The following is a 101,119-nucleotide window of genomic DNA, read 5'->3' as shown; positions in this document are numbered from 1 at the left end:
GCATGGCATTCGAGGAGTGCCTCTTTCGTGGTTCAGTTCATTCATAAGCCACAGAACCCAAGTGGTCTTATCAAATCAACTTTCAACACCAATAGAAATGAAGTATGGAGTTCCTCAGGGCTCCATCCTCAGTCCAATTATTTTACTGGTCTATGTCAATGGTACAGGGAGACTCGTGCAGTATGCTGATGACACGACTCTCTGTTTCAATGGACAAGCAAAGGAAGTGTGGGAACAACAGGCTTTTGTTGACTTTAATAATTGCGTCCAACACTTCTAAAGTCTCAATCTCACAACAAACGCCTCAAAATCAAATTTTTTGAACTTCTCTTTGCGAAGTGGAGATTCTGGATGTGGGCCTGCCATCATGTTGGAAGACTCCGTTCTAGAAGAAACAAATTCCACTAAATTCCTTGCAATACGCCTTGATCAAGGGTTGACATGGAGTGCTCACATCGACTCAGTTTGTACCAAATTCGCCTCAGGCATTTATGTTATGAGGTCTTTAGCCAAATACTGCCCGAGTCAGGTACTGATGACGGCATCGTATGGCCTAATTTACCCATATCTTACCTACAGATTGGTGTTGTAGGGTTCTAGTGCAAACAATCAATGTTTGAGAGCCTTTAAACTCCAAAAGAAAGCGATTCGAATAATTGCAAACATGAGTTTTAGAAAGTCATGCCGATCAGCCTTCAGACTTACAACTGTTGTCTCTGCCCTGTATAGACATCCTGGAAACAATTTCATTCTGTATGTACAAATGTACCCTGATGAGGAGCCGTGACGTGCATGGATATGAGACAAGAGGCAGAGACAACTACCGTTCTGGAAAACAGAACGGTGGTTTATGAACACTTGCTTTCGCAAGCAGGTTTCCATTTTATCAACAGATTACCAGCTACATTAAAAATGCATCAACGCCTAAGGCGTTAAAAACCCGTCTTAAACGCTTTTCAACGTCAATGGCATTTTATAATGTCGGCGAGTGTTTGGCATGTAACTGGGAGACCATCCATTTTGAAAACAGACCCTGGTTTTGAAAATGGTGAAAATCGGTGAGTGACTGGAGTGAATGAGTGCAAAATGTGTATGTGTGAATGTGACACTGTGGTGTGATAGCAAAAACTTTATACTAAATTACTGAATTTTACCATATAATATATTGTTTACGGTAATAAAAGATTTGAATTTGAAATTAAATTATTCATATGTATGCCATCTGAAAATATATCAAGAAGCATTCCAAGATTAGAAAATTAACTAGTGCATGATCTAAATGTTATCACGGATATTTAATGGCTAGCATGTTTTTATATTTTATAATTTAAAAGTCTTCATATCTTGAAACCGTACAAAATAATTTAGTTATAAGCGCACAACTGGTCATTTTGAAAGCATTAATTATTTTAAAATACTAAATAGTACGTAAGAAATATTTTTTAAATAATTTAAAAATATTCCTTCTACACAATCGTAAGACATATGGAGTCCATGTGTCACACTTCAAATTGGAGCCGCATTAATAGTTGAAAGGTTAATTTGTACAAAAATGACTTAATAGATTTTTAATGGCTATCTGTTTACTTTTAAGGGTTCATCAGTATTCACACAGATGTACTAAACTTAATTTATTTGAATTTCCATGAGTATATGGATACATTTTCATCCACTCTTCACTTGTAATAAACACGTATTTTAGAAAATATTTTAAATTTAAATAAAACATTATATTTTAACGATCGCCTCCACCATCCCGATAGTTGTCGAAAGCTCTCCTCGTTTATTTAAATTCCTACTAAACATATTTTATTTATAGAAAATAGTACAAGAACGAACAGAAATACTTACAATTTAATATGTACTACTTTTTCAAATTGAAAAAATTACAATTAACTTTTGCTCTTAATTTTATCCTCATCTTTGACGGGTTGCATGTTTATTAGCTTTCTCTTTGTTTCCGCATTAAATTGTTGAGGTTTTTATAAGTTTTGAGTTATTAATTTCTTTTAGTTCTCTAATTATTATTAATATCTCATCTTTGCGCCTCTAATGCAAGCCAATGTTTTCGATACACACCGACTTTTAGGACACCACAAAAATCTTATAGCATTTAGCATTATAAGTTGGGCAATAAGACTTTGTTTAGGTTTAGGTATTTAGTTAACAACTTTAACTTTAAAACATTTTCTAAATTCAAATAAACTTACAAGGAAATACAGTTTTACATGATAAAAGGAGGAGGAGATAACCTCTGGTAAAATGTTGATGGTCAGACGAAGGATTGCTGTATAAACCTGCAAGAGGCCATATGCACCCTGTTAGACGAATGGAGGCCATGCGGACTGAAAACCAACGACAGAATGGTGTAACGCTACCTTTCACCAAGTCTCAAATAGGAGAAATTAACGCCTAATTTATGACTTATTGAATACGATCTCTGTGAGCGGCTGGAAGACACACTACGCGTTGGCATATTGTTTTGAAAGTGATGGTGAGGGACGTTAATCCATAATTGGTGTGACGAAGACGTTTTTATAGCACATTACTTGGGTGGTCTTCAGATTCATTCAGTGTGAGGACCAGAACGAACGACCTTGGCATCTTATGTATATTGGGAACTTTGAACACTGACGGCTCCTCTCACGAAGCTATATAGAAAAACGCGATGGAAGTGGGGCGAATGCCAGGAGGAGATTTTTACGAAACTTCATCTAACGAAGAGTCCCATTTTGGCTTGCCCTGGCTTTATTAATAAATCACTCTTCAGGTGGATTCATCAGGTGGAGGATTGGGAGCGGCCCTGGCACATGTGCAGAACGCCAAAGAAGTAGTAATCGCATATGCTAGTCGGCTTTTGCCAGACTGTGAAAGGAAAATTCACGATCGCGGAGCAGGAATATCTAACCCTGGTATGGGCTGTCTGATAGTTCAGGTCTTTTATTGGATAATATAGGTTCGTTGCTATTACGGATCAACAAGCTTTTCAATGACTAATGAAAATCCATCAACCGTCCCAAAGGATTGCGCGGTGGATACTAGATCTACAACAACACGATTTCACAGTGAAATATCGATGAAGGATCCTAAATCGAGTCTCGGATGCCTTGTTTAGTCACCCAGCCAAATAAAGTCTATCTGAAAAGACCGAGTTTTAAATAGAGCAGACGTCGCTCACTTACAGCAAACACTTCAGAAGAAGTTCAATCGGCGAGCTTGCACAAGGGAGGAAAGCTAAAAGGTGGTACTCGAGAGTCCAGAAAGAGGTAACTAAGAAACCAGAGAAGTTTCATAAATTTAAATGCAAATGGTCAACAGTTTAAACAGGAACGGTGGTACCCTACAGGAACGCACGAATATCTGATACTGCCTTGGAATGGAAATTGTGCGTTCTCCATGTACCAGAAAAATGGTTCCGAAGGAAACCCACCATAAGGTTACTTTATCTCTACCTTATTTCAAAAAGGTTCTCGGTTTATCGTCGTATTTCAGGACTTTTAAAATAAATGAGTAGAGTTAGCCCAGATGAGAGAAGCTAAGGCTCAAAAAGCAAGACATAATTTCAAGTACCTGATATTATTGTGATACAGCTCACCAGATAATTGATAGTTGGCAATTGAAATCAGTTAATATAAAACATTTTCAAGAACTTAGCCTAGAATTAAAATATGAAAATAAAATACACGACGCCATACAGCCAAATTCGGTAGAGTGGTATAATCGCGTTTTTTGGACGATGGTTATGCAATACGTAAAAGAAGACCATCGGGATTGGGACAAGCATCTTCCGAAATCCAGGATTACTATGAACACTGCTATCCATGATTCGACTCAGTTCAGGAAAAATTCAGTATGGAGTTTAAAAAACTTACGGAAGGATATTTCTCGTCTAGACGTTTGGATAATTTTTTCCCGGCATTGCAAGTGATCAGGCTATTGAGTAAACCTTGACAAAAGGAATGTGTCGAAGTAGGTCCTTTTAAACACGGTGCCACTGAAAGTGAAGTATATCAATAAATCAGAATAGTTATTTACAGCCAGATATTATTGAAGCCATAGAAAATTATATATTACATATATATTATATATTACATTTCAATAAGAGCCATAAACACTGATTCGTCAGATGCTAGAATAGAAAGGGATAATATCGATGTAGAAATATTGATGGTCTTCTTCAAACAACACAACCCTTTTACTAATACAGATTCTATTGTGTCTATTGCTACCGGAATTCCTGAAGATAAGGAGATACATTGTTAGGATGCTTTTGAAGAAGATTTGAAAGCAATAATGAAAACAGAGCGACAAAATCTACGCAAATTGAAATTATATATTCTCTAATGGTAAAAACATTTTAAAATAAAAAATTCATGACGATGTTATTACTGTTGACCCATTGCTGCTGATTCAACGTATTTGTGTTAAAAAACAAAACAATACAGAAATGAAAAATTAGATAAATTATGAACTGGCACCAATTCTATATTTTATTGCTCTATTTGAAGATGGCGACCTTAACCAACACAAACAAATCCATTTTTACCAATTAGTTCCGGAAATTTATAACGATTTTAAAATTTTCTTAATGGTCTAAATGACAAATGAAAGAAACGTTTACGAATAATTATAATAGTAACACGTACGTGGTATTTAATGGGTATAAAAAGGTAGTGATAAATCTGCCGAAAGGAACCGTCGTTAGACAAAAATATGCCTTTTAAAATCGCTCAAGAAAAGATTGTCTCGAATAATAAAAATAAAAGTCTCTTTATAGAAATGTTAAATGAGCTACTAACAACATTTTTACACGCTAAGCAGAAAACTATGCCGACAAATTAATTGTTGATACAGCTATTAATTTGGAATCTAGAAATTGTCTTATAGTTTCAACAGGTATCGATGTCTTGGTGTTATTAAACACACTAGTGGATGTAGATTGTGAAATATATTTTCTAAAACCATATCAAGGCAAAATTCAATAACAAATATTGTTATCGAAAAGTTTAGAAACATCGTTATCATAATGTAAAAATACATATTATATTTACATGTTTTCAAAGGTTTTGATACTAATTCAGAGTTTTTAAATAAAGAATGAATTAAGGTTGCCTGATATTTTTAGAAACGAAATGTTTTACATGACTCAAAATATTTCGAACGAATTTATCATGTATTGGGTTTATGTGCAGCTTCAACAAAAACTAAACATTTGAATAGGTTTAGGTTTAATTCTTTCACAAAAGCAACTACCAAATTTACAAGTGTTCTTTTGTTATCAATATCTCCTACATCTGATGCAGCATTTGATCACTTGAGAGTAGACCTGGAAATCCAGACGTGGTTAGGAATGCCATTTTTATTGAAAATTGGCGATAGAAGTATTCCGATAACATGCACCTCCCAATAACAACACATCATTTACTTGCTCCGAATAATCTACTACAAATATAATTTAGTAATTGTAGAAAGGGATGTGGCGGTGTTTGTGAATACCAGTAAAGTGGCTTTTACTGTAGTGTAGCATGCTTAATGATAATATGTGCTCCAATACTTCATCTATAATAAAAATAAATTATGTCGAAGGAAGTTTTTGATGTATACAAAAATGTAAAATGTTTCTTACAAACAAATACTTTTTAAATAATGTTCTTTTAATTTCACTCTCATTAATTTGCTTATTTTGATTGTGTATGTATATATTATATGTATATGTACTCGTATATATATATATATACATATATATATATATATATATATATATATATGTATGCAGCTAGTTCCCTACTTCCCTTGTTTGATACACGCAGGTATCTTTAATTTACTCAGTTATAATTACATTTCCTTAGTTGTAGTATAATTAACGTTAGTTCCTTTTTATATATTTAGGTGTAATCCCACATTTCATTAAAAAAATACTAATTTAAACAAAACTATATGGTCAAAAGTTACATTTTTATAATAATTTGATTAAACAACAAATAAATTCATTCACTGTAATTGTTCTCCGAGGGTTTAACGTTTGGAACGCTCCAGGGACTCCACTGAGAAGTTTTAACTGATGTAATGGACGGTTTCATTCACGGTGTAATGTCGTAAACATGTAAACAATGAAAGCTTTGCCGTGCATTACATCGGTTAAAAGCTTACATCTGCATTATTCCTTGCCCGATTGTTATATTTTCGGTGTCCAAGTTATTGTAATTAAATATATCTACTTGTATTATTCTTCTCATATTTTTAAATGACAGGGGTTATCCAGTTCTGAGAAGGTGTTGTTTAAAATGATACTGGTAATGTAAAGCCTAAAATAATGAAGCTTTGCACAATTGACAAAGTCAAATATTTGCTCATTCAACAGCGAATACCATAAGGTTTGTAGATTAGAGTAACAATATTGACATCTCAATAAGTAATAAGTTTGTTGGTAACGGTACCTATGTAATTATTAACATTTAAGGCTAAATCTTGAAGCCTTGGTTTTGAATCTGTTTTGAGTTGAGAATATTACACTGCAGCGTGCGTTGCAGCTGGTTCGGTTAGAACGGTTGTTACTATTATAGAAAAACATTTTTAGAGTTTGGTTTAGTATATATACTGTTTCTACTGTTTTGTACCATACAAACTTTTTAACAGTGATTTAAAATATTTTAAAAGTTTCGTTAGATATTTCTTTAAATATATAAAAATATGTTAAAATTCTTAGTCGGTTAACATTTTGAACAAAATCCCAAAAAATTCTACCATATATAAAATATATATCGACATCTTCTTTTTTCTTCAATTTTATTTCTTTTTCGTTTTTTATAATATCTTTGCGTTTTAAATTTATGTAGGAAAAAATGTGTGAGCTTTAAAAATGTATAATTTTTATTAAAAATGTTAAATAACAACATGTACCTAAAACGTAAGACGTAAAAAGTAAACTTCAAGTTCCAGGTTTTTCTGTTATTTTTTTCTATGAATATTAAGAAATAACGGATGATTTTACACTCATAGATAATAGCATGCACTGAGTTATATGTTAATGATTTTCACTGAAATGTTGGAAGTCTTGATAGCACCTTGGAAGATATATACTAAGTATATACTATATCTTCCAAGGTGCTATCAAGACTTCCAACATTTCAGTGAAAATCATTAACATATAACTCAGTGCATGCTATTATCTATGAGTGTAAAATCATCCGTTATTTCTTAATATTCATAGAATATATATATATATATATATTCCTTAGCAATTTTAAAATCTCTTTGTATTCCGTAATATTGTAACATTTGTTCTTAATAAATGGAGATCTTAAAAGAGTTACACGATGCTGCAGAATGAACATTTAAAGAATATAAGAAGTTTAATAAATGAATTGGAACGAAATAAGAAATATAGAATTTAGAATTAGAAAAAATAAAGATAAATGTGGTTTGACAATTCTTGTGGAGTTGAAAGATTTGAAAGTTCAGTTACCGAATAGATTTGTGAATGTTTGTAGATGATAGAAAGATCATTTACACTTAATGATTATTTGTAAGACGACTAAAGAAAGAAAATATACTGCGGTAAAATTTGTAGAATAAATATGTTTCATTCGATTTTTAAAGATTTTAATTGATTAATGTTTGTAAATGTTTATGAGGTAGTTTTAACAACAGGCAGAATAGGATTTTAATATTGCTTTTTCAATAATTTCTACAAAATTTTTGGATCATTTCAGTTGAAAACATATTATAAGCATACAGTAATAGGCTTATATTTTGTTTTATATATATATATATATATATATATATATATATATATATATATATATATATATATATATATATATATATATATATAAATGTAACTCGGGATAAACGTTTGGATTCACCCAAATAATGTTTTAGTGTGTTGGAATATAAAACTCATTACGTATTTAGAAGGCATAAAAGTGTGTTTTTTGTGTGTGGCTGAATGTGTTCACACACACACAATTTTCACATTTAGGGCAGCTCAAAATTTGTAAATGCAAACCACCTTTCTTATTGGGCGTCTTAGTAAATGGAACTAAATAATGCAAAACCAGGGTAAACTTGCTGTTTCTTCAACTCATGTCAGTTGCTCAGTATTTTCCTTACTAATTAGAGTCTCCTGTCAGTATTGACCAGAATTACATTGTTTTCTACTGTAATTAAGGAGTTACGCGAGGGAGAACACATAGCAGTCCTAATGATGCGCAGTTATTGTGATCGAATCCACTCTTGTAAACCAAGTGAGGAATTTATGAAACCCCCCCCCCTCACTTGTAATCCTATATCGAGATTGGTAGTTGAAAAATTTAGGCGTTTTAAAAACCGGATCTGTAAGTAATCGTGCTAGATAAGACAGACTTAAATCAGAAACAACCAAGGAACAGTGTACGGCAGATTTACAGACCGTTGTTGAAAATTCACATGAAATAACCACTTTAATGTTTAGGCAACTTGAGTTTTCTCAAGCATCTGTATGTAAGATTTTGAGAGAACGTAAAAAAGCATATATCGAATTTATCTTATGTACAAGCTGAACGAGGGCGACGTGGATCGAAGGTTTTGTGATAAAATGATGAACAACATTGATAATATGACAATCACTTAAAATAATTATTATAGTGACGAACCAACGTTTATGCTCTAAGGGGGAGTCAATAGACATAAACTCGCGACTGTGGGGGTGATGTTAATCCTCACTAGATGTGAGAGCAACACACACAAAAACCGGAAGAAAATCAACGTATGGTTTGGTTGTATGGGAGTACAAGATGTTGGATCATTGGACATTTCTTTGTTGAGGTGTATTTTTCATTTGCGTTTTTTATTAGACTTTACTGCTGAGGTGTATTTATGGATGCTTCAACAATACATTATTCTAGCCATTCAGAAGGCCTAAAATATTTTAGATGTACAGTTCGAACAAGATTATGCGAGACGCCATCATGCAAAACTCCATATTATGGTTTGCAAGTCGGGCACTGTGCTAATACTGTTTTTCCAGAGCGATGGAAAGGTACTGTTGAGTGGCCTGCCAGATCATCAGGTTTGTCGCCGCTGGACTACTATGTTTGGGATTATGTTAAACAGAGTTAACACATCTGAACCACAAAATATTATTGATCTCAGTAATCAAATAGTCCAGGAAATCCTGTAATCCAGCTTGCAGTTCAAACTTTTATACAAGACTAGCCATAGTCAGGTCTTTGCAATTCGAGCATCTCCTGTGAAACGACATGATGATATGAATAAAAATTACTTACTTCATAACTAATTTTTAGAATGGTATAGTTCGTTCTTTTTATAATGGGTAATAATTCAAACATTTTTCAAGTTAAATATCAATTATGTACATACGAGTATACCCAGTGATCACTGTTAAAAGAGAAGAAGTCTGTTTTTACTTCCATATTTCGGGGGATTTAATACCCACTTACTTCTTCATGAAGTTTTAAATACAAATTAATACATTTCAATAAAATAAATAATAAACAAGAAACAAAAAAATATAAATATAAACACAGTACATAACACGCGACAAAGTCTAGCTGACGTTAATGTTTACAAACTATACCTTTGTGGACGAGTTGATTTTAAGTAAGTAAAGGATTGAATGATAGTAATGATTTTTTTTTGACAAATTTTGAAAATTATTGACAAAATTTAGTCCAAATGGATCATTTGTCTTCAACATAATTTGATGAGCTTATATCAAGTGCTATAATATTAACTTGTAATTGCATCAGGACATAGTGATATTTTGTGAATTCCTTTTAAACCAGTGTTACATTTTTTATTGATTGTGTTCAAGACAAGATGTCTTGCCAGTGGTTTGTCTTTGTCTTTGTGAAATGTTAAACCTATGGCCGGTCATACAAATTCTTCAATGATTAGACTTTTTTGTTAATATGTTTTTTGGAGCAAAACTTACAGTTAATTTGGTATATTGCATTAGTCGAATTGAAATCGAAGTTGCTAATTATAGGATAAGTATTCTAGTATTACTGCTTGTGAACTTTCTTGAAAAATTCATAATTTTATATGTTCCATACCGTAGTTTGCTGCAAGGATCACATCCATATTTTCTATTGTTAATATACTTATTACTGCACTTTATTTATAACAGAATATTTTTTGTGTAGACCAGGAAAGAATGGAGTAATGAATTTAGGTTCATATTATATATTCATATTAGATATATAATATGACTAATCAAAAGAAATGACTACACGCCCTTATGCGGGCCCGGCTTTTGTGTTAGCAGATGTGATTAATGAGTATGTCACTGCAGGCTATATTTTTAAACCAAAATTGCTTTTTTTTATAAACACTCGTCGTAAATATTAAATTATTACTATTCATGACCAATAAAATTCAATGAAACCGGGATAATAATCATACGGATTGATTTTGTTTATGGAAATTGCCTTGTTGGTGAGATGAATACTTTTCTATCTACAAAGCAGTTAAGAAACAACTAATGAATCATTGGATTTCTCATTATATCTAATTATTTAGTTTAAAACTTTACAAAAACATCTGAATAAATACTATTTCGAAAAAATATTTAGTTTATTTTATATGAAAAATACTAGGAAAACAATTGAGGTTCAATACAGACTTCCAAGAACTCTATGATTGGTATGGATGCGATGAAATACAGAGTTAATATATTTATATTAATATAAATAATCAATAGACTGTAACCTAAGCTACAATAACCATGACGTGCCCGAATCGTGAAAATAGCAGTATCAGTATGAGCTGTTTAATGAGGAACCAGATTGTTAAGTAATTATGTCATTTACTCGTTAACATAACTTTGTCAAAACATGGTTCGGAAAACAAGGCTTTCAATTGACTCATTGTACTTACTTGTTTTATTGCCACCTTCAATTCACATCCTAATTGGGAAAAGTATAATGAAAAGATCGTATCATTATTGTTCTGGTTGAAAGCGATAAGCCACGTCCGTCAGGCAACTACCAGTAGACCAGCCCCAGTTTACTTTATGATTTGGTGTCTAACATTCCTTTATTTGTATAGCGAGCTCTCCGCGATTTCCTGATATGAATATCTACGAAGAGATACCGTTTGTAAGTTGATATGTACTCTGGTCGTAAAATCATGTTTTATTGAACTTAAATAGCATTTACTAATGTATGTTTTGGTCCTGGTAAATCCACAAGAACGCAATAGGTTTCACAAATATTGTTCTTGAGTTCAGATTTAGGTTAAGTCTGTCCAAGATTATGCTTCGTGTTTTTTATTTTCAAATCTCTAATAAAAATTAACAGAAAAGTACTGAAATGTGAAAGCGATGTCACAGTACATAAAATATCGAAATATAGTTTGCCTACTTCAAATTACAGTTAAATTTGAAACTAGAAACTATAGGATCAATAGTTGTCTAGTTCCCAAAATATCCATTAGTGGCTAAGGTGTTAAATATTTAATTTGAACAATTTATGATTGCAGTTTAAATCGCTTGTTGACTCAAAAATAATTCTTTATTCATAAATAATTGGCTATAGGTACTTTTTATTGAAATATAGTAAAATGTTTTAGAAAATTCATAAATACATAACTGGCGAGGTAAAATGTTTTAGAAAATTCATAAATAAACAACTATCGATTTAGTAACTAACATACCTTTGAAATACATTAAATACTTAGTTTATGGTAATAGTTTTTTGTATACCTTGAATACACACAATATTATAAAACAACCAATATTATTAAATAACCTGGGCACGTAAGTTTCCAGGTTATGTTTAGTTTCATTTTATGTATTGATTGTTCAAATACAATAAATAAAAAGCTATCTAAATTGATTTGAAGAGAAGACGTTATCAAATATAATTTATTAAGGCAAATATTTTGTTAATTGTTTAAGATTTAGGGGCAATTACCATAGTAAATGTTTAGTATACTAGTTCAAGGCACAACCATATATAATTCGTGGTAGAAAGGGAAAACTAACTAGTTCAAGGTTTTGTACTACTAACGCCTTCCTCTCGAGCTTCATTACAATTTGAAAACTGTCGTGAAGACCCTTAAGGCTTTACAACCTTATCAGTATCGTAAACCTTCATTTAATGGTTTTGCACCATTTACGAATATCGGTTATTTGTTACGCCCCCATTGTAAAATCTTAGTGATTGTGTAAAGAAATTCGTTGTTGACACCAGAAAATATGTGGTGCTAAGAGGCCCAAACTGTTTCGATCTATTTGGATCTCATCAGGTCATTTGGATCATAGAACACGGATTTCAGGTTTAAGGAAGCTCAAGAGGAAGGCGTTAGGAATACAAAACCGTTTAACTAGTCATGTATAATTACTAGAGAATTGCTGTAACTATGCTAGAAATTAGGAAGTCATATCATTACTATAACTACTAATTTTAAATAACTACTATACCTTTACTCACAAATATATTTATTCTTCATGCTAATTCGCACTAAAATGTAACAGAATTGGTAGAGATTAGTATACCATCTTTTAGAATTAATCATACAGAAAGACGATAGGCTAAACGGCACATTTGCTGGTTCGCACGTAATAACAAACTACAAGTATTAATTAACGATTAATACATAATTCTTCATGACAAATGATTACTGAATCGCTATATCTTCAACAAGAAAAAGAATTGGGAAACAGTTTTGCATTTCAAGAAATAATTATGGCCATGATAAAATAAGTATCCAAAGATGGAACCAAAAACTAGTATTTTGAATTATTATTATATGGTATAGTAACGATGCCATGTAATTTATGGACATAATAAAAAGAATGCCCAAAGCTTGGGCTGATTAAATAGTCTATTATACTCATATAATAAGTTTCATTTTGCACTTAATATACAAACCAATATCTATTGTATTAATGAATGAACTTCTTGACCCTCTGCCATAGTTGAGTTGGTTGTTTACTTTAATGCAAAATATTTGTTATTACATTTTATCGAGCAATGAAAATAAACTCAATTAATTAAGGGACCGTTAATTTAATACAACCAATCGAAATTTGTTTTAAGTATTTGTTTTATTTTTCTTCTTTTTCCAAAATAGGAGTATCGATGAAAACTTTGGAGGTAGTGATCCCCATGTTATGACCCAATAACAATCAGTTTCAAGTTTCAATTTCAGTTAAAATTCAAGTTTTTTGTTTTCTCCTTAACATAATACAGTTAGTTCATTAATGCTTTGAAACAAAGTTTATTTTTAAAGTAATCATTTCCAAAAATATTCAATTAAAGGTTTAAAACTTGTAGTTAAAAAAGCGAATGCCATTCTTAATGTGCAAACCAAAATATACATTGTAAAAATTAAACAATTAATGCTTAGTTTAGGAAAAGGATAACAAGATATTTTTGTAAATGTTTGGTAATAATAATACTCTGGGGTCATCAAGTGAACATTTAAGTTATTCCATTTTAATGGGGAAAATATAAAAGTATTTACTAAAGGGTTCGATTTATTGTTTTGCGTTTTTTTATCTCACGATTAGCAAATAGTATGAAATAATCCTGTAAAAATATGAGCGGTCGCCAATAACGTATACCACTTATACAAGTAGTAATATTGTGTTGCAAGGTAGTGGTGTACCAATAATAAATATTGGCCTGAGAATTTTCCGAATTTAATTTCAGAATAAGTGGCCTATTTGTCCGTCCTTCGGCCTATTCGGCATCTGAATGTTTTGAACTCAATAAATATATTCATGGAATCATAAAATAATTTTAGCAATGTTTATTTTTACACTGAATCTTACGTATGAGTTAAGGCAACGTGACTTATTGTTATAGTTAGTTTGATGTAAAGCCTCATTATTTTAAATATTGCTTACCTGGCCTTAGGAATGTTATTAGACTTAGTATCTGTTGGTCCTATGGATCCAAAAGTGTTTTAAAATAACACCTGGAAGAAATATTTAGTTCATGTCATCCGTATTTATAATTTATTCGCTGTTTATTTAATTTAGTTTATATTATGGTCATTTTCTGTTTTATAAAATTTATGCACATGAAAAAGGTTATTTATACAGTTATTTATGAAACAACACACACACACACACACACACACACACACACACACACACACACACACACACACACACACACACACACACACACACACACACACACATACTGTTTGGTTTTAAAATTTAAAAATGTAAAACATATAATCACCTACCATTTCTTATAAAAGGAATAAAACTTCGGAAGTGTACCTTAGCTAAAGAAAAATAACCTTTTATGAATGAATAACAGTGTTCTGTTTTTATTTGTTTGTATTTTCTATGTGTTTTGTTTGTATTCATGAATCACAGAAGAAGCATTTTTGTTTCCAAACCGTGATATATTTCAAGCGTGTAATGTTAGAAATTATGATAAATCAGATCAAACTTTAAAGTGTAACAAATATCTCGAATAAATTTTGTTTTGTACCAACAGTGAATATAAAGGTGGATGTCAGTAACATGTACAAATGAAGATTTAGGTTTTAAATGAAGTTGAAATTGGATTCTGCTATTTTCCTATTTCTGATTATGAGCAGAAAATTAAATTACAATTAAAATACTGCACAACAGTCACCCAATCCACACTCAGTTGAAAGAAAAATAAAAAATACTTTATTTACAAATGTTTTTATTAATAGAATACATAGAATACATAAGTTTTATTGCTCTAATTAAAACTTTACTTTTATTTGTTCGAATTTAAATTCAAAACGTTTTAGGTAAACCTGAGTCTATTTGCCGCGTTAACATGTTATATAATTTAATTTCAAAAAATTTGATATTACGATTATAATAGTACTATCTATGAGCTGTAAAAAAATAATCGAAAAGATCGTTTGGCCGAAACCACACATGCTCTTAATATGGTTACAGGTGGTATCAAACCCAGATTCAGTAACACCGAATTCTAGTTTAGCGTTATTGTTATGTTTTCGTGCTATGTTAAGGATATGGCAGCATACACCTGTATTGTAGCAATTCTAAAAGAAATTTAACTAAACACGGAAATATGTTAACGTGTACATGTTTTGTTAACAGAATTCCCCATTTAAAACCGATCCTTGGGACCGGTTCATCCGCAGAAGTTCGGCGGTGAGGGTTCGACATCAGACCTTGAAGGAAACTACACTCCCAGATAATGTGGATTGCATTATCAACCAGGTTATAAACCTTTTAGGCTAAGCTTGTGATCCTACATTGGTTTAGGGTCTTTTATTGCTAAGTGAGATAGCCACGGCTTTCAGCCTCATAAGGCTCCGGGCCATTGAGCTGCTACAATTTGTGCTTTGTACGCAAGCCCTTCTGTGAACGTTATGTGATCTGTGAACCACTGCTTATGCCAGTGTAGGCGATCGGACTGCTTGCAAGGACAGGATTGTCTGGCCGGCTATCATCCATTCAAGGAGGGTATATGCTTGATTTTATAAGATTCTTATCCTAACTTACAGAGCGTTCATCGCCGTACCCCCAAACACAGTCATTAGCGATCAAAATTAGATGAAATGTTATTAAACCAGTCAAACTTGATTTAAGCCGATCAAAATTAATCAAATACATTAATCTATATCTATATCTATTAATCTATATCTTAAAACATTATGATGTTTTAAGGTAATTAATAAAGTTAATCTGGGCATGTTTATAACGCCATGCATTTTAATGAAAGGTGTAAGTTTTAATTAATACATTATTCAAATTTTATTTGGAGGGGATGTAGTTCATAATTTCAAAAAAATCTAAAAATATTATAAAACAGATCAAGTTGGAACTACACCCAAACTTTTGCAAGACAGCATGTAGTTTGATTTTATCATTAACCAAGGTCTAATGTACAAGGTACAAGATCTTGAAGGCATATTCATAAAAAAAGTATTCTTCCTCTTTTCTGGTCTGGACGTTGTTTTCCAAATACTTCGAGCTATGTATTTATATGACTTTATTTAAACTTCAATTATCTGTTTCTCGCTCCTTATTATCTAGACCTCCACGTATTGTGCAACTTTGTTTCAACAGTCATGCTCACAAAGCATATCCATGGCTGAATCACTTTTCTGTAAATGCATTGTCAGCTCTACAAGAGCATATGCTGCCGGTAACCAAATGAACGATCATTTGGCCACCGAGGTTTACACCGCGTTATCCCTTGACGGATCGTCGAAAACGCTGATGGGAAACCCAAGTTTTCCCATCATTGCAGGTATGCTAAAAAATAATCACGACCGATCATGAAAAAATTAAAAACCTTATCTAGCCTTCAAAAATTGGTTTCGTTCCCCTCATAGTTCACATTAAATACTATTCTTACTACCATCTCAAGAATGTATCGCCTCTAGCATTTGTCCAAGTCAAGTCCTATTTCAAAAACTTTGCACTGAAATCACAGACGACCATGAAATTATCAGCAATCATTCTCTAGATGCCCTCCAGACTATCAATATTTGTCCAGAAGTGTAGGATACAGTCATTGGGAAGTGAAGTCGCAACTCACTAAGTCACATCCGATATATGGATACATGGAATATATGTAAAAGAGTCTTTGCATCTGTCCACTCACTGAAACGCTTACTAAGATTTCTACCTGAACGGATCAAACTACTGTTGACAAAATCACTAGTACTTCCACACTTCAATTACTGCAACTCTGTGATGAATGACATGACGGTAGCACTTAGTGAGAAGCTGCAAAGGACTGAAAACTACTGTTTACGTTACGTTTATGATGTAAGACGAAACCAACACATTACTATATTCAGGGAAATATTTTGAAATTAAAAGAACAACGATCAATCAAAATACTAAATTTAGTTCATTCAATTTTACAATCTGGATTTCCAAAATATTTTTCAAACTATTTCCAATTAATATTTCATGATAGTGTAAGAAGCACTAGCTCTAGTTCTCGTACCTTAAGAATGCCCCAACACAGGACTGTAGTATTTGATAAATCTTTTCAAGTGATGGGGTGTCGTCTGTGGAACTCCCTCCCCCCAGAAATCACTTCCATTGAGGGAAATCGGCGGTTTGTGGCGGCACTGAGACGTTTGTACCATGAACGGTTGGTCGGGGCGGGTCCGTCCTAGGGGTCTGTGGGTGTGGTGCTGGCATTGTGTGTGAGGAGTGTGAGTGAGATAAAACACCATATATTATTATTTATTTCTAAAATATTCTTATTAAATATTTATAAATTATTGTTATTAGGTATTAATTATAGTTTTTGGTTCTTATTAAAAATGGAAGTTGTAATATTATTTTTATTATGTTATAATTGTATAATTATATTTTTATTTATTTTTATTATTTTTTATTAGTGTTTTAGATTAATGTTTAATTTAATATATTTAGTAAGGTAGATTGGTGTTAATATTAATTTGGTTAATATTTGTTAATAATTATTGTTCAGACAGGTTAAGTGTAAGAAAGGGCCACGAGGCCCTAACTTTGCCTGTTTAAATAAACGAATTTTCATTTCATCCGCACACATCACCCACACGAATCTCAGTGCCTCAATTTTCAACAATGATCACAAAATATATATTTAAGAATGTATTTAAATTTGTAATTGGTGAATTTGCAGACCAAACACATATAAGTATTATCAAAACCTGTCTGATACAGTTTCTACTTAAGCCAAAAAATACACAATAATGCAACCTAAAAATGATTGATGCAACATAAACATTTCTTTATGAGTAATAAAGAAATGTTACCGTATTACTATTTAAATGTCCACATCACAATATGCGTATGTCTGCAGTGAAGTAAAAGTAGGAAGATAAACAGATTCACTTTGTTAAATTTGATTTATGCAAAATGTCAAAGATTTAATTATTAATTAAAAGTTAATTTGTTTGAATATTCACAACAATTAAAAGTATTAAACCCAAGTAGTATATCAAAATGAAGTGTGCATTAATCTTTCGGCCATTCATGAATTAATTGTACTCTCTTTTGAATCAAGAAAGGGAGACTAAATATGCCACTGTTATTTGATTAATCAATTCGAACATTGTCATTAACGATAGTACCGGTTATTGTCATTATTTAAATGAGTCCTTTTCCATTATAAATGTATAATTTTCTGCATATAAGTTTCGATAAGGCATACTAAACATTTTAATGAAGACATAACTTTTTTAACTTGCAGAAGTTGTATTCAAGGTCAACGGAGACATACAAGAGTATGGTGGCTGAGGCGTTGACGGTGACGTCGAAGACCCAGCCCTGGACGTCTCAGTGGCCGGTTCGGTGTCGTCCTAACCCTTTCATCGGCTCACCGGATGTTGTACTGGACTTACCCAACCTCCGTAATGACTTTTGTAAGTATCTTTAGAGATAAAAAAGAAATTTGTTCTAGCACTAAAAATATTTGCGTAATTTGTAATAATATCGCAAATCTGTTCTACACAAATTTGTTAATAATCAATAACTTTTTCAATTATCATATTTTTGAACTTTTTGCATTGGTAAGGCAATAAAGTATCAACACGTAAAACATCTAAGCACACGTAAAGATAAAGCACTTGAATAAAGTAGTAATATGCCTTTTTGAAAACTATGACATTTATTCAATTCGGATTAAAACAGTTAAAAGTTAGTTCAAATTAGCCTCTGCTTCCATTAAAAAAAGTTTGTTCTAATCTGAAGTGCTTCCACCTTTCCTCGAAAACTAAACGCCACACCACAATGCTACCAAGGATACTCCTGGGGATTATAACGTTCTGAAAACGCAACACATTTCTCTATAAGGGTATGTGCAACCTTGATTACCTGTTTACTAACTATTTCTTCTCGTGTAAAAAAATATTCTTACGTGATTTAATTAGTAGTATAGTATTGTATTATTGGTTATAACATTTTATTACTCTTTTTGTTCATTTTAATTCGTTTGTAGTTTTTATGTACATGCAATCGCATGTTTAGCTAATTCAATCGAAAAATAAGCAGCATTTATAAAATAAAAATAACGATACAATTGTGATATAAAGATCCACCCGGTGAAATGTTTAGCTAACTACACAGAAATTAACAGAGTATATCGCACGCACATTTCCATTGTTAGCTTTTACATGAATTCTACCTGACATGTGGATATGTGTATGACTAGGCAGCAACTTGATGGATTGGAGTGTCTCTGACTACTTGACTGTGGCGTTCCCCAGGTCAGTGTATCTGTGGCACACGCCTTCCAGCCGCACACTGCGACTGCCGGCAGTGCATCCTTCCTGCATCAAATGGAATCAGGAAGGGACAGTTCTCTTCTCGGCTTCCAGAACCGGCAGCTACAAGGTAAGCGGCACGCGGCAGCTACCCAGTAAAATACGGTTCTATCGGTGAGAGCAATAAGATAAAATACAAATACAAAATGTTAGTGTAACCAATTTTAAGCTGTGTGCTTGTTCCCACTCACAGATAATATAGTCTTTGTGGGGACTTTTCACTGTAAATATATATTTTGTCGACTGATTGTCACTTATAGATATGTGAATAGATTTAATTCATTAAATTCAATTCATTACAGTGATGTGCTAATCTCTTATCATGTACAAACATAATACTATAATTTGACGTCTTTGACGTGTACAATGAGGACCATAAAATAATACGAGTAGTGTTATTAATCACAGAGCTACACTACAATTAAAGTTAGAAAAACGTTTCAAGTGCAGTTTAATATGAACAGATAAAAATCATTTAATTTGTTAAGAGAATTAATCCCCACAAATACCTGTTTGCAGTTTCCAACAACATGGTTTGTCCGGTTTAATGTTGAGTTTTAGTTAACCCTGAACTAATTACACTATCACTTTAGGATATTAGAGATATCTACTACTATTTTATCAGCTTGTTCCATATTACTTATATCGAAAAGAACGTTTAATCTTATTACAATAAGTGTCTCATTCCATGTTGTTCTGCCTCCTTTCACCAATTGTAATAATGTCTTTGTTTGTGTTCTGAATAGTTTCGTTTATGTTTGAAATTATAATTTGTATATACACTTACACTTAAGTTGCATTTTTAACTGATGTGGTATGTGCATTTCGAGGTGTATCTGTATCGTACAATAGCACTCCGTTTCTTCTATTCTTAGTGTTAGGTTTTAGTTATGTAATATTTGTACATCGTTTTCGTTGTTATGCATGACTTTAGCGTGTTGATGGTTATATTTTGTATTTGTTAATTTTCTTGCATACCTAACCTTATGTATTGGACTTTATGACTTGAATAAGATAGCAGATAACAGTTCTTGAAACGTTGTATTTGTGTTTCAGCTTTGTAAAAAAAACGATAGAAAATATTTCTAATATTGCTATCCCTTCAAATTATTAATTGCCAATACTGCACCTTCAATAAAAAAACAGCGTATTGTTATACATAAGAATGCAGCAATACATTCATACTCGTCCTATCCAATCGTTGGTATTCTCGCTCGGCAAATGAGAGATGTCATGTCCTTGCAGAGCGAGTACTTTTTGTTCATCAGTCTTTATTGATGTATCGAAGCCTTAAAGAAATTAAATAAATAATACACACGGACGTGTGTGCGTATGTGCGTGCGTGTGTGTCATATGTATACAACTCCATATCATCATGATTTATTTTTAATACGTCATGAACATTTATCAAGATTATGGATATCTCTTTCACTTATGAACAGAATCTGATAACTTTTCAAAAAACTCACTCGTGAAGATGAAATGAAACCATTTTGAGCTAACTTTTTAAAAGACTGGACTCCCTTTTATAAATACTCCTAGTGGCCAAAGATTTTTTAAATTTCACTTCTCACTTCCCATTTATTACGTTTGACAATAAAGAAAATATAAATAAGTTGTAAGCGAATGTAAAGGATTCTTGGCAGGGAGTCCATTGTAATGTTTTTAAATTCGGTTGCAATAAACAAAATCGTGGCTAAAATATCACAAAGCGTGTTTTTAATTAATTAAAACTACCAGAGTGTGTGATATCATCGAGTGTGTGGGAACTAGTACCTTTACCAGTCCGTTGGTATCTTAATTATCCATAAATATCTAACTGCACAGTACTATTACACAAATAACAACTTAAATCTATTACAACTTGATTTGGACATTTGATTAACGGTAGTCGATGTGAATGGATTAAAGCATTGTTTCACTTTTTAATTGTTTAAAGTAGTCAGCTTTTTTATAATTGTCATAGTTTTGGTTGGTTTAATCCATAGTACTAAATCAAATTATAAACTAACTATTTAACGATTTTGATTTTAATAGACTTTAATTGTTTAAAGTTTACTTAAATGGTTGACTTTAACTTTAAAAGTTATAGCAATAGTACACAATTAAATAATATTTATCTGATTCCCGAAGACTATAATTTAAATATTTCTAATTCTAAACATTAGTCATCCAAAGTACGCATGATTTTGTATTCATCTATAAGTAATGAGGAAAACTCAAGAAACACTCACATGGGATCATCTATGCTGTATACTCGTATTCCTCACCTCACAACTTCTGAGTATTCCAGATTCTTCATAGTAGTCCCTTGTTGCTTCTAGAGCTGCCTTCCATCAACTATAAATATGAGATCAAAAACTAGTACGGTTCTTGTTGGCATAAAAACGTTGGGTTGGTGACCAGGGAGCAACCTTCTCCTCTAAAAAAGACATTCATCAGTGTTAAGCCTGAGATTCTTCTAATAACATTCCTTTACAATTAAGGTTATGGTGTTTCCTTGCTCATTAATATAGCCTTATCCAAATATAACCAAAACGAAACCTCAATCTAATAAAGCAGTAAACCAGATAACATGACTCTCTTTATTTGGAATTCACTCAGTTATGGGTGAAACCTTAAAGCTATCTCTTATGTGTTCATTACTTACTCTATCTTTAAGTGTTACTCCTCCTGCCCTTTTAATCAAACGCATTTCAGTCGTTTGTAACTTGTGTTCGTGGGACATTTTTGAATACACATGCTTCACTGGTGTATAGTAGTGTTTGTCTTATTACCGGTTTGTATACCTTACCTTTAGTTCTTTTTTGCATTTTAGTGTCACATCTCAACTCTGTGAGAGGACGTGACTTCATCCACCCACATGTTATCTTTTATACCATATATGATTCTATAGAGCCATTCACAGATAACTAAACCTAAGTACTTCAAGGATTTAACTCTAGGAGGTCTGTGTTAATAAGCTTGATGGCCTGGATTAAGTGGGGCATTGCTAATGAAGTTACAGAACACATATTTCGTCTTTGTCCTACTAATACACAAACCATTTTGTTCTAACGACTCTCACCCTTTGTCTGAGTCTTCCTCTAGTTCTTGTACATTGCTGGATATAAGAACTACGTTGCACGTCGTCAGCATACAGGAGATTCCATGAGTTAGTTTTTGGATTTTTGCCGTAATGTAATTAATGACTACAATAAACAGTGTAGGACTCAGTGCACCACCTTGATGAGAGCTAACTTTTATATCAAAGCAGTCAGAATTACCGACTGGGCTTTTGACGTGGGTTTTGGAGGTTGTTTTTCATGTGTAGTTCTTCGCCTTCAGCATGTCTTGGTAAATCCTTGTTTAGCAGCGTATGGTAGAATTCATGCCACGTTTAGTAGATCTCTTTATCTGAAGTCACTAACGTGCCTTTGCTGTCCTTAATGTAATTTGTATTTTTAATTTGTTTGTGTTATGCCTGTATTTTGCTATTTTATACGTCTCCATATCTGAAGATAGCTCAAGCTGCTGATATAGGTCAAACTCTCAACTTTCCATTTCAATTGCAAATGATTTTCTTGCAATCTGTTTCTCTTCTTCGTACAATTGTTTATCTTCTTCTAAGTTACATTTCTGCCATTTTTGAACATGCGCTTTTGCTTGGACGATACAGGTATCTTGAAATCTTGGCCAGTCTATTGTAGAAGAGTCATTTGGTGAGGTTTCGTCATCCAAATAAAAGATTATTTTATTCTTAAATTTGCTTCCCTATTTTGAGGTAATTTGTTGTCATTTTATTTTCTCCACTATTGAAATATTATATTCAATTTGTCCATTGAATTTTAATGCTGATATTAGACGTCTGATATACGACTGGCACCAGAAATATTGTAGTTCACATGGAATAACTTTGCAGTCTTTAATTTGTTTAAGGGTCTTTCTATTTGTCATTATATAATCAATTTGTATTTTGAACGTTCCACTTTTGTAAGTAATGAGGTATTCATATTTATTTTGAAAAATGTGTTTACTACAACTAAATTTAGAGACCTGCAAATTCCAATATTGTACTTCATTCTTTGATTTGCGCTCTACAACCCAAACCACCGTGATGGTTATCAAACGTGCCTAGTCACTGTCCATAAGTCCGTTTGGATCTCCACAGATAAGCAATTGTTCGATAGTGGGTTGCGTATTCATGTGTGTACACATTTATTTCGAAAAGGTGTGTTTATCTGTTTCAGAGCATCTAATTTGCGGAGCGTTGACACATATAAGACGTTGAGACAGAGCTACATAATAATCCAGGATTATCACATTATTCCATTAAAGTTTGATCTAACTTTATGTTTTTATTTATATTTCATTATTGTCTACATGATGTGCATTTTAATAAAATTTGATCCTGTACGCTTTCATTAGCGTAGTCAACAGTTACATGATTTGCCTTTGATTGTAAAAGGACGTAACATTTATTTAGTGTACACTTTGATGCAATATACAGAGGTATATTTTCAGATGTACGATATGATAGCTGAGCGAAATATGTGTATGAACTGGCGACCACGATGCCACCTGGGCTGTCATGTCACTTGTGCCGCTTTTCACCCAACTCTACCCTTTCTGTTCGTGTAAGTAATACCAGTTTGCTCATCATCCTTTTTATTAATGTTGTAGAAATACATTCTTAGATGTACAAAAGTCAGATAAACAAATCAACTGAATGTATTGTTGGCCCTTTAAATAAGTAAAATAGAATATATATATATATATATATGATTTATTTTAATATAAAATATATATAATTTTTTTTCTGTCAGGACAAATAGCTTAGAAATTTGCACCTAGTACTATAAGGACCTTTGCGTTGCTTCCGGAGTGAAAGGTATTCCGGATTGGTAAGGTCGGGGGTAGGGGTCGCCTCCTGTCGAGTTCATGAGGAAAAACTTAGGGCACTAATCTGCAGTCATGTCTCCTCGGAAGAAGGTAAAGGCCTCCGAACCAACCTCTCCAGTCAAAACAGGCAGGGTTTCACACCCTTATGTCTAGGCTGGCAAGAATCTTTGACTCTTAGGGAACGAACCCTACCAACTCCAACAGTGTTCTCTCTCAACAGTAGACTAGACCTATTGAACGACCCTTGGACTCTAGAATCTCGATATTTGTGGTTAGTGTTATATCGTTCCTGGACATACATAAGGTTGCCCATATTTAAGTGACACATGGCTTTTGCTGTACACAGTGTGAGTTCAACTGGAAGGTATAAACCAGCCAGAAGTGAAGTCTCTTGGGATTTATATATGTCGTCGTCAACTTTTTGGATCTCTTCAGGCGGATGTTTACTCCAAATTCCAGGAGTCAAGTCAGTGACAGTGTCAGATTTTAGACACTACACTAAGTTGAATTTGACCTGGAGCTAAACTCAACATTCGCATTAAATAAACCCTTCCCAACATTGCTACTTTATGTGTAAATAAAATATGTTTTTCAATACTAAGAGGACTGAAAAGTCCAAAATGTCACAGGGGACTTAACCTAATGCCTATAGATTTATATCTATTTTGGTCTCTTTCATAATAATTTAAAGTTATAGAATAATTCAACTGAATCCTCAAGCTGAGATTGTTTTACACGGGCGGCGAATAAGACCATTGTTATTAACTTGTTATATAAATTGTATAGGCTAATGTTGTTGCAGAAATTTTTACCCCTTTTCTTATCTCTACTCATCACGATTTTAACTCTGATAATACGGCCTGATACTGCTATTTTGACATATTAACGTAAAACCTTAGATCTACGCACCAACCATAAGATAGTGTGATATCAGGGCGTATAATATAACTATCATAAATGAATAACAATAAACGTATAAGGTAAATCGGTAAAATCCCTATGTATCGGAGGAAATACCATACCACCTCCATATGTCTTAGTAAACAAAGATAGACTGATTACTAACGCTGTTATTACGGGGTATAATATGTCTTGTAAAATGTTGCAATCAAAGACGTAACAAGAGTAAGTTGGCATAATCAGAGAACGTTTTTACAGAGGCTGCAGCAAAGGTGCTTTCTTAGGATACCACGTGAACAAAGGACTACACCAGATAGTTGATGTCCGTGACTACAACTCCGCCATCACCTCACTGGCGTTCTCGTGTGACGGTAGCTACTTCGCGGTGACCAGTATGAGTAGCAGGGTCTCGGTCTACAACACAAATGACTGTCAACTGGTATTCGCATCCAAACTGGGAGGGCCTGCCAGAGTAAGTCATTCGACGTCAGGCATTAAGCATTATGTTAGACAGCTTCGATATTACAACATGATACATTTTTGGAATCAAGAGGATCATAGAGATAATATGTATCCCTTTATCCTTGAAGAGGGATGGGAATAGAAGTGGTGGAAACACCTTAAATGAATGAGATGAGAGCTACAGCGGCTAACCGCTCATGAGGTCATTTCGCCAAAGATGTAGTGTAATACCACAGTAAATGGTTATATTTTTCCATATATTGATTTTGTAATGTACTCATATATGGTTATATTGACATGCTTGTATTCACAATTGATCTATTTAAGATTGCGCGTGGAGTATGTAAATGAGAATATATAGGTGATCCGATACTTGTCATTGACTTATGGCCTACATAAACATAACTCAAACATATTAAAATTAACTGTAAAACCGTTCCATTTCAGGAATGAAGAACAATAGTTTCTTTAAAGTGACAGATGGTTGATTTATATTCTTCTTGATCAATTACCTTTGTTTGGGACACATCATGTCAATATCAGTTAGACTACACCTCTCTGTAAACGGCGCATTCTGATCTAATACATCATCTTATTTTTTTTCGTGAGGTTCCAAGTAAGTATTGATTTTTATTGTACACCTCACAATATGGTAGACTTCAATGTAATAAATACTAATCACACACATTGATATCTGAGGATTGAATATTAATGTTACTGCCTGTAGCCTTCGTCATTTTCAAACTAGTTAAGAGAAGAGCAGTTTTGTTTAAATTTTTGCGTTTAAAAATTTTTAAAACAATCTTTAATTCTTTGTCAAATTTCCTGTCCGCCAAAGAATCTTCTCATTATATTTTAATATTTTTAGTTATACTCTTTTCAATCAATAGATGCCTTATCGTAGTGAACTTTCTTTTTTATTGCTTTGTAATTTTCCAGGTCCTTTCTTAGTTTACCGTTTCAAGTGTTTACTCTTAATACTTTACCAGGCTCTTAATATTTATACAAAAGTGAATTCCTAATATCTGCAGGAAACCCTGCTATAATGAATTTATGAAATTTATTCCAAAAATAAACAAATTTTACAAACAAGATTATTATGCAATATATCTAACCACATTCACAAGTCGATCTAAACAATAGACAAGGAAAGGTCTGTCAACAGTCAGGTCTTCTCTGATAAGGACTTGATATGCAGATCAATGCGGTAATATTTAATTTTTCTTACTACATTTAACTAAAATTACATTTTAAAGGAAAATCATTTACGATGATAAGAGCACAACTTAATCAACTTAACTGTTGTTAGTATTAACTTTACTTACTAGTTAATGTTTAAATAAACATAAAAGATATGAAACTCTAATACATTGAAAACTTGAATAATCTATTTTACAAGTACAATTTATATCATGACAATATATCTTGACATTTTAAACCAATGAAATAGTATTATGATTCTATAATTTCTATCAAATTCCATAAGTGATGGATCCATCCCATACCCAATTACTTTAAGTGCTATCTTATTTCCAACATGAGATGGAAGGCTGTCTCACACCGATTTCCCGATATTTTCTTATATTTTGAATGATTCACTTCTTTGGAATCACGAGGATAGAGTCCATAGGCTTTGAAACCATGCATAATGTGTCCGGGTAAATATGCCAGCAAAAAGATGAGAAAAACTAACTCTTGATTTGGTAGTGTCGTCTTTATTTTCTTATGGCTTTTATCCACGCATATTTTAGAGGCTTCAAGATAGCTACGTCATATTGCTGCAATATATTTGTATCTTTGGATAAAAAGCTCTAAATTCATGTGCGATGCATCGCTCTTCAAACGCGCTGAAATAAGCATCGATAAAAAGAGAATCAAATATTCCTAGAATAGCACTGATCTGTGTCACTTTTCCATATTATAACACGAAATGTCCGTTTGAAAGGGTGCACAACTGTACCTTGACTGGACTGCTTCGCGTGCTTATGAAAAAACGCATATATTGATATGTATAATTTTTCTGGGCTGAAGATATTGTATAAAGGTTTTTGCACATCTAGGTACACAAGTGTTCTATGATTTCAGACAAATATACATATCTGTTTCATCATTATTAAAGATACTGATTCAATCACTACGTATCTCTTCTGTATTAGCTACCTTTAAAAAGTTTTTTTGTTTACTAGGCAAACCAGTTTTGTACCTTTTTATTACTCGTATGCGCTTGCATTTGATATTGTTTGTCTTTGACAAAATCCAAGATGTCTTTTCAAAAAAACAGATCCCTCCAACTTTATCTGGCCTATATCCATAAACAGAGTTGCTCTTCTGGTATCTTTTATAATTTATGTGCAGTGTCTTTCATCTCATTAGTAGCGAGACTCTCAGGCTTCCAATTTACCTTTTTCTGTACAACAAAACTGTACGAGACCCTGTTCTTGGATTGGCACATTTGAATGAATTCTTGCAATTAAAGTTTCCTTTGGAATATCTTAAACTTTGCATGTTTCTTCCATAGATTTTATTTACCTTCTAGCAGGTATCAAAATTTTATAACTCTTGGACCTTACAAGCCCTTTTGCTTATTTACCCTTGTTTTATTCATCTGAGCATCCATTAATCTGAAAAGAAATCTCAATTCAAAAATTATATCTAATCAAATTGACAACGGATTTAAAATTTATCTGCTGCTAGTAAATTGCATAAAATTGCGTAAAAACCGCATCTGGCCAATAAATAACCACCAACTTTAACTCTCGGTCATTTACCGGAGAAAATATTGTTAAACCTATTCTAGTCGACATTAATGGTGAGATGATGCTTCAAAAACTTTAATTTGACATTTCATCCCAGTAAAACTTATTGCTCGTACCCAGAGATTGGTCAAAACAGTCACTGAGTCATTGATATTTCCTAGAGATGAGTTTCCGTTTCTAACTACCAGATCTCAATACATTGTTTTTGATGTTATTATTCTAAAACCTCATTAAAACTAAATTAAATAGTTTGCAATATACTTTAAAAATTCAGCAAATAATATAAATATCTTATATGTTTGAAATATTTTAAGACCTACCTGTCATGCAGACTGCTTAATGCAGAAGGCATTTTAGTGCAAGTCATAAACACGGCTGGCAATAATCATATTATGTCACCACTGCTTACCCTCCAAATTGGTTAATGTAACTGATATGTGACTATTTAATGAGCCGAGGCTGAGTGAACCGAAACTTAATGTACTTTAATGAAATATTTTTTTAAACGAATTCGTCTTTCCTATGATTCTATTTTGTCGCATCTTGTAAATTATCATTACACGATGTGTTTTGTTCGAGCAGGCTCTAGCGTGGCACCCATGGAAACGGTCTTGCCTGGTGGCTGCTGACGTAATGGGCTCAATGGCTCTTTACAACGTCCTCGCTCCCAGTGGCCAGCCTGAGCGTTTGTACACGTCCATCTACAACTCTGCGATACTCTGCGTCTCTTTTAATCCTCTCAGTGCGGAGCTCGTCGTCAGCCACAGGATCTTTAGCGAATTTAACAGTAAGTTTCCGTTCCTCTCTCCCAGTGGCCAGCCTGATCACGCCCATTCACAGTTCTGCAACATTCTCTGCGTAACTTCCTAGTTCATTTCATAACTATACAATACTTATTATCATAAAGAATGCATTATATTATTATTACTATCGCAAAGCCATAATGAACATAATTCCTCTAAAATCACAAAAAAATAATTAATTACGAGAGTCTAATCTGCAGTTCAAGCTGCATTAACTGACCTGTGTTGGGCTCTGGTGGTGAAGGTTTGCTCATAAAGGCGGCAAATGAGGCAAAAGCAAAGAGGACTACTGACCAAAAATAATTTACAGACTTCTAACTATGGTTTTATGTTGTAAAAATAAATAAATACGTTATGTTCTAATTATTAGGAATAAGAGAAGTATTATGGCCGGTTTCCCATTAATTAAAGCTAGAGATACAACACAATTGATATTAGATAATCTAAACATTACAGTCAACATAAGCCTATTACGTAAATTACTTTTAGATGTAGTGTAATTTTCTATTAAGGAACTGAAAATTTTAACTGCACCAATTTATCAGAGAAGAACCAAGTTTACGTTATGGATAAACTAAATTCAATTGCCACTTCAAAGGATAGTGAAGTAGTTAAATAAAGGGGTTTGTATGTTGTATTTGTGCTTTACTTGACTTAACTTTGAAATGACCTCGTGGTGGTCACTCGTCTCAGTGTAGCGTATTGTCACTTTGGGATTCTGTTTGGAATTCATTTAAATAAGCATGTCAATGATTTGTCTCTACTAGGAGGTAATAATTGTGAAAATCTATTTGCGTAATTTATTTTAAGAAAAAAAGATAAATTGTACAGTTACAAAACGTAATATCCAAAGACCAATAACCAATAAATGGGTAACCAATATTATATTATATTTTTCATGGCAAAGAGAAGTTAATTTAACCCGGCAGCAATATCAGGTTCGAGACAAAAATGTACTAACATTCTTTTACTGCTATGACACAATAATAAACGGAATTTATAGACTTAAATATTTATCTTCTAAAAAAATGTAGTACTAGTTCCATTAATTAATCTCTATATTAGCAAAACAAGTGAATTGAAAAGTGTATCTCTAGCATTTCACAGCAAAACTCTCAGTTACAGTACATAGTACCAGTACATTGTGACTCAACTCGGGACTATCACTTGGCCACTGACAAGGCCGTTTTGTTGTAGATTAATTCATAAACGATAATTTAGTGTATCATAATTATATTTCACTTCTAATTTACAGTTTACACAGACTTGTTTGTTGTTATGATGGATTAAATTACATTAATTAGTTGTTAAAATTAGTTATCAGTTATTGTTCATTCACTCTTAATTAAAATTATAACTAAGTAGAGAGAGAGAGGAGTTATTTCCTATATTACAGATTTAAGTGAAGAAATTTCTTCCATGAATTGAACATTATCGATTTGTTGTGGAGGTACCGATAGTGTTGCTCAGACATCCACGTTTGCCGAGACACAGCTAAACGTGCTAGCGTCGTTCGACCGGGTTGTCGACCGGATGCATGGCCACACAGGCCGGGTGCCCTTTCTCAACTGGAGCCCGGATGGGACCAAGCTAGGTGAGTTTTCAGTGACTTGATTTTTTGATAACAAAAAAACTTTTTGTTTTGTTAAATGTAACAAATACATTAAAAATCTCACTTCCTTTAACAAATCTATTAAGCAATTTTAACAGTTGTCTAAATAGAACTAAACACTATTAACTTTAAAATAAACATACTAAAAATAAGAATTACTTTAATCTGAAACAATAGAGATTAATTTTTAACATGAAAATGTTAAGTTTTGCTCTTTCTCGGATAAGTATTCGATTTTTAAAACTGTACTTGCATAACCATCTTTACTTAAGAAGCTTTTAAAAACGCACTTTAATAACTTAAAATTTAGTAACTTTTAAATGTTATGTACCTGTTACTAAATACTATTGTTAAATATTTAATACATTTTGTCCAGTTTATTAGGATTTAAGCTTCAATTATGAATTGTGTTTTTTTTGTTACTACAAAAATGAATATATATTTATTCATAAATAAATTGAAATTGACATGTCAAGGATATTACAATCTAAATTTGTAACGGTCAACCTACAGAATTCTTGTAAGAGAAACTCTTTTAGAGTTGAATTTCATTTTTTGATTTCTTAATTCGGTTGGTAAAGATTGAGGATTGTAATGTGGTTTTAATTGGTCCCATTTGCTTTGAATCTAAATACAACATAATACTCAGAAGCCAATTTTAGAATGAATCAGTCCTGAGCCTTTTAATGCAATCTTCAGTATTGATAGAGTTTATTAAGGTATTTTACTTATTTACTTTATTTATAGAAGCATCATTTTTATATTTACTCCGCAATTTCCACTTCAAAGGGTTGATTAAAGTGCAACTCTGTGCATGTGTGGTTGGGAAATATACTAAATTAATATAGTCACCGGTATATAATCTTACATGATGCGATGCACAAACGACATGATGTAACAAACAGTTTTAGCTTTCCTGTATGAGTTACCAGGAAGTCAGAGCTGATCTGTGCGTAACAGTCGAGATTATTATGTTATACCCATACAATGTATTTCGCCAATAACGTGTATAATGAGCGCTTACATTCTATAGTTTATAGAATGGGTATAGTATAAGTTTTGTAGACTTCCCATCAGATGCCTAAACTAGAATTAATTATGAAAATTTCTTTGGTGAAATTAAACTTTAAATTAAAAACATTATTTGAAAACTTATTCTGGACAGAATCAGATTTTTATACAAGATTTCATTTATGGGATTTCGCTATGAGCTCTCCAACCGCTCTCCTTGCATACCACCTACGCTTAAATAAACGTACATTTGATCAGGTTAAGTTTTAATGAAGGCAATTACTAAACTGATTATTTTCAGCGTCATCGGGAAGCGACGAAACTGCTAGAATATGGAACTTTCTGCCCCATGAGAAAAATCAGAAGTCGAGGAAGAAGTCCTGTAAGTTGAACTATCCGTCTGCTGCCATAGAACTAGGCAACCGCATGGGTTTAACGATAAGATAAACCAGCCTATCATGTCCCAGGACTTTAAATACGACCCCCCTATTATATGCTCCCCCCTATTGGAGTTTAAACAAATTAATTATAATCTATGATGTGTTTATACTACATGCTGTTACCTGAACAAATACGCATTATAAAATTATATTGATTTGAATGAAGGTCAAAATCAATATCGATGTACAGTTATATAGGCTACATGTATTGCCAGTCTCATTGTTATTTGTTGTCAGACGTGAAACTCATGAAGTGGTTTAGAATTAAGCTGTTACATTCTATATATGTTTTTACTTTCATATTTAATAAAAGTATTTGTTTTTATTTTATATTGTAATTATTTATATTTAAATCAAATTTATATTTAATAATATGCAATATTGAAATCATCATATTTTATTTGATAGGAGAAAACTACGAAATAGCCGTTGGAAAAATGTTAAAATTCCATATATTATGAGATTGATGGGTATGATGATTCAACACTTATGTTTATTGTGATAATAAAGGTGTCGTTTTTAAGTAAAAGTTAAATTCATTTTGTAAAATGAATTTGGAGTTTTATTTTGTGTAAGTTATATCATTAAATTATTACTATTTAATTGAGTTTGAAAGCATACGCAGAATAAAGATGGCAAGTATGTAGAGTATTTAAAGCTTACCAATTTAATAGCTGAGGAACTGTTTAAAATACTTAAACAAGGGGCGTTATTTTAGAGGTGTATATTTTAAAAACTATTAGTTATACGATGCCAAAATTTTCTTTATTGGGTAGGCTACATAGTAATTATAAAGGCATACAATATGTGTTTAAATACAGCTCGTTCAAGGAACTTACCCTAAAGTTACCAACTAATTATTATTAGTAATTGTAATTTTTAAAACAATCTAATTTGGTCTAAAATATGTTTTTAAACTTAATTATAAGCAAGTTATTTCTTGTTTCCATATCTAAATATCTGGTTTTAAGAAATAATAGATGGTAATTTCCAATTTTTATACGCCTAAATGACATTTGAATTGCTTATATAATAGTTATTATTATTATTATTATTTCTAGTATATACCATTGTTCAACAACTTTTCTTTAAAAATAAACTTTTCACCAAATTTAGATTTTGCTTGATTATTACCTTAGCCAACCCACTGAAAAAGTCAATATCAACCTTATCAATAATAGGTTTTATCTATTGCAGCGGTTGATTACTGTTTCAATTGATAAAATTTTGAATGCCGTCATTATCTTATCCAAATGTTTACATTTCCTTATCTTTAAACAGGCAAAGGCCGCTTCACCTATTCGCCTGTTCATTTATTCAGTGTAGACTGTTGTTCTTTGTGGATTCTTCTGTCAACAGGAGGATTATTACTTGAACTATGATATGTAAGTATAATTTCATGAAGAAGTCTTACAGCATGAAAACTAACATAAGCTGTGCATAACCATGTCAAGTGAATAAATACTATATCAGTAAGTTCAAAAAACACCTGTAAGAAAAAAAACTTTAAAATTAACGACCGATTTATTTGGCTTTTTTGTAACGTAGTTTTGGCCACATTAATAGACCAGTTATCATTGTGCATGCAGGTTATTTTACATTGGTCTAGAATACATAAGTTTTCATAGTGTCAAATTCATTACATTTGTTTCCGGCTCATCTAATTTTAAAACAATTCAATACTTGTTTTCCGTAATTTTGAAGAATATGAATTCTTTAACAAAGTGAAATAATTATGTACTACTTGTCAATTCTACAGTTCTCAGAATTTTAAAAGTTTAATGTAACACTATCGCCCCGCTATGACATAAACATTCAATTAGTATTACTAGAATATACTAAATACTGATCCTGCTTAAATTCAACTATGGTTTTAATGAATTAGTTTAGTGTTTAAAAGATTAATATCCCAAAAATAAGTTCCTTTCTGTTACACGTGTCTTATCATAAATTGTTCCACGTTAGAGGCGTTGTAGACAATACATTTGCACAATTATCCCAAATTTAAATATATAATTGCCATTGGGAATATATTACTGTCGTCGGGAAAGAACTTCCAAATTTGAATGACTTAACTAGTGTACGAGGCCTGAAGTAAGACAGGAAACCTTAGGCCTATCTTACGGAGCACCTACAAAGTAACACGAATGCCATGCACTTAATTGAATAGGTCTAAAATTTCAGTATTTTGTTAATAAACATTAGAACTGTTTAGGCCGATACCTTGAAATTGATGATCGTAAATATCTGTACCACGTTCCACAGTGTTCGTTTTAAACTCATGAGAGAATCCATTATGTCGTAATTTTAAAGACGAGCGGTTCATTAGTAAGGCCTCAAGTGCATAACCGTTTGTAAATTGGAATATTGCCGTTTCTAAGGTAATATTTGCAAATCTTCATGGCTTAATAATTTCTGAGATGTTAGTTAGTAGTTTTTGAGTAGTTATAGGCTATTAAGAAGGAGGAATAAATCGAAGAGAGAAACATCAGAGCGAACAAATGTAGGTAAAATGAATGCCAAAGCAAAGTATTGAATCATTTGTTTGAGCAGTACTGTAGTTGGTAAGTTATTGCGATATAAACTACTGGTAAAAATATTCATGCAAATTAGAGCAATTGAATATTAAACTTTTAGGCTAGGTGTTACATTATATAGCTTTTTATGGTGCCAAACGGATTATAATTTCATTTCATGGAACTCAAATAAAACTACTAACACAATTTCTAACCACGTTTTACAATTTTTTTTATTAACAATTTCATTATTCTACAACATAATGTGCTTGCAAATAAAAAATATTATTAAGTACTGATTTGGGCTACCGTAATATTAGTTATAAAAGTGCTGCATTTTAATGTTCACGTATAAATTAATGACCTGTATCGTTTACTCGCTACCTCCTAAAATAAACTACATTATGCGAAGACCGACGAATTCAAAACGAAAAAAAAAACTGTTAAATTAAAATTTATAAGAGTAAGGGGATTAGCTGGTAAATAATTAGATATAATATGATGGTACTTTAGTAAGTGCATTATAAGAGGAGCCAGACAGGAAGAGTGTCATTCTCTGAAAGTTACTTTCCTCAAGGTCAAGGTTGCGCATCGCATTACAAAATACTCTAGGTGACTATTCAAGATCAAGTGTGTATCTTTGAAGTTCATGGCAATGTGGAAAATCACGTCTAGAAGAGTCCCAGTAGCTTAAGATTACATTTCAACTCAAATTTACGATTTTGACTCTTAATTTCAAATTTTTAAGGGCAAGTTCATATGGAGTTGGCTCACTCTTTGGAGCTACGGATTTTAAGGTCAAGGCTATGCAGTGGAAATCGGAAATAAACACCCGGGAGGAGCTTCTCTTGTTCGAATTTTTGAGGTCACGTAGAGTAATGGGGAAGAGCTACTGATAGGAGCCCTACTATATTAAGGTCCCTTTATATTCAAGTTTATGTTTGCACACTGCCAATGTCACTTTTTGAAGGTGAATACCCCAAGGGTAAATTCACTGTTTCACTGTTAGACGGTGAAAGTAATGGATTGCACTTTTAATCCCGAATTTTCAAGGCGAAGGTCGTGTTTCGAGTACAGATGAATTTTAAAAGCAGTGTACTCGTTAAGATTTTCATTGTGTTTAATAATTAACCTATATACAGATTTTTAGTTTCTGATATAATTTTTGTATTCCGTTATTATCCTTGTGCTTTGTATTCATGTAGCAACTAAAATTATTTAGGTGAACAAATACACTTATAACTACGTATAATAGATAATGACTGTACTTTTATAATGTGTTTATAAGTTACAGGAATAACAATGCTTGTGTTACTGTAAATAGCACTTCAGGTAAAGACATGGGCTATTATCCCTCGTGAAACCAACCAAGGTGTGAATAACAGAATAAGAACTGGCACAAACTATACATGCAATAATTAAATAAACTTCTTAGGGCAAATAAACATAACGGCTTAAAATTGGCTAATCGCATTGAACCTCTTTCATTACACAACATTTTGCTTGAAAACTCAGTCATGGACAACTTGCATAGTGTCTAAAATAAAATTGAATAGACCATCCCTAATTTTCTTGCATTTTAAAGTGAACTATTGTATATCTCTATGTGCAAATCCACTAAAGTCCGGTGATAAGTGCAGATGTACACCTAATACAAGGAGAATTACCTTATATATTGTGACCCTAGACTCTTACATACTTCAAAGATCAAAACACAGATCTTGCATTAATATAAAATACCGCAAGACAAACGTTTTGTTATTCGTGACCCGTATCCACCAATACACCATAAAATTCTGGTCGATGAACTATAGGATAAAGTCCATACAATTAAATTCGTTACAAATGTAATATCACGCACAGAGGAAGGTATCTTTGTTTTTCATATACCTTTAAATTGCTAAAAACAATTAAGATAACTTTGATTTAGAAACATAGATTTGATCAAAAAATAAAAATCGAATCCACAAGGCCAAAACGACGTCCTATAATGTACTCGCTGCCAACAGTACGGTAAGACCAAAATCCACTGCAATCACAATATAGATGTGTATGTTATCCAGGTAATCATGATTCTATTTAATGTGAAAAATAACCTATAGACATATCCCAGCAACGTTCGCATTATGTGGCCAATGTAATCCATCCAAAATAGGGGCAGTACTACCTATTTATAAAGAGGTAAAACATCGGTTTTTCTACTGCATCCGTATAAAAGCCTTGATCAATAAAAAAAAAAAAAAAAAAAAAAAAAAAAAAAAAAAAAAAAAAAAAAAAAAAAAAAAAGAAAACACAAATGAACCTTAACCCGACTCACAACATCCTATTCCCAAGCTACATTAAGTGGCAACAACATTAATCAGTTAAAAATTAATTACAGAAATTAAAACTCTTCTCACACCTCTCATAACTTTGGCAGTGAGCTAATCTAAACTTCAACACACCTTGGAAATAAATAACCCCCTCATAGCTTACTTTGAAATACATACATCTTGTGAATTGGGATAAACCCAACATAATACATCGGTAACCTTATTTCTTTAAAATAAAATTAATTGAACTTTCACACATTAAATTGGCAAACCAACCGTTCAGTCAACCATCCGTCAAAATTACGCTGCTTTGGTTGCCAATTCTGGAAAATTAACTAATAAGGAAACTTAAAGTATCAAACAGATAAGAGATTTGTAAAAGACCAATGCGTAGTCACAGTATGGTTTTATTTTAAGAAATTCATCTAGAATAAACCAATATAAAAAAGACCCACTTCCGTTTCCTTCCTTTTTGCCGCCATCTAAGTTCTGCCATGACGATCGCCGTTTACTATTCGATCGGTCTCTGGCCAATTCTATGTGGGTAGTCGGTGAGTACAGACTTATTGTGACTTGTATTCTGTAGTTCGGCTTTAATTGTTAGCGTTGAGTTTTGTTTTGCTAAGTGCACGTTTTAGAGTTAGTATGCACAGAGTTAAAACACAACAACAAGTTGTGGTTTCTGACTTCTGCGTGTCACAACGATCTGGTATGATTGGTTTATTATAACTTAGATTATAGTTATGTGTTAGATTAGTTATTCACCTGAGGAAAAGATCAGATTGCAGAGCTTGAACGTAGTGTTACTGATCTTTTTGTATCACTTAACGATGGTAAATGTAGAAAAATCCTGTTTCCTTCACAATCCTTCCATCGTCAAAAACAAACTTCAAAGAAAGAAAAAAGTATTACTTCGACATTTAGGTGAACTAAATAATGCATTACACTTAAACAATTTTACATCGTATTATTAAGGTAAACTCATCAAATACATAATTCCAAAGTTGTCATGAAAAGATATAAATTGAGTAGTGTCTTCTAAAAAGAGCCAAGAAGGATCTGCTGTTTTCGTCAAATCCACACTCCAATACATTTTGATACCATATAAAGCCTTGCAATTTATATTCAAGCGACAGGAGTTCAAACTTACTTATAAAATATCAATCTAACGCCATTTACAGTTTACTATCCTTTAATATACAGTCGTACTCAACACAAATTTAACACACCTTTCGAGATCTGCAATCTGATATCTTCTTCAGATAAATAACTAACCTAACACATAATTACAAACTAGGTTAAAATAAACAAATCATACCAAGCGTTGTGACACGCGTAAGTCACGTATCACAACCACCATGTTGTGTGCCAACTTCACTAACTCTAAAACATGCACTTAATAAAAAAAAAAAAACTAAATACAACACTAATTATTAAAACTGAACACCAGAATACACGTCACAATAAGTCTGCATTGGCCTACCAACCACCTAAACATTATTAAATGTGTTTAATAAAAAATAAATTGTTCAGTTAGACTATTTCCATATATGTTCTATAGCTGTGTAAAGTTACTGTGTGCATTGTTTACGCTTCCACAAGCAGAAAACTAAAATAATTTGGGTTTTTTTATTAAAAATTAATTACTCTAATACGACTTGAAAATCCATACTAATAGTTTTTAATTGCATAATTCATTTTCAATGATTAAATTATATGCATGATTAATCAGTCAGTCATATAAGAAAAACCATAGTTAGACTTTCATCAAATTGTGCAATGCTTTATTGGTTCAATAAATTTGTGTGTTAAAAATATTATTTTATTATAAATGATTATAAACATAATGAATTAGATGAACAATGTTAGATTACTTTTGAGTTTGTTCTTAATTATACCAAATTTTTAATGCTTTCATTACCATTCCATCATTCCATCAACTTAGTAGTTGATCAGCTAAACTGTTTCTTATTAAACTGCTTCGTGATGTAAACGGTTTTCAATTAAAAACTGTGGTTCAAACAACACCCCAGCATATATTTTTTCAAACTAAACCAATCAGGCTAATAATAACTGGCGCCCCAGGATTTGTTATCAATTTAGTACTACATCTTGATCTGAAAATACCTTTTATTGAAGAAGTAATAAAAATACTATATAAAACGTTAATGAGAAGACAGGTAATCATGTAACCCTAGAATAAAATTTGTGTAGACAATACGACCGGACAAGAAAACTCCGACGTGGGTATGTAGCAGAGACCTTTTGGAATAACTGCATAACAATATGTTTCATTGTTAGGCCTATTTCTCTTTACCTTAAGCCAAGCCGAGTTTGTGCTAATAGGTTACTTATTCATACCTCCAATTCGTGATTTTTGTTGTTGTTATATGGTTTGGATATAAAGCTTGATAGTGTCGTACCAGATGAAAAATTAAATGTTACAAAGGTCATGTTACAAACTGTTATGGCTTTAAACATCAAGACTCGTGCAGTTAAGCTCAACTTTGAAAGACACACATTAACCTAACATATTTTAAAGTAAAACTTTCATACTATTACGCTCGCCAACAAGGTTACTGTCCACTCTCTCTTGCGAACACAGTTTGGGAAGAGACAGAGGTTTTTTGTTTTCTGGTAGTAGATGCTCATGTTACAGAATGTAATTTGAATCGTGCGAATAACACTTTATTTCTTAGACAAGTACGAGTGTATCCACAAATCTTGTGCATGGTACCAGTGTCTGGCTTTACAAGTAGAGACTGCACTGATTTAAAATAAACTAGGAACCAGATTCTGTGTAATAAACAAGAATCCTGGGGTTTCCCATTATTTTGGAATGTTTGTGTATTTATAAAACTTCAGGATAAAAATAAGAAAAATAAATATGTTTAAAAACAAAATACATATTTCTGAATTTTTTTATTCTGTATCAAATCACGTAATTAAATACGGTCTGCTGCTCTATATGGTACAACATGGATAATAACAGTTTTAAACGACATTGCAAAATATATTACAATCCAACAATCTAAGATTATAATGATTTTCGACATTGTAACATTCTGCTTTGTGAGATCTCTCTGTTATACCAAAGCTTATTCTAGGTGAATGGCATATGTTCTAACTTGTAACTCTTTGAATAAATTATACCATCAGCTGAGAATTTTGAAAACCACAGATTTACGCACAGCCAGCTGTTTCTGACAACAAGAACTGTCATCTGTCACTACTCACTACTAGCTTAAGTACATTACTATTTAACCTAAACTCAAGACTGCTTTGTTATGGCAGATCCTCAAATAGATGGATACATAAGATTTCAAGATGATACAATCATCGACGCTTCAGACGCATTTAGTGCTCATTCTATAAGTAAGTTCCATTAATCTTGATTTTTATTTCTGTGACTAACATATTTAATTGAATGCACTCATTATTCAAGGATAGGCTACTTTTAACAATGATAATGTCAAGTTTTTCGTATGTTATCCATAGAGTTTGTATTTCAGAATGTGTACATGATTTTATTCTTTAATTAGATTTAACAAAATGAGATGCAGTGTCCTTGATTACATAAGAAATCATTTCTAGTCCATAACCTCTCTGATGACAAAGTGAAAGGTTGCATAAATGTCAACAGAGTTAGAATATTGTTGGTTCTGTTTCTGTTGGTGAACTTTAAGTACGTCTATTTACAATTATATCAACAAATACAGTATAGCCTTGCTCGGAATATGGAGGCTTATATGATTTAGTCAGGCTCATTATCTTTCAAGTTAGTCCAGTTCTATCTGGTTATGATTATACTAATTGTTTGCATTAGAGTTGCATCATTGAAAGTGATATTGCTTTCCTCATTCATATATAATAGAGTAGGTATAAAACTCAGATATAAATGTAAAAAGCTAGATTATAAATTTAAAGTTTAAAATAGTATAATTTTACACAGATATTAGACATACATACACATACTTTACTTCAGATTCGTTTCCTATAATTGATTGTATTATTTTAGACGTTGTTTTACTGTTTATTATTTACTTGAGACTTGATTAGTAGTTCCAACATTCATAATATCATAAATATTTTATACAATTCCTGAAAGAAGATATTAGGAAGTAAAAACAATTTTCCACTTCTTTAATTTTGTGTGTCTAGATCACGGTTGACGCATAACAGATGTAAGATCCCTGGTCTGTTTTACATGAATAATATGTAAGAAAGGCAACAGTAGATAGGAGAATGTTTTGAACCTGAAAGTTAAAACAGTGTTGTATCTATAAGGAATATTTTTAATGAAAGGTTTTCTAAATTACAAACTGAATTGACGGAAAATGTGGGAAAATGTGAAATAAACTACTGGAGTTGCAAACTATTATTTCAATGTTTTCATGTTCCACTCATCCTCCTAAACAGAACTATATGGTTTTAGGGGTTAGTAATCACAAATAATTGTGATTTTTAAATATTCAGTAAGTTCAAAATAAACTTCTAGACTTGCAAAACATGTAACTAGCTTATTCAGGTAATCAATGGATACGCCAAGGAGAGTAAGCATGTGTCGGCTGTGTCTGTATAAGTTATTGTGAGTAATATCAGTGAGCAGCTCTTGCTATTGTTACTTAGTAATGAACATATTACAACTACAAAATATAAATTAAGGTTTGAAATTCAACAAACTTATATTGAATAACTTGCAAACCCAAACATAACCTCATATTAAATAAAACTATTGTGCTGAATACATCTTGAAATGCTTACAGATTGTTTAAGAACTCTTAAAAAGTGAAGCAAAAATTTGATGAGAAATTAGTGTTTTTATAGTAAGTGTGTAAATATATTAGCTGATGTCTTTATAGATTGGAATGACCAATGTCAAGTATGGCACTGTGAGTCATGATTCGTCGAGCGTAAAAGAGCTTAAATCTGCACTTTCTGATTAAAGAGAGGCCACCCATTTAGAGTACGCTGTGACTGCTATAGTCAGGCAAATTTACTGCAAATATTGTAGAATATGTTTTCAGATAGTTATCAAGATTGCGGTACACACCAAGTTGGTCAAAGTCATTCCATGCGCCTACACTACCTGTCCATGTAACTTGTTAATACTCATTCTTACCATACGTTTCATCTTGTGATATTATTAGCTCTTTCAAGCATACATGATTAGTCCTTCTAGAATATTTATAATATTATATAAAGCACTATACTGTTATAAAATGTAGACTACAAACTAAAGTTATTTACAATTTTATTTACATTAATTATTTTGTACGCACCTTGAGATAGGGCATGTCCAAATATATTGCAAATAAAAGTTATATTTTTACTTACTTAGTAATACAGTTTAGGATGGTAGTATGATCCAACCTTTTCCCAACTGCAGCAGTACTTGACAGCATTTACACATCTACTTCATCTCGCTTTGTTTTTTCTCTTTAATTCCAGACTTTGCATCGTTTGCAATAGGTTTTTTGTTTTCTATAGGAAGGAACTGAACTTGAAAGTGTATCCAGGACTTGGATTGCAAGCATAAAGGATTCAGGCCTACTGCTAGATGACCGGGTAAAGTTTTAGATAGAAGATTCATATGTGAAAAGCTAAATTCAGTCTAACATCTGTGAAGCGTTTTTTCCTTTTTGTTGAGCAATCAGAAGGCATTGTCACATGAATTAACAATACATCACAAAACACAAAAATACATAACAACTCATGACACAGTCATTGAATGAATGAAACAAATAACTTATTAAGATAATGACATGCCTATTGACACAAAAATGAGGGCAGTGCATTGTGGGTAAGACCTGACCCTATAATCATGTATAATAATATTCAAGCCAGTCAAAAACAATTTGCCATTCAGTACTGGTGCTGGTGTTGAAACATGTCATGAACAAACATATCTCAACTGAGCTAAACAGCGATAGAGGTAAATATTCAAGTCATATTTCCCACAGCTCAGATGTTATAATCATGGATAATATTAAATTACTCCTGCCATTATTATATCTGGGGATTGCTTGAGAGGGAAGATAAATATTTTGTCTACCACTATTTCATGTTTATTAGGTTTTGGAATCAGAGGTAGTGGCATGGAGGACAGCAACTCATGACTTCATTATCTATAATAAATACTGTACAAACAAGACTTGAATATTCCAATGCTCGGTCCTAATAAAAAAAACCTATTATTGGTAGGTTTTTTGCCAAATAATGTTATTGTACTGGAGCGATAGGATAGCCTCCTATTCCTCTATAAAAGCGAAACATTATAGTTTAATGTTATATTTCAGATCGCAATGTACCGAGTTCTCAGGATTATCCAAATGAGATTGGCAGTCAGAGCAGCCTGACCCGTGCTGATAATGGTGTGGAACTAACCAGTCCTTCAGACAGTTACTACGATGTTGATCAACACTGGGAGATGAACTATCATGAGGCTGCTATATTTCTTGAGGTTAGGTTTTTTGGAGTTAACCTAACTGTATAATTAAAGAAACTCTAAAAGGCTTAGGTTAATTTTATTTAATTACTAAGTTATATAAAAATAATGTATAAAATGCTCTTGATCAGAAATAAAATTAAAAATGCAACTTCATTATCACACTTAAATATAATACCAACATAGAACACGTTTTAAGTTTTTTAATTACAATTTTTTACAAAATTTAGAATAAGCTTATTATTACTAAATATTTTAAATAACATTAATAATTCATATCTATAACATTGCTTTAAGTTCTAGTCATGTTAGATTTGAACATTATTGTACTCAATTCCATTAATTTAAAAACTAACACTAAGGTTAATTAAACACTGGTGGCAAAAGCTGTCGTAAACTTTTTTACAAGTATTAAGTTATTGAATTTAAAAATTAAAATCAAATCACCCTTTCTTGAGAAATATTTTACTCAGCTGCAAAACAAAAAAATATACCCCCATTTCTCTTTTCAGGAAGGGAAAAATAATGAGAAGTTCGACTCTCACCCACGGGAGCCGGACGCTCTGCCCGCTTATCTGCTGGTACACAATCGCTGGTACTATGGCCTGGACTTGACTACTTCTATGGTTCTGTTAGCTCTGGCCTTAGTCGAGGACCCAGCAGTTCCTCTCTTTGAAGTAAATACTCTCACTACTTATTCTTTTTACATTTACATAAAGTGTAAGTCAAGATTTAATGACTTTCTTATGAAAACTAGTTTTAAAGATATAATCATGAGCATGATCTTATTTTGTATAAAGTACATATAGATATTTATGTGTACAAAAGCTATATTAGATAAATATGTTTCCTTCAAATAAAAGTGTAACTAATTCAACACAAGATCTAACTAAAATTAGTGAAGAGTGAATTATGTTTTATATTTTTGGTGTAATAGTTTTGAAAGGAAAAATCGGTGTAATAATAAAGGTATTTTCTTCTAGACTTATATTTCAGCTGCTCATTTCCATTAAGAAACAACAGAATAAGAAATTGTGATCTTAACCCTTTACGTGCTAATGTTCTATTATTAGAACTTAATCCTGAGAAAGACCAGTGTCCTACAAATGGAATGTTTACTAAGTATTTGTAATTTATTAATAAAATTGTTTTATTTTTTCGTAATTAACATACTATGTAGTTGAAATAATAGTAGAAGTAAGCCATATCATGTGTCTCAACAGGCTTCACTGGGGTTGCATGCAAAATTTCAAATCTACAGCTCATTTTATTCTCGAGATCTGCTGTAGACAGATAGACAGACAGACAATCATACAAAAATAAAATTGACCTGAAAATGACAAATCGTGTTCTCATTCTTGTAAAACTGAAGTTTTACGCAAAAGTATACATATAAAATCTTTCTTGTCATATGTTACCACACAATACATTTATATTTTTGTTCATTAAATTGGGTTTTATATTTGGTTTAAGTATTAAAAGTCTTCACGTTGAAGTACCATAAAATTATGTTATGTATTGGGATAGTTAGGCTACATGTGTTAATATTTCACATGTATGAATCCCTTTTGGGTATATTGAGTTTGTTTGCAAATTTATTTATCTGCTATTTTCTCGTTGTTATCATGGTTACCCATAAGACCAATGGTAAAAATATTCGCTATTGCTCAGCAAAATCCCATGGACTAACATGCACCATCATCAAACTCTGTGCTCCTCATATAAAAATGAATATTTCAAGTCCATTGGTCAGATTGTTTTCGAAATTTTGTGCGACAGACAGTTATAGAGAGACAGACAGAAATTAAATTCTTTTGTCTTGCAAGGTATAGGCTTCGCTAAAACTCAACCAATAATTTATTTATAATATTCGATGGTAACTATAAGCAATTAAAGCTTATAATCGTTCAGCTGTTTATTATATGCCTTTAAATGTTTACCAGGTTGTATGCAGAAAAATTGTTTTGAATGTATTGCTGCTAGTACCAGAAAAAAACGGTTTTTATTTCTAACAGATACTAATAAGACGTACATCCTCTATGATTATTAAACTAAATCTGTCACTGATGTATAAAAATAAAAGCTTTTCAAGTTAGATTTTCGTTGACAATTGATAATCTGTCCGTTTCATTATAAAAAAATTACGTTTAAGTATTATTTTATCTTGTTAACATTAGTTTTAATAGCTTTATCTCTTGATAAGTTCTATAACAAATAAAAGGGTTGCCCAGCAAGTAAAAGGTATTTGGGGCTAGCTTAGCAGTAGGCGGTGGTAGAGCCACCATCTATAGGTAAAAAAATTCATACGCTCAGCACGTATCAAACTGTGGTAGTGAGAGGTCTGCATCAGTAGGCCTATTAAAGTAAGATATAATTTTCTCAATGTGAATAGCTGAAGTGTGCTGCAATTGAAAATCCCGCCACTTGTGAAGTGCGTTCAGTTATTAGATTTTTGTTTGCAAAAATCTATAAACTGATTGAAATACATCGCCAACTTTGTGAAGTTTTTTGGAAAGGAATAATGAGTGAATAAGTGAGTGAATACACACTGCCAAATGTTGTATTGATTTTTAAAATGAATGCGCCAATTTTCGTGATGAGGATCATAGTGGCTGGCCTAGCCTGGTTACTAAAGATGAAAAATTCGTAAAAACTGTGAATTTCTTTCCATTTCCTAATGTTCAGAACATCTCCAAATGTCATGGAATTGTTGTGGAGAAGCTTGGCAACCTGAAATTTTGTGCCAGGTTGGTTCCAAAAATTTTGTAGAAGACCACAAAGACAACCACAAAAGACTTGCTACATCACTGAATATCCTTCAAGACTACAATAAACGTGGTAATGAACTTCCTGGCAACTGTTTTCCGGTAAAATAAGAGTGTGAATATGGAATTAATGAGGCCGGACAATCAATGTAGAAATATAATGTGAAACATTGCGAAGGGCGATACAAAACAAGCGTTAGCGAAAACTGAGCTCAAAAATGTTGTTTCTTCTTGACAATACATGTCTGCTCACACACAGCCAATCTTACCCACCAGCTCTTGGATAATTTTGGATAAGAGATGGTTTGATCATTCTCCATACAGTCCATATCCAGTGCCTAGTGACTACCACCTATTTCCTGACTCAGGTGAATTTCCTTCTACGGTGAATTTCTTAAAATTTGGTATCGAAAGAATTTTGTCATGTTAATATAATTGCCTCAATTTGAACAGCGACTAAGTTGAAAATAGCTTAAGGACGTAGCTTTCAATTGTATATAATCAAATTTTTTCTCTCACATTGTATATTTGTATTTTAAAACATCTGTTACTTTCTGGACATTCCTTGAATAAAAATTTTCACTATGCTAAATTTTAAAACAGTTATACCATAAAATAAATACACATACTAAATAAGTAATAATCAATTTTAAAAATATAATGGTTAACAACTTATTTATTTAATGTGTTTGTTTCTAACTTGTTATAAAGACATAACACAATTATAAAACCATTAAAAGTGTTATTATAAATTTAGAAGGTTATAAATTTGTTTTAATTTATTAATCTTTACAAAGCAAATATATATATATATCTCCAAAAATGAATTTACATTGAGCTTCTAAATATAAACAGCTAAACCGGGCTATTTTAATATAGTGCCTAATAAGGCTGTAGCTTTAAGCAGTGGGTACTCAAAGGGTTCAAATTTCCCATTCTTAGATTTAACTAAACATTGATTACAATACACCCACAGCAAACTTGAATTAAAATTATCAAAGTTTCTTTGTTTTTTTTTTTAAAAAAAAAGGAGAGGCCGATCCCCTTTTAAGCCTTATTCTGTCCGCCCTCATGGGGATACAGTACAAGGTCAATGGTACTGATAAAAAGTGCAATGGTCACAGACAGGATTTGAACCTACGTCATCTCTAACTCAGACCCAAAATCCAATGACTTAGACCGCTTGGCCACTGGCACTCCCAAAAATCATGATTAAAAAAAAAATTAGTATTTGCCTAATTCAAAATAATTGTATTATTTATTAAGTATATGCATGTTGTGTTTGCAAATCACTTACTGCTAGAGGATATAATGTAATTCATAGTGTTTTATTTAGGTTATAAAACAATACTCAATACTTCTACAAACTTTTTTTGCATACATCCTAAGAGCATATCTCAATCTACTTTTCAGCATAATATGTATGTACTCTTAAGCACTTATCAAACCTATAAACAAGATTTTGCATCTCCAAAGAGTGAAATTTCACTGCCTGTGAACGTAGCTGGCCTTTGATGCCATCTTTCAACTCCCAACTTACAGTATTCAAGTGTTTTGATTGATTTTGTCAAGAATCTTTTCACTGATTAGAGAATTTGGTCAAGAAACATGTCACTGATTAGAAAAGTTGGACTTATCTTTTCAGTGGAAGATATTATTTAACTTTCATACAAGCCTGTTTTTGTTCAATCTCCGATCTCAAGCCATGATGGCCATACAGACCACAGGCCCGCATTAGTTGAACGCTCATCTTCCCCGCTACATCGGTTGCACAACGGTATTATGAACATGGCCTATTGATTCTTGTGCCATATGTGAATTGAGAAGTTTTATTCCTTTTTTGAAAGCAGAAGGAAGCAGTGCAACAGAAATCCATCAGAGAATGAGCCGTGTTTACAGAGAAAAGTAAGTGAGTGGTGTAGAGAGCCAAAGATGTTGACTAACACCCACAAAAATCACCTAATGGGTTCAGCTTTGACATTTCTCGAATTAATCGTGGAATTTGACATTCGGATCATTAAACATTTTGACTTTTTATTTGAAATCTTTTACAGACAAAGATCACACTAGAAATAGCATTTTTAACAATTAAGTAAGTGGCTTCTTGAGTTTCTTAATGACTTCCATGATGGGGTATTTTACAGTTTACAAGTCCTGGATACATAATTTTGGTTACTTAATTTATTTTAATGAAGATTATACAATTATTTACTCCAAAACTTGAACAATTGTCATTATTGAAATTTGGATTCTGTCCAGTTACCAGTGGGAGTGCATGGGATGATAGAGCTAATTGCACTGATTATCATTGGAGCAGAAGTAACCCTCAAACTGCGTTGGATCGGTTGGAGCACAATCCTCAAACACAAACGTACCATGATCAAGGTAAGTTCAATCAGTGATAATTGTTAAATATCCTAAAATGTTGCAAATAAAACAGTTAAATTATAGTTTTCTATTATCAAGTATTGAAGGACTGAGCTCAGTAAGTATCACCATTTCCCAGTAGTCGAGTGGAGCTGTAAGAGAAACTGTAATCGAGCAGTGTTCCCTCATTTCAGAATGTTCTGTAGATCCCCATATAATTCTTGATAGTCAAGTGGAGCTGTAAGAGAAACTGTAATCGAGCAGTGTTCACTCGCGTCAATAAACAGACCAAAAACTGATTCAAATGAATGACTTAAAGATTTAATTGCTGCAAGGCACTTACTGAGTTACTTAGTATGCCATGTGTTGCTACTTGTGAATAAATATTGATGTACTTAACGTTTTAATCAACCTTGTTATTAAAATATAATACAACATGAAATAATTGTAACAGTGTTTTATTTTGAAACAACAATTACTAACATAGGTTTGAATTGAACTTATGCTAATTAGGTATCCAACAGTAAGAATTTATAGTCTAAATTGGTACATATGTTCATGTCAGCAATGTCATGGCTTACGTCGGATAGCTGTTTGCGAAAACTGGGAAGCAGAATTGGAAAGTAAAATTATCAAGTCTAAACTGGTCCATGGCAAATACCCGCGCTAGCATTGTTGTATTACCTAGCACAAGGGATACTTTGTGACAGTTGTCTACAAACCAGGCTACAGATCAGATGGTCTTGAATGGTAGTAAAATTTACACAACCTTTCATTTATGAAGTGTAAATGTGTCATTAATTTGTATAGACCTTGTTGTTTATGTAATATAAAACCATATTTAAATTAGATTTTTATGCCTCAATTCTAAAAAGGAACAAAATATACTATTTTTAATCTGTGTATGTCTCTGTTCATAAAAAAAAACAATTTTATACTTTACCTCCTTTGGGGGACAGTCCGTGAGGTGGTGGTGTGAAAATGTGAAATGTAAGCACAGGCATATGTACAAGATATTTGTAGGGTTGTCATGAGTGATTATATTTTATATTGACTTCCGCAACAACCAACAACGACAGCTATTACAAATATTTAAGAAACTCTAGCAACAGTTATCTTTATTCTTTCACATAATGTAATAGTACTTGTGCAATTAGGGCTACTCTCAAAAATTTTTTTTGCCAGTGTAATTGTAGCTTAAAAGTGTACAACAGTGATCAGATATCTGGTATCAGCGGCCGATGAGCTATCTGGTCCTTGTTGTTGATGTTATATTGCTGATATTTGAATTTACAATCTTGTTATTATAATCATTGTTAATTTAATTATTAGAGTATTTCTTTTGGATTAAAAGTTGTGTTGTATATGTGTTAAAACTAGTTACATTAAACTATTAACACTTCAGATAACATTCAAATCATTGTTATAAAAGTAAATTTCTAAAACAGTATTTATTCCAAGTTATTAATATTTCTGAATTAATCATGTTGTGTCTTAAAAATAACTTTGCATATGTAAACAAAAATTGTCATATTGAGAAGTAGCCTTTTAAGTAAACTTTAAAATGATATTGACATTTTATTGTTTTGTGCAGTGCATAACATTGGCAATCATGTTTGTGGAGGCTTTGACGGTGTTGGTACGTCAGTCTTCCCACTTCCGAGTCACACGAGCCCTACGCCCGATATTTCTGGTAGATACAAGGCACCTGGGAGGTGTACGCCGCTGCATTCGTCAGATACTCCAGTCTATGCCTCCTATATTTGACATGCTCGGTCTCATTTTCTTTTTTGTATCCATTTATGCCATTCTTGGCTACTATCTCTTTTCGCAAATGCCTAATAGCACTTACTTCGACACTCTGTTTGATAGCTTCGTCAGCATGTTTGTGCTGCTTACCACTGCAAAGTAAGTACGGTACTATTATTTTAAAAATATTTTCACTAATCTATATTTTCAGTTACACCTTGCTTGTTCTAATGGCTCTAGTTAACTTTTCAAACAAGTTATACATACAAGGGCTCACCAGAAAATAACAAATAGTTTATCACTAGAAATATTAACTATGATTGGAAAAGACTCCTGTCATAAATATAAAAATTCTAGGCTGTTCAAGTTTTTATTTGATGAAGTATGTCATGTAAATTAAATAAAGATTCCATTAACCCATTCAGGTAGTAGTTATACAGTATACTCTGCAGGCTTGGTAGCATCAATTAACTTTGGTGAATATGTAAGTATATGGTTTTAATTTTGTAACCTTCTCTCTTTGTGAAAGAATAATAACAATAAAAACACTGTTTTAAAGAAATATTTATCTATAGTAGCCAAAATATTAATTTTAAATAAAAGCCAAAACGAATAAAAAATTTAAATTAGTATAAAAAAAAAAAAAAAAAAAAAAAAAAAAAATACTAAGTCAATGCTTTTTTAAAGTTCACAATCATTAGATGACTATTTACATCTTTTCCTGATAATCCTTAATGTTTTTTTAGGAAAAAGTTTATCTAAATAATACATATATATTATGTATACTAATATATATACAAGGTGTTTGAAAAGTAAAAATGGGTACGGCTTAATATTTTAAAAACCATAGGAGATAAAACAACCTATAAACTTTACAGTGAAACGCCGCTTACCGCATTTACCGCATCAGAATACGACGATCCAGTCAGAAATGGCAGCGCATAATGTACTTCACAATGTGTACCTAAAACAACCCGCCATTTCTGATTGGATAAACCTTTTGAGATGCGGTTTGCGGCATTCAACTCTACTAAGTGAGCTCTTTCGAATGAGGTATCACTCGACCCATGCTTTCATTTAAGATTTCCATGTTTTCCTCTGTGGGTCGTCCCCCCATGGTTGGCATGTCATGGTAATAGCAAGGAAAAATAGTTTACATAGCCATATGACACTGTGCAAAGTTTATAGATGTTATCTCCTATGGTTTTTAAAATATTAAGCCGTACCCATACTTTTCAAACACCTTGTATATTGAAGATTGTAATTCATGGTATAGGCCTGCTATAATAAATATATTAAAAGATAAGTAACACAGTATTCTTTAATAATTTCCATGGTAAGATTGAATACTGTATATTGATACTGATTAACACACATATACATACATGTGTGTGTGTGTGTGTGTGTGTGTGTGTGTGTGTGTGTGTGTGTGTGTGTGTGCACGCGCGCTTGTCTGTCTTACATGACTCACATGCACAGTATAACTAAGAGTAATGACATTTATTGATTGTTTTTATAACATACTAGCTGTTTCCCGCGGCTTCACACGCTTTTCATAAGCTTTGCCCGTGTATGAGCACTTCTGGTTCAAGTGAATTATATTTCCAACACCGATGTAGAGTTTACCTTGTTGCCAGGAACAAGAAAATCTGTCAAAAGTGTATGTTTATAGCCATTGTACACTACATATACTTTATTACAAAGTGGTCTAACACTCAAGCCTTAAGTTCAACCAAAAATTAATTTTAAAGATAACAAAGATAATTAGAAACTAAAGACAACAAATTAAAGATAATTTTAAACTTCAAATAGTGTTTGGCTATTTAATATACGTAACTGTCTTGTAATGTGCAGGCGCTTTGATAACTTTTATATTTTGCAGGGCCGCCTGGTGGTGAGTTACATCAATGGACTTAGCATATAAACCTTCTACGTGGAAAAATAGATATACTTACAAATTTTCATAATGATCGGTTAAATAGTTTCTGAGTCTATATAGGACATTCAGATAAACATTCATTTATGTATATATATATATATATATATATATATATATATATATATATATATATATATATATAATATTGGTTTCACAAAGAGTTGTTTTCCAACACCTTTTTTAATTACCCTACAATAAGGTTAACATGGTTATAGTGTGGAGGATGAGGGTTAACATTAATAAAACAAATTATGACGTTAAAATAATAAGTAAACTATCAATAACAATTGTGTTACAGTTTCCCAGATGTGATGATGCCAGCCTATGCAGTTTCCAAGTGGTACTGTTTGTTTTTCATCTCTTATTTATGCATCTGTCTGTATATCCTCATGAATTTGGTAAGTTTTATGACATTATATGTTCATGATATTTTTTCGAAATAAGGATTTTTTTACCCCTAGTAATAACAGAACCACAATCGTGTTGTAATGAAAAGTATAGTCATGAAACTTTGACTGTTGTATGTTAGGTAGTAGCATTGAATAAGCTGTGAACTATTTCTAATCTTATCCATCATATATTTAATGTTTTTGATTCCTGAAGTTGTTTACAATACACAACACTGCGCTTTTACTGTCGCTATGTGAACTGTGTTGATTATTTCTTTTTTGTAGCTACCTAATTTTTGTTGTTGCTTTTGTCGATGGCGGGGGTACCCATGACTTAAATCAGATTGGTGTAATAATTGGCATATTTGCGTACTCATTGAAACCTTAATTTTGTTCGTCTATATTGAATTCACTAAGTGTTGAAAGTGGTGCCCTCCCCAGAGTGTAGCGAGCCTCTGGGGTTGTGACCATTTAGAGAGAGAAACCACAGAAAGACTATGTGTACTACGTGGATTCTTAGAATTTCTGCATGCCCCTCACTTTCTCATTGTTATTTCCAAAAAAAGAGTGACCCCTCGCATGGTGTAAGAGGTTGACATTTATTCAGTGGCTTACTACAAAGGATCCACTGGTTGTATCAGTGATGAAATTCTTAGTAACAATATAAAGGCTATATCAGTTGAGTTGGCACTGCTGTTGACCCCAGCCTGTGGCCACATCACAGCAGTGGTGGGTAGCACACAACTCTCAACACTTGGTAAATCCAGTATAAGTAAAACAGGTAAAAGGTAAATGTATTGTAAATAATACTGTTTATCAAAAAACATTTTTCAAGGAGTCATATTACGCTTATACAGGGTGTAAATTAAGTCCTGATACACCTGGATATATTCCAAATGGATTGAGGTATCAATGTACAACCTTCACCATACCTATTACATTCAATCTTTGGATTTTTTTAGGGTTAAAAATATTTATCATTTTTTGCTCAGAAATCTTTTTATCAATTTCGCCAATTATTATGCCTGTAGTTCCAGAACAAATCAATTAGTGTAGATTCTTCAATAATTCTAGGTCTAAAACAATTTTTCTTCTGTTTCTGATATTGAAATAATATTGAAATATATGCAATTTGTTGAACAACTGAAACCAAATCCATATTTTTATTTTTATTTAAAACATTTTCAATTTTATCTTTATTTTGAGCATTTTTATAGCAGAAGTTACAAGTAATTTTAAAAATAATATCTTATTTTTCTATTAATTATTTATTTGTTCCTTAAATTGTTTAATTAATTTCTATCTAAATATGAAACATGAACCGTAAAACTAAACACAAATTTATTTATATCTTTGTTATTTTTATAACATAAATAAATACTAAAGATAATACAAACATAACTAAAACAAATATTTGATCAATTAAATGTTCACTACAGCAGATAATTTATATGAGAGAATTTATTAATGTATTTACTGTTAAAAATTCATAATCTTTATTCCAAATCTTATCACTTCATTCATTAAAAATCAAAACTTATGTCAGAATCGACATAATTACTATAACATTTCTTGAATAGTGGTCATCTTGCTGAAAAACATGAAGCATATTCAAATTATTTTGTATAACTTGTTTATCAACTTTAGAGAAACATTGCGAAAGATAATTGCGGTAAGATATATTTATATGTCTAGACATTACGAAATATTCTTTAATAACATCTTAATTTTCTAAAATACAATCATCAAAATCGATTAAAGAATTTTGTTTACCGTCGGCCAAAGAAAACAATATCTTCTGTTGTAAAATTAAAGATATTACTTGAAGATATTCAAACAAAGATAAAACTTGAAAATGTAATGAAAATGACTTGGAAATGAAAACAGTACTTAATAAAATTCAATTAAAATCTCCTGTTACAAATTATTTTTCATTTATTTGGAATATTTCTTTTTAAAGGAGAAGCTGATCCCCTTTTAAGCCTTACTCTGCCCGTCCTCATGGGCCACTGGCCTGTGGAGGATCTTATCAAATAAGGGGAAGAGACAATACAGTACAAGGTCGATGGTACTGATAAAAAGTGCAACGGTCACAGACAGGATTGGAACCTGGGCTATCTCTAGCTGAGACTCAAAGTCCAACGTCTTACACCGCTCGGCTATCTATCGGCACTCCCAATTTATTAGGATTTAAAAGAGAAATTTTAAGAAAAAAATTAAATACATTTAGTAATCGTAAATGTAGACCTCTTGATGATGTTATAGAATTACATTGTAATCTTATTGAATATAGTTTTGAAAATCATTCTGAACATTCTCATTTACATAATGAGTCTGAAATTTTATACATTTTCTTTCCTAATTTTGCTCTTTATTCTAAAATTAGTGAGAAACCAAATGAAATTGATTATTTTCTAATAAAAAGAAATATTAGAAGAATTAAATACAACTGTTCAAGAGTTTGAAGGAAATTTGTTAAAAATGAAAGTAAAACAACTGTTTATTTAAAAATATAGAAAGAATAAACATAACTGTAGATCATTAAAGTGAACCACAAAAGAAAAAAAAACATAAATAGACATTTTTATTCACGTTTCACTACTCCTTCAAACTTTCAAATTAATTTAATGTTTATTCAAAACACAAATAAAAAATTTGCCAATAAAATGTTTGTGAAGACGACAAATATCAATATGTTGTATTGAAAGAAAACAAGGGGTCATTTAAATGCAACCTTGAAAACATGTATAAAGATAGTATTACTATCAATATCTAGATCATATTCTTCAATTTTAAGATTGCATTAAAAGGAAGAAAAATTGGTTGATGATAGTTATAAAATCATGTATTTTGATGTAAATATCCAGGAGGCTATAGGTAGCCTCCTTAAAAATATTCAAAAAGATACCCATTTATTGATGAATCATGTTTATATTCTCTAATTTTAAAATAAATAGATGATAATTCTCAATATTTTCATAAAAAAATGTAGTAGTATTTGTTAAAAAAATGTATAGAAAATACAAAACACAGGAAATGCCATTGGGCTAATGTGTTGCATGTTGAATAACTAATCTAATCTATGTTACAGATATGTAATCTGCAATTTTAAATTAGTTCAGAGATATCATTTTTCTGTTAGATTTCAGTAAACCTTCTAAAACCTGGTACATAAGTAATTAAATTATACATACATAACACACAGATGTAAATAGTGAATGGTTTCCAATTATTGTATTTTTTTTACAAACACATCCAATTTATATTTTAAACAAATTAATCTGCATTTTGTAAATGCAGGTTTTTATGAGTTTACTTGTTAAACTAGCCCCAACAATTACTTTATAAGGAAGTTATTGGCAATAGAAAGTGTACAGGATACAACAGAAAGATTTGTGTTCTTTTAAGAATTTGAAGTTTTTGCAGTTGATTGAATCTTATTTTAAAAATAATAAGAGCAAGTCTATGGCTCATTTGTAAATTTATGTTATATACGTGTAGTTTATCATTAGGTTTTTTTAGTAAATAAATTTCACAGTTATTTCAGGATAATATTTCACAAAGTTATTTGTAACACTTAAGGACCAAATAACAATTTGGAGATTTTACAGCCTCTTCATTGATTTGAGATTATTGTTTTCTTAAGTTGATTTGGACAAACTTAACCTTACAGTGCAGTACAATAATTTAAATAGACATTAGGCTATCGTGTAAGTTAACATAACCCATCACCTGTGTTAAAAGTTTTAAAAGTAGTATAAAATGTATTACTATATTTATTATAAAAGTATTTTATTCATGATATGAATATTCTAATGTGGTAAAAGATGGTGACATTAAGCAAGTTCTGATAGTGTATTTATTACAGATGCTAGCTGTTGTGTATGAAACATTCACCAACATCGAAAGAGAGAAATTTCGTAAGCTTCTTCTACATAAGAGACAGGCTTGCCACCATGCCTTTTGCCTTCTCACCACCAAACAAAATCCTATGAAGATGAGGTTTCGCCAATTCGAAGGACTAATGCGCTACTTTGCACCAAATAAAAGTAATATTTTATTTTATATAACAATTATTAAATAAAAGGTTATATGTTTTTATCCTCTATGATGAAAAACCAAAATGTTTATTAAGCTCACCTTAATTTCCAATTTGGTCACAAAACATTTGTAATTAATTTGTCTCAACATAAAAGTTACGATTAAAATTTACTATTAATTTTTAAAGTTTTTAATTACTCTACCTTTCTAAGAAAAGAATTACATTTTCTAAAAATGTTGTGATTTGAAAACTTTAGATTTTTTGATAAAGTCTGTACTGCATTGTGATACCAACATGCCTGTAGTATGTTCAATAATGATTAAGCTTATCTCTAATTTTAGCTGAATATTACGTAAATCAGCTACATATTGGTGTAGTATTCATCAACAAATCAAGTTCTACAATTGGTACCAGAAACTGAAGTTCATGGAAATGATTGGATAGGGACTCTAGGCCAGATAATACGTTAACCCTCCCACGGGTAATTGCCATTGATTGTCATCAACTGCTTTATCACAAACACAAAGTTAAAATTTACTTCATTGGTGTTGTAAACATGGCTTTCTGCTGCCATCATAATACTTTTTCAATTACTAATGGAAATACATGGTGTGTTTTTTAAAGTAAGTACTGTTTTTAATTCTGCTGTTGCAGCACTACATAATTACGGCAAAAACATTACGGTTTTTTTATTTGTTATTGGATATTTCAAATGCACCTGTCAATTGAAAATTCTGCTGACTGTAAAGTACCTGCTGTTATTTGTTTTTTGGTGCTAAAGACTTGAAAGCAATAGAAATTCACCAACAGAATTGTGAAGTTTATGGACAAACATTGTAACAGTTAGATTAGGTTAGGGATAGTTTTATAACGCTATATAAACCTAAGACACTGGATAGAACAGTCGAGAGGGATAAAATCCAGGGTTTGGAAGAGAGAGATAGTTTCCAAGTTTAGCTCAGACCCGAGTCAATGTAAAAACAAATGCTGAAGCAAATACATCAGCAATGATCTAAGAATCAACAGGCTTTCATCATCGCCAACTCGGTAAAAAAGGACATAAAGGGTCGCCAGCATTTGTTTTAGGGTGACTGTCCCCTTACCTAAACGTTCCCTAAAACAGTTGCTAGTTCAACTCAAGCTCGAAACTAAGGAACGCTGGTGCCAACATACGTCAAGCGACACAGTGGCCTTGAAAAAAACGACAAATTAAATAAAAACTAAACAACATCGTGCTTAACTGAAAACTAAAGAACACTGGTGCCAAAACATATCCAGCGGCCTCAGAAAGAAATGATAAGCTAAATAAAGACTAAAGGAAATCACGCCTAGCCCGAAGCTTAGGAACGCTGGCACCAACATACGTCAAGCAACCCAACGGCCTCAAAAAGAAATGATAAGCTAAATAAAAACTTATCGAAATCGTGCCTAACTCGACACTAAGGAACACTGATGTCAACATACATCAATCGATCCAGCGGCCTCAAAAAGAAACGATAACTAAATAGAATCAAGAATCAAGAAGTTTTTATTGTCTTTAAACACAAACTGTGTAATTGACAAAGTCATAGGCTTATAATTACTCTGTTCATACTTACTAACAATTACAGTTATATATTATTTAACATACAATATAATCACAAATTAACAATAAAATATTACAAAATAACAATTTCCTAATTAAAATATATTATAAACTTTGTTCTACAGATACACATTTAGACAAGGCAACAAAGTGATTTTTTGACAACAAATACTAATAGTAAAACAAAATTTAAAATAACAACAAAGACATATAAAAGCTATTAAAACAAGACAAACACATAATTAAAAATTCAGACATCAAAAACTTAATGTACTAATATCACAGTACATATAACAACTAATAAAAACAACAAATAAAACTAAATTAAATCACGCCTAGTCCGAAACTAATGAACGCTGGTGCCACGTACGTCTAGCTATCCAACGGCCTCAAAAAGAAACGATAAACTAAATAAAAACTAAACTAAATCACGCCTAGCCAAGCTTAGGAGCGATGGTGCCAACACATTGAACTAAAGATCTCATCACGTCATTTTGCTAGGAACAATTTGATAATCCCCCTAACAGTCCCAATTTAGCACCTATTTATTACCATTTATTTTTCATCAGAAGAAGCATTTTGAAGGCCAGCACCGCACCAACGAAAATAGTGTCAAAACTATTGTATTCAGTCGCTGTTAAATCAGGTTGTAATCTTCTATGACGACACTATACAAAAGGTTGTTTCTAGATATGATAAGTGCCTTAACCCTTTGAGTGCCAAGGGCCGATTTAATCGGCCTAGCAACGTTTCCGCATAGTGCCAAGGGCCGATGTAATCGGCCCGATGGTATTGACGAAAATTGCCAAGGGCCGACTAGATCGGCCTTTCCAATATTGGTCATCCTGTTGCTAAATATTGACGTATAATATCGCAAAACGTATCAAATTAAAGCCCAAGAAATGTACGACATAATTCACGTAGTGATAGTTTGTATATATAGTATACAATATTTTATGTAGCTGATATATAGAAGCCTGTGGCGCTAACCGCCTGTTGTCACGCGGCAGTCGTTTTGTTTACGTTCAGTTGTTTTGCTAGCTGTCTATTGTGGCTGTGTTGACATTTTGATTAATGTTTTAAAAGTTTCCTACTTATATTACTTCAGTTCAATTTCATTATTGAATAAGGTATAGTTTGCCGAAATGAGTAAAACAGATCGCCCTTAAGCGAAAATATGTCAGATTCTGTTATATGCCCCCAACGCTTAAACTTTTTTCAATGAACTTAGAACGTTATAACACGATTTAGTTGAGTAACAAAACTAACATTATGCCCCCAACGCTAATTAAACTAAACTAACCTAAACTTAAATAATGTGATGCCGCGTGGGCTGCCGTAATCGGGATTCTCGAGAAAGATAAGATAACAGCGACAACAATACCGATCGCAATACCTGGAAATGCTTGTTGATTGATGGAATGTTAGTTCTGTTACTCAACTACATCGTTTTATAACGTTCTAAGTTCATTGAAAAAAGTTAAAGCGTTGGGGACATATAACGGAATCTGACCGCGAAAATACATTAAAATACATTAATTTATTCTTATGATAAAAACACTCACTCAGTTATTTAATCTGAAGGATTTAGTATAATAAGCCTAATGAAATAAGCCCAATGTAATTAATTTATGTCTGTTCATAATAAATAAATAACAGTTGTATAATCTACCTTGATTTAATTTCTTAAAACTAGTAAAATATATTTTACATGAACAAGAGTAAGCGTGCATGTTGGGGCAGGTTTTTCAGCATTTTGCAGCATTATATAAAAAAATTAAAAACTCTGTTATATATAAATGTATTTTCATGAAACTTGGTACATGTATTCCAACTAACATGGGGAACATAAAATTGGCACATAAAACTCATTAAACAAAAATAAATAAATACTTTTTGTATTTTAAACAAAAAAAATTTGTTTTTTTGTTTTTTTTATTTTTGCTTATACATATATAAATATATTTTTTTTTATTTATGGTCAAAATGTATATATATACCAATTTGTAGCCCGTATCTTGCCCTAAATAATAAAGCAAAAAGTGTCCCATTATGTTAATATTTAATGAAGGTGTTAATTTTTTAGTAAAATACTGCAGTAACATAAAAATAGTGCTTGGCACTGAGGGGAATGGCCTGTCACAAATGACTGGCACTGGCTGCACGACCTCCGCCACATCGCGTGGCACTCAAAGGGTTAATATTGATGGCAATTATATTGAAAAATAGATAAAAGTGTGAAAATAAAAATGTTACTAAAAGTGTACTTTATTTTTTTTAATTTATCAAAACGCCACTTATTTAAAAAAACATGCCTTGTACCTATTGGCAGTACTATTGTCCTCGTTCATTGCATGTTTTTATACATAGTGGGGCTATCTAGGAGTAATATTTGAGTTTTATCAATTTCTCAATTGACAGTGGTTTAGCAGTTTTTCATCAAAATTCCTTCCAACTTCTTTTGCTATTTTATAAAATCATTAGACCTATTTGTGACTTCTTACAGCTACTGTTTACTGACATATTGTTATGTTTTTTTTTACAGTTGTTTGTACTAGACATATAGTTTTATTTTAATTTAACAATACAAACAAATATTTCCTTTACGAATAGAGTTGTTAAAATAATAAAAACACGAGTGTGTTCTCCCACGACATAGCTTTATAAAATCAGCCCAGAGCAAGAAGCGTGTTGCGGTAATATGACCAGGAGAGGGTTAAAACAGTTAAAAGCAAACCAGCCAGACTCGCCAAAATGGGCTATTGGTGAAGATCAAATGTAGAAACATCAAATGCTGGTGTTTTGTAGTAATAATGACATCTTCAGGGGGTGAAGAGGAAAAGTTTAGATGCAATTGTTTTTGCCATGTCGATTTGCATGTTTAGCTTGTGGGTCTATCGATCATGCTGCATGGAAGTTTTACCTTTTCTGCACCACAATCAGTCGTACCTTCTTTGGTTATTTGGCTAATTGACACCGATAATATCAAGATCTGTATATACGAGGTGTGTCCAAAAAGTATCCGACCTTGACGTCTGGCATGAACTGACGTTACTCGGCGGCAACAGCAATCTGGTCCCCTTCAAAGTACTCCCCTTCACAAGCCACTACCTTATTCCAACGCTCATCCGACTTCCGGAAACACTCCTTAAATTCATTTTGCGGAATGGCCAACAGGTCCTTTGTCGCATTTTGTTTTATTTGTTCAACATTGTCAAATCTTTTTCCTTTCAAAGGAATTTTTAATTTCGGAAATAGCCAGAAGTCACAAGGAGCTATGTCAGGACTGTAGGGAGGCTGTCGTAGTTGGTTGATGTCGTGTTTGACCAAAAAACGCTGAATAAGATTTGAGGAATGAGCTGGCACGTTGTCGTGGTGCAGGATCCAGTCACGGCTTGTCAACAGTTCAGGTCGTTTCCTTCGCACTGCATCTCGTAGCCGCCTTAGGACCTCAAGATAATACTCCTTATTCACTGTCTGGCCTCTTGGAGCATATTCATGATGAGCAACGCCATCCTGGTCAAAAAAAACTGTCAGCATTGTCTTGACATTGCTTCGACTTTGTCTTGCTTTTTTCGGCCGTTGCTCTTCGCAAGTTTTCCACTGTGAAGATTGAGCCTTTGTTTCAGGGTCGTAGCCATAAACCCATGACTCATCACCAGTAATAACTTTTTTAAATAGCCCTGGGTCACTTTTGATCAAATTCAGATTGTCCTGTGCGATTTCAAGTCGACAGTTCTTTTGGTCTTCTGTCAGCAGCCGAGGAACAAATTTTGCCGAAACACGGTTAATTTTTAAATCTTTGTGTAAAATGTTACTAACTGATGATTTTGGTATTCCTAAATCTTCTTCCAGCTCTCGGACAGTCAATCGACGGTTTTCATTAATTGCTGCACGAACACGTTCAACATTTTCAGCGTTTCTGGCCGTTGAAAGCCTGCCAGATCGGTCATCACTCTCCACTGATATGCGGCCATGTTTAAACCGCCTAAACCACTCTTTTATTTGTGTATCGCCCATAGACACGTCACCATAAACTTTCCGTATCATAGTAATCGTCTCTGATGCTGAATGGCCAAGTTTTTGGCAAAATTTAATGCAAATGCGCTGCTCAACACGTTCAGTCATATTGAAATGCGACGCACACACACGGCAGTACTGTACGGAACAGAGCACTGTTACTCACTGAGTGACCAGATCGTATTCAATGCCTAATATGGGAAGGAGTAGGCTTGCCCCTACCCTCCAATAACCGGTTCGAGCCGGTCGGTTACGGCGCGGCCGCCTACTGGTCGGCGGTCGGATACTTTTTGGACAGACCTCGTAGATAGTAAATTTTGTCTCCTTTCTGTAATTCTAATTTAAAATAAGGTTGAAAAATACTACAGCTCATAGTACTCTTCATGTTTCTCTAATACGGATTTTATCGCCACCTTAGCCACTGTTGAATTGTTATATGATAAATTCTGAGTGGGTTAAAAAAGGAAAATGTATTACAAACCGATTTTAAATATATTATTACCTGGTTCTCAGTACCATTTTGAATTAGTAAAAGCAAAAATTGAGAACTGATCCATCTGGAGAGAATTGAATATATACATTAAAAAAAAATGGCATTATCAGAATTGAGTAAAGAGCAGAGGTTTAAAAAAGTCAATTCTACTAAAAATCAAGCAATTTTGGGATTAAAAATGGTACAATTCGAATTTCATATCTCATTTGTAACCCTATTTTATACAATTCAGAAGCAAACAAAATCTTAACTCAAACAATAATTTTGTTCCATATTTATAAATAGTGCAGAAAATGAGTAGGCTGCCTACTAATTGCTGAACAATATTAATACCACTCATTGATTCTTCATTCATAATGAAATAAAATAATGAGGAAATCTTTACAATTCAGTATCAACTGCTGAAGCCACAAAGTTAAATCATCCACAGATACTTGGATAATTGTGTTTCTCCAGGTATTCGAGATGTTCTGCTGATGTTCAAACAGCTGAACACGAGCAATAGCGGGGCACTGACACTGGACGAGTTTTGCAATGTGTACGATGCAGTGGCCATCAACTGGGAGGTGCAGTATGCCCACATTCCCTGGTTCCACTCTGCCTGGATGCCCCTTCAGCGCCTGTGCCAGCTCATGCACAATCTTGTCATGTGGGCTCATTTCGAGAGTGTTGTATGTGAGTACCCCATACATTCTAGCACTGTAACTTGGTACCTTTTAATTAATTTAGTGTCTGTAAATGGGTAGATCAATAACTCTCCAAAATAAATTGCAGACCAATCTCGACAACTACCATTTCCTAAAGGAAAATGGTATATTAGCAACACCTATTTTAGGAAAAAAGGTCAGTTTTAATATATATAATATATAATGTTTGGAATTTATATACATCATCAAACATTTTCAAATGGTATTATTTTAGATTATTTAGCCTGAATTTTATCTGTGAGATACATTTGAACATGTTCTTTGTTAATTCCTTGTCCATTTTTGCTGTATTATTTGTTCTTACTGTATTGACTTGTCCTTTGTTTGTACACAGTTCACGGTTCATTTTGTGTTCTTTTTTCATACCATTCCAGTTCTTGTGAAAAATACAGTGACAATTATTGCAAATAATACTACCATATAGCAAAGTAGTTAATATTAATACTGGAAATTAAATTGATTTTTAAAGCATTTTACCCAGCAGGGGTCACTTCTGGTAGGTTTATACCTTCTAGTTGAACCCACACTGGCCACAGTAAGAATCGATGTATCACTTAAATCTGGGCAACTTTTTGAATGTCCAGAAGCGGCACATCACTAAACGCAAATGCCGAGGTTCTGGGGTGCAAGGGTAATTTTATAGGTCTAGTTTAGTGTGGGAGATGACTGTTGGAGTTGGTGGAGTTCGTTCCCTGTCAAAGGTTCTTGCTAGCCTCAACATAAAGGTGTGCCACCCCCTGCCTGCTTGACTGGAGAGGCTGGTTCAGAGCTGGCTTCCCCTTCTTCCGAGGAGACATGACCTGAGATTAGTGCCCTAAATGCTTCCTCATGGATCTCGACAGGAGGCGGCCTACATAAGTTGTTTACCTTACTAGGTTAAAATTTGTATTGTAACCTTCAATCTTACCCATCCAGAATGTCCTGTCACTCCAGAAGCAGCGCAAAGGTCTTTATATGACTAGGTACAATTTCTAAGCTTCTTGTCTTAAAAGAACATAACAAATTTGTTTTCTTGATTAGCTTGGAATATAAGTAGCCACATAGCTCTAAAACATATTCCTACAGTTGTATTGTCACTGCTACCATAGTTTTCGGCAAGGATTTCCTCTTAATGTAATACTGTGGTGTATAGGTGCTATTGTAGTGTGTAATGGAGTATCCATGGTCTATCGAGCCTTGGAGAGTTACCCAGATCTGCAGTCTGCTGCCACCACCTTCCTTGCATCCTGGGACGCTCTACTCTTCCTCTTCTGTAAGTTATCAATGATAAAACCGAACTGTATATGACACTGTGATGAATGTTGTCTGAAATTACTGACATATTGCATAAAGCTTATTTCTTTTGTTTAAAGGTAGAAATGTTTTATGAAATTTCAGCATATGATAAAAATCAAGAACCAACAATTTTTATTTTCATTAAATAACATAGTTACATTATTTGAAACATATATTATTATTATATTCTAGTCTATAGCAGCCCTTTAGCTACATAAATAATCAATAATAAAGTAGTTAAAATATTATGGCTTAGTTCAAATAATTTTAAAATTTAAGGAACTGGCACCAGTGACCAAATATAATCATTAATGGAATACAAATCTTTTTCTTTAATCTATCTTTCCAAAACTGACTTAATCTTTTGAAGGTTACATTTTAGGGTTTTCCAGGAAGCTTATTAAGTAGTTTAATTCTGAAGCACATATGACTTTGTTTAAAGTTTTCAACTCTTAATATACAGTAGATGGAGTATTTCCTTCTTGTACAATGAGTAATAGTTTCTTTTCTATTTGTAAAACTATACTATATTTCTTAATTATTAACTAAATAACAATAAATATAAAAACTAGATAAAGTCATAACTTGAAACTCTTTAAATGTTCACTGGCAGGACTCTTTCCGAAGAACACTTTTTGTAAATAGTAAGATTTTTCGCTAAACGAAAAGTTTTGTAGCATTAACATAATTCCTCCACAGTGTAATACCATATCTCAAATGAGAGTGAAAAATTTGTGTAATCCACTGATGAACAATCAACTTAGAGGACAAGATCCCTCAACCTCCTCAGAAGATACAAAACTATAGACTTTTTTACATATATGTTGAATATGTTGATCCCAATGTAGTTTAGTGTCTAAATAAACTTTAATAATTTCAAAAATTCATTGTCACTGTGAATAACTTTTAAAGAAAAGATTATTTGTACTGTTTTACCATTGTTTACTACTAAACCATAAAATATTCCATAGTAACTTTCAAGGTTTGTTCTTTTTCTGCCATGAAATTATTTATTTTCTTATTTAACATATAAAAGTGGTACCACCTGCATACTGAACAAATTTACAGGGATATTACGAAAAGAAAAATCATTGACAGTAACAATTAATAGAAAAGCTCCAAGATCCTAAACTTAAGGTACTCATACCTGTGATTGTTTAACATTTAACCTTTCCCTTGAATAACTATGTGTTCCTTGAGTACTATAAATAATAGGAAAATTCAATTTTAGTTCAGAATGTTTTACGCCAATGACAGCTTAATTTATTCAGCAGTAATTGTTGACTGTAATCAAAAGCTTGATAAGATTAAACTACACTAGTGAATTATGTGAAATTATGAATAAAAATATATCTCCTGCTATTGTTTAAATTATTTTTATTCTATTTAATAATATCAGTCAAAAAACAAATTGTTCCTGACACATGTAATTATTTTGAACAATATACTATATACTATATTTTTTATGTCCAGTTCAGAAAAGCAAACTCTACAAAATGCATACTCAGATAGTAGTAAACAATTCACTTAAAATCACTGGTTGTAAATACCTGTTTGAAATAAATTTTCTTTGTATCCCATTGTATATTCATATAAAATAGGCAAATGGAATAAAATCGGTTTATAAGTTATTTATTCTATAAAATGATATTAGAATATTTATTAAAAACAACATGAGATATAATTGTATTTTGCAGACATGTTCACTAAGCAAATTAGCAGGGGTTCTAACAACGTATTACATTCTTACCTTAGTTTCATAATAAAAAACATGAAATAACAAAAGATGTTACAACAGTGCCTTACTGGAGTATCCTTACTCCTTTATTTATACTGCTTTTTGCATTGACATTTCTAAATGTCTTATTATTTTAAAACATTATACACTCTACAAAGAGTTTAAGTGATCTAATCAGAATATCTTTGACTATTTTATATTTGAAGTGAAACAAAAAATATTTTTTGTAAAATAGTTTAATACTTTTTTAATGGTTTGTTTTTCAGTATTAGTTATAACCGAATACTTAAGAGTTAGAAATGTGTTTTTCATTTTCTTATACAATTTTTCTACATAACTCAAATTTTCATGAATTTGTACCAATAAATATATATTACATGAAATTGCCAATTGTCTTGTATAAATACTGAATTTGTGTAACCATCTTCAGTACAACAAAATCTCCATAAATTCAATACACATAATAGTCATCCTAAAATTCTAAAACAATTTTAGCACACTAGAGACACGATTATCTGAAATACTGATATACAATGTTCAGAGTTATCTGAAGTTCATCATAAGAATTAGACTTGTGCTGTATATACTGTTATGTTATTGGCTTCCTCTTTGTTAGGAATAAAAAACATTGTAAACAAATAGCGAAAGCTGACTCTTGCTCTCTGTGGGCACAAACGTGTGTTTGTTGCCGCTGCTCAGTTTTTAAATACCAGTATCAACCGGAATTTTGTTTTCAATGGCGATCCTTATCTAAAATTTTGATTATAGGTTCGGTCTCATCAACTTAATTGTGTTATTGTATAAATACAAATATTTATTGTGTATAAATATGTGTAAAAGTTAAGTAAGTAAACAACTGTAACTTTAAAAAAATGTTTATTCAGCTAGAAGAACTTTTTCTTGATTATCATAATGCCTTTGTAATTTTTCTTAATTTTATTCAGTTTTAAAACTCACCATGTAATAGACTTTATTTGACTAACAACAATTAAAAACTACCAGATTAAATGTCAAAACGTACTTTTAAGTTCTGAGTTGTAGAAATAAAGAAAATTTCCTGTTTTGTTTTGTTTGTTTTGAGGCAACAGATTTAAATCTACAGGAAAGATATTGTTCTTTGCACTGCGCGAATGTAGAAACAACATACAGCTACCTTCCATTTCCTCCATTAACTGATATCCTACTATATGTTGCAGTGCAAGTAATAGAGGTGGCAGTCAAGATCCTGGGTTTGGGCATGTCTCAGTACTTGCACTCTGGCTGGAACTTCTGTGACCTGATGGTGACATCTCTGGGTCTGTTGGCACTACTGGCAATCTACCTAGTCCCTGCCTTTACGTACGGTGTGGTAGTTCGTCCATTGCGCTTGCTACACTTGTTCAAGATGAAGAAACGCTACCGGGACATTATCGGCACGCTGGCTCTTCTTACTCCCCTTATGTGCTCTACTGCGGTGGTAATGCTTGTCCTCTACTACTTCTTTGCCATTATTGGAATGGAGCTCTTCGAAGGTTACGATATGAAAAATTGCTGCAAGTAAGTTTTCTTATGAAATAGCAAGAGTTAATTAGTAAACCCATTAACATTCTTAATGAATACAGTAATTATCGTAGATTTTTAAGTAAAATTAAGATAATGGACTATTTTACTCTCCAACTAGGAAAACAAGCGCATCTGATATAGCAGTGGAACTTTTTCAGTAAAAATTTAAAATTGAATTATTTAAGAATTATTAAAAATCACTGAAACTTCTGAAACTGAGTGTTAAATCTTACAACTAGCCTAGAAAATAAAAAAGAAACAAATAAGGAATGTAGTAAAAATAATATTTAAATATGGATGAGTAATATAGCTAGTAAAACCTTGAATGGGTATAAGCCTCTGAGATGTTTAAATACTGTATGTTCCATGAAACTTTTAATACAATGTTGTAAAAATAACATTTTTAGATCTTCAAGTTTAAATTAATGTTCTTGTTGTATATTATTTAAGATTAACACTTTTAATGCATTTAATTAGTTTTAGACTTCATAATACAGTCACACTTTTCTTATAAAGTATATTTTATATGGCTGTAGTGGGATTTTAATTATATTTCACCATTTCACAGCCTCCTCTTTATCAGTTAAATGAGAATGTATTAAATATAAAGTTATTATTTTGGTAGATTAGAAACATTTTTATTTTCTTGTGTTTAATCAAAAGAAACCTAAATGATGTAGTAGGTAAGGATATTATGACCACAGTTCAACAATGTAATGTTGCAATCAACTGATTAGAACAGCTAAAACTAAAACAGCTGATTGTTGTGACTCACAAACAGTGTTGTCACATAATGACAGTGTTTAATACTTGTTTTTTTAAATTCCCTATTTATCAACTGACTTTTAAACTTGGTATTGTTGGATTTGTAATTAAATTGTGTAACTAAAATTTAATAATTGTGTGACTTTTTATGGTATGTGGTTTTTAAGATGTTTATGTTTAAAAATTTTAGGAAAACACCATTTTGAAAATAAACCTTCTAAAAAATCGAAATTTGTTCTGTACTTAGGCCTTTCAATTATAAAGGTATATACCAAATTTAAACTTATTACAACAATCCCATCTCAAATTAAAAATTGTTAAGTGAAAAAAACAAGAAGAGGCCATTCGTGTAATTATTGAGTTTTTATAAGTTTTAATATGATATTTTTGTTTGTCTTTGGTCCAGGAATGGTATCTGAAAATATTGGTAGAACGTTCTGGGACACCTGTATTAATTCCAATAAAATGTAATAATATATCTGATAAAGAAATACTAACAAAAAGTGTAATAATTAAAAGAATAATCATATGTTAATAAAACTAATTTTCTATGACAAAGAGTTAATCATTTTGCATTTTACAGGGAAGATTAATATTACTAAAATTAATTTTGTAATTTAACAGGGTAGCTACTTACTGGGAAAACTGGGAAACTGGAAATAAGTTGAGAATTTAACGCACCAGGAAAAAACCGGGAATCTCCCTCCTTATAGAACTGCGAAAGTCTCAATAACAATTTCCCTGTCTCTAAGAGATTATGAAATTAAGAAATAATTTGACAGATCCTTGAATCAGGAATTAAAATTGGTATTTTACGCAACGTGATTCGTGAAACTGTGTATGAAAATTGACGACGTATGAATGATGATTTCACTGAAGCGTGTGGATTCTACAGTTTCTGCGATCAATAATGTGTTCGAGAACCTCACCTAACACAGTTTAATCCAAGTTTGCCTCCATTAGTGTAGTGGAGTTTATCTTAGTTAGTTATACCCCCATACACATAATGATCTGCCAGATGATTAAAGTCAGCCAACAGATTGTCTTAATTTGATCTGTTAACGATTGCATCTCACACACATACCTATTATATAAAATTATAATCTTAAATAACAATAATGAAAAGAAGTAAAATATTTGTGTAAAGTAAATGATTAGCAACAGTTTGATTTTATATTTTATACTTTTGAAAACCCACACATTTAAGCTACATTCTTAATTCTTAAAGCTAAAGTGTCCTTGACACTAGATGAGTGTCATGCTAAAGCCTGCAAAATTATTCACACAAAGGCCCAGGTCACTTTATGGCCCCCAGAGAGTACTTTTTAACGTTAATATCATTTGGCACTATAAGACAGCAATTTTTAAACTAAACAAATTTTTATTCTAAAACACAGAAAATACTTTTTGCTACTTATCCAAGTCAACACTATAAAAACATACCAGTTCATCAGGGGATAGCTTAGGTCTTACTAATATTTTTCAAATTTTGAGGCTTTAAAAAAAATTACTCTATGCGGATTACAAAAAAAGCATGTAGAATATTACGTGCTGTTTTTTATACCATTAATTTTGTAAAGCCCTGGAGAGTATATAGTAATAAATTTTGGTCCTTACTCTAGTATACAATTACATCGTAAATTAAGGATTAATGTATTTAAGGATTAAATTATCATATGTTACATTTATCATTTTCTTTTCATATTATTAAACACTTTTATTTGTGTTTTTCTTTACAACACAGTGAAGAAGACTTTACGAACACTGTTGACATAAATATTCAATATTTTCCAGGGGAACTGCTGTGGAGGATTTCTATCGATACTCTGCCAACGAGACCTCAGCTTTGGGTTACTACTATCTGAACACGTTTGAAAACCTGGCGACCAGCTATGTAACCCTGTTTGAGCTGACTGTGGTAAACAACTGGTTCATCATGATGACTGGGTATGCCAGTGTGGTGCACCCTGCAAGCAGAGTCTACTTCATCCTGTTCTATCTGACTACCATGGTTGTCCTAACCATCGTCGTGGCCTCAGTCCTCGAGGCGTTCAGATTCCGTATACAGTACAAGAGACACACCAGCAAGCGTGATGGTATGTTCAATTTCATGTACTAAGTTTAAAATTACTAGAGCAGTTTTTTTTTCAAATTCCGATGGGCCTTAAATAAAAGACAAGTGAATAGAAAAAAATAATTTTATTGCCAAAATGTATGTATACTTATGTTTACTTCTTAACTTAATCGCCTTGAAGATTGAGGCATTTGTCATACCTGTCGACTAGTTTTCCAATACTCTCTTCATAAAATGTTGCTGCCAGTGAATTTAAATACATCGTGACTTAAAGTTCCTCAGGAATTGAAAAGTACTGACCTCCAAGCCATTACTTCAGTTCAGGAAAAAAATTGAAGTCGCTCAGTCCTAGGTCGGGACTGTATGGTAAGTGCTAAAAGCTTTCCCACCGAAATTGTTGGGTTACTCCGGCAGTGTGAGGATGGACGTTGTCATGCAACAGAACAATTTAAGACATCAGCATGCCTCTTCTTTTGTTCTGGATGGATCTCCACAAACGTTGTAAGGTTCGGCAATAAACAGCTGCAGTTATCATGGTCCCCAGCTGCATGAACTCCACAAGCAACAAAACTTTTTGGTCCCAAAAAACCGTAGCCATAACCTTTCGGTTGTTGAAGGTTTGCTTGAATTTTAACCAGCAAAGCTTGTATATACCCAATGGTTAGTGAAATGGGTAGTGTTGTTGGTGAAACCAGTGTTCTTAACCTCAAAATGAGGCTGGCAATGTAGGGTTTCAAGTAAAGTCAATATATTCATAATATCGCTATTGCGTGGTGAGCTAGGGTTGCAAAAGAGGCAAATAAAGACATTGTACTTGCTGTAATATCTTAGAAACAGTGCCAGCCTTGATAACTGGTTTGGAATTTTGAATTTTTGCCACCTTTAGTAACACGTTTTCTCTACCAACTCTGACATAGCTCTCACCTTCTATTAAACTAGTGACAGAGATAACAGTGCTATTTTTAGACAATTCAATGTAGATTAGAAGAGAGGTAAAAATTGTGAAATAGTATTAACAAAATAAAACAACAGGTTTTATTCATAAAAATAAATGTTTCATTGACTCATTTTTTCATTGTTTCATTTCATTCATTGTCACTCAAGAAGGTTAGGCTTTTAAAAATTACTGAAGCTGGATATTAATATGCCCGAATTTCAAGCCAAGCTATATCCTTACATGCTTCTATTCTATATTTTTAAACTATAAAAATGATCATTCTGTTCGATGGCATTAGAATTCACAATTTATTTATATTTTTATATTATTTTTTATTCCTTTTCACAAAAATTTTCCATTGTTCCTTTAATTGTTTTCAGAAGAGAAATTACTACATGAAGAAATTGATCTCAAATGGGAGGAAATCCAAAGCTGGGTGCAAGATTTTCATGTCCTTGAAAAACTGCGTTCTGACTTAGTAGTTGGGGTAAGTGTTTTGTATGAAGAACTGTGCCAGTTGGTCATTTTGTTTAGATAATATCGTATTAATTGTGATGGGATAGTGATTTTGTTGTAACTTGTGTATTACACAATCACAATATCATAAAAATGCTGGTTTAACTAAGAGTTCTTTTTGTATATTTAAAAAAAGAAGCTATATCTGAAAGTCAAATCAAATTGATTTCCAATGCAACTTATAATGCATAAAAATATAGCATCATTTATATAATACTAGGACTGTCCAGAAAGTAGGTTATGTTTTGGTGTAAAACATCAAAGAATATAAAGTTTACATCTGTTTGAAACTGACTATTAAATACTACTTTTCAGCATAATCTCCATATAAATTTAAGTACATATCTTAGTACTGAACAAGCTTATGATATTGCATAGTCATAAAGTTCTGCCACCTGAGACTTCATTCAACCCATTGTTTACACCCTCCCATTGTCACCAAAGCGTTGTGTTTCAAGGCACTTTTCCATGTCTGAGAACAGGTGATTGTCACTTGATGGAAAGCCCAAACTGTAATGTGGATGCAGGAACACCTCCCACTTGAAAGCATCCAGTTCTCTAGTTTGGTTTACTATGTGTGTGTTGGGTAAAGTCATCCAAAACACTTTTATACTCAACTTTTCTGTACGATTGTTCTAGATTGCTCTTATTAAGTTTTCAAAAGTGTGACAATATATATTAATTTTATTGTTGTGCCTCATTAAAGAAAATTTACGAGAAGCACATATTTCCTGTCTTTAAAAGCAGTCACCATAACCTTCCTTGCATGCCCCACTCCAGACTGCGTTTGGTCTTGTAGTTCACATTTTTGCCCAAGTTCCATCTCTAGTTATGTTCAATTCAATGAAATAATAAGTTACCAGCTCTGTTTTAAGAGTATAAAAGTCAATGATGTAGCCATTTGTTAATTTTTTTGTTTTCCATTGAGGTTTTAGGACTTGTCTTGTACAAAATTTGTGATATGCTTATGTGCAACTTTTTTAAGCACCAAACTTCGTAAAATTTGTGGAAACTAAGCAAAAGCTCTGTTAATTTGAATCTTCGATTTTCTAGATCTTCTCATCGAATCTGTGACTATTTCCTGTGTCACAGTGCTTGTTGTACACTTTGATCTTCATCATGTACATTATCAACCATTTTAAACCTAATGTACCATATTGTTGTGACATTCTACCTTCAGTAATTGTATTGTATCCGTACACTTTATACACTTACCAATAAATTTCAATTGGATATTGTTATTTTGCCTACAAAAACCTTATTCCTGACTGCACCTACAATTTGCATGATTTTCAGTTGAGATATTCATTTGTAACTACACTGTAAAATAACAAGAAATTACATAACATCACACCAGTATGACTGGATACTAACTGAATAGAGGAATGCCCAAGAAACAAAAGGCCTTGTTGATCCCTCCCTTGGCAGCTACTAACAGACTAAAACTTCATCTTCTTTATAGACAGCTATTGTGAATGAAACACAGGAAAGTAACATCAAATGTAATGGTTCAATTGAGGGCAAAAGAAAAGTATGTAAAAATTAAATAAGTGCTAGACACAGAGAATATAAAAAGTAAAAGAACATTAACTTAAGCTTAATTAATTGCAAAGTATAAGCTTTAGTGGGTTAATAGTTAAGAGGAAATGAAGTAAAAAAGGAATAAAAAATGTGACTATGCTTTCTCTCTATGAATAAATAAAACATTCAAAAGGAAAGAACCTACATAGGCACTATGGCCTCCATGGCCTACGCTTGGAATTGAGTTGAAGATCTGTTATGTTTGTTCTAAATAACAGTACTTATGCCGGGGGCGGGTGAATCGAAATAAAGAACACTTTTACATTTCTTAAGACACGGCCACACGAGGGGTGTGTGGCAAGCGAGACGGGGAGTTGACTGCCTACTCGGCTCAAGGAATGCTCGGACAAGGCAGTGACCAAAGGAGAGGGGGATCAGGTGATCTCGAGTAGCCAATGCCGTTTAATTCAAAATCAACGATTAAAACATCCGACACATTACGTCATATGGGGTGATGTGCACCTGTTGCAAATATATTTAAACTTACTAGATAAAGACACAAAGAATATTCATATATAACAATTTCCTCCCTATTAAATTTCAGAAATTACAAACAAATCAAATTTAAAAATTAATTGTCCTTTAATAGTTTGAAATGCTTCCTCTTGATACTTAAAGTAATAATTGATAAAGTACTGATATGACATGATTCTATAATTAACAACAAGTAAACACTAAACAAGTTTAAATTAAAATAAACGCTTGATAAAACCACAATATAATAAAAAGAAAAACACATAATATAACATAATACACAACCATTACTGAATAAGTACATCTTTATTATAAGTCAAGTTTATTTACAGGTTTTCTAGTGCGCTCAGGATAGCGTCGCGTCCCGACTTTGACAGGTGCTGTCAAGAACAGCTGATTTTACGCGCTCTGATATGGGTGTAGTACGTTGCGGGGTAGAGGGGGAAGAGAGTGACCTTCCACCACTCACCGTAGTGGTTGCCATGCCAACTGGCGATCGATTTACGTCATGTGCAGGGGGAGAGTTACACTGCGATTGGTATTGCGGCGCTGCCAAGTCTACGTCTGCGTATGCGGAGTAGGGGTTGCCACGTTTCTCGGTACAGTTTTCTGCTACTGCACTCGAGTCTCTGTCTAGCGAACTGTCACTCAGAACCGATCAATTGATCTATGTGACGTTTCGTTACAATGCCAGAATTTAAACTCTATTTCATACATAACAGGACTGATTTGTTTATTTACAATACCTTGCAACCATTTGTTGTTTGACCTGTAATCTCGCATTAATACAGTTTGACCTGGATAAACTACCCTAGTAATATTTTTATTAAAACTATTTTTGCTCTCCTCTTGTTTCTTATTTACAAACTGGGTAATGTTTGGTCTCAATAGATCCAACCGGGTGCGTGCGCAGTTTCCTGCCAAACATTAACTTGCTTGGTGTTTCATTGGTAGTACTATGTACAGAGTTTACGGTAGTCAAACAATATCCTACTTAAGGCTACGCTAGCATCTGCATTGTCATGAAATGCTCGCTTTAATTTGTCTTTAGCAAATTTCACGCTGTTTTCTGCTTGGCCATTACTTTTTGGATGATACACTGGACTGAAAGTATGTTTTAATACCGTTTCATTTCCATGAAGTGTTTAAACTCAGATGAGGTAAAGGGTGGTCCATTATCAGAATGTAAATTAACAGGTAGACCAAAGCGACTAAATAGCTCTCTTAGAAAACTTATAGCTAGTTTAGCGGAAGTTGAACTAACTTCGCCTACTTCTAAACCATTTTGAGTGAGCGTCAATGACGATTTAAATACATTTTATTTTTAAAAGGTCCTAGGTAGTCCACATGAATACGTTCCAGGGAGCGGAAGGATAGTGCCAAACATGTAATTGACTCTTTGACGGGTTGTTCCGTTCCCGGAGACAGGAAGAACAACTGTTAGCCACCATATTTGTGATCTGTTTCATCAATACCGTTCCACCAGACGTAGCTGCGTGCTACCGATTTCATTTTCACAATACCTAAATGACTAGAATGAAGCTCTTTAAGTACATAATCCCTTAAAGTTACTGGTACGACTACTTTATAACCCCACATAATTACTCCAAATTCAACTGTCAGTTCGTTCTGTCTCTGGAAATACGGAGTAAGCTCTTCGCTTCCCTCAGGAATGACATTAGGCCAACCGTGCATAATGTAGCCATACACTTTACTTAAAACTGGATCTTTCTGTGTACCTGATTTTACATGTTTCAAAAGTCAAAGGTAATGAGCTTTCTTGAATACAATGTAAATAGGTACCTTGCCACGCAAACTCATCAGTAGCATTGTTGTGATTTGACACTTAAAGGCAATCTAGATAACATATCTGCATTATTTAGTTCCGTCTTTACGTATTGAATGTCAAATTCGTAACCGGACAGGAACAAAGCATATCTTTGCATGCGACCGGCAGCAAAGATAGGTAACCTTTTTTATTTTCCAAAGATACTTAAAAAGAGGTTTATGATCAGTGTACAAAATAAATTTCCGACCGTACAAGTATTGATTAAACTTTTTGACTGCAAACACGATAGCCAGAGCTTCTTTCTCTATCTGTGAATAGTTCCGCTCAGCTTGTGAGAGTGTGCGTGACTGATAGGCTATTGGTTTCTCTATACCACCTGGTGAGATAACACTTAGGACGGCTCCCAAGCCAACTGAACTAGCATCTACGGCTAACTTCAAAGGCAAAGTTTAGTGTCATAATGCGCCAAAAATTGGTGCGTTTGAAAAGTAACTCTTTTACTTTGTCAAAAGCTGCGATACAATTTCTTATCAAAATTAAAAGGTGTGTCCTTCTTAAGAAGACTGTAACATGGGACCTTAGTATAGTGGAACAATTTGGTATGAACTTTGAGTAGTAATTAATTAGACCTTACTAAAGCTTTGACCTCTGTCACTGTTTTAGGTATGGGAGCATTCCTAATTGCTTCTACTTAGATTCGGAAGTGTGCAACCCTTCTTTGTCAATACAGAAACCTAAATACTCCACTTTAGGTGCAAAAAAATGTGCATTTATTCTTTTTTACTGTGAGACCATTTTCGCTTAGGCGTTTGCAAACTTCCCTAAGTTTTTGATAGTGTAGATCATCGTTTACATCTGTAATCAATATATCGTCTAAAAATACAACAACATTGGACAAGTCTTGTAAACACTGTTCGATTCTGTACTGAAATATACTCGTTGCGGAAGAAATTCCGAACGGCATTCTTTGATAACTGAATAACCCTTTATGGGTACTTATAGTGCATAATTTTCTTTGAATTCTTCATCTAACTCTAGCTGCATATAAGCTTGGCATAAATCTATTTTTACTGAATTTCTCGCCTTTCTGTAAACAAGTAAACAATTCATCTATTCTGGGGGATAGGGTACTTTTCAACTTCTAAACATGGGATTTAAGGTAACTTTAAAATCTCCGCAAATGCGTATTCCTCCGTCTGGTTTTATTACTGGAACAATGGGAGTGCCCCAGTCACTACTTTTTACTGGAACAAGTACTTTTTCCTCAGTTTAACCTTTCTAGTTCTTTTTCGACTTTAGTTTTAAGTGAAAAGGGAATGGGACCGTGGCTTAAAATACCTTGGTGTGGCGTTCAGGTTTTAACTTTAATTTAATTGGTTTCACCTTTGTATTGACCTAATTTGTCACTGAAAACTTCCGGAAATTCTTTTGATCAAATCTTTAGTTTAATTCAATGCAATGTTTACTCGTAACATCCGGATTACTGTCTTTATTGCTTATGCCAAATATTTTATTTTTGAAAGATATTTCCACACCGAGACTTTGAAGCCAAATTTCGTCCTATGAGAGGTGAGCTCCTTTCTTGATTACAAACAATTCAAGAAATTTGCTAACTCCTTGATATTGAACATCCACTTCAAATTTTCCCTAACGGAAACTATAGGTTCATTCGTATACGAACTTAGAGATAAGTCAGTGGGCAATAATTTACAACTATTAAGGTTTTTCTTTGTAAAATTTCTCGCTGCACACGCTTTACTGACGCTGCGCCTGTATCAGCCTCAAAATAGATTGGCTTACCCTTAACTATTAATTCTAATTTAACCGGACTAACTTTAATGTGCTCAACTTCCCTTTCATTCATTTTAAATAAATTTGAAATATCTTCCTCATAGCTTTCAGGTTCAACATTACTATCAGTGTTTTGACTACATACTTCTTCTACCATAATTATGTCCTACTATCATTTTTATTTTTTAAAGTGTTTAAACTTAGATTGTTGGTTTTGGGGCTTACCCTTTGATCGACAAACCTTAGCAATGTGATTCTTTTTTCCACACGCGTTACACGTAACACCAAACAATCGACAATGATGGCGCAAATGGCCCACATTACCACAACACGAACACTGCACTTTGTAGTCGTGCGAAGCGCTGCTTTTGGGGTTGTGGTGGTGACTTCCAGGTGTGGTAGCGCCGCCGGCACCCGCCGATGCTCTGCTCCCAGCTGTTACACTGCGGTGATGAGCTGTCATCTTTATTGTAGTCGCGCGGCGTTGCGGCTTCCGTTGATCGCCAAGGCTGCTGCATTCTTCTCAGCGGCTTCTGCTGATGTGATGATTTTAACTGCTTGGTCAAATGTCAAGCTGGATTCTCCTAACAGTTTTTGTTTTGTTGCTTCATTTCTAATTCCGGTAGACTAAACGATCTCGCAGGTAATCGTTTAAAAAACTGCCCCAAATTCACAATGGGTGGACATCTTCCTTAACTGGGCGATGTAGTCTGCTGCTGATTCGCCTTCGTGCTGAATCCTCTTGCTGAATTTGTACCTCTCGGCTATGAACGATGGTTTTGGATACAAGTGATCTTGAATCAAAGATACTAATGCGTCAAAACTTTTTGTAGACGGCTTATTGGGCGTGCATAAATCCCGTAATAGACTGTAAGTTTTTTACACCGGCAACAGTTAATAACGTGCTAAACCTTTTTCTCCTCCTTAATATTGTTGCACTCGATGAATAGTTCGAAGCGCTCGATATAAGACGACCACGTCTCACTATTTTGATCGTATTCACGCGATTCCGCCGATTATTCCCGACATTTTTGTGTTGCCTGCAGTTCGATATCGTGTAGTAACGGCACTAAATCCACTTCGTCATCCGACATTTACACGTGTTGTCCCAAATTTACACTACGCGGCACAATCGAACAGTTGCATTGCCCCGGTATGTAAATTTAACCGACCTCGTCGCCATTTGTTATGTTTGTTCTAAATAACAGTACTTATGCCGGGGGCGGGTGAATCGAAATAAAGAACACTTTTACATTTCTTAAGACACGGCCCACAACGAGGGGTGGTGTGTGCAAGCGAGACGGGGAGTTGACTGCCCTACTCGGCTCAAGGAATGCTCGGACAAGGCAGTGACCAAAGGAAGGGGGGAACAGGTGATCTCGAGTAGCCAATGCCGTTTATTTCAAAATCCATACGATTAAAACATCCGACACATTACGTCATATGGGGTGATGTGCACCTGTTGCAAATATATTTAAACTTACTAGATAAAGACACAAAGAATATTCATATATAACAAGATCTTTTTATACTTTTGTGTACTCATGCACAAACAGCAGGGCGTGTAATGATGTGATAATGACATTGAGTGAATTCTTCAGTTTATTACGAGATAAGATGGAAAATAAAATAAACAAATAAGATGAAATTTGTTTCAAACTTTGAGTATTAAATGGGAAATTAGAAAACGTTAGTCATAAAATAAAGATAGAAAGTGAGATGGTCAGTGAATTTTAAATGTAGTCAAAATAAGTAGTATATACAGTCAATTAGTTCCTGCCCATGGTCAGCCATATGTATAAACTAAATTATAATTAAATTTCTTCTAACGTCACGCATGCATGCATTTGTCCGTCCGTTCATTTGTCCATTTTTTTATTTGCATTATAATTATGTAATTTTATTTATGGACATTTATGAATTTTAATGATCTGATAGCATGATTTGATAATGGGACAACGCTCCCAAAATTAGTCATCATTGATGACGGAAAAGTATGTAACCTTATTTAATTTTTTTTGTCTGTGAACTCTTAAATTATATTAGCTGAGTATTTCAAGGGGGGCTCTAAAAGTGGGAACTTAAGTTACATCCTACAAAATAATAGTGCTTTTTTAAGTTCAATTGTGCACTTTGTGTTATAATTACATTGTTTACTTGTGTAGTTATTATCTTATTTATTGTTAAAAATATAAGATAACAATATCCCTTCCCAACAAAAATTGTTTATAGAAATAATTAAAAGATTTTTAACAGCAACTTCATCAAGTGACGTTTTGTTTTAAAGGTCTGATAAGAGAAGAATAATGGTGAACCTAGTGTCCAGTTGAAGTTAGAATAGTACTATCATTCAAGCAGTACCCATTGTGGCGAGAGTGGTCAGGGATTGGCTGTCTTGGTGTCATTGGGTTTGTCTTATCAAAACTTTAATTTTAGATGACTGAATGAGTCATCCTAATTCAATGTTTTACTTACCCTTCAAGTCTGTTTTAAGAGAAAAAGGGGTTATTATGAAATCCATACAAATGTTCTCATGTGGATGTTACTACATATAACCAAAGTTAAACTGAAATGTTTCAACCATTCAAAACTGAAGGTGGGAGGTTTTAGACTATTGGGATACCTTGTACAGAAAATAGTGATTTTTGGTTATGTAAACTTTTAGTCCAACACATCTGTTCAAAAATTCATTTTATACAACTAAAATTTTATATTTTGTCGCAAATACCTGCAAAAACACAATAGTTAATGGCTGTTTATAAGTATATTTTTAAATATGGATGATAGAAAATAATTCTGCATTTTTGCTATACTGTACTTTTTTATTCCGATTCTCAAAGTGTTACAGATTTAGGAGCAACAATATCAGAACACGTTTTAAAAGTGTATTTAAACACAGAAAACTTAAAATGTGTTGTTTGCAGGGGATTGCTACATTTGTCGGAGTTAGATCAAGGAATAGAGAAATACTACAGAAGAGGATGTATAGGTCAGAGATAGACCAGTGGATGAGAGAAACACCTCTGATGTCTGATTCTCCCGTAACTACATGTAAACACTAGACTCACATCTAGGGATTATTTATTTTATTTATTTAGATACCGAATTTTAATGTACGACCATGTAAACTAGAAAAACTTGAGGGTTTCACATATGTAAAAGAGTATTATTAGCTGCTTGTAACAAAACTATAATAATTTAAAAGAACACATGTTTTGGAGGTTCAACCGTAACCAAATCTCAGTTTTCAAGAAGAGACATAAAATATGTTTTGTTTATTAATGGAATATTAATAATTTTTTTATTAATGAAATGGAAGCTGTAATCACTGGGCTGGAAATTTTCCTCCACACACTCTACATATAATTTTATATCTAAAAATAAAAAATTAAGCTATTTGTTTATTGAGATACATTCAAAAATATAATTTGGTCTCATAGGCCCCACAGTAGTATCCCCTTTTGGTAAGTAAAAATTGGTCCTAACATAACATTCAGTGTACAGTTTTTGTAAACATGGAATTGTGCAGTACACTAACACTTTCAATTATTATTTATTAGTACTTCAAATGGAAAGTTATAAAAGTTCACTGTTGTGGATCAACCAATAGATATAATTAATAACAAATGTTATGATTTTTATCATATCCAACTATGGTTTGGAAATTAATACATAAACATTGAAAACAATTTTAATTAATGTAAATAAACAATGAAACAATGATTTATTCCATACTTGATTACAATTCCAAAGTAGTGTATATTATCTTAATGGTTTAATAATTAGTTAAATCTTTGCTGATTAGCTGTTTTTCTTGTAGGGCATTTATAAATATTGACTAGTATATCTGCACTGATAGCTCATTTAACTTTTGTTACTAGACTCCAGATGGTAAATGGTTTTGTTGAATGGGTTACAAACTGCCAGCATTATCTCATTAGTATTGCAATCAGTTTTTACGAATAGCTTAGCTCTTTAATGAGTTGACTTTGTTTTCAGTATCAGTGCGAGCAGTCTTGTAATGTGGAGGTTATACAATTATAAAATGGCTGGTAGTATTAACTTGTTTGTATCTATTTCCGTGCATAAATCAGTCAATGATGAACACACTAGCAAAGTTATATAATCTCAACCAATGTGTAACAGAAGAATACAAAATTAACATTCAGTTTTGAAAACATCTTGAAAATTGAGTTTGGTAAAATATTGTACATAACATGTTATGTAACATCTCTATTATCGCACGAGGTGATAACTGTAACTTGGTTTTCCTCTTGCATAATTTCCCCCTCATCTAGTAATAGGGGTGATTACATAACTTGTTATGTAAATATCCAATATTTATTCCAACAAATAAGTTATTGAAATTTGCACAGGAGTATCTCCTCATTTCTCTTTTTGTGAATTCCTGAGGTTTTTGTAGTTTAATTTTTACATAGACAAGTTTAATTAATAATTTATTTTACTTAATTTTAACCAGTATTAAGATGAACCTTAACCTTTAATACTCTGTAAAATGTCTTGTCCTATGTTTAAGAAACTTGATGCATCACAGATAAGAAGTTATTTACAGGAAGTTATAAACACAACAAACAGTTTCAGTTGCAATTTCTTTGATCACTCACTTGTGCCCTTGGTTTTTTTCATTTATCATGTGTTTGAATATACATTGTGTTATAAGGTAAATATTACATACAAACTTTTAAAAGTTTTAATAATGATTTAAAATTTTGTAATAATATCATATATAGTTCATGTATTAGGCAATATTAAAAACAATATGTACAAACTGTTGAATGTTTTATCAAATTTTTATTTAAAATGAATTACATGTTAATCATTTCTTGAAACTTATTAAAGTAAGAGAAGTAATCACATTCAGTTACAGATTATACACTGCAACAATTAATGGTGCTTTGGGATTAATGATAAGGAATTACAGTGCTGTAAGAACTAGAAACTTATTTATCTGATTTTTGATAATATTTTTAATTTCTGAGCCATCAACTAAATTTACACATAAATGATTGTAAAAACACAAAGTAAAGCATATAGGAACTAGTATTATTATTATGTAGCTGGTGGTTTGTGAATAATGAAAAAAGAACTAGTAATCTAAATTTAATTTGACTTATTACAAATCAATCATGTATCAACTGCTGGGGTTTCCTCTTACCTATGATTTTTTGTGACTGAGAGGTGAAAGAATATTGCTCTGCTACTACTTAACATTCAAGGTATTTAGGCATGCTTCTTCAACAGTGCCTTCAGGGCTGGTCTGAAGCAAAACAAAACTTCAAAATGACCAATAGAGAGAAAGATGGTAAGGAAACTTCAGCTAGTGTTGGGATCCTCTCTAAGTCTGGGTATAAAATTAGTGTACTTTAAATTACATTAAAATACAGTGTATTTTATTACACCATGATCTATTTTACAAAGAAACCTGTAGAAAATTTCTGGAAATATAATTTGTGAGTTTTGAAACGACTTATCTTCCACTAAAAGTGCCTTTACAAGATTAATCAGGAATTTCAAGAATAAATGTAATTGGCCATTTGTACTATCACAGTATAGTTCAACATGTGACGATAACTGCCAAAACTATTTATTATTCCATGTGCTTTTTGTAGGATTAAATAACTAGCCTATATAAGTAATACGTTTCTGACTTTGATCAATAGAACCATTTTCAATATTGTGCGTATTCTAAAGTCACTATCTATTTTTAAATAGCGATCAGTAAATAACTGAATAAGCTCCTAAATGGATGTTGTATGTTGAGATAAAATTGGTTGTATTTCTCCTCATCCTTATATTCAGATAAGTGAGTTTCTAAGCTAGAGTTTTACTTTGTCATGAACAATCCAACTCTCTTTGTAGTTTAGACAATAGTTTGATCAACCTGATGTAGGTTTCTATTGTAAGATTCATTAATTTTTTACTATTATTATTATTAACTCCAATATTTTTATTGAAACAGTCAGTTGATTTTCTAATGTAGCAACTGAATGAAACATCTCTTATAAGCTTATTAGTTAGAATTAATAATTGTTATGTATTTTTTTTATTTTTTGTTTAGATCATGTAGTTTAATATCTATTTAGAACAAGCTTTGATAAAAAATACATTTATTGTTAATTTATCTTTAATAATTTGTTTTCTAATGATGTTTTGGTTTGGGAAGAGGGGCACATTAGGCAGTAAACAAGCACTGAGGCATAACCATTATATGGCAGCTATAACAGTACAATGTAACAATTAGTCTTATATATTTGTGATAGCAGATAAATGGAAATGATTATATGATTTATTAATTGTATAAAAAATAATTATTTTTAAGGAATGACAGTTCAATTGTGAATATTTTCTGGTTGTGATGGTATCTGTGAGAAAGTATAGTATTATCTCAGTTGGCCTTTGCATGCTGACAGTACAGCAAATTCATATCATTACCATATAAAAACTTGTAAATAACATTCATGTTTATACATTTATGCGTTGGTAAGTGTTGATCATAAGTTAGTAGCCGAAGTAAATGTGAAAACAAACTATCAGATTAGGAATTGTAATCAGATAATTTGTATGGGGGTTATCTATAAAGTAAAGAACATTTGGAACTAACTGCAAGGTTCTACGCTATTCTCTCTGATAAAAAATAAAGAATATTAACTCACTAAGCTGTTCATAGGTTCCCTCTGCCGAGCCTTGTCAGTTATCATTACGTTTATGGCTAAGTTTGAAATAAACAATTTTATTTCATTTATTATTGATAAATCGAAATAATTGATTATGAAAATTTAGTTAATAATTCTTTTGTGGAAATACTACATCAATTTAAAGGAAGAGATGATATTTTTTTAATAATCAAATTAATGAAACAGAGATTTTACAAATGTTCTTTATTTTGTGGGTGATCCTCTCAGTATGAAGAAGTTGTATCGCTCACTGAATGAAAGAGACTTCTTGATTGCTCATCATCATTAATTTTGGAGATAAATATAGAATTTTGAAATTCTGTATGTTAATGTAAGCCCTTCTCAAGTGTTGGACTAATATATCTGTAAAACAGTATTTTCTTAGCGAATGGGGAACTGAGATATCCACTACTTAATTCAAAACTAACAGGCATTGGACGATTATCCGGTGAAAACGAACATGACTTCTATCCAATAATTAGTGACGTAGCAAATCTCAGATCTCGTCAATCAATTTTTGAATGCAAATCTTTGTTGAAGATTCTGTGGATTCATGATTCGGCTTAACACGTCACTGATATCCACAAACTCTACATCCATAGCTTTGATGAATATATCTGTAAAGCTTTTATCATCATAAAACATTGAAAAAAATAGTTTTTTACATGTAAGTGATAATAATTGCTTTAATTGCAATATTCAAGCATGAAATAAATAAAAAAATGGTTTACCCTAGTTGAAAATAAAGTACACATTCTGAGTTTTCCTTCACCACTTGGGAAGGGTTAAGATGATAACAAAAATTATTTTCACTTATCTGTAATTACTATTATCTCATAAGACTTATAATGCAGCTGGCACATGCAGTGTGACATGATTAAAACAGAGTAAAAAATGAATTTAGAAATAAATTGACTATTCAATACATGTTTAATACAGTAGATATTATTGAAGTTAAATTTAAATATACAGTCAGCTCCCTATTGTCTGGTTGGTGATGAAACACTCATGGGTTTACAGTTGTGGCTCATTTATAAGTAATAAGAATAACGAGAATTTACATGGAACATGAAACATTAACATCATGTTTTTGAAAGACATCAGAAATCAATTACAGCGTAAAAGAGACATTTCTGATTCTCCTCTTTCCCTTAGTTATATTAATTGTTGGCACCAGATTTGTATTTTGTGTATTGATAGCTTTTTAATCCTGTGATGTTTAGTGGTGGCTATATCTTCTTTTACTTGACATACTAAAATGTTTTATTGCTATGACTATAAAAAAGTGTCAGACTATTTTGGGTAGTTTTACAAAGGTTAACTCACTGTGGATTGATTCATTTAGCTGTGCATATCCCAGTTAACACCATTTAATTTAAGCTTTAGGAGCAGATCAGTAACAACTTACTTGTATATTGAACTGGATTCTCCTATATAATTTAGGCATATTTTCGTCTAAATACTTAAAATATATATATATATATATATATATATATATATATATATATATATTGTATATTACCTTAGTACTATTGTAGTATATTCTTACAATTAAATAATAACAAGGATTGTGCTATTAACTTATTTCGATAATATTAAAGGATACCGATCCAATTTGGAAGATCATAAGCTTTCCATTTTTAACTTTTTACATACAACTGGTACTGAAAAAACAAAACTAGTTGCTGTTGTAAAAACAACTGAGAAAAACAATAGACCAGTAGTGGAGAGTTAATTCAGCTGATTCTTCAACTTATACACACGTCTGCAATCTGTAGAATATATAAAAATGTGTTTGAGAAAACTAAAGGCATTAACAACATTTGGTAAATTAGTAATGTCGCTCACACAGTCTAGAAAACATTAGAACTATTATGAGGTAAAATTAAAAGTAGATCACTTTAGTGACCTGAACTTGTTACCCAGTAGACCGAGTGAACTAAATATTATTACAAGACATTTCATCAGTAATCCGTAACAGGTTAATAAAATTGCTGTTTGGTTTTTGTTTAATACAAACAATTTTTATTTTGTTCTTAATAGTTAAGTTTTGTATGTTCCAAAAATATGCATTAAATATAATCTTAAAAAACAAAAACCAACTCAAAAGTTTTGTGCCAAATTAAAAAAAAATCTTGTAGGTAAAAAATGATGTCAGTAAAATGTTGCACATTATTGAAGAGTATATTTAATTTGCCACAAGTAGAGAGAATTTCAGTCATATATAAGCTTACGTATTTTTTTTATTTAGACTTACTTTCTGAAAACAATATCCTATCATGAATTGAGGTTCAATATCATCTGAAATATATCAATGCTTGTAACATTTGTGATTTGCCTCAAGTTACCGAACAAAAGCTAATTAAAATCACACAAGTAACAGAGAATATACTTAAAGTATATTGCCATCGAGTCAAACAATGAGCTGCAGTTATTATCACTATCACCATTATTGCTAACAATGTTAATTTCAGTATTATTGAGATAATCATTTCAATAAATTTCCTTATTTTGTTTTAGATTAAGAATGATTTTGAGCGATCCACAATAATAAGACAAAGACAGATCTATTTACTAAATATTGCTCAAACATAAACAAACTTATGACAAATGTAAGTCTCAAAACAAACGATTCAATTGTTGGAACTCATGATTAAAATGACAATAATTTTGATGATGATTTAATGTTTGCCCTATACTTTATTATGTTTAAAGTGAAAAATAAACAATGGCCTATTTAAAATGATATAAAACAAAAGTCTAAATATTAATTTAAGACTTAATATATTCCCATCATCAGAAGTCTTTAACTGGGCATTGGCACTGAACGGAAGATCGGATAATCTTGACTAAGTATAGTGTTATTAGGAAATTGTTAAACATTATTTTCTATGCTTTCGTATTAGATTTGTTGTTTGTTTTAAACTCAGTTAGATGTTAGAAATGTTTGGATATATTTATAAGTTTAAATTTTGAACAGAATTAGAATAATCTTTATTTGTCATCATTAAGATTACAATAATTGCGATGTTTTGTTAAAGTGTATTCAGTAGGAATTCTTTCAGGTCATAGTAGGGTTGTTCTAGAAGCCATCTTTGTAGTGAAGTCTTCAAAGCTTTTCCATTCTTACAACGCAGGTCTTTGGGGAGAAGGTTGAATAGTTTTCTACACACGAACGAAGATTTTTTTCTCAAACAATGTGAGATGGTGGTTAGTAGACTGTACTTGTGGCGTGTCTTGTCTTGATCTCAGTAGTAACATTTCTGCATTGATAATTCATTGTTTGGTAATTCAATTATTGCCATGTTACTTTAATTTGTCCAAAATGTGTTCTTATTCTTATATTAGAAACACATTAAAAAAATTTGTAAAAATTGTTACTACTTTTTCTCCTAAATATGCATAATACAATTCATAAAATACAATTTATTTAAGTGACATTAATGATATATACAATAAACAACTTCATTGACTTAACCAAAATAATTGTTTTAACTGTAGTTTATTGTACTGTTTTTTATGGATTGTCACAAAAAGATTGGATGGACCAAATGAGGTTTTGGGTTATTTGTGGCCATCGTCAAGATAAATGGGTGCTGACTGTATATAGATGATAGAAAATGTGAACTAAGAAGACTAAATAATAATTTCATAATAATAAATTTACGATTTTAGGTGCACAATTTTGTTGAAATTTTTTATAATTTATTTAATGTTTATTAAGTTTTATACTCATACATACATATATACAGGTATACATATATGTATGAATATATGTGTTACTTTTGTATCACTAACTATTCAGATATTTCATGTTTATTCAAATTTTGTTACTGTTATTGTTTTGTTATTTTATTGTGTATTGTTATTTATTATTTGTTTAGCAAAACTGTTTTTGAATGTCTGATATATATATATATATATATATATAATATATATATATATATATATATATATATATATATATATATATATATATTATACTATGTTGGTTCTTTTTAGAATTCATAATTTAATTTGAAAATTTTCCCATTATATGTATTTTACTATAGTGTTTGTATCATAAACCATGAAAATGTATTATTATAACAAGTTGCTTCGTGAAAGATTTAATTTTTCAGGTAAAGAATAAGGACTATTGACAGGGATATTGTATAGTTTAATGTAGGTTACAATGTATTAATGTATTTTACTTGTATGGGTAAACAGTTTCAACTACTTTAACTTTGGCTAGTATGTGTTTAATTTCGCTAAGGTTGATTCTTTCAAATTGATACATGCGGTGACTTGGTGTCCCATTAACCTAGCAAAGTTTGGTTAATCTTATCAATATCAAATTTCATTATTGCACACCCCTAGCAAAACCTATCATTGTATAAAATCAAAACCTTTGGTTGCAATAATTATAATTCTCAAACAACATATGTACTTATAAAATTACAAGGACGGTTTTTTTTCAACCTCCGATGTGTTATGAAAATAAAACTAGTGCGCATAATGAAATAAATCTACTATCAAAAGTTTATGTACATACATGTTTAATTTTCAACATAACCACCATTTAAATTGAGGCATTTGTAATATTGGAGTACAAACTTTCCAACACTTTCTTCGCAGAATGCCATAAAAGTTACTTGAGACGGGTTTCCGCTGAATTTCGGAGTACGTTATCTGTTCAGAAACTCTGCTCTCCTAGCCACTTCTCCAGTTCAGAGTACAGGTGAGAAAGTCTCTTGGTGATGGATCAGAACTATAGTGAATTATCAAAATGTCCCTTTGAAATCCACCAAGGAGCCATTTCATCAGAGAAGCAATGTGGGGACAGGCAGTGTCATGAATAAGTACAATTTCATTTGTGAGAATTCATCTTCTTTTGTTCTAAATGGTTCTCGGCTACTGTCATATTCTTCACAGTAACCTTCTGCATTTATCCCCCTTGGCTGTAAGAATTCCACAAGCAGAACATCTTTCTGGTCTCAAAAGACAATAGACATAATCTTTTTGTTGTTGAAGATTTGTTTGTTTGTTTGGTAAATATGAATGCATCCATAGTTGTGGCTTTTTCTGTGTTGTGTCTAGTTTCTGGGGTGTCATACATAACCCATGTTGTGTCTCCTGTCACATTTCTTTCATTTTTTCAAAATCTCCATCAGCCTTATAATGGTTAAGAAGTGATAATGTTGCTGCCATTCGTCAAGCTTTGTGGTCATCAGACATCTTTGGAACCAATTAAGCTTAAATGTTTCGTTATTATAGTGAAGGGGACTGATCTCAAAATTTCAGTAAATTTATTAGTCAGAAAATTTACTATTGATAAATATCCAATTACCTTTTAACTATTTCATCAATTTGTTCAATGAGGTCTTCTTTTACTACGGACTTGTGTCTGTCCTCCTTCATCATGAACATCAATGTCCATCTTTAAACCACTGATGCACTACACCATCACTCATGGGATTAGTGACGACATTCATCAGTGAATTTCTGCTTCTGCTTCATTTAGTCCTTCAGTTTGCAAGAATCAAACACCACTTCATTTTTGGCAGATAGAGTAAATTGTAGTAGTCATGTTTATGTGTTGTTAGATGAACATGAGCCATGGTGAGACTTGATCATTATTTTGTACATTTTAAAAACTAGAATATGATGAATCTAAATGCTATATTATTTTCATTTTCACAACGTACATATTATTTAATTACTTCAGCAGTAAAATATCTCAATAATTTACAAAATTAAAATTCTTAATTATTTTAAATTTAACTGATAGGAATGTGAGCCGAAATAATGGTAAATAGTACACAATTAGTAAACTATAGTATAGGGACATGTTGGTTATAAGCATAATATTTCTGATGGCTTTTGTTTAAACTTAAACTTAACATGCTTAAAAAAATTTCATTGCCTTTGCCAATATTCAAATTTATAATCAAAATCAATCTTATGCTTGAAATTTGTAAGTATATTTTATTACATAATTTTAAGCTTTTCTTTCAATCTGGACAGCAATTTTGTTCGTGTATATAAACAAAGAAAAATAAGTTTACATTTTGTAGTACTTTTTACTTTATTGAGAATATCATATTTCTGAAGTGGGTAAATATTTGAACATGTAACACCATCAGAACCACACAATCTGCACTGGTAGTGTGCAACACGCACGGGTATGTCTAAACAATTTTCAATAATTAATTAATTTTCTATTTATTTGCTTCATAAATTGTGAATTTACATGATGGTAGCAGTTTAACATATTATTTTTAGAGTGTTTGAATCAATTTAATTATTTTGTTAAATTCTGCAAATTTCAATCCTAGTAGAGCGACTGGTTGAGATGTTTGGATGATAGGAACATTGGTTTTTAAAAACTGTTATCTTGTGATTGCAATTTGAAATGGCTATAATTTTGGTCTAGTAATTATATCTATATCCTGAGTTGGCGGGACATCAAAATGCATATTGAAAGACTACCATAAAGTTATTTTTATAGATAAAAAATTATACATCAACAGCTAGTATCAACACTGATCAATACCATATTATTTTCTCTAACATAAATATTAACTTACAGACTCAGTTATTGACATACATCTTCCTTCTCAGTTAGGTTAAAAACTCTTAATTTGGTTTTAAAATTACATCATATTTTTGCAATGTTATTAAAAAGTAGTTTAGTCTATTTGATATTATAAGCTTCAAAAATATATTGTGTATTTTTTAATTTATTAAGAATTAATTGTATTTAGAGCTGCAATATTAGTTATAACATTTTGTTTACATCTATTCCCTTTACTTTAATGTAGAATATAGTTATAAAACAAAATTAATGTACAGTAGATTTAGTTAGTATATGAATTGATATGTATGTGTAGAGTACGAATTTATAAATGTTGCTTTTTAGTGTGTAAATATAAAACATATTTTTATACAGCTAACCTTTGGTTGCTTCAAAGAAATATTTGGCAATAATCATTTTTACTGTAAACAGGTGTATTTTTAAACTATATTTTGGATTTTTTAATTATATCTACAAGCAGATGTTGGTATAAAATTTTAAAATATTTACATATTAGTACAACTTCCATTTTTTGAGACTTTTAATTGTTTTAACTACACATTGATATAGGAGATGAATAGTGAATAAAAATATCGAACTAAATAAATATACTACTTATATATTTTTAAGCGTTAGATAATTTCTAAACAGTTTTGTTTTTATAGTTTACCACACATTGTTTGTGTTTATTAGGTGAGTTAATTATCTACTTAAATCCATAGAGAAAGGATATTATGGTTGTGGAAGTGTATGCTTTCATGATAATATCTTAACTTATTGTCACAGATCATGTTATTGATTGCTTATAAATATCAATGATCTTTAGAATACAGAGTATAGTAAGATTTCCATGAATTATCTACCATTAAAAACAAATCATTGCTTGTAATAATAAATTATTTTAAATACTATAAAAATACACATATGTGACCCATTCGTTTCATTTCAATTTTCATACAAAACAAACAGAATTTAAGTTTTAATGAAACTCTTATTCGAAAAGTTAAGAAAAAGTAATGAATATTCTATGACTATAAAATCAATAGCAACCAAAATAATTGTAGTTTTGGTGGTGGTTTAAGATTAATACAATCAACAGAGATTGATTGTAAAACTGATATTTATCTACAGCACCGATTACTATGTAATAAAGTAAAAAAAATTAAATCCCTCTGAATTGGCCTTCTCATTATAGTTTTCAATTAGTTTATTTAAAAAAACCCATTTGAATTGCATTTGGATTCTATAACAAACAAAGTAAACTATAAAGTAACATCTGTTTTAATTCCTAGAATACTTTACTCTCAAAAACTATTTTATTAATTTACTAGTCACCCAAACTCCATATATATTCAGAGTGTGATTGAATCTTGTTAGCTTGTAGAAAATTTAGGGAATTTTTAAGCCCAAAAATGGTAGATATAAAAAATGTTATTGAAATATCTATGCTTTACTTCTAACTTAAATATAAGTTTTATATTATTACTACTAGCTTACATATCCAAGTCTAAATTTATTTTATAACTTTGAGATGTCTGAAAAATGTATACAAATAATAGACAGCCACTTGAAAGTGTGCAATAATTTGATTAATATTAAGACGTACTTCTGAAAAATGTATAATGTGTCATTATACACTAAAATGTGTATATTTACATTGTACCTTCTGTTGAGTGCAATTTTGAGATTGTATATTTATTAGTGACCACACAATACTATATATTTCTGTTTTATTGTGAGTTAAGTTTATGAGTACATTATGTTTTAAAGCATGTGAGTTGATTTACTGTGAACTGTATTGACGTCATGAGTATCAAAAGAGGATTATATGAAAGAGGATGACGTTTAATTTGTAGACCATTGGGTAAAAATAGCCAATTATTTTGAACTAATAAACTAGTTTAGCAGAAATAGCAATGTTCTTTAAGTGAAAAAATTATCTTTTATGAACTTTGTTTATTCAGTTTTATCTTATCTGGTCCAATGACCAATGACCATCACACCAAACCAAATTAAAGAGACCCTGTTCTAGTTAAACCTTCACTATATTTGAAAACAAAACAAGTTTAATTTATCAAGGCAATAGAGCTTTTGGAATTGATAAAATAGTAAATGGTATGTTCATTCTATTTTCAAAACAGGCAATTAAAAATGAAAACCGTATCAACAGTTTTGTAAATATGAGTCTTAAATTAAAGTAAAAGGCGATAGACAAAATATTGTATTGTACATTCATTGAAAATAATTTAACGTAATAATTTTGCATCTTAAATTTTTATTTTAATCTGTAAAATTAATGTGGTATTACAAATGTAAAATGTTTTTCATAAACTTTCTTGAACAAAGTTTTGTATGAGTAGACAATTAATGAGCCATCTATGTAGATGTTTGAACTCTTCTTTTATTTACCTCAATTGTACTTTTAAGTTTAAATAATCTATAACTAAGCTTAATCAAAAACTTATTGAGCTTCCTTTCCTCACAGTGTTTTCTTTTTGTACAAAAACAATGTGATGTTTCTGTGGTTATTTTAATGAATACCACTCTTTTTGAAGGTCCTGTTTTACTGTAAAGTCACAACTTCTTAGATATTCTGTTCCACAACTGTAACTATTTGCAGGGTTATAAAATCGTGTATGCAATTATGAAGTTCTAGTCTGCATTGTAGTAAATGTTGTTTTTGTTTACATTTCCTTTGAATATTGGTATATGAAATTACACTCTATACTACCTGACTGTATTTCATACTGAATATGATAGGATACTGTATTTTATGTGGGATTTAAACAGAGCAAAGAAAACAAGTCTTGCTGTTTCATCTGTTACAGCTTTAATGTGTTTAGTTAGAAATATAGCAGTCTAGAACTCAGATTTTTGCAAAATTTTCTTCGTAATTGGTTCATTATTAGCTCCGGTACATAGGGCACATACTCTGATCATCTTTCAAATACTACTTGGGCTTTTTTCGTAAATTTACTGGTAGATTGTGTTATGGCAGTAGTGATGGGCCATGTTGACTGGATACTTAGATTTAATTATTTTTTGGATTCTACAGATCTCTAGGACATCTCATCTTACAGGTTGAAGACTGAATCTTGTATATTTACTTATTCCATTTTCTACTTCTTTAAAATTCAGCTTACCTACTTCATTCCCCTTGGATTAATTAGTTTGAAATATATTTTCTGTCTCTGCCACTCCAAAGAAAGGTGTTATAGAAAGATTTTTTATTAAATGTCTTTGTCCTAAACATTTTACAAAAGATTTAACCATTTTAAGGTTACGGAGGTAGTGGATTCCTTTACTTAAGACATTTTGATAGTTGGTTAACCCTTTCCGCTCGTATGTCGGACGTCGTCCGACATTGCTATTTTGCCGTTCCGCTCGTATGTCGGACGCCATCCGACATTGCAGTGACGTCAGCTTTACTTTATTTTTAGCCGGCCTACGATGTTTCCGATTGGTGCTGCGATCGCACGGCATTCTCAGGAACTAATAAATTACAGCTGAACTACGATTGGTCAGCTGCTGATTTATTTTGCTTTGTCATTGTAGTCACGTTTCCTAACCAATTTTCAGACGCGTTCGCATTAGTGACTCGATATGTCGTTACCAAGTACCTCTTTTCTTTCTGATTCAGAAGTTATTGCTGAATTACTTAATTAAGGCAAGGATAATCAAATAAACATACAAAAGCCAACAGTTATCTGTCAGTATAACAAATATATGGGTGGCTTGGACCAAGCAGACCACTATATTGCTTCCTACAAATTTCCCCGTAAATCTCTGAAGTAGTGGAGAAAACTATTTTTTCTGGATGTTGGAAGTGGGAATAGTAAATAGCTTTCTCTTGTTCAACACGAATAAACAAAACCATGGAGAAAAAACAATTCAACACAGGAATTTCAGAGAAATCCTTATCACTGAACTTGTAGGCCATGTCCGTAACCCTATGAGTTTGAAGCGGGGTCGTCCTTCATCAGTAGAAAAAGAAGAAAGGCTAAACAAACAACCTCACTTTCTTGCAGCTCATCCAACAAAAAAAACTGTGCTGTTTGTAGCAATAGAAAGGTGCCAGGAGGAAGAAAGGAAACACTTTACTATTGTAAAACCTGTTCAAAAAATCCTGGTATTCATCCTGCAGAGTGTTTTGAACGATACCATACCATGCTAAAATATAAAACTTATTAGTGTAATTATCAAATTTTATATCTCTAAAATATAAATTAGAAATAAAATAAAATTATTATACAATATAATAATGTATATACTTTATTGACTTCCAGTTTGCTAAAAATGGGTTTTTACTGAAAATATGCTAAAATAAATACGAGCTGAGGGGGCAGACTAGTGAAAAAAATCCGAGTGGAAAGGGTTAATAGATTATGATATGCACAATTATCATATAGTCTTTTAAACTGTCCTTTTAAGTCCATTCTTTTTCGTGGAGGTTATCTGAAAAATGCCACTACCTAATGGGTACTCAGTACCTAGAAAGGCATTTTCAACGGTATAAATCTTTGTTTTTCATTAGAAATAAATAAATATCACATTTACTTATTCCTTATCCTTCTTAGGTTTTCAAGCAAACAAACTATTTCAACTGATGATGTCAAAAAATTGTAAAGAACATTAAAGTTTGTCTTTATTATAGTGCATTTTTATATACTTAGTCAATAAAATAAATTTATATTTTAGATAAATGAAATAGATTTTAACTGCTTACCATTTATAGAAGTAGTCATGACGGTTTATGTAACTGGTGATATACTCCTAATTTGCAAAAGATATAATAAATACACTACTAGATAGACAAATTAGAACAAACAAAAACCAAGAAACAACAATATATATGGTTTTTCAAAAAGTTAGTATGTTTTACTATGCAGAGCTCAAATTCTATAGCTTAAAAAAACTAAATTAAAAAATAACGGATCGATGGCTAATATGGCCACTGGCTGGGAACGCAAGTTTTACTGTGGATGTTTGTTATAGCCATTGGCTCCAAGCATAAATATAACTGCTGATCTATTATGGCTGTCAGCCATAAAAAGGTATTAAAAACAGTCCTTTCATATAGTTTGAGGAAAAGTGGATACAAGGAAGATAGGCATATAGTTGCTGTCTTTATATGTCTAATACAAATATTTCCATTGTTACATTTTGGATAGAGATTTTATATTTTTAAATATGAGGGAGACTGCCAAATTTAAAAACAAATGGTTAGGTTTATTCACTAGGTGTAATTTTTGTGTACTAGAGAATTCAATGATATTCGTTGAAACTTAGTCTGATCCTGCTGAACCTTTTTATTACTAATTATTGGTTTCACCTTTATGTTCATTTGTCATCGTTAAGATGAGAAAACTATTGCTTGTTTGCTAGGTAACATTATTTAAATCATTTCATTATACATCTTTAATGTTTTTCAGCTGCATAAATAAAATTTGTACTAAGGTCTTAACCTTCTAAGCTATTTATACGTTTTCCATGAACTTCATGGCACAGATCAGGCTAGGTCTTTTTCAAAACTTCACTTAGAACTCAAAAACGTTTCTTGAGTCTAAAACATAGGCTTTAATAGTGAAATGTCTATATGAGTCAGTTATGTTTAGTTTATAGGTGATTAGGCTGACTCTGCTGACCACATGTTTAGCTGTTTTCCGTTAAGATGGTTACATTTTGTTCTTTTTAGTCACTGTGGAATAGGAAAGGATGATTTCCTTATAAGATGGTTCAATTGATATTTTATTTGTCTCTTTCTTCCTGTAGTCATTTATAAGATCTGTGTCTGAAGATTGCAGGCTGTAACATTTAGTCTAGGATTGAGCTGGAGCAGTGTATATGAAAAACAAGATTTGTTGTGAAATGGCAACATGGCAGTATGGTATTGAGTTGTAGATGGCTTTGTTAACGTCTTTATGACAACAACATGCAGCAATAAAAGCATAATAATAGCAATAATAAAAAAGTTCCTGTAAGAAAAATGCACACAGTAGTTATTTTATGCCCATTTGTCTTAAATTTCTTAACAGGGTGAAGTATTTTAGATTAAATACATAATTCTAAAATGTGATTAGTACTACTAATAAGATTAGTGTGTTACACCAACCATTAAAAACCATAAATACTATTTAGATATCTGATGTATTGGTAGACATGACTAATCAACTCTCAACAGTTCAAACATTAAAGTTCTGTAATTTTCCTAACTGCTTGTGGATGAATAAGTTAGTCTTTCTATTATTATAACATAGTTCAGAGCAAACTAGTAATGCATTTTTTATGTTATATCCTTTTAATAACTTTGCAAGAATTAAAGTCATTAAATATGAAAAATATATGTTAATAGGCCTATTACGAATAAAACCTCCTTTATAATTAATTATTTGAGCAAACAGACAATAATTTTGTTTTTTGTCTTAATAACAGTACATTTTATACATGATTCAAACAGCCATATTATTTCAATATTTAATACCTTTTTAACAACTACCTGAATAATAATAATAATAATAAATATGCATACTATTAGTATGCACAAGCAAAACTCATTTATATGTCTTATTTTTGCATATATAAGACAGAAAACTATAAACAAACATTTTCAACTAATAAGTTAAGCAGCAATGATAATGAAATCTTAAGTGTTATCCCAATAACTTAACTAAATTATGAAATGAAATGCATTAAAAAATTATTATTAAAGCATAGAACAAAATAATTTATAAACAGTACAAATGAGATAGCTTAAAGATTTAGTTATTGTTATGTGTGGTTTTTATTTTTTTGGAATTATACTAAACATTATGCAAGAGTAAATATGATTGAAATTCAGGCTTATGTGAAATACTTAACTAATAGATTGTTTTATTATTAGTTTTATTGTTATATCCTTCTGGCATATTGTAAAAATTGATTTTTTCAATACAAGAACAAAAATGAGCTGGGCTATCTTTTGACAAAGTATCGCATTTTTAAAGCATTTTTAAAAATATAGGTTAGTTAAACAGTATTATTAGTTTGTTGCCTAGTTTTAACCAAAGATAATTTTGGATAGTTATAATTCTAAGCTGTAATGCCTTATGTTTAAAGTAGACATGAGGATAACTTAATTAAATAATTATTGATTTTGTGCTTTATACGTAGTAATTAAATGTACTGACACCAAAGTAAAAAAGCAAATAAATGTCCTCATCTTTAAACAGTTGTGATTTATTTATTTCACTTATCCTTATACACCGCTATATAGAATGTTTTCATACCATTTTTAATTTATGTGTATTACGTTAAAAAATTACTTTAAAGATCTTTATGTAAATAAGTGAGTGGCATCATAGTTGCGATCTCAATATCTAACCAACATTACCATATGTAATGTACAGTTTTCAGTGGCAAATTAGAGTTAAAAGTTATCAAACAATGATTTTAAAACTTTGACAATCACACTGTATCAATTTGTTTCAACCATAAATCAAAATGTGCAAAGTAAACAAAACAAACATGCAGCACTGTTCTACTGCATAATTCGAAAGTCATGTTTACAGTAATTAAATATAAATAAACTTTGACCTCATTTCTTATGTATAAAATTAAACTATTTCCTACATACTACTATCAGATTAAAACACCTGTCATGGTTACTTTATTTTAAAACTACCACTTTATTGATTTCAACCAAGCAGCACCATGTTCTTTGGTCTACTCATAATAGTTTGGGATGCAAAATTAAATTTCAGTGGTAAAACAAAATGACCAAAATACGTAAAATAGGGGTAGGACCTATACTGTGTGGTTAAATTGTTCTCGGCTATAGTGTGAAGCATTGTCGTGGGGAAAATAATATTACTAAAGAGCATTCCACAATGATTATTCAGTATTGCATGATACAGTCTCATGATACGTTCATGGAAATGTTCCAAAGTACGAATTCACTTTATCTGTTTCCCCACGGGATAGAAAATCAACCAAGAGGAGAACACTATTTCGTCTTGAATTAGAGAAGTTATAAGCTTCCTGACTTTGTCTCCCTTGACACTGCTGAGGAAGTTATTACCGTCACTTTTGTAATATGAAAGAAATAACGTTCACCCTACCAAGGCACTTTTGTATTCCTTGGTAAGAGGTTTATGGTTTTCTGCAAACAGTATTCTTTTAAAATCCCAGTTTTTTTATTAAAAATATCATAAAGATGTAATAATGATTTTTTTCATCTTAACATTTTTGAAAATAGTTCAGAGAGAAGATTGTGAAATTATAATTTTCTTGAATACATTCTTCAATTGACCCAACCAGACCATAAAAAATATTGGACAATTAAACTTGAATCTTAAACAAGAGACGTGAAATCCTTTATATTACAATTGAACACCCTATGATCAATGTAATTAATTTAACAAACATTTCATGTACGAGTATCATGTGAACAAATGTCCTCTTTTAAATACAAAACTGAAACATCATTACAAAAATGCATGGATTACTCGGGGAATCCTTGTATTAAGAAAGAAACTAAAATCCTACCATTCAATGTACAGATAAACTAACAATAAACTTTAAAAAAAACTTTAAACATAGACATTAAAAAAAATGTACAATAAAGTTATAAATATCAAAAAATGTTATGACGTTTAAAGATTCAGAAAATATTAAAAAAAACGGCTTGGACTATTATTATTAACAAAATAAGTCTCAACATGTTTCTAAACGTTATTGCAAGACCTTGAAATGCATGGTACATGGACTGCAACTTAGGTGGCTTAAGTCATACCTTAATGACAGATATCAGACCGTTCAAATCTAGCAAAATATGTCTAGCAATGAGTTGAAATCCAAATTTATTAATTTCAGTTTAAAATAACCATCAAGTGAAATACATTTGGTCATTATTGTGGATTATACTCTTTTAGAAGAGGTTGAATTCACAAAACTTATGAGTATGCAACTCGACAGATGGTTGTGTTGGAATCAACATGTTGCTGAGATTTGTTTAAAGGTTATAAGGGACGTTTATGTCTTGCGTAACTTTCCAAAATGTTGCCCCTTGAAATTATCAAGGTGTTCTATTTAGGGCTAATTTATCCTCATTTCTTCCATGGAATAAGACTGTGGAATGACTGTACAAAGCAAAAGTTTGAGTCCTTAAACTTCAAAAAAAGCTTTTAGAATCATTTCAAAAATAAATTTTACAGAGTCAGGTGTGATGTGACTTTGGGCAGGGATGTCCACGAGTAAGATACCAGAGACAGGGACAATTTGAGAATGCCCCAACACTAAACAACTAGATTTTAGGAAGTCCTTTCTCAGGTTGGTATCAGGTTAATGAATGATTTTCCTGATGATATCGACATACTGGAAAATTAAAATAGTTTAAAGCTCGGCTAAAACACCTATTGGTGTCAAATTATTTTTATTCTGTGGAGGAGTTCATAGCTAGCTACTGGAAGTAGTAAATTAACTTAGTAGCTCTGTTGCTTGATATGCTTAGTATGGAAGATGTGAATGCTAATCTGGGTGTGACTGGTGTATGAATCAATAAAACTGAGGGCTATATATTGTTCTCAAAATGTTATATTGCAGAGTATGAAATATAAAATTATTGTTTCCTTAATGATGTAGATTGGTATATATTATAGTATCTAGTAACTATTTAACTTTTACTGTACAATAAAAACATTTATTTTTGCAATAAAAATATGTGAATTTGAACAACCAAAGATAGACATACACTCTGTCATCATCCACATTTTCATGCTCTCTTTTAATTGCCTCACCCATCACATTTTAGTTTAGAAGAGTTATGTTTTCTTCAACGTGTAATTTCACATTATCAATTTGGCAACTCCACTGTCATTAGTTGTCTCTGTACCAGTGTATCTTATGAGCAAAATAAATTACTTGGTTCCAAAAAATAAACCAGTAATGAATATTCAAATATATTAGTG

At 31.9% G+C, this 101,119-nt stretch overlaps 2 protein-coding genes across 3 annotated transcripts; both read left to right on the top strand.

Moving 5' to 3' along the window:
• The first annotated feature begins 10,890 nt into the window (after positions 1-10,890).
• Positions 10,891-32,663, top strand: LOC124368517 (protein cortex-like). The gene is made up of 9 exons (XM_046825759.1): positions 10,891-11,099; positions 15,068-15,190; positions 18,174-18,345; positions 19,134-19,315; positions 23,749-23,861; positions 25,285-25,498; positions 28,827-29,031; positions 30,498-30,641; positions 31,972-32,663. Exons 1-9 carry the CDS (start codon positions 11,073-11,075, stop codon positions 32,115-32,117), a joined length of 1,326 nt encoding a protein of 441 aa, XP_046681715.1. The 5' UTR covers positions 10,891-11,072; the 3' UTR covers positions 32,118-32,663.
• A 757-nt stretch (positions 32,664-33,420) lies between these two features.
• Positions 33,421-82,521, top strand: LOC124369021 (two pore calcium channel protein 1-like). Of its 2 annotated transcripts, none has more exons than XM_046826684.1 (13): positions 33,421-33,495; positions 43,238-43,401; positions 43,899-44,063; positions 48,411-48,536; positions 50,113-50,426; positions 52,505-52,604; positions 56,464-56,644; positions 63,192-63,410; positions 64,575-64,694; positions 67,652-67,991; positions 70,557-70,858; positions 72,154-72,260; positions 80,849-82,521. In XM_046826684.1, exons 1-13 carry the CDS (start codon positions 33,489-33,491, stop codon positions 80,984-80,986), a joined length of 2,283 nt encoding a protein of 760 aa, XP_046682640.1. In that variant the 5' UTR covers positions 33,421-33,488; the 3' UTR covers positions 80,987-82,521. The 2 variants fall into 2 exon arrangements, with proteins under 2 accessions (XP_046682640.1, XP_046682639.1); XM_046826683.1 differs by lacking the exon at positions 33,421-33,495 and adding an exon at positions 40,139-40,313.
• Positions 82,522-101,119: the final 18,598 nt, after the last annotated feature.

Source organism: Homalodisca vitripennis, chromosome X (genome assembly GCF_021130785.1).
Source record: "Homalodisca vitripennis isolate AUS2020 chromosome X, UT_GWSS_2.1, whole genome shotgun sequence".
Classification (NCBI taxonomy): domain Eukaryota; kingdom Metazoa; phylum Arthropoda; class Insecta; order Hemiptera; family Cicadellidae; genus Homalodisca; species Homalodisca vitripennis.
This window is presented reverse-complemented; position numbering and strand designations above follow the sequence as displayed.

What these genes read in the sequence shown, in the direction of transcription:
- LOC124369021 (XM_046826683.1), top strand. Translation starts at nt 40,226, where the DNA reads ATGGCAGATCCTCAAATAGATGGATACATAAGATTTCAAGATGATACA. An exon ending in AGGCTGCTATATTTCTTGAG is followed by an intron (nt 43,402 to 43,898) that starts GTTAGGTTTTTT and finishes TTCTCTTTTCAG; the next exon opens with GAAGGGAAAAATAATGAGAA. An exon ending in GTGCTGCTTACCACTGCAAA is followed by an intron (nt 50,427 to 52,504) that starts GTAAGTACGGTA and finishes ATTGTGTTACAG; the next exon opens with TTTCCCAGATGTGATGATGC.
- LOC124368517 (XM_046825759.1), top strand. Translation starts at nt 11,073, where the DNA reads ATGAATATCTACGAAGAGATACCGTTT. An exon ending in TCTACGAAGAGATACCGTTT is followed by an intron (nt 11,100 to 15,067) that starts GTAAGTTGATAT and finishes TTTTGTTAACAG; the next exon opens with AATTCCCCATTTAAAACCGA. An exon ending in CAACCTCCGTAATGACTTTT is followed by an intron (nt 18,346 to 19,133) that starts GTAAGTATCTTT and finishes GTGTATGACTAG; the next exon opens with GCAGCAACTTGATGGATTGG.